This window comes from Struthio camelus, chromosome 32 (genome assembly GCF_040807025.1).
Source record: "Struthio camelus isolate bStrCam1 chromosome 32, bStrCam1.hap1, whole genome shotgun sequence".
Lineage (NCBI taxonomy): Eukaryota > Metazoa > Chordata > Aves > Struthioniformes > Struthionidae > Struthio > Struthio camelus.
The window spans coordinates 4,595,367-4,728,570 of record NC_090973.1 but is presented as its reverse complement, the minus strand read 5'-3'; the positions used below and the strand labels follow the sequence as shown (position 1 = coordinate 4,728,570).

The 133,204-nt window shown below is 56.8% G+C and overlaps 3 protein-coding genes, 2 long non-coding RNA genes, 1 other non-coding gene and 1 pseudogene across 9 annotated transcripts; 2 read left to right on the top strand and 5 right to left on the bottom strand.

The window, feature by feature from the left end:
• Positions 1-20,048: 20,048 nt before the first annotated feature.
• LOC138063540 (olfactory receptor 14C36-like) lies at positions 20,049-20,984 on the bottom strand. Its single transcript, XM_068923156.1, has one exon. The coding sequence runs from the start codon at positions 20,982-20,984 to the stop codon at positions 20,049-20,051; it is 936 nt and encodes a 311-aa protein (XP_068779257.1).
• Positions 20,985-36,366: 15,382 nt separating this feature from the next.
• LOC138063460 (antigen WC1.1-like) lies at positions 36,367-48,481 on the top strand. Of its 4 annotated transcripts, none has more exons than XM_068923081.1 (15): positions 36,367-36,489; positions 37,519-37,833; positions 39,040-39,348; positions 39,586-39,900; positions 40,735-41,052; positions 41,134-41,448; positions 41,885-42,199; positions 42,893-42,955; positions 43,038-43,352; positions 43,770-43,805; positions 44,097-44,234; positions 44,984-45,079; positions 45,522-45,605; positions 46,144-46,296; positions 46,551-48,481. In XM_068923081.1, exons 1-15 carry the CDS (start codon positions 36,423-36,425, stop codon positions 46,805-46,807), a joined length of 3,096 nt encoding a protein of 1,031 aa, XP_068779182.1. In that variant the 5' UTR covers positions 36,367-36,422; the 3' UTR covers positions 46,808-48,481. The 4 variants fall into 4 exon arrangements, with proteins under 4 accessions (XP_068779182.1, XP_068779181.1, XP_068779183.1 ...); XM_068923080.1 differs by having other exon boundaries at positions 43,767-43,805; XM_068923082.1 differs by lacking the exon at positions 45,522-45,605 and having other exon boundaries at positions 43,767-43,805.
• A 2,950-nt stretch (positions 48,482-51,431) lies between these two features.
• TRNAA-UGC (transfer RNA alanine (anticodon UGC)) lies at positions 51,432-51,503 on the bottom strand. The gene has a single exon. It is a non-coding gene; the product is annotated as a tRNA-Ala (tRNA).
• Positions 51,504-54,766: 3,263 nt separating this feature from the next.
• LOC138063539 (coiled-coil domain-containing protein 81-like) lies at positions 54,767-63,309 on the bottom strand. The gene is made up of 10 exons (XM_068923155.1): positions 63,190-63,309; positions 62,363-62,611; positions 61,336-61,461; positions 60,879-61,035; positions 59,514-59,770; positions 57,674-57,759; positions 56,729-56,853; positions 55,960-56,077; positions 55,265-55,388; positions 54,767-54,823 (listed from the first exon to the last, which is right to left on the bottom strand). The coding sequence occupies exons 1-10, from the start codon at positions 63,307-63,309 to the stop codon at positions 54,767-54,769; spliced, it is 1,419 nt and encodes a 472-aa protein (XP_068779256.1).
• Positions 63,310-67,686: 4,377 nt separating this feature from the next.
• On the top strand, positions 67,687-70,309 carry LOC138063485 (uncharacterized). The gene is made up of 4 exons (XR_011137061.1): positions 67,687-67,903; positions 69,263-69,420; positions 69,731-69,794; positions 70,070-70,309. It is a non-coding gene; the product is annotated as an uncharacterized lncRNA (long non-coding RNA).
• A 1,038-nt stretch (positions 70,310-71,347) lies between these two features.
• On the bottom strand, positions 71,348-74,355 carry LOC138063492 (uncharacterized). The gene is made up of 4 exons (XR_011137070.1): positions 74,279-74,355; positions 73,892-73,993; positions 72,743-72,820; positions 71,348-71,471 (listed from the first exon to the last, which is right to left on the bottom strand). It is a non-coding gene; the product is annotated as an uncharacterized lncRNA (long non-coding RNA).
• A 38,808-nt stretch (positions 74,356-113,163) lies between these two features.
• LOC138063538 (olfactory receptor 14C36-like) lies at positions 113,164-114,099 on the bottom strand (annotated as a pseudogene).
• Between the last annotated feature and the right edge of the window lie 19,105 nt (positions 114,100-133,204).

The window sequence follows — 133,204 nt, the reverse complement described above, 5'->3', positions numbered from 1 at the left end:
GGCTGCACAAAACCTGCTCACCAACCAAAGCAGCAGGGGCGAGAACTATCCCGAAAACACCCTGAGCTAGCTCACCCCTTTGCTCCAGGACTGCGTCCAGACCTAAGCCCCCGTCTTCCACCAACACCCACTACCATTCCTCCCACCCCACATGGCTGGGGCTCACAGGTCCATCACCCCCCACCCCCAGTGCCTCCCTCCCCTCCACTCTCCAAACCCTTCCTCCATTGCAGCAGGGAACCAGCTGTCCCAATGCCTTGTTCCCCTAGCCTGCTCCTCTTACATAGACACAAGGTCGCTTCAAGCAGCGACAGCTCAGTGCCCCACACGTGTCCCCCAGGGCCACCGTCACTGCAGAGACAAGCTCTGGACAGTCTCTGCCTGGCAGGAGAGCAGGCCCGAGCTGAGCACTCGGGAGGCTGCGAGCAGCGCTTACGTTCTTCACGTTGGCTTGGTGGACTGGGAGCCACAGCCTGCGTGGCTCCACACTCTGCAAAAGGAGAAACTGTCAGGTCAGTCGGTCACAAGTAGCCTTCTGTGGTGCTTTCACAGGAGCAAGAGAATTACGCTCTCGGCACATGGGGAAGGCTGGAAATCCACCTGCTCACTGCCCCAAAGCACTGGCCAGGCTTCACCCTCAAGCACCCTGATTGAGCCCACTCCTTTGCTCCACACACAGAACAGCCTGACTTAACCCTCCCTTTAGTTCCACAAGTGGGCACACACTCACCACTTTCTCCCATTTTCTGCAGCGCCCAGCACTGGGCCTCCCGCCCCGTGCGGCTAGGTACCCACACTCTCCCCTCAGGGCTCTCCTCGGCCCACAAACCCTCCCATTTCACTACTCCCACAGCCCTTCCTCAGCACAGTGGCACATGCTACCACTGAGCCTGGCCCCAGAGAGCCTCTTACACAGACGGGATGAGGCAGCGCTTTGGTGCTCAGCGCCACGGTACCCCCCAGGTTTCCCCATCGGCCGGTTGTCCTCCTGGGCTTCGGTGTCTCGCTGCTCGCTGTCAGGGACTGCAATGACACACGGTTCCCCACCCTGAGCAAAGGGGGATGTGGGGAGGCAGAGGGATAGGGCTCCCTCCAAGCAGGGCCCCACATGCGGGGGTTGCAGGACATGCTGCCCTAAGGGCAGCTGCCAGCCCTGGCAACGCCCACAACCCTCCCATTCCCCAGGCGGCACCACACAGCTCTCACTCCACATGCTGCCCCATGGCAGCCCTCTCATCCCACACAGCTTCTCACAAGGGGCCCCGGTGCTCTGCATGCTGCCCCACGGCAGCCCCAGGCCTTCCCACAGACACAGGCAGCTGCTCCCTCAGCCCCCTTTTCCCTTCCAGTGAAAGCACCCACCTTATTTCCACTTTCAATGCAATGGTGTTGAGCCACCCACCCAAAAGGTTCCTTTGTGAGGGACGATTCAGGACTTTTTAGAAAGAGACACATATTTCCCAAGCTCCTAGTTTTGTACTTATACCCCACATCACGCTGTGCATGCCTGGGCTCTCCTCCCGACTCCACGGATAAGCAGCCTGTCCTGCCCCGGGGGGCTGCCCTCACCCCAGCCTCCCCTGCTGCACCAGAGGGGGGAATTGTCCCTAACTGCTGCTGTCAGGCTGCCCTCAGCACCTCATCCCACTCTCCAGCCTCCTCACAATCTTCAGCCTGCTCCCCACCCCACTCCTGGTCCCTGTCCTGCTCCAACGGGCCTTTAGCAGTACAGTCCTCATCCCACACATGCCTGGGCAGAGCCTGCTCTTTCCTGCCCATGACGGCTCCAGAGAGAGCCCCTTTGCCCACGCTCTTCTCAGACTGTTATACTGCATTGTCCCCCTCCTCTCCGATACTATCACTGCCCCAAGATGAACTCCCCGGAGACACCCCAAGGAGCCCCACTCTCGCCTGGCCTTCGACCAGCACCTTTCTCTCAAACCCTGCTGCTTGCAGAGCCTACAGCTTGCCTCTCCTCTGACTTAGCCCACAGGCTGCCCAGTGGGCCAGTGCTAGATCCAGGATGGGGAAACTGAGGCACGGAGGGGAGAGTCAAGGCCCCAAGATGGAGGAACAAGGGCACGAAACAGCCTTTTCCCCTACCTCACAGGGAACACGGGTATCTGGCGGTCTTCGCCACAGGATGCCAAAAGCCTGTGTCCGTTTTCGCCTCTGAGCAGAGGCAGGAGCCCAGGTCTGTGGGAAACCAAGTGAGCTGGCATCAGTGACACGGCACTGGTGGGGCACCAGAGCCCACACGAGGCCGGCACTCACCAAGGCGGAGATGACTTGTGCCACGAAGGAGCCTGTCCCTTTCTTGTAGGAGAGAGCAGGTCTTTGACCGTTGATGAGGGGCTGCACACGGCGGTCGGATGTGGCTCCTGCAAGACACACCAGGGTGCTATGTGATGAGGCTGCCATGGCTCCCAGCTGCCACACCTAGCTTTCCCCAGAAGGGTCTGTCCTTGTGGGAGGAGCAGGGCCATGTTCAATACAATGGAACAGGCCCGTGTCCCCAAGGGCCATGCCACAGTCTGACCCCAGACCCTGTGTCAGGAACCTGGAGGGCACCTTCCCCATTGCCTCCGCTGCCAGAAGCTGAGGGTACTTCTGGCCACGAGGTTCTTACCCAGTTGAGTACACTGGAGCCGCCTTCTTCCTCGGCTGCCTTGCTGCTCGCCTCTCCCCCACGTCTTCAGCTGGATAAAACACCACAGCCACAAGTTCCACAGCATGGTCCCCACGAAGGTGAGAAACCGTCTCACGATGCCCTGCTGGGAAACGGCACAAGGCAGAACTGAGTGTCTCCACGCCTCGGCTGTGGCCTTGCTCTGTGCATGTGCGGTGGCCTTGCTCAAGGACAGGGGACGCACTGATCCAGGTGGGCAGGACAAGAACCCCTTGCACAATGGAGCTGTCAGCCCCAAGTGTGCGGCCACCAGGGAGGGAACCCTGTCCCGTGATCCCCAGCCCCCCGAAGGGGCTGGCGCTGTGCGAGGGACTGTGTGCCTGGGGCTCCAGTCCCCGTGCTGTCCCAGCCCTGGCGGCTGCAACTTGTGCCAGGGCTCTTGGCAGTGGTCTGTGGCCACCTTTCACCTTCATGTCAGCCTTATCATCACACAGAGGCTTTGTGTGCCTGAGGCCAGGCAGTTTCTGGGATTTTAGGACTGAAGGAAAAGCTCTTCCTCTTTTGATGCAGACAGCTCCTGCCCTAAGGGTACCCTTGCCACTTGCCTGGACCCAAAGGGGCTGTTTGGATTTGAAAGAGCATCAGCTTTGTGTGTGTGCACAGGGACCCTGGCCAGCAGGAGGGTAAAAACCGTTCCCCGAGAGCTCTCCCGGGATGGGGATGAGGATGGGGATGGGGACAGGGAGGGGATGTCTGTGGCTGTCAGCTCTGAAGAGCTGTGGGGACCCAGCACGGGACGGCTGTCGTGGCAAAACCATCCAAGGTACCACTTTGGTCCCTGCCTACCACCCCCTCGGGGGTCTGGGGACACTGTGAGGACCGACCCCGGCCCCCAGCCCCATGGCCCTGACCTGCCTCCCATCCCACCCAGCGCCTCCTACCTGCTGCGGCTGCGGCACCCAACTCTGCACTCTGACTCGCCTCCCCATAGCTCGCGCCGAGGGGCGGTGGGATCCTGTGCCTGCTCTGGGGAGAGCCCAGATCCTCCTGCTGCCCCGCGCAGTGCCTGCTCCGGGGAGAGCCCAGATCCTCCTGCTGCCCTGCGCAGTGCCTGCTCCGGGGAGAGCCCAGATCCTCCTGCTGCCCCACACAGTGCCTTCTCCGGGGAGAGCCCAGGTCCTCCTGCTGCTCCACGCAGTGCCTGCTCCGGGGAGAGCCCAGATCCTCCTGCTGCCCCACGCGGTGCTGGGCAACACGTCTGGAGCCCGCTGCATCCGCGTTCCCACGGCGATAACTGCCGCACCGGGATGGAATCGGGGCCGGGCTGAACCACGGGCCCAGGGGGACCCAGCGCCTCCCCTCGGGGACAGGACGGGGGCTCCCCGCACTGTCCAGCCTCCAAAATGGGCAGAGACCCCTCCCCAACGGCGCCCGACCTCAGCCCTGCTGCGACTGTCCTCACGGGACGCCTCTGTGGGGGGAGGCCGGGACCCCCTGACGGGGGGCACTGCAGCCCTTCTCGACCCCCGTCACAGCCCACCCCGTGGGAGATGCTGCCCTGGCCTGATCCCCACGCGGGATGGGGGGCTGTTACAGGCTTCTCATGGGGTTGTGCTTCCCAGGGAGCTCCTCCTTGGTTCAAAATGCACTTAGCACACTTGGAATTGGAGAAGATCTTCACCGGCTTTCTGTTTGGATGCCAGACGGTTAAGAGCTGCATTTTAAAGAAACTCTTCCAAACATTTTCTCTCTCTTGCCTTATTAGACAACACAGCATTGAAAATTTCTCCATGACTATTAATGAATAAATCTAGCACCTAAGCTGTGAGGAGATTCAAACACACAAAAAAGTCAGTCCCAGAAGAGCATATCCTACTCCAAAAATTAAGTACCCTTCCAAATGAAGCTAAATAATCATCTGAAGAACAGAGAAAAGAGGGCAAGTTAGCGTCTTGGTTTTTGAAGGTGAGAGTTTCCTAAGTCTGCAGGGCTATTTAAAATGCCTCCTTCTCAAACACCTCCAGAATTAAAGCTCACTCAAGTGATCCTAAGAGGGACAGAGAAAGGGGTGGCCTTGACCAGCTCTTACTTTGCCTGCTTTGCATTTACTCTCCCGGCTGCCCTCTACTTTCCACCTGGAAGGCAACTCCCAAGGCAACAGGCAGGCTGCAGCAGAACACACAGCGCTTTGGGGGGCAGCTTCTGTTTTCACATTTAACTAATGTCTCCGCAGTTGCATGCACAGTGCTCGCACTACCCTGCTGACAGGGAAAAGCTGCCTTCCTCCTCTGGCCATAACGGGAGAGAAAGTGCTGACCTTTCCCAGCGAGCTCGCAGTGAGCATCTGTGCCGGGCGTCCCAGTACCTGCCTTCCCAAAAAGGGCAGGCAGGAGCCTCGCGCACAGGAGCGGTGCCTGTAGCTGCCTTGTGATGTGCTCCAACAAGCAATCCCTTCTGACCCCTACAACTAGCCACAAGGGGCTCAGGCCTGCATTGCTCTTGCCTAAGCAGCTCTGCTGATGTGCACACACCAACCCCACACAGCACTTGGACAGACCCACAGCTCGGCATTTCCCCCTCTGGCCTTTGCACCTCCTTCCCCAGAGCCCTCCCCAGCCCCTTACCCATAACATACACGACTGCTGCCTGGTCCACATTTACCTCACGACCAGGCTGATTCTCCTCCAGGGACTGCCCGTGTCTCTCCTTTGGGGACTGAGTGTGAGTCTGCTGAGTGGCACTCTTCACATCTGTCAGCAAGGAGCAGCCTGCGACCTCCTTGCTGGTGGCCAGGGAGATGTTTACTTTCTTTGGGACTACGGTAGTGTGGAACAAATTCCTAGCTTTCTTCTTCATCCTATGTAGTCTCTACATTTATGACATTGCAAGACATTTCCAGTGTTTTGTAGCAGTGGTAGTTCTTTCCTATGTGCCCAAGATGGCAAGACAGTTTCCTCGGAGCCTGAGGTGCATTTGGAACACTGTCCTGAAGACACGTGTTGTGTGCCCTTGCGTCTAGTTTGGGAGTGAGGGAGGGGCAAGAGCAAGGAATCCTTTGCAAGGACTGGGAAAACTGGAGGAAGGCGATGCCATAAAATCCCAGTCACATCATTCATTAGAGCAGGACGTGGACTAATTCTGCCTTCAGGTACCTCTTGGGTTTGTGTGGGAGCACAGCCGAATGGAGGCAGTCCAGGAAGGATCCTGGGAGCAATGTAGCAAACCTTGTTTAAGATCTTCATTCATGATCTGGATGATGGGGCCAAAGGAATCCGAGGCAAGCTGGCAGATGACAGAAAATTGGGAGGAGTGGCTGATTCAGCACATGATTGTGCCGTCACTCAGAGGAACCTGAGAAATGGGCAGACAGGAACCTCATGAGGGTCACCAAACAAAAGCGCCAAGTCCTGCACATGGGAAGAAATATCCCCATGCACCACAACAGGCTGGGGACTGACCGGCTGAGGAGCAGCTTTCCAGAGAAGCACCTGCGGGTCCTGGTGGACAAGCTGGTCATCAGCCAGCAATGCACCCTCATGGCAAAGGAGGCCAACAGTATCCTGGGCTGCAGTAGCAAGAGCCTTGCCAGCAGGTCAAGAAAAGAGCTCCTTCCCTCCTGCTCAGCACTGGTGAGGCTGCACCTGGAGCCTCAAGTGGGTCCAAATGTGGGCTCTCCTGTACAAGAAAGACATGGACCTGCTGCACAGACTCCAGGAAAGGGCCATAAAGATGACTACGGCTCTGGAGCATCTCTCATACAAGGGCACACTGAGAGAGGTGGGACTGGAGGCAGGAACTGATGGCAGTGCATTGATTGCTGGGAGCCAAGGATTTGGCCAACATGGCCCTGTAGAGAGAAAGGTCCACCACTATCAGATGAGGTGTCCAAAGGAGGAAAAGGAAGTACCAAGGGCCCTTGCATCTGGCCACACAGAAACAGAAATGCCAAATGAGTAAGGAAGGTGCCAAACAGACTCATGGACCTCCATCCTAGGCACTTCCAGTCTAGGACTAGTCTTTGCATGCTCACATGAGGAAATTGTTCCCTCAAAAGAAAGAATATCACCCTCCCAGTGCATCCAGTTCTTCGAGCAGACCAAGCGAGAGCCCCCAGCACTCGGTGCTCGGCATCTCAGCTCAGAAACTCCTTTTCCCAGGCTCTCCCACTCAGCAGAGAGGGCGAGAGCCTTTCCCCAGGGAAGTCCTGGTCACCAGCACGTGGATAAATTCTGCTGCAGGAGGCAGATGAGGTGGCTGCTGCCTCCAGGCCCCTCTCCTGTAGTCCTTCCACCTCCCAGCAGCAACATCACAGCTGCCTCCATCCTGAAAGCCCAACTCATGAGTTTTTTTTTCCTTTTTCTTAATGAGCATGATATGAAGACCTTGAATCGAAAATCCTATTTCTTTTCCCTCCTCCCATCCACAAGCACTGAAAACAGTGTAGCCAGTCTAGCTGCTGCTAATAACTTTCTGGCTACTCATTTTTCCTCAAAAAGTTGCTTTTGTTCTGAGTTTGTTGTTTTCACAGAGTGACAGAATAGATGATGTTGGCAGGGACCTCTGGAGATCCCCTTCTCCCACCCCCTGCTCAACCAGGGGCACCTACAGCAGGTTGCCCAGGACCAGGCCAGGACGGTTTGCAGTATCTCACACAGTCGAGACCCCACAGACACTCGGGGAACCTGCTCCACTCTCTGACCACCCTCACAGTGAACAAGGTGGAATTTCCTGCTTGGCCACTTGGTGCCCATTCCCTCTCCTCCTCTCACTCCACACCACTGACAACCACTCCGAACCACGGTCTCCGTCCCCCTCACACCCTCCCTACATCACCTGTTTGGACACCCGGAAAACATCCCACCACCACTCTGGTTTCCAGGCGAAACACTCCCGGCTCCCTCAGCCTCTCTCCGACGGGAGACGCTCCAGCCCTTCAGCCATCCTTGTGACCCACCACACCAACCTCCTTGACACCCACCACCACCACAGCCATCCCCCAGCGGGTGCCCCGCAGACACCGCGGTGGGGCTGGACCTGCACGTCCAGGACAAACCGCTCCTCGGGGCTCGGCACCGAGAGACGATCCCTCTGGGCGAGCCCCAGCCCCGAGCACGCCGGAGCCGGCGGTGCCCCAAAGCCTCCGGCCTTGGCGCCCAGAGCTCCCGCCCGGCAGCTGCCTCGGCGGGGCACCAGCACGGCCCCGCGACGCCTCCCTCCCCGCGGCCGAGACCTTCGGGCCGGGCAGCTGCAGAGCCAGGACTTCGCCCGCGGCAGCACCAAACTCCCGGGCCGGGGCCGAGGCCCGGCGGGGGGGCGGGCAGACGGGCTGCGCCACAGCCAGGCGCGGCGGCCATTGGGCGGCCTGCGTGTCGCTCACGGCTCACCCCGCCCCTGCCGTTGGCCCGCGGCCTGCCCTCGCCAGCTGATTGGCCCGCCAGCACAGAGGGCGGGGCAGGCGGGGCGCAGGTGGAGCGCTGCTGTCAGGCCCGGCCCGGCCTGGCGCCGCCGCCCTGGAGCCCGGCCCCGGCCGCAGCCCGACCCGCCCCCAGCCCTGCCCCGGCCCGGCCCTGCCCGGCCGCGGAGCCGCCCCGCAGCTGGCCCCCTTCCCGCTCGCCCCGGCCCTCGGCCCGGCCCTCGCCCTCAGCCCGGGCCGCACCGCTCCCCAGAGACCCTGCGCAGAGCCGGACCCTCCCGGAGCCTCCCCTGACCCAGCCCAGCAGGGAGCTCCGACCCGCCGCCCCGGCCACCTCAGCCGGGCCTTGGCCTTCAGCGAGCCTTTTCCCCAGCTCCTGCTGGCCAAGTCCTGAGGCCTCTTCACTTCCTTCTGCCTCTCACAGCCAAACGATGAAACGCAGCGCTGATTAACTTCAGACTCGCTGGAACTGATGATTCGGGGAGCCCAGACTTCAGGGAGGGAGTCAGCGCTGATACCGTCTCAACACGCTGAACGCACGCTCGACTGCTTGAGGATCTCCATGATCAAGCTCCTGCGAAATGACAAAGTCCAGCCGGAAAACATGCCACACAGTAACAGCTCTGCCGTGCCCTAACGGTGAACGTTTGCGTGAGCTGCTCAATCAAAACAGAAACCGCAGCTGCGCTCTGTGAAGAAAAGGGGGTTGCAGACAGCGGTTCGCTCTGCCCAGAGCTCCACCAGGTTCAGGCAGTATCATCCCCCCAGGAATCTGTTGCCATCTCTGTGCTGGAGAGATTATTGCCCTTGGGAGTTCTGCTGGCAACCAGGGTCAAGGGAGGGCTCCCAAATGGGCTTCAAACAGACTTAGCTTAGGTCAAAGAGCTGAGGAGCAGACTGGACTGATTCAGGCGGAAGCACGTTACGCAGTGTATAAATTAAGCCCTCTACTAATATAAGTAGGAGGATGTTGGCCTATTCAGCCAGCATGGTTAGAATTGGAAAAAGATGTCTGCCCGTTGTCTAAAAAGTTGTTGTAAAACTTACAACATGTTACCTGTGTTTTACAAAAGCAAAACAGCTAACCTCATGTGAACTCACACAGAAATTTGTCTGGGATGACTGTATTAAAAATTAGATTTTTTTTTTAGGATAAAAGCAATCTTTCTTGTTCGTTACAGGGCAGCACAATAAAGCTGCCGGCCTTGCTCTCTCCTGGTCCTGGAAGTGGTCTGCTGCGGGCTAGGGAGTGTGTGTTGTGTGTGTGTGTGTATGTGTATGTTGCAGGGGGAAGTGTTTAAAAGGAGCAGCAGGCAGGTATTAAAAACTGGGGAACCCTGTTAAAAAATACATACGCTATACTTTCCTGTAATGGGAAAAAGCAGGAACTTGAGAAGAAGAACAGAAAAGAACCTTTTTTTCTGAAATGAAAGTCAATAAGTTGTCTATTAATTGCAATTAATTCATGGTATTAACTCCATTCCCCCACCCTTCCCGCTCTAGGGCTGACTTTCATTCTGAGTGTGCCAGGGGCCCGATGGGAAAGGGCAGAGTGAAGGGGCTTTGGGCTGGCTCTTGAGTGCAGCCCCAGGGCAGGGGGCTGGGGGTAGTAAAGGAGTGTGGGGAGAAACAGGTCCATGAACCTCTGCACTAGAGATCAGCCTTTTTGTCTCTTGTTATGGTGTCAGGTTAGGGGTTGGTGTCACATGGGGCTGAGGGGAGGTAAAGCCATACTGCAGCAGTGCATGGTCTGTTGCCTACAGTCCTGCTCTTAGCTTGTGACAGTCCTTGCAGTTTTGTGGTGAGAGGGATTTCTAGCTGAAAAAAGGCCCCATGAGCAGGAAGAGGATGAGAGGAGAGGGCAGCTCGTGCTTCCCCATCTGGCCTGGGGTTCCAGCAGCTGGAGGAGGTGCTGAAGTCTAATCCTGCAGCAAGGGAACTGTGGGCTGCAGGTTGTCTCACTTCATTTGGGAGGAGAGAGTGTTCCCATCTGCTGACCTGATGGCCAACCAGGCATCCAAGCTGGTGAGGGAAGCCTTAAAGTGGGAGCAACTGTGGGGAGAGGGTGACTCAAAGAAGAGTGAGGAAGTGATGGCCTGGGCTGGCAAGGAAAAGGTGCAGGGTGATGTGGACAAGAGAAACCCCAGAGAGAAAGCAGTGGGAATGCAGGGAGCTCTGCCTAGGGATGGACGATGGGCCTGTCGAGAGCTATGAGTGAGGATTAGCAGGCAGACCAAGAGGGGTGGAGCCCTGTAGTGGAGGTCTGCTATGGACTGCCTGAAGAAGGGCAGCCTCTGCAAGGCCTGAGGAGTGTAGAGTTGAGGAGAAGAAAACTCTTCCTGCTACCTAGATAGCAGCTCTCAGCTAGGCTTAAAAGCTGAGACCAGAGGCATGGAGGCAATAGCATGGTGCTGTGTGTCCCCAGGGGGACCACCAAAGCACTGTGATGGGGTCCCCACGGCGGCCACCAGGGCTTTGTGATGGAGGTGGCATCATGGCCACAAGGCCATTGTGATGGGGCGGTCCCCATGGTGACCGTATCCCTACTGGGGCCAGAGCCCCCAGGGGTCCCCACTCTGAGGAGAGCAGCTCAACCAGGAGGGAGCAGCTCCCCCTGGTGCCAGAGTAGCAAGTCCTCACGAGTGGATCCCAGACATGGACAAGGAGCAGCAGGCGAACGCCTGCTCCCAGTCCACGGACGGGCACCCAGGCACGCAGGAGTGCAGGAGGAAGGTGAGTGGTGGGGCTGGAGGGAGAGGCAGGCAGCAGGGCTGGGACCTGCGTGGAGAGCACAAGGATGGTGGGGAAGGGGAGGTGGGGTAAGACAGCCAGGCATGAGCGCGCCCAGTGAGGGGGCATTTATTCGTGGCCCTGGGGATTTTCTCTCAGGTAAAGCACACACCAGCCTGGATACTCCAAGGCCCACAGGGACCGCGTGAGCTCTGCACTGAGGGGCAGAGAGCAGCTGTGGGCCAAGCGCAGCTGGGCCATGTGCAGCCATGAGGTTCCCTTTGACATGGGGCTGGGGTTTCCTGTGCTTCAGGGGCTGCTCGTACCAACACAACCACCTCCATCATGTGCCCCCTTCTTCCCGCAGGTGGGCCAGCAGGAGCTGCACGCAGTGATGCAGCGCAGCCGGACCCTGGCTTCGTCCCACCAAAGGGACAGGCTGCCTTCGCTCCCCGGCCCACAGAGCTCGTGGGCCTCTGAACGCGGCATCGTTGCAAAGGTACAGAGCTGAGCAGCGATGGTGGCAAAGCCTCTGCCTGACTCCCCAGAGGTGCCAAGAAGCGGGTGGGAAGTGCTGGGAGAGACCAGGAGGTCTCTGCCCCCAGCAGGCTGATCACCTGCTCTGCACAGCAGTCTGCAAGGACATGCCTTGGGGTGTCTGAGGGAGCTGCCTTTGCCTGTCTCTTGCCCCACGGTGACAAACCCTCTCCCCACCCGGCCTTTGGGAGCAGGGGGGAAGCTGCCCACATGGGAGAGTGCAGCCATTGGCGAGGGCGTCAGGGGTGACAGGAAGTTTCCATGTGGGAAGGATGGAGGGTAGAGGGGAGGATGGCAGGAACTTAGCCTTTCCCATGGGCTTTGATTGCAGGTGGTGGAGGAGACTGCCAGGGACGTTCCCATTGTGGCACAAGCTCTGCATCCCTCCACTGGCCTTGTAAGGAAGGCTCCTCTGGGGCACAGGGAGACAGCGCCTGGCAGAACTCGTGCAAGAGAAGGGACACCACATCTGCCTGGCTTACCACCTCTCCCAACCAAGGCAGCTCGGCAGGCCCCTGGAGGCCTGGAGACCTCTGCAGCTAAAACTGCAGGATCTACAAGGCAAAGCAAGCTGCCTGCTCTCGAAACATCCTGCAGGTCTTCTCCCCGAGGCAGGGCCAATGCCATGGACACCAAAGGGGTGGCCAGGAGAACCCTGGAGAGAGAGACCAAGGGATTAGAGAAGCTGGCAGTGAATTCCAGCACAGCTGCTGCCAGGGAACACTTCCCACCTGATAGTGCTGCTGGGAAGGCTGTGGACTCAGGGAAGAGCCTGGCAGAGGAAGAGCTAAAGCCATCCCTTCTTTCCTTGCCTCCCCTTCCAAAACCCAAGCAGGAAGCTCATGGTCCCACCTGGGCAATCCAAGAGCTCGTCCACTGCTTGCCTGAGCCCAGGCCTGGCTCTTGTGCATCAGCCCTGGGAAAAGCAAGGCTCTTGCTAGACGACAGTACCAGGACAACTCTTCCCCTGACAAGCCAGCAACTCTCCGGAAGCTCCTCCTTTGTCCCAGGAGCACAGGCCATTCCTGAAAGGGAGATGCGAAGCACGCCAGCATACAAGGAGCGGGACGAGCTGCTTTCTGCTCCTGGAGATGCCTGTGCGCAGGAGGTCAAGGCAGACTGTTCAGGCACACTGGTGCAGAGGCAGGACTTGGTGCTAAGCAAGTCCTCAGTGTCCCAAGGTGCAGACCTGCAGCCTCGTGAACTGCAAGTGCCCCCTGCTGAGACGCGCCAGGGAGAAACAGCCTCTTCTGCCCCGGATGATGCCCTGCAGTGTGCGACAACAGCCACAGGTTTTTCAGAGGAAGCTGGACTGCCCATGCCCTGCTGTGCAGAGGTGTCACCTGGCTTTGAAGAAGACATCCCTGCCATCTCCCACAGTGACATGGCCCCACCATCGCCTTCCGTGCCTGAGCCTGCCAGCCTTGTGCAGAACATCCTTGGAGAAGCTGGCCTGGAAATGATGGCTGAGAGCCAGGGCCCTGCCCCACAGGGCCCTGCCCCGCCTGCTGGGGCTGTGCAGGGTGCAGGCCTGGGGCTGGAGTCTGCTGCCTTGAGCCGTCCTGATGACATGAGCCCTGGACCTGGCTGGCATCCAGCACAGCCTGATGCGAATGAAGCCACGAAGGAGCTCAGTGCAGCCGTGCCAAAAAGGACATCATTGGCACAAACCAGCAGTCTAGCAGTACCAGCAAGCCCAGGCCAGGACGAGCCCACAGAGCAGGACAAAAGCACAGTCCCTGCAGCTCAGCAAGGGCCTGATGCCCGTGCTGGTGGGGGCAAAAGGGAGGTCAGCGGGGCCGGTGCACCCGCTTCCCCAGGCAAGGGTGGTGCGCATGGGACCCCACGATGCCCCCAGGCAGGGCAGGGCCCAAAACAGCAGCCTTTGGGCATCATCTGCCATGTGCAAGGACAGCCTCTGCACGTGCACCCCGACAACACCTCGCAGTATCTCGCAGTGCTCTCCATCAAAACAGAGCTGCTGGAGGAGCTTGAGAGGAGCAGCCTGGCGCGCACCGGGCACACCTTGGCGCAGCTGCGAGAAGCCTGTTTCCAAAGGAAGAAGCTGAGCCTGAAGGAGAGCGAGGGCGAGGAGGCCAAGGGGAAACGTTTCTCCCTGACAGCGTCAGGATCCCTCAACGTCAAACGCAAGGAGGTGAGTGCCAAGGATGGGCTGGGCCAGGTGGTAACCCTGCCTGCGCTGGGGCCAGCCGCTGCGCCCCACTGCAGCAGCGTGACTCTCCCAGTGGGAGCAGGGCCCCGGGAGGCCTTTTGTGGTGGGAAAAGCAGTGCCCTTCACAAATGTGCCTGTCTCTCTTCTTTTAGCTGCTTGCCAGAAATTCCTTCTATAACTTGTGGAAACCTGAGATAACGCGAGTGGAGCTGCTAAAGGATGCCAGGTGCAAGTGGGAGGTGCTGGAGCGGCTGTATGCCCATGCCCCCAGGAGGGAGCGGGAGGTGGGAGCCAGGAAGAGAGTGCTGGGAGCGGCGCAGGAAGAGCAAGGGGACTGGAGCACTGAGGAGGAGGAGGAGGACGCAGATGAAGAACTTCTGCAAAGGGAGGAGCTGGAGGAAAGCACGTCCTTGCGCGAGATCTGGGTCAGACCTAGTCTCAGGAGCCTCTTAGACAAGGAAACGTGCCCCCAGAAGGTGCCTTGCTCGCCCAGCGTCAAGGCCGGAGACACTGCCAGGGAGGCAGCCGGTGACATGGAGAACATGCCTCTGGAGCCAGCAGTGCTCGGAGGAGCCGAAGCAGGGGCATGTGCTTTGGGGGATGGCTTTCAGGAGGCAGGGGACAGCGTGTCTCTGGCGCCATCAGAGAGACCAGAAACAAAGCCAGAGGCCTGGCCTGCAGCCCGAGACCCTCAGGAGACAGAGGAAAAAGTGCCTGCCTCTGCAGCAGAAGCTGTGCCAGAGGCTCGTCTCTTGGCTGGAGGCCCTTGCGAGGAGAGCAACAGCCTGCCTCTCGAAGCACCACTGCAGGAGGAAAGAAAAGCAGTGGCTTCTGCCTTTTGTGGAGGCCCTCCTCCCCAGGTGAGCAAGGAGCACATCATTGGTCTCCCCCATCAAAGGGGTCTGCTGTGTGAGCTGTGTCTGGGGTGTGCAGGGTGGGTGCAGAGAGTTGCCCCGTCCTGTGGGAGCCCCCTGCCCATGGTGCCAAGCTGTCCCCCTCAGGCATTGGCCCTCTGCGATATCTGCCATGGGGGAGCTGCCTGGTGCTCTCCGTTTCCAAGTGGCCAAGGCCCAGGGCTGAGGTCCCCTCCAACGCCTGCACTGCGGTCAGCCCTGGGGCCTGGATGCAGAGCGAGGAGGGAAGGGGCGACCCCAGCAGCAGCCCCCTCCCACACCCAGCGAGCCAGCCCCCTTCTGCCACCCACCCGGCCACCTCTCTTCCCCCCTGCCCGTCACAGCCCCCAGCCCAGCCCTGCTGCTATGTCCCCACAACAAGCCTTGTCCCGTCTCTGTGCCATCCGCAGGTCCCTTCCCTTGGGACTCACAACTCTTGGCAGCATCCCACAACCCCAAACCTTTCCCCCTGTCCATCCTGGGAAGCAGTGTCCTGAGCATCACCAGCTGATGGCACGTGGTGTGTGGGCTTGCTCTCCCCATGCAGGTTGCGTCTGAGCCCAAAGAGGAGGAGAAGTCCTCCTCTTCCTTCAGGCACACTCCAGAGGTGGACCCAGGTACGTACCCAAGTCAAGAGCCCTTCTGGGCACGGCTGGTCCGTCCCAGCACAGCGAGCGGCACCGAGGCCGGCAGCAGCAAGCGCTTGGGGACTGGCTGTGCCAAGGCCAAGACCCCTCGGGAAAGGCCTTGGTGGTGGGGACAGGCAGGTCCTGCACCCCCACAGCCCCTCGCCCACAGCTCTCCTTCCCCCCACAGGCATCACCACCCTCCCGGACACCGCAGCTCCCAGGCAACGGCCCTCGCTGCTCAGGACGGTGCTTCGGGCTCTGCGCAGAGCTTTCTGCTGCAGCTGTGCCACGGGGCAGCGAGAGCAACGGCGCCAGGAGGCCAGTGCCAGGCAGGTGCCCTGAGATGGGGGCTGGCACAGAGCAGAGAGGCAGAGTGACAGAGACTGTCCCGGGTGCTACAGAAACGCTGCTGCATCGTGTCCTGTAGCACCCATGCGCCCACACCAACCCTAGTTGGTGACAGCCATTTTCTTCTTCAAATAAAACCCTTGGAAGCTTTTTTCCCCCTTTGTTACTTGGTGTCAGGCAAATCTCCATAGCAAGACTAGTGCAGGCAATGGCAACGAAGCCAGGCAGGTCTGGAGAGAAAGCCGTTGAAGCAGTCACAGAGTCAGAGAGCGGCTGGGGTGGGAAGGGGCTTCTGGAGGTCTCGGCTCCAACGTCCTGCTGCAGGTGGAGGCAGCCAGCGGGGGTTTCCCAGGGCCTGGCAGGGTCGAGCTCTGACTGTCTCTGTTGCACCACCCTCAGGCTTCACAGGCTTTTGGCCCTCTCTGAGGGGAATTTTCCCTGCTGCCCCTTGTGTCGTGGCCCCTTGTCCTGTCCCCAGACACCTCGGGAAGGGTCTGGCTCCATCCTCTCCCCACCCTCCCCTTCGGCAGCTGCAGGCAGCAGCGAGATCCCCCTGCGCCTTCTCTTGTCCCGGCTGAACAGACCCAGCGACCTTGGCCTCTCCCCAGACATCCTGTGCTCTCCAGCTCCCGACTCATTCAGGAGCCTCCACTGGGCTTGTGCCACTGTGTCCATGTCTGTCTGGGAGTGGGGAGCCCTACCTGGACCCTGTGCCCAGACGTGGTCTCTCCCGTGCCGACCCCAGGGCAGGAATGCCTTCCCTCGCCCTGCCGGCTGCTCTCTGCTAACACAGCCAAGTGTGGGGCCGGCCTTGCTGCCCAGGCATGCTGCTGACCCCAGCTCAGCTTGTGCCCAGGACCTGCAGGACTTGATCTGCAGAGCTGCTCTCCAGTGACCAGGCCCCTGCCCAGCCTGCTGTGGGGCTTTTACTTTTCCCAGCAGCCCATTTCTGTGTGCTGTCAAGGTCCCTCGGAAGAACAGCCCTGGGTACCTACCACTGTGACCGTCCCTGAGAGTGCCCTGTCCCCTTCATGCTGTGAGCTTCCCCCAAAAGTGTCCTAGCTCCACCCACTGCTGGGAGCTTCCTCTGACGGTGCCCTGCACCCACATGGTGTTTCCACCCAGGCTGGTTCCCTGCCCAGGCACCTCCACAGCAACAGCAACATGAGTCTCAGCTCCTCTGCTGTGGCATTATGTGCAGCAACATTTCCCTGGCCTCTGCGGAGAGCTGGGCATGGACCTCCTGGCTCTGCACAGCCTCGCTTACCAGCCTGCAGGGCTTGGCATATGGCTGTGCTGCAACCCCAACTGCCCCTTTGTCCCTAGTGGCTGCCCCCATGGAGCTCCCCCACACGTGGGCTCCCCCACACCTGGGCACACCTTTGCATCCCAGGGCTCTCCTGACAGTGCTGGCTGTGACCCAGGCCACCCACAAGGACCTCTGCTGAAATATCCTGTGAGACCTGGCCCTCCCACGGTGAGCATGGGCCAGCACATCTGTGGGGACCTCCCCAGGGACTGTGAGTGCCTGGAGAGCCCAGGAGACAAGCAGAGCAGCTGCCTGGGCAAGGCACGGGGGAGCACAGAGCTGGGGAGAGGAAGGTTCTTCCTTTTCCCCACAAACCAGCTCCCAGCTGGGCTCAGAAACTGGGCCCAGAGGGCTGGAGGCAAAGACACCTAGATGGCGACCCCTTGCAGTCAAGCTCTGCCAGCCTCAGGGAGCAGCTGGTGCTGAGCACAGGGCCTGTCGACCCCTCCTTGTGTTTCCTGTCCTGCTGGGAGGGCAGCACAGGGATGGGGAACAGCCTGTGTCTGCCCCGGGGCAGTGAGGGACATTTTGGGAGGGAGGTAACTGTGACAGCCACGGCCCTGCAGCAGCACCAGCTGTGTCCCCTCCCTGCAGCTCCTGCCACAGCCCTGCCCACTCCTGCCCCTGCCTGGGCTGCTGCCCCCTCACTCCCAGCCCCCAGCCCCTCTCCTGCCACCGTGGGGACCAGCTCTGCAGGCAGGAGCTCTCCAGCCCCTGGCCCTCCCCACCTCTCCCCACACCAGCAATCCAGCCCAGGCCAGCCAGCAGGATGACCACCTGCCTCCGGGTTGGGGGTCTTTCCATTCATGGAGTCCCAGAAGAGTTTTGGTGGGGAAGGACCTCTGGAGGTCTCCACTCCAACCTCCCATGCAAAACAGGGCTGCTTGGAGCCCTATGGTCTTATCTGGTGATCGCTGGACTGTGCCTGACCCCGGTTACCATCCCCAAACCTGCTCTGCTCCTCTTGTCCACGCACTGCGGGACAGCACCCCTCATCGGTGGGGCACTGCCCTCCTGCCTTGCCAACACCCTCAGCTCCTGCTTCCCCTTCCTGTACGAAGCAGCCCCACCCTTGCTGCTCCCAACAACAGACTCTTTGGAGCAAAACCATTTGACCCGTGATACAGCAAAACCTGCCCTCCTGGCTACCCATCATCAAATCAGTTCCCACGTGGCTGCCCTCCCCGCTAAGGCTCTGCGTGCAGTGTTACCTGGCTAGGGGGTCCAAATCTGAGGCACTCCTTACACCTTTCAATTGGCTGTCAGGCAAGGGTTGCTGTTTTGCATATATGGTCACCTTGGGGACCCGCAACCTTCTTCTGCTTGCATCCCAGCTTCCCTTGCCAAGGCTTTCTTGACTGTAGTGAGGGGGCAGGTCCACGGTAGAGATGGGGAGTCAGGTCAGCAGGACAAGACAGGGTCAGGTCAGCACCCGAGCAGTGCAGGGCCAGGCACAGGCATGCCCACAGTGTAACTCAGGCAAGGCCCAAGGACAAGGGCAGAAGCTCCCTGGCAAGAGGGAGGAGGCCCCACAAAGACATCAGTCACTCTCTGTCTGCCCTGCTCTTGTGTCCAGGAGATCCCCCTCCCTGTCAGCTTGCAGCCCCTCCATGCCCACCTCTCTCCCCAGCACAGCACAAGAACTCTGGCTGGCCCTGCAGCCCCTCCAGCAGCTCCTGCTGCCTCAGGAACAGAGCAGCCTATCCTGAGCCTGCTGCACAGAGACACCTGTTTCTTGTTCTCATTTTCTAACTCTAAATGCTGCCCTGCTTTTCTCCTCAGACAGCCCTGCTCCCCAGAGCACCTTTCTCCAGGTGAGTGTGTCTGCGCTGGCCTGGCCATCTGTTCCTGCACCCCTCTCCTGTGCTCCCCACATGCCCCTGGGCTGGTGGTGCTCCTCTGCAAAGTGAGTGGGCTCTAGGACCACAGGGTGACTCCTGAATCTGCACTGGCTGTGCTGCTTGGGGCAGGAAGCAGACTCAGCCAGACAGAGATCACCACCACTGATACTACTGGCACATGTCTGTGCTCATAGATAGAGCTCAGAGTGACCCCAGGGTGTTCACAATGGCACAAGATGTATTCGGGTGTGCACTACCTCTAGCCTGTGGTATTTCACTACAGGTGCATCAACTACTCTCCAGTCCCCCTTCCCTGGGTCTCCTGGGTCCACACTGCCTCTCCAGGGATTACAGAGCTGTCCCTGGAGATCCCCTGAGCTTTCCTGCTTTCTCAGGTTCCTCTCCAGAAGGATGGGCATCTGTCATCAGTGCTGTCACCTGTGGGACAGCCCCACACAGGTAACTCAGAGACCATTCACCATCTCCACTGACATTGGTCACCAAGAAATGAGCCCTGAATCCAGCTCTTGCTCCCTAACACAGTACACTGGGACTCTGAGCTCATCCCCTGGAGCCCACAGGGCTCACAGGCAGAGCAGCAGGCCCTTTTGTGGGGCAATCCCTTGCGGATATTTTTGACCTCCGTTTCTGAAGAAAGCCCAGTCTTCAGGCATGCCACTGAGGAGATCCTCTTTTATCATAGGAATGTTATTCTGGAGGCCAGGTCGGGCATAAGAGTGCCCATTGCCTTGTCCTGCCTGTATTTACAGGACACACACACACATGGAAGCACAACCCTACCACCACCACTAGGTTACTGGGCTGCATACCCACGTTAGAGTGCAGAAGGATAGCATGGGAACAACTCTAAAAAGAGAAATTCCTGTTGTTGATGGTGGACATGTCTCCAGGAAAGGTTCAGTCCCCATGTGAAGGGTACAGTGAGGAAATGCCTGCTGTGGCAGCATGGGGATGGTACTGTCAAGTATGGAGTCTGTCCCCACAAGCTGCTGCCTGACTCCTCTCCCCTCCACTCCCCCTCCACTTGTAGCTTTGGAGCACTAGAGAGGGAAAAGACCAGCCCATGGGGACAGCTGGCAGCCACCCTCACAGGAGAGGGATGGGAGATCACACCCTGACTGTGGTCTGGAGAGCTGAGCTCTCCTAATGGACACAAGACCAATGGTCTCACCCCATCTTTACTCATCTGAGCCAGACTCTGTCCCACTGAGCTCCCTTCGTGTCAGTGCCAAAAGAGACCCTGTAGAAGGAAACTCTCCTCGTTGCACTGAGGGCATCCAAGGGAGCTCAGACTGGTGGGATCTGAGGTTCCCCCACCTATGTTGATGAAGGGGGAAGCCTGGCTTCCTGCCTCAACACAGTCTTTTGGTCAAATTCAAGAGAGGGATTCCTGAGAACAATTGCCATGAACTGGAACTTTTTTTTTTCCCATTAATGTAGGAGAGAAAAATAAGAAATAAGAAATGAACAGCACCTGGCCTGAATGCCAAATGACAGAAATGATGAGTGGATATACATGGGATGGTTACTGGTGCTGATATTGTACCCACTGAACCATTTTATCCAGTGCATCCTTGAGCTCCTTGTTCCTCATGCTGTAGTTGAGGGGGTTCACTGCTGGAGGCACCACCGCATACAGAACTGCCACCACCAGATCCAGAGCTGGGGAGGACAGGGAGGGGGGCTTCAGGTAAGCAAACAGGACAGTGCTGACAAGCAAGGAGACCACGGCCAGGTGAGGGAGGGACATGGAAAAGGCTTTGTGTCTTCCCTGCTCAGAGGGGATCCTCAGCACAACTGTGAAGATCTGCACGTAGGACAGCACAATGAAAATGAAACACCCAAACACTACAGAAAGAGTAACCACAAGAACTACAAATTCCCTGAGGGATGAATCTGAGGAGGAGAGCTTGAGGATCTTGGGAATTTCACAGAAGAACTGCTCCACGACATTGCCTTCACAGAGTGGTAGTGAAAATGTGTTTGCAGTGTGTAGGACAGCATAGAGAAAACCAGTGCCCCAGGCAGCTGCTGCCATTTTGACACAAGCTCTGCTGCCCAGGAGGGTCCCGTAGTGCAGGGGTCTGCAGATGGCAACAAAGCAGTCATAGGCCATGACTGTGAGAAGACAGTACTCTGCTGTTACCAGGAAGAGAACTGGGAAGACCTGGGCAGCACATCCTGAGTAGGAAATGGCCCTGGTGCCCCACAGGGAATTGGCCATGGATTTGGGGACAATGGTGGAGATGGAGCCCAGGTCGAGGACAGAGAGATTGAGGAGGAAGAAGTACATGGGGGTGTGGAGGTGGTGGTCACAGGCTACGGCTGTGATGATGAGGCTGTTGCCCAGGAGGGCAGCCAGGTAGATGCCCAGGAAGAGTGAGATGTGCAAGAGCTGCAGCTCCCACATGTCTGAAAATGTCAGGAGGAGAAACTCATTGAGGGAGCTGCTGTTGGACATTTGCTTCTCTCCAAGCATGGGGGACTGTCCAAGGAGGAAAAAACATTGACAAGTTAGGACAGACTTCTCTGAGCAAAACTTTCTGTTTCCCACAGAACCCTCTCCCCCTCCCCCCAGACACATGCACATTACCTCTCCTCATCTCACCAGGACTGTCACTAAGCTCCGTGGTTTGAGCTCCAGATTGTACTGTCCTGAGTTTGCGGTGAGGAGCAGAGTCCTCTGCCTGTGGGCTCTGGAGGAGTCGGTCCTGACCTACAGCTGTGGGTACATAGGAACAAAGATGGCTAAACTTTCATATTCACAGTTGTAGTCAGATTTCATCCACTCATAATGCTGAAGCGCTTTTCAGCATCTTCACTCTCAGTTCTAAACACTGTGGGTTCACTACTAGTTTTAAGGATTTCTTTGTTTTCTTTTAACTTCCCCGTCACAGCTGAGGAGGATTCTTAGAGTTAGAAATCCCCAGCACTTCTACTGCACTCAGAGGGAACAGCTGTGAATCCTGGGAGGCAAAAGGATTCACTCTGGCTTTAGTGCAGAGGGAGGAGAGCTGCTCTGTCCATCAGTCTTTTTCCCAGCTGCCCTGTGCTCACACCTCTGAAGTGGATGACACTTGCACTCATGTTACCCTAACAAGAAACAATACTGCTGAGAGCAGAGGAATCCAGTTTCAAAGAGCAGATCACCAAACTCAGCACCCTTTCTCAGAGTATCTGAAGGAGGTCTCAGCCCCTTCCCTTCTAGCCAGGAACACATCAGGCTCTTTCCAGTCACCCAGGAGTATTTCCATGGCCTTTGTATCTAGGTGGCTTCTCCATGGGGCACCAAGATAACACTCAGACACAATGGGAGAGTTGTGTCCTTCTAGAGGGCAACTTGCAGCCCAGTCGGACACCCACAGGAATAGTCAAATGTCCTAAAGACAGGGTGTCCTGAAGAGAGTTGGTTCATTCCCAGCTGCCGCACTGCATCGCCGACAGCTGCAAAGGTTGGAGGGGGACTTGGACACCTCAACGTCAAAGACTCTTCTGTATGGCAGGACCCACAGGACTGGTATCTGAATTGCATCTGAAATGACCCTGCCCAGAGAGTCCAAGGGGAAGGACAAGGGCAGCACGGATAGGTGGGGAAATATAGAGCAATATCATGACATTTCTGCCAAAGGAGGACGGGACAGGGAGAGACAGGGAACACTCAGGAGTTTTCCTCTCCTGCATGCCCATCCGACAGAGAAATGACTCATGCCCTGGACCCCACCACCTTGAGGGCAGAGGGCTGTGCTGGGTGGCAGAGGAGAGGAGGGGAGGCACTGGAGTTTGCAGTTTCTTCTTACACTTTGACTATGACTCTGCTGCCTGGAGCTGTCCCTGTGGGGAGGTGTTTCTCTGTTCCCATGTCTTTCCCCTGTCAGAGCTCACAGACCCCATCCCACCCACTGGGCGCTCCACTCTGCCCTGCAAAAACTTCCTAGGTGCAGGGCACTGCCCAGGGGCACCTCCGTGTTTGCAGGGGCTAAGGAGCTTGTGAGAGAAACCTTGATGGGGCTGGAAAGGTGATGCTGGTTCTGTCTGGAGGCTGAGGAGTGGATGAAGGGATTTGCTGAGTTCCTCCCAGAACTCCTCCTCTCTCGCTGTCATTGTTTTGGAGCCTCAGTCCCCTGTCTAAACCTGACAGATCTATTAACATTTCACCCCACCCAAAGAGAAGAAAACTGAAAGCAGACACTCATGAAAGCTCCTTCCCTTTCAGGTATCTCAGCCTTGACCTTCCCTGTGGAAAGGTCCCTCCACAAATGCCCTCAGGGTGATTAGGAGCTGTGAGCAGCCCTGACCCATGCAGCACCCTCTTGATGGGAGCATGAACCTGTCTTGATGGGGTTGATCCTCCCACCCAGAGCTTCTCCCTGCAGCACTGTGGGGGGTTCCCTGGCCAGGCTGACTACTGACCCTTGCAGGTGGCAGCAGAGTCACGGCACACAGCACCCTGGGGCGCAGGGGCATGGCTCTGAATTACAGCCCTGGGCAGACCTCTGTGCACATCCCAGCTTCACACCCTTGCAGCATCCGTAGAAGAAGGTAGCAGGACACTGTTTCCCTCTGACAGTGTGGCTAGGAATCCCTGCTCAAATGCACATCCTACTCCACACAAGAGGAACTGGGATACCCATCCTTACAGACCCTATCAGCCATGGGATGTGGTAGCTTTAGAGGGCCCCTCAGGGTACCCCACCCGCATTGTCCTGCAGCCAGAGACTTACTGTGTTAGGGGCTGTGCAGATTTCTCCTCCAGTGAGCTCTCAGCCCTCTACCCACTCTTGATTGTCTTTAACTTCTTTCTGTCTCACTCATCTTGCTCATCTTCCTTGTCTCCTCTTGGCACCTGCAGGCAGTGCCTGGAGCCCTGCTGCTCTTTGCAGAGGAGCTGCTCCTGCACAGAGCTGTCTCTCAGCAGTGCTGCCAGGTTGCCAGGAGCTCCCTCCATCCCAGAAACCTGCCCCACCTTGCAAACAGTGGCCTAGTCAAAGGTGTGATGTAATTTGTCCTTTGTACTCCCTCCTCCTGGGAAATGTTCACTGAGGTAAACTAAAATAATCCCCTATGGTCTCTCTAAACAGTGGGGAGAGGCTGATTCCAGCATTGCAGTTTATCTCATCAGAGGACATTTATCTACAAGAGATGAAAATGTGGAAGCCCCTACTCCCATCTCTTTCCTGGGCAGGACACCTAGACATGGACAAGAAGGGAGTTCATTTTTCCGTGGTTCACATATTGATTCAGATGAGTTAATCTGCGCATCTCATGCCAGCTTAGAAGCCCCTGGGATGGAGTGGGATTCAGCTGCCTCTCGTGAACTCCACAAACACACAGGAGGTGGGATTCCCCTTGCCCAAGCTGAAGTGTGCACAATACACCTGTCTGCATCTGAGCTCCTTCTCTAAGCTCCCATTAGAATCCCTGGAGATGGAGGCTGGGAGTCAGTTGCCCACACACAGACACCTGCTGATGTTTGAAGAGACAGAGGTGGTCCAAGGCATGGGCCAGTGTTTGATGGAGCAGCAGAGAGATCTGCATCCTTCTAGAGCATTCGATGAGGGGCCAGACGGGGAATTTCCTTGGCCATCTAAAATGACGCTAGATGCCTTCTATAACTGAGAGCTCCATTCACTCGGAAGTTGAGACACATGCAGATCCTCACATTGCAAACCACTGATGTAATTCAGTGCAGACACTTGGTTTAATGACATAAAAATAGATCTGCAGGGCCATGTCAGACGCCTGGGGTGTCCCATACAACTGCACGTTTCTAGTAGATGCTACATGGGACCTACATGTAACTCAGGCCCTTTTGGAGAGGTGGCTGGGCAAAAAACTCAGGCCATCTCAGGTTTCTTACTTGTCCCCAAAATACTGAATCCCACCACTGCCTTCAGGCAAAGTCCATCCCAACTGCATCCAAGAGTGCTGCAGAGATGGGAGGCACATCACACCATGGTCTCCACTATATGCCTACACTCTCAAACCCCACCTAGTCTGTCTTTACAGAGCTGTCCAGGGAAAGAGTCATTGAATCACAGCACTTAGGATGGCCCCACTTAAGGGGCCTGGAGGCAGATCTTACCAGGAAAATACAAGGTGAAAGAGGCAAGGAGTTCCTCAGCCTTTTCCCTGTCTTTGTCACCTTGTCCCCTGCCCCACTCAGCAGTGACACCACATTTTCGTTGGCTGCCTTCCTTGGGCTCATGATGTACTTTCAGAAGGCCTTCCTGTTGCCCTCTCAACCTCTTGCGAGCTCCAACTCCAGCTCCAGCTCCAGCTGAGCTTTGACTTTCCCAGCTCCTTCCCTGACCCACAAGCAGTATCTCAATCTGCCTCCTGGGCTGCCTCTTCTCCCTTCTACCTTCTGGGCACTTGCTTCTTGGTTTTCAGCCTCCTAAGTCAGGGCATCCCTTTCCATCCACAGAGGCTTCCCTCCAGGCCTTGCGAGACTCCCCGTACATCATACTGGTGTATTCCTTTGCATTGAGAATGTTTGCCCTGAAGATGGAAGAGGGATCTGTGGCCCCTCTGCCCTCCAAGACAGTCTCCTATGGCATCCTGCCCAGCCGGTCCTGAACTAGCTGAAAGCTGCTCTCCTGCAGTCCTGAGCTGTGATCCTCTTCTATGTCTTACTTCTCCACCCTCTCATGGTCATTGCAGCCACCTCAACCTTCACATCCCCATCCAGTTCTTCTTTCTTTGTCAACAACAGAGTCCAGCCCTCATTGGCTCATTGATTCCCTATATCCAAGAAATTGTCTTCAATGCCCTCCAGGAATCTCCTGGGCTCCTTGTCTCCAGACCTACTGCCCTTTCTGCACATTTCGGGGTGGTTAAACTCCCCTGTGAGAGCCAGGATCTGTGACCATGAGGCTTCCTGCAGCTGCCTAAAAAGGCTTTGGCTACTTCCTCTCCCTCTTCAGAAGCCATTAGCAAACACCCACCACAGCATCAGCCATACTAGTGGGTCCTCTTATCCTTACCACAAGCTCTCATCTGGCTCGAGACCCATTTCAAGGCAAAGCTATGTGCATTCCAGCCACCTCTTTGAAAAGAGCACACCTCCCCCTCTTGCTCTTTCAGCCTGCCTTCCTCAGGAGCCCTTTTTAATCCCACCAGGTGTGTTGTCCCACGTGTGTGTAATCCCACTGGCAACAGGGGAAAGGCAGATGCCAGTAAAGGGGATGTGGCTGGGATGTTGAATGTGGGGTCCAGCAGAGACAAGGACTCAGAAGAGTCTCAGGAGAAGTGTCTCTCTGCTGGACCTCATACAGTGAAGAACAGGCCGGAGATGTGAAAGTCAGGGGCAGCCTCGGCTGCAGCAACCATAAGAGGTAGAATTCAGGATCCTGTGAGAAGGGTGCAGGCCAAAAAAAAAAAGGAGTAGAATCCCAGACTTCAGGAAAGTAAACTTTAGCCTGTCCAGGGACCTGCTTGGACAAATCCCATGGGAGATGACCCTGGAGGGAAGAGTGGTCCAAGAAAGCTGGCTGACAGTCAAGGATCACCTCCTCCAAGTGCAAGAATGGTCTAGCCAAACAAGCAGGAAATCAAGCAAAGGTGTTAGGAGGCCTGCATGGATGAACGAGGAGCTCCTGACTGTCTCAAATATAAAAAGGAAGTGCACAAGAGGGGGAAGCAGGGACAGGTGACCCAAGAGGAATTCAGAAACGTTGTCCAAGCATGCAGCAGTGGGGTCAGGAGAGCTAAAGCCCACCTGAAGCAGAATCTGACAAGAGATATGAAGGGCAACAAGGAAGGCTTCTCTAAGAACATAAGCGGCTAAAGCAAGGCTAAGGAAAAGGTGAGCCTGCTGCTAAATGGGACACTTGCCCTGGTGACAAAGGACACAGAAAAGGAAGAGGTATCGAATGCCTTCTTCACCTCAGCCTTACTGGTGAGAGCAGCCCTCAGAAATCCCAGGCCCCTGAGACCTGAGGAGAAGCCAGCAGAAAGGAAGACTTGCCCTCAATGGAGGAAGAGCCGGTGAGGAAACACTTCAAAAAAATGGACATACACAAGTCCATGGGATCTCATGGGAGGCGCCCATGAGTACTGAGGGAGCTGGCTGATGTCATTGCAAAGCCACTCTTGACTCTTTCTGAAAGGTCACGGTGATCAGGAGAGGTTGCTGAGCACTGGAAGAAAATAAATGCCCTCCCACCCCCATCTTCACAAAAGGCAAGAAAGAGGGCTGGGCAACTACAGGCCAGTCAGCTTCACCTTGATGCCTGGGAAGAATTCTATGAAGGAACGACTGGCTGGATAGATGAGGAGTGAGCAGTGGATGTTGTCCCCCTTGACTTCAGCAAGGCTTTTGACACTGTCTCCCATCACATCCTCATAGGCAAGCTCAGGAAGGGCAGGCTAGATGAGCAGGCAGTCAGGTGGATTGAGAACTGGCTGAATGGCAGAGCTCAGAGGACTGTGATCAATGGCACAGGGTCTACTTGGAGGCCTGTAGCTAGCAGTGTGCCCCAGGGGTCAACACTCAGTCCAATCCTGTTCAACCTATTCAATAATGACCTCGATGAAGGCACAGAGTGCACCTGCAGCAAGTTTGCTGATGATATTGATGTATCTGTGTGAGAAATGCCATTTGAAAGACCTGAGGATGTAACTAGGTGTAATTATTGTACATAATGCTTGGCTGAGCACCCACTGTTCCAGGAAGAAGCTCATTACTCAGTCTTTCACAGAGAGTTAACAAAACAAGGCCTTGAAGAAAGGAGCAAGATGACACCATAAGTCGGCCAGATAAGTATCCACATGAGCTTGAAGAGAACAAGGACAGGTGATAAACTGAAGAGAACTGCCTGGACTACAGGTGAACTATCCTAATCAGCATAGTAAAGAACCCACCCACGAACAGGGAAGCTCCCCCCTAACAACCAGAGCCCCTTCCCCATGGAGCATGTGTAGTAGAAAAGAAGGATACTGTAACTTTAAAAGAAGACGAGACCTAACAGGAACCAATGGAAATGAGGATAACTTAATGTAGTTGTAAATTGTACTGATAACTGTAGCTCAAACTGTATGAAGTGTCGGCTGTGTAGTAATCAGGTGTGCCTGATTTGTGGAATTATCCACTGAGCACCCTGCACAAAATAAAGCAGCGTCTACTCCCTAAACGCGACTTTGTTTGTATGTTTAGAGAGTCTGCTTCAAAACAAGCAACAACACTAAACTGGGAGGAGTGGCTGATACCCCAGAGGGCTGTGCTGCCATTCAGAAGGACCTCAACAGGCTGAAGAAATGGGCAGAGGGGAACCTCCTGAAGTTCAACAAAGGCAAGGGCAGGGTCCTGCACCTAGGGAGGAATGCTCTGTGGAGAAGGTCTTGGGAGTCCTGGCGGACAACAAGCTAACCATGAGTCAGCAATGTGCCCTTGCGGCCAAGAAGGCCAATGGCATCCTGGGCTGCATTAGGCAGAGTGTTGCCAGCAGGTGGAGGGAGGTGATCCTGCCCCTCTCCTCAGCCCTGGGGAGGCCACACCTGGAGGACTGTGTCCAGTTCTGGGCTCCCCAGGACAAGAGAGACATGGCCCTACTGGAGAGAGTCCAGCAGAGGGCTACAAAGATGATGAGGGGACTGGAGCATCTCTCTTCTGAAGAAAGGCTGAGAGAGTTGGACCTGTTCAGCCTGGAGAAGAGAAGGCTGAGAGGTGATCTCATCAATGTGTACAAGTATCTGAAGGGAGGGTGTCAAGAGGATGGGGCCAGACTCTTCTCTGTGGTGCCCAGCAATAGGACAAGAGGCAATAGGTGCAAACTGAAACACAGGAAGTTCCATCTGAACATGAGGAAAAACTTCTTGACTGTGAGGGTGACAGAGCACGGGAACAGGTTGCCCAGAGAGGTTGTAGAGTCTCCTTCCACTCTGGGATTCTGCAAAGATTACCCCAGGGATAATTAATACTGCTTTCATGGGCATTTGGTTTTTGTAGCTTTTCATTTCCACTGTTCAAGTCTGGCACAGGCTGCAAAACTTTTGTGAGAGCCTGCTTTCATGAGGTATTGCTTAATTACATCTCCTAACCAAGGCCTGATCACCTAAACTACTGCAGCATGCTTTTCTGTCCTGAAATATAGCCTTGCCCCACTCAGCTCCATTCTGAAAGTTGCTACAAAGATCATAGTCTGAACTTACTGCCTGAAACACAAAGAGCGTTCTTCTGTCATAGCAAGACCAAAGTTGCTAAGGGCTTGCACGACTTCTCCTCCTTCCTATGTTACTTCCCACTAAGTACCCAGAGGACAGCTCTGACTTCCAAGCCAGCCCTGACAGCAGCTCCCACTCTCTGCCTGCTCAACACAAAAAAGCAGAAGCATGTTCCCTTCTCCCCTGCTGTCTTCACACTTGGCAGGAGCTTTCCAGATGCATCATATTCCTATTACCTCCTGAAAATTCTTGCTGGGATGCTCAAAACCCATGAAAAATATCAGGCTACTGCTGCAGTGAGAGCAGTGCTTATCATTCAGAATAAGACTCCCCATTGCCTTGTATTCCCACCTGCATTTGTTGCCCTTCTCTTCTGCTAGTTGTAAGCATTTGGGAAAAGGACTGATTTTTTTTTTCTGATTCTCTTTCCTGAGCTCACTAGCAGGGCCCTGGAGTCCATCCATGACTATGGCCTGTAAGTTCTAAGGCTATACACAAATGTGAATAGATGAAAAATATCCAGTAGTTCAGCTCATTTCCACTGTTGAAGGCAAAGCTTTTGGCCATAACACAGTAAAGAAAATTGAAAGCCAGAACTAACCTACACTGCCATCTTCATTGTCAGCAATTTCATCATCAAGTCTTGTTCTTTCCTCCTCGGGAGTACATATCAAGGTTTTCCTAATGAAAAGACAAGCAAGATCAGAGACAAACATGCAGAAGAGCTGATGTGTGCACACTTGATGCCTACAGGGTAACTTTGTTCAGGCTCTGCAACATAGTAACTTTATCGAGGAGCTGCAGATACACAAAAGATTAGCACACAGGTCTACCATGCAGAAAGCAAGGAAGGACCATTGGAATACAACCATCTAGGTTTACCTATTTTCACATGAGACATTCTACTGTAGGCTTATCTCTTTTAATCTAATAGAGATGAGAAAATGAATGCATATTTTAATGCAAGAAAACCTGTACTTTTCAATTGAGGTCATGGCCTACTTTGCCTCTCTGTTAACATGTTTATTCATGGCCCAGGACATGTTAACCAAAAAAAAAAAAAAAAAAAAAAGTGATTAACAAAGTAAAAAGGAGGACAACCACAGAGATTCCTGAATTATATGAATCTATCTTTCCTTTTTACCCTAGAGTTCTCAAAGGGCAGGGCAGTGGTACCCACAGGGAGCACCCAGGAGGAGAGAACAGGAACATCATTCTGGTACCCAGCATTAACCACAAGAATTTCTGCTCTAAACCAGGGTTTAGCAAATGTGGAAGTCACCGTGAATTTCTTATTCAGATACAAAATTGAGTGTGTCAGCTAGTCACAGGCTAATAATGCACCAGCAGAATCATGAAAAAAGCAGTACTTACCCAGCAGACACAAGTGTTCACAGTGGCACTTGAGGGAGATCATATGAAATATTGTGGACAATTCTGATCTCTCTTGAAGAAAAAAAAAAAGAGAACTGAAATTAAAACAAAAAGCAACAACAGCAGCTTAAGAATGTGATCCAAAAACGAAGTGCCTATCATTCAAAAGGACACTAGCAGAATTTAATGCAATGGAGCAAAGCAAAGACAGAGGAAACATGGGTAGTCTAGATAACAGAAGTAGCTCTACGGACAGGGAACCAGTTGCGCTCAGAGGCAATGCTGTCACAGGCACTAATACACATAGATTTGCCATCCCTAAATGCAGTTTGGCTTTGAGAAGGCCTCAAATACATGACAAGGAAATTCTGGAATTGGCTCGCAATGAAGGGAGACGGTCACAAGGGAGCTTAAGTCCATTTATGATAACGATTCTAGGACACATTGTCCTGTGACAGGTGACTAAACCACGGGACCCGGGAGATTCTTTGGGAGGTGATGAGATGTCAAGGAAAACAGGCTCACAGCAATCCAAAGCTCAGTCACAGGGACAAGCACAGGAAGCTTCACAGCCCCTTTCAGCCTGTAGTCTAACCTCACGCCCCAGGCAAACATCATTCTTCAGTGCACGATGGACAATAAGATTTAGTAACCGAGGAGCAAAATCACAACAGATTAACAGCTGGCTGCGCCTATGCGACAGAAGGCGTCAGGCAGTCTTTTTGCATCTTGCAACCCCAGCTGTTATTCTGGATAGGTTTTAGACTGAACGACCAAGTCCTGGAGCAGCTGCTTGTAAACAGAGCATCCATTCAACAATCACAAAAAAGCAAATCAGAGAATGCAGCACAAGGTGCATACACCAACTTCTCACTGTTATTTCACATTTTCTGAGGAAGAAGATAAGTCTTCCCTGCTCAGAGGATACCTCTAGTATGGTCATACCTATCAACTTGTGTCTTGTAAATAGAGAGGGAAAAAAACAGTTCTCTCAGACTGTGACACTCTCTGGAAGAAGGTATTTCAGCTGAATTAGAAAGGTTTGAAACAATGCCTACAAGCAGTAGGACATCTCAATAGAGAATGTGCATAACGACAAAGTCAAATTGACAACTTAGCCAGGTTCTTCAAAGCTAAAAAAAGTTGTTCAAATGTTCACCTTTGATAGAGACATTTCAGAACAAGTGTTTGAGACTTTCCAATCACACACTGCATGTAGGTTCATTTTCCCTCCCACTGAGTGCAGTGAAAAATCCACCTTTTGTATTAGAAAAAGAGAAATTCTTAAGATGGTAGTAAAATAGGAGAAAGAAATTATGGTAAATTGTACAGTACTTAAACTGCTCAGCACGATAGTAATAAATCACTTGGAGGTAACAGCACTCCTCCGACAGGGAGAGGCGTTGGTCTCTCCTGCGGTGTAAACTGCAGGTGGGTCTCCCGTGGTTGTACGTGTCAGACAGGCCACCGCTCGGCTCTCCCGCGCTGCCGGGCTCCGAGGAGACAGCGCCCGCGCGGGCTGCCTCGAGCACCGAGGCACAGACAGGAACGGAGAAACGCCAGGGCTCCTTCAGCGGGGCTGCGGTCCCGTCTTCAGTGTCCGAACTCGACCCGGGCACGAGCCGCATTTCCACTCGCGTCCGCCCGGGACGGCAGCTGATCAGCGCTGAAGGAGCATCTCACCCCGCCAGCGGCCACCAAGATGGCGCCATCGCGGAGGGGAAAGCAGCTGCTGGGTCACGAGGTCAGGACGTTGCCATGGCATCGCCCCCCAGTGCGGGCCTCCCATTGGCCAGCAAGAGGAGGAGGGCGGAGATCCCTTGGAGTGACGGCTCTATCAGCCAATCAGAGACCAGCATGGGTGCGTCCTCAGGGAGAGGAGAAAGGGGGAGAGAGGAGAGAGGAGAGAAAGAGGGAGCGAGGGGGAGGGAGGGAAAGAAAAGGTGTGAAAGAGAGACGTGAACGAGAAGAGGGAGAGAGGAAGGGGAGAGGAGAGCGGAGGCGCGAGCGAGCAGGGCAGCGCAGAGCCGGGACGGTCGCTCGGGGCAGGGCGCAAACAGCCCCTCAGGCAGCAGCGTCGGGAGCGAGGCCCCTCGGCGCCGACAGCCCGGCCGGGCGGCTTCCTCCGCAGCCAGGCCTCCGCCCGGGGCAGGGCGCTGCGCTGCTCTGCAGCCACCCCCGGGGAGAGGAGGGTCGAGCCCCGACCCGCGACGGGTCCCTGGGCGAGCGGGTGTGAGAGAGGAGCGGGAGAAAAGCGGGAGGGGAGAGAGTGGGAGAGAGCGGGTGCGAGCGGGTCTGGGGGGGCTGCGCGGGCGTTGAAACGCCGGCGGGTGCCCTGGCGCTGGGGCGGGGGCAGCGGTGCTGGCGGCCGGGCTGCTTTCCTCCAGGAGCTCCCGAAGGTCAGACCGCAGAACAGGAGAATGCTTGTTGCCCTTGATGATTTGCCGGGTTTGCTCAGCCCCGGGGAAGGGAACAGACTGCTGAGCTGCGGGAAGGCTTCTCTCTCTGCCTGGGACGTGAGGCCCCACTGTCTGCAGCTTCATGAGCGCAGCTCCCGTGCAATCCTGCCACTAGAAAATGGTGCCAAGAATTACTTGCAGGCTGTTCTCCAGTTCCTAAGTGTCACAGACTAGGGGTAGGTAATACAGAGCAGATGCTGATCTTCTTTTGGGGTAGTAACTGTACATAATGGGTGTTTTGCTGCACTGTGTGATGCCACAAGGTGAACCAGGGAGGCCGTTCAGGAGCTGGCTCAGCCTTGGGGGAGGGCAGGGGCAGCTGCAGGGGGCACTAGCTGCATGGCCGGGATGTGGGTAGTGAGGTCGTGGCTGTCTACAAGAGCTATGCCAGAAAATCACCTTTGTCCAATCAGTTCTCTGCCAGTAGCTGACAGGCCAGCAGGAGGCACATGGCTCGGCTATTGATGATGAGGTCACCTCTGCCAGGGTAGCTGATAGGCCAGCTGCAGGAACAAGGCTTGGCTGTTGGTTGTGAGGTCACTGCTGAGTGATGAACTGGTTGGATCACAGCAGACATATGGCTGGAAAGGTGAATGTGAGTCACTTCTAGCTGAGCAGTTGGTAGGGCAGCGGCAAGTGCATGGCTGGGATGTGTGCTCTGGCGATCACTTCTGCCTGAGCAGCTGATAGGTCAGCATGTCTCATGGCAAGGGAAGTTATAGTGTGGTAACTGCTGTCTCAGAGGCTCATAGGCCAGGGACAGGCACATTGTTGTGAAGGTAACTGTGAGGTCACCTCTTTCCAAGTCTCTGATGGGCCAGCAGCAAAAGCACGTGGTCACTCCTGTCCCAGCAGCCTATAGGCCTGCAACAGGCACATGTAAATGTAAATGTCACTGTGAGGTCCCTTCTGTGGGAGAAGCTGGTAGGCCAGCAGCATGTTCATGGCAGGGGATATTCTTTTGAGGAAACTTCTGTCCCTGAAGCCTAGAGGTCAGCAGAAGGTTTATGGTGGGGGTAAGCACTTGGGAGGTCAATTCTGAGACAAAAGACTTGGATGTTGGCTGTGAGGTCACTTCTGTCAGAGCAGCTCATAGGCCAGCAGCATGCACATGAATTTATTCCACTCCATCATCATTATTTAGTACTAGCACATTTAAAATGAAGATGTTATACTCTGGCAAACATGGACATTGAGTGTGACTTTATACATTCTGTTAAACAGAAGGTTGAAGCCTACCAGGGAGCCAGCAAGACTTTTGTAGGCCACTAAATGAATCCAGAGCTGGTGTGAGCAGTGGCATTAGTAATCTCTGCTTTCCAGGGTCTTTGTGCTGTAGAAATTACCCTGTCCAACAGCAGGGAGCTTGTTAGGTTTTCCTACGAGGTCTGCACTGGATCTCTGTTCTTATGTGTTCACCTGCTTTAATATCACCTTTGGGACTGTAACATGTTCGACATCTCTGCTTCTCTGTCCAATCTGCTACGTTCTGATTGGAGAATGGGTGTAAAGGCTCTTGGAGGAGACAGAGGTAATGTCACCCCCAAAGAAAGGCATGAGAAAAATGTCTAGAGAGGCCTCTTGTTGGCAGCAGAAGAGGCACAAGAGAGAGGAAAGATGTGGCCAAGTGAAGCCCCTTGGGACCACTTCATCTGATTCTCTGAGGTTGGAACTGAACATGACCAGGGCTGAAAAGGAATGTTCTGAGAAAGTCCACTTTCAAAGCCTTTGGGGGAATAAAAGCAACTTCAAGGGATGGAGAGTTGGCCTTGCTGTGTTTCCAGGCCCTTGGGGGCCCTGCCTGCTGCCATGTCAGAGCCAGAGGCCCTGCCTCTGTGTCCCTGATGCACCATACTAAGGCAGCAGAGACCTGAGACTCAAGATCCAAGCCATGTGCCTTCTACTGGCCTATCAGGTACTCAGGAAGAAGTGATCTCACAGTCAGCAGCCAAGCCCTGTGGTTGCTCCTTGCCTATGAGATACTCAGGCCTAAGTGGCCTCAATCAACCGTCAAGCCAAGTGCCTGCTGCTGGCCTATCAGGTACTCAGGCAGCAGTGACCTCCAAATCAACATGTGAGCCTTGTGCCTGCCCTGGGCCTATGAGGCACGCAGGGAGCTGTGGCCTCACAATCACCTTCCATGCCATGTGCATTCTGCTGGCCGATCAAGGGCTCTGGCAGAAGTGATCTCAGAATCAAGATCCAAGCCCTGTGTCTGTTGCTGGCCTATGAGGTATTCAGGGAGCACTGACCTGAAGGCATTCAAGCCACATCCCTGCTGCTGGCCTCTCAGTTTCTCCAGCAGGAATGACCTCAAAAGCACATGTCCCACCCATGTGCCTGCTGCTGACCTATCAGGCACTCAGGCAGCAGTGTCCTCACAGTCAGTATCCAAACCATGTGCCTGTTGGGAAGGTAAAAATATTGAATGAAAGGTGCTCCTGAGAAGATAAGGAAGCATCACATGGAAGAGGAACATAATACAGTAATGTGAAAAAAGAAAGCGACAATAATATTCAAAGAGCCTGATACAGTGCCTGAGTGTTTCTCAGTAGAAAACCACTCAGTAAGTCAAAAAGTAAAATACATAACCATGTGTGAAAGTATAATGGCATTGAAATGTATGAAGGCATGCAATAGCAGCATGGTGAGATGCAGCATCACTAATGAGAAACTGCAATGAAATGTGTGTGCTGTTTTGCATAAATGACAGCATGTGATGGACAGGAATTACAAAGAGATGGAGAGGTGCTGGGTGCCAGTGGCCCTGGGCTGGAGCAGTGCTGTGAGTTGTGAGCCCTGGGACCCTGCTGCACAGGAGACACCTGTCCTCCTGCCTGGCCCTGAGTGTAGGGGCCCAGGAGAGGTTTGGTCACCTGTGGGGAAAAATCCCCCTCCAGGACCCGAGCCCAGCACCTGTATCTGCAAAGGCAGCAGGAGCAGCCCCATCCCTGGGAGCAGGTTTGGGGCTGGAGCTGGCACAGTGGCTGCGTGCAGTGACACTGCTTGGGGCACTGAGCCCAGAGAGAAACCACCATCTTCCTGGCTTGGGCGCTGCTGCAGGGAGAGCGTGGCGCAGGCTGTCGAGGTCACGTGGGCTGTGGTTTGTGCACCTGCAGGCGAGGCTTTGATCTCCCGATCAGCCCCTGCAAGGGAATAACGGGCCCTTGGGGGAACTCCCAGAGAGTCAGGGGGGGTCTGAACGCCTGGGCTTCCCTGTCTGCTGTCAGAGGAGTGAAATGCCCCAGCTCCCTGCTCCTGGCCAAGGCACCCACCGCAGGCTGTCCGGGAAGGGATTGACGAACCTGAGCTCACGGGATGGGTCTCTAGCCATGGCAAAGAGGCCTTTCACTGCTGCTGCTCCTGGCACAGCGGGGCTGTAGCAGGGTCAGGGGCTGTTTCTGTTTCCTTCCCTTCCTGACACAGCTGTCCCAGGTGCAGTCCCAGCTCCATGGTCCCTTTGGCACAGGGACAGCCAGACACTCGCACCTTGGGCGCTAGGGCACACACAGCGTATGAGATGCTCAAAGCTCCCAGTCCCCACACTGGGGTACAAGGGGTGACAGACCCATTTCCCTGCCACAGGCTGCCCTGTCCCACTGGGGTGAGTCCTATGATGATGCCCCAGAGCAACGACCGTGACATCCGCAGCGGAGCCATCTCTCATATATGGTCATGAACGGCACTGGAGAAGTTCATTGGAGGGCTGGGCTGTGTCAGAAGGGAGATAACCCCAGATAAAGTCTAAAAAGGTGCCTGCTGCTTCGATTGGCTCCTCCTGCAGCTGGGCCAGCTCCTGTAGATATATATTTCCCTCCTGTCTTTGTTGTCCCTTGTGAGTCGCCGGCAGCTGTGGCAGGGAGTGGGGTGCAGCAGGGCAGTGCCGTCAGGGCAGGAGGCTGCGGATGGAGGCAGAGGGACTCCTCGTCCCTCAGGTGCTGTGGCTGCTCTTCTGGGTGCAGCCCTGCAGGGGTAAGTGCCTGCTTCCTTGTCCCACAGCCCTGGGACCAACGGGCACCAGTGGGGTCATCGGGATCCCTCTGGAAAAGGGGTTTCATCCCACAAAGCAGTGAGACAAGGGGCGGAAGGTGCTCAAGTCCATCCACCCTGTGTGTTTCCTTGTGCCTCTCTGGGTGGGAGAAGGGTATTTGTGCTTCCAGGGCTCGTGTGCTTACAGCAGCTGGTGCCTAAGTGTGTTTATAGCTACCTGATCTTGGGCACCCTTTTGGGATGCCTTGTTCCCCCAGCGCTGTGTCCCTGGAGCTGGCAGTGGGTCAGCTGTAGACTGCGGCACTCAGTGATTCCTAGGGCACAGCCAAGCCCCAGAGTGCCTCGGAGGGTTTCTGTGCTGTTCACTGCCCTGTGGTTGGGGTGACCCTCACCTGAGGAGGGGCAATTTTTTCCCCCCAAGAGAGAAGGGGACCAGGGTGCCTACACCCACAGCCCAGCAGAGAGGTGTCCTTCCCTGGCCAAGGTCAGGGGCTGGATTCATGCCCGGGGCAAGGGGGGATAGAGGCTGGTAGGAATAATGGGCATCATCTTGGTGCTCCCTGGGGACCTGGAAAGTCCTATGGGAGGTGGGTGAGGTTGAGTGGTGCCTAGGGCAGACAGTGGGCAGGGGGTCTGGGGGCTCTGGGAAGAGCAGCAGTGTGTGTGGAGGCTGGGGGTTCAGGGCTGTTCATGGGATAGCAGGCTGGGGAGGAGTGGGTGCTCTGTGCAGAGCCTGACACAGTGTCCAGGTGGGCATGGGCCAGGTGGAGGGGTGGGAGGAGGTGCCAAAGGCTCTGGAGTGGGAATGGCCCAGCAGGACCAGAGCTGGGCTTCCCCCAGCCCAGTGCAGCATGTGGGGAGAGGAGGGACCCCGACACTGCCCCAGGACAGCCCAGAGGGGAGAGGGATCACACCCCAGTGCCTGGGACTCGACCCTGCGCAGGGGACGTCGCACAGCCACAGTGCTGGGGCTGGGTGCTCTCCTAACAGGACCCATGTCTGTGTTTGAAGGTTCTGCGGAGGTGAGGCTGGAGGCTGGAGGCAGGCGCTGTGCTGGGAGAGTGGAGGTGAAACACGAGGGCCAGTGGGGGACAGTGTGTGGCTTTGGCTGGGACATGAAAGATGCTGCTGTAGTTTGTAAGCAGCTGGGCTGTGGATCTGCTCTCCAAGCCCCTCGGTATGGATATTTTGGGCCAGGATCTGGCCCAATTTGGCTGGATGATCTCCGCTGCAGAGGCACTGAGACTGCCCTGTCTGAGTGTAGTCATGCCGGTTGGGGTAAACATAACTGCATTCATGCTTGGGACACTGGAGTGATTTGTTCAGGTAAGGAGTCAGACATTGCCTCACTTTTGGGGTTGGGCCTGGGATCAGGGGACTAACCAGGCTGTGCCCTGAAGGAGAAACGCATGGGTACCAGAGGAGGCCCTGACATGGCTATTCTGGCTGCCAAGCTGGGACTGTTGCTGCTGATGTCCCTGGGGAAAGCCCCAGGTGATCCTACTGCAGTGCTGCACAGACCTCGTGAAGGTCCTGGGGGGCTCAGCCCACCCTCAGGTGGTGCTTCAAGATGGGAGATGAATCCCCCATCCCTGTGTGAGGGGGCCTCTCTTGGTCTCCATCGATCTCCTCCTGTTCTGCCAGGACCTGGCTGGCAGTGCTGGGGGTGCCCATGCCCCAGACACCAGGGACAACTTCCTTGGCACCCCAGGGAACGACAGGAGAAGGCCAGGGCCGCTTGGGTCATTCCCCTCACCAATGCAAGTCCCTCGGTTGAACCAAAGGGCTTTTCAGAGGGGAGAAGAGCAGGGCCTGGGGCAGAGGAGCAGGGTGGCATGCAGCACCTCGCACCCCATGCCCAGGGCTGCCCCACGAGGACTGGTCCCATGCAGGCTCGGGGCTTGGCGGCTGCAGGGCTGTCGGCTGCTCCCTCCCATGTCACCACATGCTCAGGCCAGCCTTGCAGGGTCCCCAAGGTTGTCACAGCCCCACACCCCTCCCCGGGCATGCGTCAGAGGGGGCAGCTGGCCCAGACACTGACCCGGTTACAGCTGCACCATTTCTGTGCCTGGGACATGTCTCCCTGCACAGACACCCCAACACCCCAGGACACCCCCGGGAACAGGTTGCATTTTGGGCTGCTCCAAGGTGATTCCTCAGCCTGGCCCTGAGCTCCCCAGAGGCTGAGCAGGCTGCAGCAGCCGTGAGTGCCTGGGCCCATTTTCCTGGACCAGGCGCTGCAGTGCCCAGGGCCTGTGCTGGGCAGGGCTGGGCGTCTGGGGCAGCAGCATTTCCCTGAGCAGCACCTGTGGCTGTGAGGTCTGGGGTAGTCACCAGTCCTGGGTGCTGTGTTGGGGGTGAGAGGAGGTGCAGGGGGCCCTGAGGGGTTTGTGTCATCAACACCCACTGACAGCTGCTGCTGGGATGTTTGTGGAGCATTTTGGATGTGGCTGCCTTGGAAATCATGTGGGATGCAGGTATATAACTGCCAGAAGCCTCTGTGAACTCCCTGTCATCGGTGGGTTTTTCCAGGATTTGTCCAGCTGGTTGGAGGAGACAGCCCCTGCTCAGGACGTGTGGAGATCAGAGATGGAGACCAGTGGAGAACAGTCTGTGACTCACACTTTGATCTCAAAGCTGCCAACGTTATCTGCAGGGAGCTGCAGTGCGGCACAGCCCTGTCCGTCCCTGGAGCAGCTCCCTTTGGAGAGGGGGTCGGTCCCATCTGGGACAAAGAGCTGCAGTGTGTGGGGAATGAATCCCTCCTCCCCTCCTGCCCCAGGATGTCCCTCAGCAACCAGACCTGCAGCCATGCGAATGATGCTGGTGTCACCTGCACACGTGAGCATTCAGGGAGGAGGTGTGAAATGCCTCCCGTGAGCCGTGCGCTGTAGGGTAGGGGAGCAGGGAAGCCACTGTGCTCAGCGTGGTGTGAGTCCAGGAGGGGTGGAGTCATTGTCTGCAATCTTGAAATGATGTGGAAGGAGGAGAAAGGGCTGCTATCCCTTTGGCGTCTCCTTGAACACCTGAGGGTGCAAGAGCACAAAGCCCTCCTCACTTTTTCTCCTCTTTCCCCAGAATACACAGGATTCAGGCTGGTGAATGGCAGCACGGCGTGTTCGGGGCGGGTGGAGATCCAGGTGCTGGGGACCTGGGGAACCCTCTGTGACTCTCGCTGGGACATCCCCGATGCGCACGTTCTCTGTCATCAGCTCAGTTGTGGGTTTGCTGAGTCCGTTCCTGGAGGAGGGCATTTTGGGAGAGGAACCGGCCCTGTCTGGAGAGACACCTTCCACTGTGACGGGACCGAATCCCATTTGGGACAGTGCCCTGTGACTGCCCTGGGGGCCTTCCCATGCTCACATGACAATGATGCTGGTGTTGTTTGCTCAGGTGAGTTCAGGGAAAATGCAGGATTAACTAAACCTGCCCCTTGTGTGTGACACAGCAACTCAAAGCAATGACAAACTGAATTTCTTCCTGGAGAAGCCCTGGCTTCCAGTGGAGGGGTTCAAAGGGCTTTGCCAGCAGGCAGACCATTTTACCTGGTGAGAAAGGAGGAGTGAGCACAAAAGAGGCATCTCTGCCTCCCCAGGGCAGACAGTTCAAGTACCGGGGGCGAGCATGAGGCCTGGGCTCCTCTACTCTCCTCCTGCAGCACAGGCACAGGATGAGGCTGCAGGACACAGTTCCCTCCTTCTAGCAAACAGCCCCTTCCTAGACCTGCAGAGAGTGCTGCAGACCTCAATCCCACTGCCCGCAGGGGCTGCCCTGGGTGCATCCAGCAGGAGCAGTGCCTGAGGCTGAGCTGCACAGCAGGGCTGGGATGTGCCCTCGCTTCTTGTCAGTATGCGTTCCAAACTCATGCTGTTTTGTCAGAAAGACCCCCTCCTCCTGCTTCCGGCTGAGGACACCAGCTCCCAGTCCCCGATCCATGAGGATGCAGAGGGGCAGAGACGTGTGGGCTCTCCCCTGGGTGTCACAGCAGGGGCTAGTCCCAGTGTGGAGACAGAGCAAGGCTCGTGTTCATCCTGTGCATGATTAGAGTGAAAAAAGACAACAAATCCCTTGGAAAACTGCCATCCTTGAGCTCCTCACTGTGAGCTGGATACGGATGGGTGAGCTCCAGGGTGTCCAAAGGCATCAGGAATGGGAGACACATGGCAGGGTGCAGGGCTCCTCGGTGTCACAGAGAGTCCAGGGCATTCCCCCTCTCTCTCTGGGCAGGGCCCTCTGGCTCCCTGCGGCTGATGGATGGAGGGAGCCGGTGTGATGGGCGAGTGGAGATGCCCCTGCATGGGACGTGGAGCAGAGTCCTGGATGACCAGTGGGACATGAACGATGCCAGCGTGGTGTGCCGGCAGCTCCAGTGCGGAGAGGCAGAGCAGGCCTACAACCCACCAAAGCCGGAGCGAGGGAGGGGCCCTGTGGGGCTGAGAAGGGTCCAGTGTGCAGGGAAGGAGACTCGCCTGACCCTCTGCAACACCTCGCTGCCTGAGGCAGCGCTAGCAGGAATTGCTGAGGATGTGGGGGTGGTTTGCTCGGGTGAGTCGCTCTGACAGTTCCCGAAGCACTGCACTGCCCCGTGCCGCAAGGCCTGATGAATGGGGTTTCTCCTGGCTGCAGGGAGCCGGCGGGTCCGGCTGGTGAATGGGACAGGGTGCTGTGCTGGAAGAGTGGAGATCTACTACCAGGGCACCTGGGGGACCGTCTGCGATGACTCCTGGGACCTGTCCGACGCCACCGTCGTTTGCCGTCAGCTGGGCTGTGGGGTGGCTGTGCAGGCGACCGGCTCTGCTCGTTTCGGGGGAGGCTCTGGGCAGATCTGGCTGGACGACGTGAACTGCTCCGGGGGTGAAGCTGCTCTCTGGGTCTGCCCTCACGGGGGCTGGGGGCAGCACAACTGCAGGCACAAAGAGCACGCAGGAGTCGTCTGCTCAGGTCTGTGCTGGGAGTGGTGATGGGAGCCTGGTGCCCGGGGAGGTAGGGATGAGGGGAGAGCAGGGCATGGCCGAGACTGCCCCTGGCTGCCCCGAGCCCCCTTCCTGCCCCCGTCCTGGGGACACCTGTGCACTGTCCCCATTGGACCTCGTGAGGGTTATAGGGAGAGCCCAGCCGTCCGCAAGGGTTAGAGGGGAGGGCACTGCTGCACCTCAGGGACTTCTCTCTGCTCCCTGGGTGAAAGGGTGACTTGCCAGCAGTGCCCTCTGCCTCTCTGAGCCCTGAGGTAGCCAGAAGGGTCCCTGCTTCTTGGAGTAACCCTTCCTGCCCATGGATGCTGCAGAATAACCTGGGGCATTGTCAGGGGTGCTTTAGGTTTCTCTCTCCTCACCCCCGGACCAGCTTGTTCCCTCCAACTTTGTGCCTTTCCTTCCAGAGTTCATGGCCCTGAGGCTGGAGAACAGCGATGGCTGCTCTGGGCGCCTGCAGGTTTTCTACAACGGGACATGGGGCAGTGTTTGTTCCAACTCGATGACTCCTGACACCGTGTCCCTGGTGTGCAAAGAGCTGGGCTGTGGAGATGGAGGGTCCATTGAAATAAATGTTCCAAGTGGCAGGGTGTCTAGCCCCACATGGCTGGATCGTGTTGAGTGTGGGAAGACAAACAGCTCCTTTTGGCAGTGCCCCTCTGCTCCCTGGAACCCACAGTCATGTGATGACCAACGAGAAGTGACCCACATCACCTGCAATGGTAAGGCTGGAGCTACCTGGGCACAAAGGCTCACACCAGGTCTTGCTCCCTGTTCAGCAAGGTGCAACGCAGAGAAAGAGCTTGGAGTGGCTTTTACTTTGCGTTTCAGGCCGTTCTGCTGTCAGTGACACAAACACAACATCAGCTCTCAGAGTGACACACATCCATCAGCAATAGCTGTCCTGAGCTCCCTGCATAGCCCAAGGAGAGGCAGAGGCACCTCCAGGCAGTGCCTCTTCCACCTTACCTTGGACACTTCCGGAGGTGCCTGTTGCTCTCTGTTGCCCGTAGAGAGGGCCCAGACAACCACCTATTAGCTTGGGAAGTCCATGCAGAGCATCCCACTCATGGCTGTGGTTTGCTGAGGGAATGGGAAGGGAGAGAGTGCAACCAGTCCTGGAGGCTGAGGGTTCTGTAGGAAACAGGCCCTGGCCAGGGCACTGCTGGCACCGGAGCTCAGACAAGCCTCCCCTCTGGCAACATCCGTCTGTTCCATTGCTAGTCATTAGTCCTTGAAGGGTGAACAGTCAAGGGCAGCCCTGGAATGCAGCGCTGTTATACACTGCATTACTGGGAGTTTCAGCTGTGTCCATGACCAAGGAGGCACTGGGAGGTTCACGCACAGGTCAGTCCTGCTCCCATCTGCATGACCCCCATGAAGCAGCCCCTTCAGCACAGTATTTCCTTCTGCAGGGAGACGACCAGAAACCTCCTCAGCCCCAGTGGCCAAATGCCCCAACTCTACGAGCTGCACAGGTACTGCTCCTCCGTGTGTCCTTCTTCCCTGGCCAGGCTCTCCCAGCTGCCCCAGTGATGTGGGGGTTTCTACCTTTTCCAGAGATGGAGAAGATTCGTGCCGTGGGAGGAGAGGACCGGTGCTCGGGCAGAGTGGAGGTTTGGCACCATGGCTCCTGGGGGACAGTATGCGATGACTCGTGGGACATGAAGGACGCCGAGGTTGCATGCAGGCAATTGGGCTGTGGCCCTGCCATGTCTGTCGTGGGGGAGGCTGTGTTTGGGGAGGGGACGGGTTCCATCTGGCTGAAGCAGGTGGAGTGCAGAGGGACAGAGCTATCTCTCTGGGACTGCTGGGCCCGGCCTGGGGACAGTGATACCTGCCAGCACAAGGAAGATGCTTCTGTGAATTGCTCTGGTGAGTGGCAGCACTTCATCCCCTCATTTTGGGACATGTTTCCCCAATTGGGTCCTCACAAGGCCCCAGAGCTCGTCAGAGGAAGAATGTCCCTGGGGAGGTCAGGTGTCTGGTGGCAGGTGGGGAGCAGCTGTTGTGGGAGCAGCTGTTGTGGGGCCAGGTGTCGTCAGGCCTCTGGCCATGGGACTCCTGCATCCCGTCCCCCAGGCGCATCCCCTGGGCTGCTGGTGCTGTTGTCCCCATGGCCCAGAGTAGAGGGCCCTGGGCCTCTCCCGGGGACCCAGAGAAGGACAGTTCAGATGGGACTTGTAGGGAACATCTGCAGACACACACACACACACGCACACACACACGCACACACACACACACATGCAAATGCATCTTTCTCTCTCTCTCTCTCTCTCTGCTCTGCAGCAGCACCCAGGATGATGACAACATCACCCCTCCGAGCAGGTAACCTCCCCTGTTCCCTGGGGGTTGATCTCCCGAGGGCCAGGCTGTGACCTGCAGCCCGAGGGAAGGGGCTCTGTGCTGGGGTGCGAAGCCACAGAGAAGAGGCTCTGGGGTGGGAGTGGGTGGCTTTGGGGAGGGCTGTGATTCACCCGGCAGTGTGGAGCTGCCCCTGACCCACCCCTGTGCCCCTTCCCCATGCTGCCATGTGTGGGAGGGTCAGGAGTGGGGTGTCCCTGGGCCCCTACCTCCCCCAGGCCAGAGGCTGCCTCGTCCATGTCCTTGCCCATGCAGATGCTACCCAGGTCCGTGCGAGGGAGAGCGGGAGAGTCTCGGTGCCTGTTGTCATCTGCATCATCCTGGGGGCCCTGCTCTGCCTGCTCCTGGCCCTCCTGGTGGGGCAAGTGCAAAGTGCCAGGGCTCAGCGCAGAGGTGGGTCCTTCCTCATTGGTCCCAGGGTGGACGATGCCTCTTGGCAGCCCCACGGGTGCTGTAGGTTGTCCATGAGGGGCACAAATGGAGCTGGGGTAGGGGTGCTGCCTCCTGTCCTATTCCCTGTCCCTTCACTGTCTGGCTGTGGGACACCAGCAACCAGGAGAGGAGAGAGCCCAAACCTGGGAGGAGATGGTGATGAGTGAGGAGATAAATTGCAGCAAGGGGCTGGGGGAGATGGGAGCAGCAAAAGACATCTGAGGATGCTGCTGTCCATGCTCTGGGCAGTGCTGGAGGGGAGGCTGTGGGGCAGGAGTGGTGCCGGGAGGAGCGCAGGGCAGGGGGGATCTCTCGGTGTGGGTGTCCAGTCCTTGGGCTGCTCCCTCCATCCAGCCTTGCCCACCCGTGGTGGGGCAGGGGCCATGCTATGGGCCCGTCTGGCAGAGAGAGGGGAGCTCCCTGGGGAGAGGAGACTTAGGAGTTGCTCCAGGGTCAGACCAGGGACCAGACCCTGGGCCAAAAGGGGCATGGGGCTGTCTCTGAAGAGATAGCATGAGGGTGACATTGCCCCAGGCCATCTCCCCAGGGATGCTGTTGTCATTGGGGACGTGGCTGTGGTGCCTAGACAGAGCAGTGGGGTTGGGCTGTGAGGTCAGTCCTGGGCTAGCCCAGGGGGAAGGGCTGGGTGACCGCGTCGGGGTCTGATCTCCTGTCCCCATGTCTCTGTGCCAACCCTGCCTCTGTCTCAGGCTCCAGGAGGTCCCTGGAGCCCTTCTCTGAGGCCGTGTACCAGGAGATCGACTACAGCTGGGCGTGGGAGAAGGAGGCGCAGTTCAGTCACTCAGGTCGGTGTGGGTCCCTCGTGGGAGGGAGCACGTCTGCAGGGCCCTTTCCCCTGGCCTTGACCCAGGGCAGGACCTTGGCAGCCCCCAGGCCAGTGGTCCCCGCAGCGCTGGGCCATGGGGGTCTGAGGGGAGAGCAGCGCAGTGCTGGGCTCAGGAGAGGAGCTGCCTCCCCACCAGCTCTGCCTGTCCCAGCCCAGGGCACAGCGCCTCCCTGCCTGCCCCACTGCACCCCGAGGTTGTGCCTGGTGGGTGAGGGAGGGGGCTGTCCCCAGGCAGCTTGGAAAGGCCCTTTGAGATGAGGTTGTCCCATGGGAGCAGGAGGAGTCCCTGAGCCCTCCTCCCCGTGCAGTCCCTGCTGTGTGGGTGCCCATCCCCAGCAGCACTGGCCATGAGCAGGGTCATCAGGGCTCACTCTGATAACACCTGCTGCTCCTCTTGCCAGGCTCCTCTTCAGAGAGGTCCCTGACCAAGCTGCAACCCGAGCCTAGGGACAGTGAGGAGGAGGATGGTCCTGGGTCAGCACCAGGTAATGGAGGGGGAGACAGAGGAAAGGTCGGTCTCTCCTCCCTGTAGCTGTGTGACCAGCAGCAGCGTCACTGAATGTCACCATCGGGGTGGGGAGGAATCGCCCTCGGGAGCGTCTCCAGAGCCGTACAGAGCGGGCGAGGGTCAGACGTGCCCATCTGAGCTGGGTGCCCGCAGCCCTGTGCCCTACGGGGTCACAGGGGGACTTCCTGGGCTTGACCTGTCCCTGCCTCCAGCAGGCCCCAAGCTCGCCCCAAGGAGCCGAGCCGCAAGGCACCGGCATCTCCCCAAGCACACAGGGAGTCTCCACAGCCAGCTCTGGTGCAGAGCCTGGCACTGCCGACCCTGCGGCTGGGTGAGAGGGGTCCCTGCTGTCACACACACGCTCCTGCGACCCCAGGGGAGGTGGGCAGGATGCTGGATCTCCTGTGACCCCACCAACACCAGCAGCTCAGCCCCTCCTCGTTCCTGCACGCCCTTGCTTCCTCTGCTCTGCGGGAGGGCTCTTCTCATTGCCACCTGCTCCCCTCTTCTTTCAGATGTCCCTGTTCTGCCCAGAGGTGACCCAGCAGACGGCTATGATGATGCCAGGGAAGTCTCTGACCCTGGGGAGGATCTTGTTCCTGGGCAGGGAGATTGGGAAGCACCCAGGGAAGCGGAGGAGGGAGTCGGACCTGGGGAGGCCCAGAGAGGTGAGGGGGAAACACAGTGGGGCTGGGGCCTGGGGTGCCGTTCGTGGAGCCCGAAGAGTCGCTGCACTCTGAGAGCTCGACCTGCCGGGATGGGGAGGGAACCTGCCCCAGGAGTTTTCCTAGTGGGGAAACTGGGGGGAGATAACAGGCTGAAAATCTCAGGGAAATGAGAGGAGGGGGAGGAAGGGGATTTACAGCCCAGGAGGGGCACACGCATGGGGCCAACTGCAACACACCGACCTTGCTGCTTCCAGGGGAGAGCCTGCACTCTCGCAAAAGTGACAGAGCCCCTGGAGCCAAGAGAGCTGCCCTATCCCTGCCCCCCGTGGACACGGGGTACGATGATGCTGAAGAGGCATCTCTGGCACATCCCCATGAGGACACCAAGGCTGTGAGACTGGACCCTGGTGCCAAAAGGTCCCCGAGCCTGGGGCCAGGGGAGCCCACCTCTGCCATGTGGTTGGGAGCTCCTGGGATGGAAGAGAGGTCTGTGCAGCTGGGAGAGCCCTGAGTGCCAGACACCAGTCTCCCTTCTCCCACTGGTGTCAAAATTTTTTCTGTTAGAGCATTTTTTTCTATTTTCATGTCTCTACTTTTACGCCATGCATTGGTATTTGTTCTTATTAAAACCATTTGGGAGTTTGCTCCAGAGCTGGTGCTTCCCTCCCCACGTGTTGGGGTGTCTCCTCGAGACTGATCAGGGAGAGCAAAGCACCAAGAAACTGCAGCAGGGAAGGGGCACGTCTTGAGAGCAGCAGGCTCTGAGACAGGATGTGCGCCTGCAAGCGCCCATGGTCCCTGGAGGGTGGGAATAGTGAGCAGTCCAGCTGGAGGATATTCCTGCTGGCAGAGACATTTCCATCCTGCAACCACACGCAAGAGTTTCCAGCCAAAGTGGGTCTCTCCGCAGGGTCCTGTAATGCAGGGTCCCGTAATGCCCCTCTGGGCAGGGAGGTCCAGACTCCTCACCCTGGGAGTGCCCCTGCTTGCTCTTTTCCCAGGGGCTGTGCCTGGGCCTCCCTGACCCAAGGCATGGTGGCCACCACAGAGCTGCAGTGACAGGGTTAGCCCTGCTTTGCCGCCCCACAGGAGTGAGCCTGGAGGTGACAGCAGGGCCCTGAACACCCCAGCCAGCCCCAGAGGGCTCATTGCCCAGGGATCCCCTCCCCACAGCAGTTGGGAGGCAGCTCTGCTTCCCGCTGCCCCAGCACATGGCACAGAGCAGGTTGTTTGGGTGCCCGGGGCTGGGATTTCCCCTCCTCTGGCTCTGCAGGGACTCCTGTTTCCAGGGGCTGCTCCTGGTTCCCGCAGCCCTCATGGACCCCCGAGCACTCCTGGCACAGCCCAGAGATGGCTCCTTCCCAGCAGGCAGCACCAGGGCCCTGGGCAGCTCCGGGACCCCCCAGTCCACCCCCACCCCTCTGCCCTCCTGCTGCTGGGCTGCGGGGGCAGGAGAAGGAGCTGCCTCGCCTGGGGTGCCAGGTTGGGTCTGTGCAGGGGAATATCTGTGTGCAGGGTGCAGGGGACAGGAGCAGGCAGCGGTGGGAAGGGACGTTTCCTTCAGCAGGGCAGGAGGCAGAAGAGGAAGAGGGCAGGGGACTGGAGAAGGGATCACCCCAACACACGGGCTCCAGCCCAAAGTCATGGATCAGCCCCCAGCCTCGGGATGGGCCCATCCCCGAGGCTGCTCATAAGGGCGTATTTCGATGGCAGAAAACATTTCATGTCCATCCCTAAAGCTGGTGCCGATGGGCGCTGAGACAGGATCCCTGTTCCTAGGCCGGGATTTTAATGGGCTGAGCCCCACTGCCCACAGGCGAGACCCTCTCACACAGGAGCCAAGTGGGGAGGAGGGTTCGGTGGTTGTGCAGCATCTGGCACCCAAACTGCCCTCCCTCCTCCAGATGGGGGCAGGTCTCTGATCTCCGCATCCCGCTGGCCCTTCCTGAGGGGTTCCCCATACCACACACTGATGGGCAGTGGGGCCAAGGCCGAGCATACAAAAACACACTCCACCTTTGTCCTGGCTCATTTCCTTTCCTGCACTGAGCTGACACCTGATCTACTCAGAGAGATCTCCTGCAATGGGGAAGAGTCACCAAATGCCTCTGTGTCTGGATCTGTGTCTGTATCTATAGGATCTATGTTAATATCTAAAAAATTTTTAACATTAAAAAATGTTGAGATTCTGTGACTAAACTGGCAGTTTTTGAGAGTAGCATTTTTTCCTGCTTTAATTTTCTTTTCCTACACTGAAATTATTTATGTACCCTATTTTTTCCTTTGCATTTTTTTCTTTCCTTCATCATCCCCTCCTCCCACTACTTATGCATCCATCCTCCACTCAAGTTACTGGTTTCAGCCTTCCCAGCCCCAGGCAAGCATGGGGCCGTGCAGCTGCCGCCAGCTCTCCCTGCCCAGCTGCCTGAGCACAGCTCGCCTCTCCCCTGCAGCCGGCACTGTCAGGCCACCAGACAAAATCAGACCTGTGTGCCCAGGGTCTGGTGCCTCTCTCGAGAAGGCAAAGGGTAACTCCACCAGCCCCAGTTCTGCCCAGCGCTGACTGCTTCGCAGGAGGGTTTCAGCTCTGGGTCCCAGGAGAGGGGCAGCTCTCCTCTCCCCCAGCAGCCAAGCCACAGCCCAGCAGTGAGGGCTGTGTGAGGCCCCTTCTTCCTCCAGCTGGGACAGGGCAAAGCCAGGCTCCCCGCTAGGAACAGCCAGGGCTCGGCAGCACTGCAAACAGCAGGATCCTGCCCTCGAGGAGAGGAGGGAGCCCATGGCTGTTACCAGCACCCTCTCCCGCAGCAGCGTTTTCCCATGCCCCACTGGGAGCTCCTCCAGTGCCAGGCCCTGTGCTGACCCTCCACGGGCAGCAGCACGTCCCAGAGCTGTGGACATCCCGGCTCCTATCCAGGATGGAGCACTGGTGCTGGGGACCTTGCAGGAGGGCTGGGCCATGTGTGCAGAAGTGGGAAGTGATTATGGGAGGGGACTGGATTCCCAGTGTAGGCATGAGGGAAAAGCACCAGTGCTGCTGATGGTGACAACGATGGTGTCACCAACAAATCCCTGAAGCAGTGGGGCAGGGCTAGGGTGACCTTGAAGGCTCTGGGGGCAGCCAGGCCTCAGACACCACCTTCAGCTCTGCGACCTGGAGCCTCCCTGCTGGCAGCCCCCTGCCCTGAGGCAGCCCCCTCCCTCCCTAGCCCTGGCCCATCTCCCTGTGGGAGATGCGGGGCTGGAGCCTGAGCCCCAGCAGGAACAAGGGTTGTGTTTGCAGTGTCCATGTGCGTTACCCACCTCCGTGGGGTCTCGCTCTGTGAATGCTTTTCTCACACGGGCTTCCAACAGCCAGGGTTCAGAAGAGCAGTGCCTGCTCTGATCAATCCCATGGCCCCTCGGCCATGGGGTGACCACCTGCTCAGCAAGCCCCAGGGCTGGCACTGCCCCTCTCCTACCCTATGGGGAGATGTGGAGCCAGGCTCAGCCCTCACCCAAAGGACACGCTCTCCCTGAGGGCTGGCACAGGGACCCCTCTGCTCAGCTGCAAAAACATCACCACACAGACACACATGGACATGGGCCAGAGATGGGCCAAGAGTGACAGAATGAAGACATACCCCTGCTCCCTCTCCAGGATGATGTCTTTGGCATCCTCAGGAGACATTTGCCAGCACCAAGATCAGACCTGCAGCCAGATCTCTCACCTTGGCTGTAGGAAACAGCGTGCTGGCTCTAAAGCTCCACACAGAGCCCATAGCAGGAGCTGAGGGGCACAGCATGAGCACCTAGGTCCATAACCAGAACATGATGCATCCAAATGATCTGTTTGCTTCACAGACATTCATGGACAGAGTGTTTATAAACATATACATATATATATATATATATATATATAATATATATATATATATAAAAACATATATAGATATATAAAAGAAACCTAATCCATTGGGAACTTTTGCTTAGGGAATGCTCATGTGGGGAATCCAAATCTTATAAACAGGAGAGTTGGCTGCTCTCTGGCTTTTGAGGGTAGTCTCTGCCACAGGTGTCCTTGCAACAGCATCTTCAGGTGGAGCAGGTGAGAGTCCCTGAATGGGGTTGTTCCAGTAAATCCTTATTATCCAGCTGGCCTGTGGTCCTACATGCCCACTCCAGAGCATGCATGATCCATTTCTATTGATAAAGGACTGTATTAAACAAATGGGAATGTCATCTTTGTATCACAGTTACAACTTCAGTTCCAAAGATCTTGCCACAGTGCAAAAGATGTTTGCATCATCATCCCATTGTTTCCCCCCTTTACCTGCCTCCCCCTTAGCTCTCCTTTCTGCTGGTGGCAGTTTTCTGATGCTCTTGATGACCTCACAATGCCTTCCTGCTGACCTACATGCTAATGGCCAGTCCGGCTGATGTAAGGAATTGACCTCACAATCAGCACCCTAGACACATCCTCTCACTCACCTCTCCCTCTCCCCTTCCCCTGAGCTCTCTTCTCCATGGGGAAGGTTTTCTCATCTGCCTCATGACCTCACAGCACCTGCCTGCCTGCCACCCAATCAGATTGCTGCAATAAAAGTGACCTCACAAACAAGCTCCCAGCCAGGCCAGTTTGCCTGCCTCTGCCTCTGCCCTCTCTCCTGGGGGCTTTCTCCTGCCCCTGAGGACCTCACAGTGCCCAATCAGCTGCAGTCATAGAGGTGATCTCACAATCACTAGGCCAGTACTGTCATGTTACCTGCTTCTCCCTCCTTCCTCCCTCCAGCCTCTTATGTCTTCCTCATGGGCTTTGCTGTACCCTTGATGACCTCACATGGCTGCCCACCTGCTGCTGGCCAATCAGCTGCTGTGAAAGAAAAGGGGATGTAGCCCTCTCCTCAGAGGGCATTTTGATGCACTGGATGACCTCTCAGCTCCTGCCTGTTTGCCTACTGCTGGCCGCTCAGCTTGTTGCAATAGTTAGTGACACAAAAATCCATGTCCCAACAGCATCAGTTTTATCTCCCTCTCCCCTTGCCCAGAGATGTCATTTCAGCTGAGCAGGTTTTCCAAGGTGCTGGCTTGCTACTACTGTAAGCCTACACTTTCTGGAGAGGACCAAGGGGATGGAGAGTCAGGACATAAAACACCCCTGGAGATGCTGGGGATCGAACCCAGGACCTCCTGCATGCAAAGCAGGCGCTCTTCCACTGAGCTACATCCCCTTACAACCTGCTGAGGGGTGGGACATACACTCGTCCCAAAATGTGCCCTTGACAAGCACAGCCCTGTTCCCCCCTGCTGCTCTGAGATCCTCAGCAGAAAACAGCATTCAAACCCTCTTACTGGGCCACAGGCTGGGATGGGGGAAGTGGAGATTGCCTCTCAGCGGGGACTAGTCCTGGACCAGGGCTGCACCATGGGACACTGCCCCTCCAACATCTCTGCAGTCGATGGGGGCAGGAGAAGACTCGCTGCAGGCATTGCTCCCACGCTCTGGCCCTCCCAGGGAAGGTCAATGGAGAGGAACAAATCCCTTCCCCGAGTCTCCTCTGCCACCCTGTGCAGCACTCCTGTGTGCAGCACATCTGTCCCTGACACCAACAGCAGGAGTGAACACGCTGAGGGAAATGTCCTCCCCAGGTGAGGTGCCCACAGCTCCAATCCCTCCCTCCCCAGGGTGTGCAGTGGAGGGGCCACGGGAGCAGGTAGAGGTGATCCTGGGCAGGGAGCTGCCCACAGCCCCTCACCTGGTCACCAGGCCTCCCCCTGCTCTGCTCTGGCCACCAGCACCTGGTGGTGGGTGAAGGGCAGCATCCTCTTCCCCTTCCCTGGGGCTGGGGACGTGCCTGGCCTCAGGGACATTCCCACTCCAGCAGCACTGGGGACTGTCCTGATGCCAGTGGTGGGGTCTCTGTGGCGCAGCAGGGCAGCGCGTTCAGCTGTTAACCGAAAGGTTGGTGGTTCGAGCCCACCCAGGGACGGTGCCCCTTGGTGGGGTGCCTGGAGGACTGTGCTGCCCGGCATCCTGGCTTTTGCTCATGGTCCCCATGCACTAGCACCCATGGTAACCTGTGGTAACCCCGTGGCTCTGGCTCAGGCTGGTGAATTGCTCAGGGAAGGACCTGTCTCCTGAACCAGGGCTGCTGTGAACAGAGGGGTCCTTGCTGGTGGGGCTGGTGCCACTGACCTTCCCATTCACACCTCTGTGTGTGCAGAGGTTGGTCTTACTGAGGGGTTTTATGCTGGGACGGAATAGGAAGGGGGATTGACAGTGTAAGGATCAGCACCAAGCCCGAGACACATACACTTTACTATGGCTAAAATACAATAAATCAGGGCTTAGTGAATGCTGTCCATTCTGTCCTGTGTCATCCTCCAAAGAAGAGAAGAGAGGGAAACATGAACAGCCACAGATGAACAACAACAGCATGGCGAAGAGGTGGCCAAGAGGTTACAGCGATGCACTGCTAATCTATTCTGCACTGTGCACAGGGGCTCAAACCCCATCCTTATCAAAGATGATCCTGTTTCTGGCTCAAGACCCACCTGGAAGGAGTCTTTTGGGGTAGTGACTGTCCTGCAGTCACTGTCCCTACAGACTAGCATTTTCAAGCTCATTCTCAAAGCTGGCAAGACAATCACCTTGTTTGCATGGACAGCCCCTTCCTCTCACCCCTCCTCCCATTTGTGTTCAGTCACAACAAAAGCCAGGCTTCTCTGGAGGTACATCCCTGGGGAGCCAGCTCTGGGACAGCAGATCTGCTGGTGGCTGGCACATGCGTGTTGCTGTGGGGCGTCCTTTCTGGACCATGTGGGATGGCCAGAGAAGCTGGAGAGCAGCACGGAGGATGCACATAAGTCCTCTTGACCCTGAGCTGAGCTGAGCTGTGCCCTCCCCATCCTTGATGGAAAGGACTGAAGAGGGAACAGCAGGTGTCCACACTGGGTGGTCCTGTCTGCACATCTCGTTCCTGAATGGGGAGAAGGGAGGGTGCAGTCCCACGGGGCAGTGAAAGAGGCCATCTCAGTCCTCGCCCCAGCAAGTGCGTGGGGACATGGGAGAGATTCTGCCATCTGCCTGATGCACAGACAGCTCTGCCAGAGACCTCTGTGGCAGGGTCAGGCCTTCCTCCACCCCAAGCACAACCTCGGGGGAGAGGACAGCCCTCTCAGTCCAGTCGGTGCTCGATCCTTGGCCTGACTTGTTGCCTGGAGAGAGGCTGAGACTGGAGACAGAGCAGCATGCCCTGGGTCACAGCTGCAGCTGAGACCTGACGGGAGAGTAGGGTTCAGCAGCAGCAACAGCTGGCAAGAGGACCAAAGCAGCTTGTGGGGTTGCAGGAGCAGGTCCTCTTGCTCTGTGCAGGGACGGGGAGCTGCAAGGTGCTGCAGCTGGACTGGACAGGGCAGCCTGATGCGTGAGTGTGTTTGGGTAAGGAAACACACACTGGGGAGGTTTGAGATGTTTGTGCTGTGAGCTGCTGCTGAGGGGACAGAGAACATAAAAGCAAAGTCTGTGTGCAAGGTGCAGGAGAGATGACCTTCGGTCTCTGATCTGGGCCTGTTGTGAAGTCACAGTTTTACAGTCAGCTTTTAGCCTCCTGCTAGACTCCTGCAAGGGAGTCACTGCATTTCTGTCCTGTCTTGTGCCCTTTCAGCAGGAAGGAGCCGATTCAGAGGGATGTTCATGAGGGGTCCCAGATGGAGCCCTCTCTGCTGTTTCTCTTCCACATCAGATCCTGCTTTTCCCTTCCCTTTTACACCTCTGATTCCAAACACCAGCACCAAGAAATCTTTGGGGAATTGATCACAACCAGAGATTCAGCATTTTGTAGGAAACATAGCTCTCACTGAAGTCCCTGCTGCATGGCAGCTGGTTAAACAGCCTCCTCCCTGCAACTCACATTCAGCACTTGTCCCTCTACATCTGTGGCTGGGATGCCGAGGACAGCCCCCACTCTGTGCTGTGCTTTGTCTCTTGGGCTACAAATCCCCTCTGTTTCCATAAACCCAATTTTCTCCTTCTCAGGCCCACTGCCCTTGGGAGGGGAGTGGCCAGGCTGACTACCTGCCCCTCTATCTCCATCGGACATCTCCCATAGCATTGCAAATGAGGGGAAGAAATTACCATTGGCAGAGCAGGATACCTTTAATGCAATCCTACTATGAGGTTTGGCAGGTCAGAACAAATGAGCCTGAACATCCCTTATGACCTCAGCTGTTACTCTCAGCATCAGCATTCACTTGAGCTTCCCCAACAGCCGAAAGCCCAACTACGGGCCTTTAGTAACAGTGGGACTTCACTTGGACCACAAGCCCCATTTTCCTCAGGGTTCCTTGCCTCTTACGGATACTTCTGGAAAATGGCTCCAGAGGAAATACTGTGGTTTCTTCACATGACTTCTCCAAAGGTGCTCTTCTGGCTTCAGTTGCCTTGCTTGTCTTGTCAGCAAAATACATAGGAAAGGAAGATCTTCCCAGGGGCTCAGATTGGAGGAAAGACAAGAATCCCTTCCCCCATTACTCTGAAGTGATATTCCACCTGGAGGGCCACAGAAAAGAAACAGCAAAGGTTATTACTGGCATCTGTTGTTTTCCAGGGCACGAAGGTCATTTCTCACTATCTCTTTTGCCCCTTGCCTTAAGCCTGCCTGTCAGCACTCTTATGCCCTTCAGCTAATACTGGCAGGTCTGACAATCACGTTTTTGATGTGATAAAAGGAGCTAAATGATCACTGAGCTAAACAGAAAGTGCCCATGCCCTGTCCCTGAAAGGCCCAGCAGGTACATTCCCGCTAGAAACAGGGCCAAAGAGGGCCTTCTGATGTGTTTCCTGAGAACGCACTAGTGACAAATGCATTGCAAAACTAGAGCAGGACAAGGCTGGTCAAGGGCCAAATGAACACACAGGAAGGGGTCTTTCATACCCCCTGCCCCTAGAAGTCCTTAGTGCACAAGGAGGACCTCAGCCAGTAGCACGTACCTGTTTTGGCATCTTCTGGATTTTTTTAACCAGTTTCTCAGGTGGGGGCATGGCGTCAGCACTGTCCTTCCTCCTGCCCTTCTCCACCTTCTGTGAGGAGCTCCCTCCGATGGCTGGGAGCACACTGAAAATACACATTGTGGGGAGGTGGTGTGAGCACAGCGCGAGTTTGGTCTCCACTCTGTGCTCCCAAGCTGGGCGCCTACTTCTGCAGCAGAAGGCAGTCCCGCAGCAGAATGATGTGGGGTCGACTGCCTGTGTTCACATCCACAGACACAGAGATCACCCCCAGCTGAAGCACCCAGGGCTCCATGATGTGCTTGGAGGAACGCTCAGGATGCCCAGGCACAGGCTCTCTCTCGAGGCAGCAAGGAGAGGAGCAGGGGCCTTTACAAAGACAGGCTCTGTGAGACACACTTACCCCATCCTGGCAAATGTATTAAACACTCCTTGATGGTCCCAGCTACCTTGCGCTTAGGTATGGAAAACTGATTCTTCCTGGAGACCCAGGGTCAAAGAAGGAGAAAGTGATCAGGGGTGTAAAGGCAGTCCTGCCATCGTGGGATCAGGAGTCACTGTGCCATGTGAGAAAAGGCATTCAGAGATGCCCTAAACCTCGTGTCCACAGGAAACATCTCACTCAGAAAAGCACAAGGCTGCAGGATCACCCTCCTCCATGCCTCCAAGTGTCTCACCTGCCACGAGACGCTTTGACCTCAGCTTTCTTCCCCTTTCCTTTCTGCATATTGGTAGCTGTTATTCTGGGTGGAGGATGCCTCTCCCTGAAGAGGAGACGCTTGGCAGGAAGAGTTCCTGCAAGCAGGAGACAAGAAAACACTTCAGGACAGCATTGTGGAGACCTTTGGAACAGGAAGGATAGGCAGATGCGCTCAAGCTTGTGATAAAACTGTGAGGCAGGCCTCAAGCTGATTCCTTTCAAAGCTTGCTTCCTGGGTGGTCTTTGGTCTTTCCAGACACTGGCTTAGACTATCTGTCTTTTCGTTTTTACTGGGCAATATCTTTTCTTGTGGAATTGGTTTTCTCATGTTCTATCCCATTCACTCGATGGAAAAGGGGGCTTGCTGGGATGTCCTGGTGACCGAACAGAGCCTCTCTGGGGGCCATCATTTCACACAAGGCAAGCCGATCCTTGGATCAGTCTACTGATCTCACATGCCTACAACTCCTCTGTTGACACAGTCAACACAAAGGCACTGTTTTGGGAATGTGTAGGAGAGAGTAGGAAAGAAAGGTTAGAACACCTTGCTTTGAAAATGAAAGGAAGTCTTGGCACAGGCTACCAGACTTTTTAACCATCTGACTTTTCCCATCCTGAGTCCCTTGAGAGTTCCCATATGGGTAAGCAGCATCACCTCCAGTGCCTCATGCTACCCCTGGGAGCCATTGCACTGGAGCCTTGGCTCCAATGCCCTACCCAGCAGCACAGGAGGAGAAGGCACAAACCCCTGCCAGGAACCAGCTGTTCCATTCCCTTTTTGCCACTCGCGTTGTCTTTTCCCATCTCCTCTTCCTGGCTGGGCTTCGCAGGTGCCACAGGTGGTTTTCTAGCTCTGCTCTCAAGCTTGTACCTGGAAACAGGAAAAAAGACACCAGTTCAAATGAAGGACACCACACTTCCTTTGCACCTTGTGTGAATAAGGGGGACACAGGGGCATTTGGGAGCTACTGTGAAGTCCTCCTTTTTGCAAAGCAGAATATACAGAACATACCAGATTCTGGAGGAGCATCCTAGCAAGCTGAGTGACATCATGAAGACCTCCAGAGCCTGGAGGGGTGTGAGTTTCCTCCTCAGGCTCTTCAAGAGCTTCCCTATCCTTCCTTGTAGGAAAGCTCATTCTAACCCAGATCCTCTGGGCTGCCACTGTGACCATCTATCATCTCCTGTTCATGTTCATGTCCAGGCAGAACAGGCTACTCTCCTTCCCTACAGCTTCCCAGCACTATTTCTAACTCCTCTCTCACCCTCCAAAACACTCGCAGGCCCTCCCAAGCTGATGTTTGTGTATCTGTAAAAAGGAACCTCCATCTCCCAGGCAGGTAATGGAACAAAACACTGAGCACAATGGGAGCCAGCACAAAGCTCTCCAAAAAACCCCACTGGGCACAGGCTCCACTTGGGCCTAGACAGGCCTCCCATCAAAAAAACCTTTGACCCAAGAAAATACATGCAGGACACATTTCATTCACACAGGTCTCTCAGAAGACATGGAAATGTCCCAAGCCAGTGACTAGTATGGACCTGTACTTGAACTCACATTGGAAAGAGTTATTCTCAAATGACTTTCTGAACAGCCTTCACAAGCGCTGGCAACACAACGCTACCAAACATGCCTTGAGAAGCTGCTTGCTTGGCCAGCCAGGGGCTAAGAAGCAACAAACCATACTCACTCAGGAAAGACAATGACATGACCAGACCAGGTCTGAGAAGCTGCAGTTTCAGTGCCCAAGAGGACTGAATCCCTCATCTCTGGCATCTGCAAAGGTGAGAGACACATGTGAGATGAGGCCAAGGAAAGTATCTCATCGCTCACAGGGGCAGCAAACTTTTCCACTGCTCAGAGAAGGTGCTGCCTCTCTGAAATGTTGAATCTCTCTCTTCCTCGCAGCAGCCCCTCAGTTATACAGCAGAACAGCTGGAGGGAAATACATGAGAAAGGCTAGGAACACTGCTTTTTGCAAGGCTGAGAATGCAGAGACTCAACCCAGACACCAGGTCTTTCCTAATGCAGGAGTCAATGGAGGCAAGCACAGGGGAAGGCATTTCACTAGCCGGGGGTCCTGGCTGCTCCGTTTTCTTTCCCTGCTGGCTTGAGTTGATGCCTCCTGAGCTGAGAACAAAGGGCTCAGACGTGGGGTTAACCCCCACAGTCTCTCCTAACATTCAGACGGCTGCCTGTGCACCATGGAGGAATAGAGAGACGCAGCCCTTCCTTTCCCTTTGCACAGAGGGTTCCAACTATGAAGGCCAAGTCTCTGGTGTCTTTTTAAGGGGCAGGTGAGGGTCCTGCTCTGGGACCCACTGGGAACAAAGGCTGGAGAAAAGGCCCTGGCCCAGAGAATTGACTGAGAAGGCACCATGGACTAAGTGAGAAGGAAGAGACAGAGCTGGGAAGCAGGCTTGGGCTACAGCCTGCTTGCATCTCTGGCTTAACCCTCAAGGGGCTCAGCTCAGCCTGCTTCCACACCTCCCCTTTCCAGCTGCACCTGAAAGCCCAGGCTGAAGCACAGGGCTGCACTAGAGACCTGGGCAAGGACATTGGGCTCCAGTGAGTCTCTCTGTGACATGCTGCAGCCACCACTAGCAGCGGGCAGGTGCACACTTCAGGACAGAAAGACTCCCTGTGTGCTGGTGAGAGTGTAGGGCCCTGGGAAGAGCTGGTCAGCACAACTAGACCAACACAGCAACAGCAGCAACAGGGCTCTGGCCCCACCTGGGCCTTGCTCTGCCTGTGCCTCTGCTTCCTGCCCAGACAGTGGGGTGAGCAGCGATCTCCGCACAAATAAACCTACACAGACACAGACCTAAAAACACCACTGAGCAAGAGGATGAGAGTGAGGAGATATTCTGGCCAGCTGCTATATGGGAGAGAAGACACATGTGCAGGCCCTCCAACTTCAAAGAGAGAGGACTGAAGTCACCAGAGACTGGCCAGAGATGTCTGACACCCCAGATGGCCCAGGCAGGAGGAGGAGGGAAGGAACTCACTGTTCCTTCACCACACCACAGTGCAAGGGCATCCCATGAAGGGCTCAGGCCAAGCTTCCAAAGGGACGCACATGTCCCTTGATGCCTAGAAATATTGTTACCTCGCTTAAGGGGAAGCTGTTGAACTCACTACCTTACCATCTCAGACATGGCCAAAGGACACATGGGTTCAAATGTGAGCCTGAAACAAGGGGGCACTAAACCATGGCTGTCTGGAAGATGGGAAGTCTACTGGGAAAAAAAACACACAAGACCTGCCCTTTCCTTGGACTTTTTCCCGAAGCACATGCAAGCAGTGCATGTGGCTGCATGAATCTTTGGGTGGACCCAGTACAGCCTATTCCCAGGGTCTTCTCTGCTGCCAAATCCTCTGAATGCTCAAGACAAACTGTCCAGGGAGCTGGCATTACTCCAGGCCAGGACTGTCCATGCCCCTAAACAGGTCATGGCAGGCTAACAGAATTGCATTCACTCATGATTTCAAAAGGACCACAGGTAGCACTGCAGAAATGGAAAGCTTACCCCAAGAAGAGCTTCTAGCAGCTGCTCGGTCCCATTCAGCCTTCTCAGAAAGTCTCTGTAAAATCTCATTTTCACATCTACCCCTTGAATAACAAGCATGCCAATGTCCTTCAACACAAGGGCAGCATTCTTCCCACTCTCGAGGCAACAGGAGAAAAGATGCATGGTCTCTTCTATGCAAGCCTCCACTGCTTTCCAAGGAACAGAGATGTTCGAGGCTACACGAGCATACTTCAGGGGCTCAGAGAGCTTATGACCTAGGAAGCAGCAAAAGAGCAACAAAGTCACGAGCGCAGCAGGCTAACACAGAGCATGGGCAGCTTTGAGGTCTTCAAGCAAGACCCTGCCACAGAGCTGTCGTCTTTAAACATCTGGGAAAGCTCCTGAAGGAAGCTGATATCACTGCTCCCTAGGAGAAGTTCAAAGCACTCTACAACCGGATGTACAAAGTGCAATGGGCCAAGCGCAATGCTTTCTTCCCTACAGACATAGAAAGAAAGGGCCCTAGCCATCTCGTAGGACCATGAGGCATGATGGCAGGACAGGGAGAGGAGAAAGGGGGCCAGTTCCCATGCTGAGGGAGTAGGTGCCAGGTCATGATACTTGTGCCCACACTCAATGCCTTCCAGGGCGGGAGAGATTTAGCTGTGCCACGTCACATGAACGCAAGGAAGGAAAGAGGGGAAGGAAAACACAAGCACTGCATGACACCCCTTCAGATCCTTCTGGCCACCCCCAGCACCCTCAGAAGTGCACAGCAAACATCCCTGCTTCTGGTGCCAGAGGTCCATCTCCAAGGAGTGCCAGACTGATGTTGCCATCACAGAGAAGATGGAGTCCTTTCAAAAGAAAGACCCACTCCAAACACAGCTCGGAGCTCCTGCTGCCCCACAGGCATCACCAATGTCCACTACCACTGCAGTGCTGGCAGCACTGACCAACCATCTCCACAAAGCTGGCCTCTGACGGCTTTTCAAACACACTAGTTTCCCCATCTCCATTTCAAGGCTCTCTACAGCTGCCTTGGACCCACTTCTAAGTAGAAGGAGAGTGCAAGAGCCACCATGAATGCTGGTATTTGCCTTTACACGGTCTGGTGTGGCAGTAAACACAGACCAATGGTTTTAATGAAATCTGATGAGAAGAAGCATCCCCAATACCTCTGGTGTGTAGCCAGCTGTTAAAGCAAGGCCGAGAGAAAGGGAGTCTACTTGTATTGTACATGAGGATGACAGGATAATTAAAGCAAATGAAGGTGTTCTCAGGACCTGGTGAAGGAACTCTGGCTGTCTAACACTGAACAGCAGTTATGCACAGCCCACAGATGTCCCACGCGGAAGCCAAAGTTTCAGCCTGTCTCCTTACCAGGAACATAGGCCTTATCATAGGTGAGGCCGTGAACCTCTGCAATATTCTTCGAAAGACGGAACACGGGTCTGCGAACTGTCAGAAGACCACGCTTCCCACCACCAGCTTGCTCAGTCACAATATCAAAGGTCCCAAGCCGAATAACTCTGACTCCCTGAAAAGAGGAAGGAAGAGAAGAATTACGAGACTGTTAGGTGGACAGGCTGGAGACTTGTCAGAGCATGGGGCTTGGTGCCCTGCCTGCTCCTGCCATACAAAGGGGACAGATGGAGCTCTCTGGGAAAGAAAGCTTTGGAGAAGCCTTGGAGCAATTCTTTGTAAGAACTTTCCAGATGCTTTCCTCCCCCTCCTCTTCACCCTCTCAAAAAGACAAGTCAAAGCCAAGACGTCATCCCTCACACACATAAGAGGCAGAAGAAGGGTTTGGTGGGGAGGCCCAGGATGGCAGACCCACCTGGTTCAGCATCAGCTGATGAACAATGTAGTTAGCCACACCTTCCCAGACAGCAAGGGTCTCTGGAAAAGAAGTGAAAGACATGTCATGCTCTGGGTGGGCCAGCTCAAACCATTCAGCACATGCCTAACCAAGGAGATGACAAGTGCAAGCATATTCAAACCGCATCCCCCTCCTCAAACACACCCCATTCCCTGGCAGGGGCGGCAGGGCTGGGGTGGGCACTGCCTTGAAGCTATAACCTTTTGTCTGCCCCCAGGAGGGCTCTGGAGCTGAAACAGAGGCATTAGGACATGCACATCCTGCCACGGGACATCCACAATGTGTCCCTGAGCTCAAAGCCTGCTCTGCCAGTCTGGAGGCACAAGGAGATCCAGTGGGAAGGAGCTAGAGGCAGAGGCCCGTCTCCCAGACAGAAAGCCCCACTGAGCTGAGTCAAAGGCCAAGGATTCATTTCCAGCACAGGTGTTTCCGACGGCCTCTCCAGAGCCCAGCAGGAGCTGCAGGACCCCTCAGCCTCCTTCACACAGGTCTCCTTTCCTTCCAGATGCAGATCTCCCCCTCATCCCTCCCTGGGGATATTGGCAAGGGATTTCCACCCCTCAGAGCACAGTGCTGTGCCCACAGTAGTCCGGGGGCTCAGGGCATCCCCAGGCTCTCCCCTATGGGGCCAGTTTCCCTGTATGGGATCCCCGCACACACAGGCTCTGCATGGCCACCAGAGCATCTCCAGCTGCTTCCCCCACCTGGAGCTCGGGTGGGCCATCCCCACTGCAAGGCCAGCAGTGACCCTTGGGGCAGGGACTTCTGCCCAGGGGGCCCCAGGATGGCAGGGGCAGCATCAGGGCCAGGACCCAGCAGTCCTGGTGGCTGCACTGGCACCTGAGCCAGAGGGGACCGTCAGTCAGGGCTCTTGGGGCACCCACCAACTCATCCAGCCTCCCCCCAGCACCAGGGTTTCCACAGCCATGTCCAGAGTTAATGATCTCTGCCACGGCTCCCAGGAAGGACATCCTGAAGGCCTTACCCTGGCGGGGGAGCGCTGGCACCCTCTGCCCACGCCGCCTCCCCTGGCCAGCGTCCCAGAGCTCCATCCTTGTCCTCCTCGCCCTGGGTCACCCCCGCAGCGGGAGGTGATGAGGAAACAGCTCCTCTCCTCCTCCTCCTCCTCCTCCTCCTTCTCCTCCTCCTCCTCCTCCTCCTCCTCCTCCACACGTCCCGCAGCCCCGCACTGCCCCGGCCTCCCCTCGCCGGCTCCCGCTGGGCTCGGTGGCTCCTGGCAGCAGAGCGGTGCTGAGAGCAGCCCCAGCGCCTGGGCTCCCCCGGCCTCGCCGGGACGTGTGGGGAGAGGCCGTGGCCGGGCGGGAGAGGGGAGCTGTGGCTGTGACCCGGGATGTCCTCTGTGACCACAGCCCATGTCACAGAGGGGCACGTCCCCCCCTCGCCCCAGGGCCCCGGGGGGCCAGGGCTGGCCCTGCAGCAGTCAGGGGCTGCGTGGGCAGTTGGGAGGCTGCCGCTGCCCCCACGCAGGCCCTGGGGCAGGGATAACCCCACCGGGGTCCCGGCTGGGCTGGGCACTGTGGCTGCGCTCACCCCAGCCGTGGTTCCCATGCGGGAACCCGGCTGCAAGGGAGGGCAGTGGGCACCCACCCGGGGGGGCCCTGCAGCGGGCAGGGGTGGGGTGGGGTGGGGTGTTTGGTTTGCACTCTTTTTTGGTTTAAAAAGGTTTCTGTAGCAGCCCCTCACTGTGCAGCAGCAGGACGTGACCCCCAGGAGCACCCACAGCCCTCCCAGCCATTGCTGCACGCGGCCCCGGGCCGAGCTGGGGGCAACTCCTCCCCAGCCCCTCTGCACCGGGATGAGCAGCAGGACGGTGCCCATCAGTTGGGACAAGCGGCAGGATGGTGCCCATCTGCTGGGATGAGCAGCAGGACGGTGCCCATTTGCTGGGATGAGCAGCAGGATGGTGCCCATCAGTTGGGACAAGCAGCAGGATGGTGCCCATCAGCCCCACTTGCACCCCACTGCCTGGGCGCTCCCGGCCCTCCCGGCCCCCCAGTCCCTGGACACCTGCCCTGGCTCTCACCCCACTGAAGGAAGCAAACAGCAGGGTGGGAGGAAAGTCCTCATGGAGAAGTCAGTGGTCATACAGTGCCTGTCTGGAGAGGTCAGACCACAGTCAAGAAACACTAAACAGCGTTCACCATGCAGGGAAGCTATGAGCAAAGTCCCACAGCGACCAGCGCTGGCATCTGCCCTCCAGGGCTCCTTCACACACCCCACACCCCTCCTGTGAGGGTTTTGTGGTGGGCAACATGTGAAAGGCTGCACAGAAGGTTAAACAAATGGATAGCAAAGAGCTTCACCAGCCCCTCAGCACAACGGTACGGACACACTTCCAGGCCCACGTCCCATAGCCTCGAGCTGCTGGAAACAGGGAAAGTCTGCTGGAGGGGGAAGAACAAAAATCATTCTCTTGTTCTCCTTGTTTCTTGGACACTTTCCCTCAGCACCTGCTAGCAGCAACAGGTGGGACCGCTGTTAGTGGGCCAAGAATCATCATGAACAGGGCATATGCTGGATCCAAAAGCTCAGGCAGCACTGTTTTGCCTTTTTGCCTCCTCCTACATAAACACCATTATAAAGTAGATAAAAAAAGAAAAATATTTATTTCTGAATAACTAAACATACCAGTATTGTACTTTTAATGGCCGTGCAAGGTAACACCCAGGAGGAGATGGGGCCAGGAGGGGCTGGACTGAGAGGGGAAGGCACCACACAGACCCAGCCCCGACCTCCCCAGGCACCGCATTCGCTGGGGGCCCAGCCAGAGACCCTTGCGATTGGGGCTGGCTTCACTCCATCATTACACCTGCCCTCCCCACCCCTCGTAGGGCTGAAGCTGAAGGTTGTCCGTGACCAGCCTCTGGGGCTGGGGGTTTTAACACAACCTATAGTGCACAGGCAACCCAGTGTGCGCACACACACAGTGCACACACGTTTTGCAAACACACCCCACAGCATGCACATATATTCCAAAGTGTGTGTACACACACACACACACACACACACACACACACACACACACACGTAGTGCAAACACTCTGTAGTGTGTGCATACCCCAAAATGTGCACACATACTCTGGAGTTTGCATATTGCATAAACACCACAGTGCTCACACACCCCACAGTGTGCACACATACTCCAAAATGTGCACGCACACACACACACACACAACACAGTACGCACACACCCCACCATGTGCACACATACTCCAAAGTGTGCGCATACATCCCACAGTGGGGGCGTTCACCCCAGTGTGCGCCCACACCTCAGGGCAGGGTCTCGGGGAGGACCTGCCTGGCCCCAAGGTGGGGCTCCAAATGCACCCATGAATCCATGAGTCCTGAGTCTCTGGGGCAAGAAACCACTGTCCCTCCCAAACCACTTTACCCTCTGTGCCCCTTGTCTCTCCCTGTCCTTGCCGCCCTTGGCACAAATATCATAGTGTTGCTCTGTCTTTCCCACCTCTCTGTGCTGCCCTTGTCCTTCCCCTTGGACTCTCTGGGTAGGGGGAGGTTCAGATGCAATTCAGACACCAGCCCTGTGGGTCCTAGCATGCAGACATGTCCTTGACATGGAGGTGCCCAAGTCCCCCTCTAGACTGTGGGGCTCTGGGCAATGCATTTTGGAGGCTGGGAGTGAGCCAACTCTCTCTTCAGGACTCCCCATCTTTAGGACATTGGACTATTTCCCTGGGGTGTTGGGCTGGGCTGCAAGCTGCCCTCCAGAAGGGCACAACTCTCCCCTTGCATCTGGGTGTCATCTCACTGCCCCATGGAGAAGCCATCTAGGTGCTAAGGCCGTGACAATGCTGCTGGGCAGCTGGATGTGGGCAGCTGGAATGAGCCTGATGTGTTCCTGGCTAGAAGGGGAGGGCTGAGACCCCCCCTCAGGTGCTCTGAGAAGGGCTACTGAGCTTGGAGATCTACACTTTAGGACTAGATTCCTCTGCTCTCAGCAGTGTTGTTTCCTTTTAGGGTAGCATGAGTGCAAGTGTCCTCCACTTTGGGGGCACAGGGCAGCTGGGAAGAAGAGGGATGGACAGGCCAGCTCTCCTCCCTCTGCACCAAAGACACAGTGAATCCTTTTGCCCCTCAGGAATCACAGCTCTTCACTGCTTATCACTGCCAAGTGCAGTTGCAGTGCTGAGGATCTCTGTCACCAAGAATCCTCCCCAGGGATGACAGGGGAATCTAAAAGAAAACAAACAAAATCCTTAAAACTATGAATGATCCCCCACTGTGTTCGGGGCAGAGTTAGGCTCGGGTGGGTACAGACGGGTGAGACCATGGGTCCCATGTCCATTAGCAGAGCTCAGCTCCCCTGGCCACAGTCAGGGTGTGATCTCACACCCCTTTCCTGCGAGGGTGGCAGCCAGCGGTCACCACGGGCTGGTCCCTTCCCTCTGCGGTGCTCCAACACTCAAAGCAGAGCAGGAGCGGAGGGGAGGAGAGTCCGGACGCAGCTTGTGGGGACAGACGCGGTGCTCCCCCGAACCACCCCCGCTGCCACAGCAGGCGTGTCCTCACTGCAGCCTTCGCGTAGGGGCTGCAGCTTTCCTGCGGACACATCCGGCATCACCAGGAGGACTTTGTCTTTTCAGGGCTATTCTCCTTATTCCCACACCGTCCTGCGGTGCAGCAGGACACCGCCCGCCCCGCCCCGCCCCCACCCCTCCGCCCCGCCTCCACACCAGCGCGCATGCTCCGACCCGGCCCCGCCCCTCAGGCCCCGCCCCACCCCCCCCGCATGCGCACTGCCACCCCCGCCTCACCGGCCAGTCCCACCCCGGGAGGCCCCGCCCCACCTCCCAGGAGCCAATGGGGGAGCACGGGGTGGGCGGGACTTTGGGGCTGGAGGCGTCACTTCCGGAGTGGGGGGCGGGGCTGGGGGTGCTGCAGCTGCCGGTGCTGGAGGCTGAGGAGCTGCCGTGTGCGGGGCCGGGGACAGAGGGCTGGGGACAGAGCAGGGCCTCGGCGGAGGGAAGTGTGTGTGGAGCGAGACACCTCGTGTGGGAGCTGCCGTTCTTGCGGCGGGTGTGAGGGGGAAAGGGAAGGGGCGGCCCCGAGCGGGCGCTGTCCTCGCCGGGCCGAGGAGCAGGCCGGGAGCGCGGCCTGGCGGGGGGAGCGTTGTCAGGGCACTCACGGGTCAGGGCCCGGGTTTCCCGGGTGTTTTTCTTCTCTATCCATCCGTTTGTTCAAATGTCATGTGTATAAACTTACTGTTGTCCCAATGAGGTTTTTTTCCATTTTTTTCTTTAAATAAGAGGTCACAAGTCCTTTTTTTAATATTCCTGTCACATTCTTATGCAAACATAGGAGTTTTGTAATTATTTTAGAGGAGGTCCAGGAATTTGGGGAAAGCTTGTTTTGTGTTGCAAAACGACAAGCTCTGCTTGTGACCTGCGACCAGCACATGTCATAAGAAAACGACTAATGAGGGCAAGTGTGGAATCTTGGACTTGAAACTCTAGCCAGTTGCTTGCTTCGTTTCTGAGAAACTTTCACATGCTGTTTGAAGGGCCTGTTTGCCCGAGTTCAGACTTCGTACCCAGCCAGTCAGTATTAGGAATATGGTCAGCCTGCCAGACCCATGCATTTAATTGTCCCTGAAAGTCGACTGGTGGTTTTTCTCTTATCACTTTCCCATCTGTCAGGGCAGGTATCAAGGGAGGTGAAACTTGGGGCCCAGAGTGGTCTCAGAGAAAGGATCTGATCGGGTACAGAGTCTCTATTACCATCCTGGATTGAATGGCTTTAAAGCACAATGAGCGTGGGATACCGTGGGTGTCGGTTGTAGGTCTGCCCCTTGAAAAGGTGGATCTTTGGTGACAATGAAGATATGAGTTTTTGGAGGAAAAGGGATGTATATGAGGAGACCTTCAATGTCTGTGTGTTTTCTTGATCATCAGAGCCTGTGTTGCTTTAATGGGGACTCCTTCCCAAATGGGGACAGTCTCCTGACTAGCCTCTAAACTGCAAGTGAACATCTTTAAGGTGCCAGCTCAGTGTGCTGGTGTTTAGTTTGAGTGGGCTAGCTCTGCATGGATGCAGATATGGTTGCAAATGTTCATGTTTTCCCTTGCAGGTTAGCACCTAACTCTCAGTATTCCTCCCCAATGGATGCCCAAGGAGGAGGAGCTGGTGGCTTCCCCATCTTCCAGCTAGTGAAACTGATGTAGAGAAAGGAAAGGGCTTCTGCCAGGTTTAGGTGGAAGAAAGTGGGAAAGGACGCCAGCTCTCCCTCCTCTCCCAGTCTTGCTGCTCCAGAAGAGTGGTGCTGCAAGCTGACGGGATGTTTTCCCTTGTTCATGTGTGCAGCAGAGGTGGTAGCCAGATTCAGCTCTTCGAAAAGCCTTTCTTAACTGGCAGGTGGCTTCTTCACAATTGAATGTGACAACATGGAAACCGCCCATTTCTGTCTTTCTCTACTTCTCTCAGGCATTACAGAGCAGCAGAAAATGCTCGTGACCAGATCCAGCCAGTGAAGCAAGCCAGTGCAGGGGTAAGCTTGTGTTGTTTCTTATTTCCTTTTTAGGGAAAGCTGATTGACTGTTTTCAACCAGAAATACCTGCACTCTTCCTTGTATGCTGTTGAGTGAAGAATGTTCTCATGCCAGGTGTTATTCCCAGGGGAAGGGGGAGCATTCTTCAACAAATGGCACTTTCCCAGAGGTCTCGTGCTGTCATTTATTTTGTTTCTACGCCATTGTGAATATATGAAGAAAAAGCAGTATTTAGGAGGCATGACTTATCCCACTTCATCTGGGCAGCAGAAAACAGTCTAAAGAAGAATCTGGTCCCTTTGTGGACCATCATCTTTCGTCCAGATGAAGACATGGTCCCCTTGGCCCCTGGGGAAAATGAGGAAGAGGGTGATTTATCCGAGGTGCTCTGCACAAGTGAATCAGAAAGCAATAGATTTCCTCAAGGAAGGCTTCCCACAGGGGAAGTGCAGAAGAACAGCTTAGACTCTGCACCTTTCTGCAAGGTGTATACAATTGTCGGAGACTGATAGCACCCCCTCCGTTCTTTAGCTCTTTGCAGTTATCACTTCTGTTTCTCATTCCCCAGCAGAGCTGCCATTCCAGCTCTAGAAGTGGGGCTCAACATGCTTTCACTCAGGACAAGTTCTGTCCAGTTTCCCTTCACGCAGTGCTTGGATAGAGCAAAGAAATAGATAAGAACTCAGTTTTGCAAAGCCAAAAGCTTGGGCCAAATTGTTCCGTTCTTGCTCAGAAATGCAGCAGCTGCGGTCTCATCCTGGGCATCATCTTGTTCTGGTTCCAAGTGTGGTTAACATACTGCGCGTTGCCCACACAGGAGAGACAGTTTAGTACTCCTCCTCAGTGCATCATAGGGAGTGTGATCTCCTTGTAGTTCCATGCGCTTATTGGAGATTCACACTGCTCTCTGCTCATACGGGACACTTGAGGAACAATACTGCAACTCCAAAAGTGTCTGGCAGGTCCTGCCTCTGCCTCCTGCCTGCTGCACAGTGTAAGCCTTGGCAGGTAACTCAGTGTTCTCTCACGCGTCAGTTGTGGTGGCATTCGGGGAAAAAGCCAGAAGTGGCTGCCTTCGAAAAGACTGGAAGTATCAAGTAGGTGGGTGTGGGATATGAAGGTCCTGATGCCCCCAGAAAGAAGGAAATAGGAATTGAGAGCTAACAAAGGTGAATATGTTCCACCTAATTTCAGTTGTCAAGAGCGTCTAAAGCTTAGGTGTGAGCTTAATCTAAGCTGAGGTCTGAGCTGAGACCTAATCTCTGAATCAGGCAGCTAATTCCCCTGCACTAGGCCCCTGGCTGTACACAAGCTTTGAAGATTGTTGTCTGTTTTAAGCTTTGTTTTCTTAATCGTAGCATTGTAGACCAGGACTATGGCTGGGAAGTCAATGGTTGGAGCTTTGCTGTGGGAGCTAAGAAGATTGTTCCTACTTTCCATCAAGCTGGAGAGGAGTGGTGAACAGCCTCTCTGCGAAGGATAGTGCCATGTCATACCCAGCAGCACAGTTTCAAAGGTAGCTTCCCTTTGATGTTTTTCCCATCTGTGCAGGTATTGTACTTCTGCCAGCCCCAGGTCTCACTCGCCTGAGTGCTCCGGGGGCCTCACCTGCTCTACGACAAAGTCTGAGTTGTGTTTGGGGGCAAATCCTGGGGCTGTCATTGCTGGGCAGTATGATCTTAAAAACACTGTCCTCTCTCCTTTTATTTCCCCCAGCTCCAAGCCCAAAAACTAGACGTGCAGACTTGGGAGGCTTCTGGGCAACTGATAAATTGCTGGACCAGCCGTGCCACTTTACCAGCAGCTGTTTCTTTCTTCCTTTACAGGAATGATCTTCTCAATTTTGTAGATTCTGCTGTCTTCAGGGCTCATGTTTTGAAGTTCTTCAGGGTAAAATGTCTCCTTGATGGTTTTGTGACTGAGTCTATTAAACAGGACACGGGTATCTGACCCCTTCTCTCAGCTCCTACCATACAGCTCACAAGCTACATTTCCTTACTCCACCGTGTCCCTGCCCTTGCCTGCTAGCTGGGGAGGTGGCTCTGTGGGAGGAAGTTCATGTGTCTGTGGCAGAATCTGAAGCCCTCACAGCAAAGCATTTTCTCCAGCTCTCAAATCTTGTTTCTTTTTTTCTTTTTTTCTTCTTTTTTTTTTTTTTTTGGCAGGGAGGTGGAGGGTTTGGGCAGAAAAGGTGTTCTGTGTCCTTGGAAAAATGAAGACCCCAGGAAGAGGCTCTGCCTTGGCTAAACTGAGGTGTTTGAAGTGCAGAGAGCCACAGGTTGGAGTGCCCTTGCCATCCCTGAAGAGAATAAGTTGGTTTTGCAGTGGGATGCAATTCATCCTGAGGAAGATGCCTAGGAGGAGATTCAGTGCAGAGAGCTGGACACCTAACTGTGGGTGCTGGTGCGGAGGTACCTCCCCGTGAGCTGGGTAGTAATCTCTCCTGGAAATGTACTCAGTGCAGAGGAGTGGGGAGTAATTCCAGAGACCAGCCTTCCATTGCTTCAGCAGCTATCGAGTGCCATTTTACATTTCCTAGGATGTCCAACCTGTTATCTAGCTGTTGCAGCAGTGGTGAGTGGAAGTTCAGGGATAAGAGGAGCAGGAGTTGTGTAGTGTGGCTTGTGATTTATGCTGAAGAGGCAACAGTGGGACTTGGGGGCTGGGGATCAGTTTTTTGCTCTCGCATGGGGTTTCTGGTGAAGACGTTGGGCCCCAACAAATGGGGTCAGGTTTCAGGGGTGCTGCAGGCTAGGCCTGAGGAATATCAGGAAAGTTGAGGTTGCAGAGATTGTATGTCAGCACTGCGAGGCAGTGCTTGAGGATGGAGGATAATGTGGGGAGAGTTACACAGGGCTGGGGCAGCAGGGATGTGTCGACTGCACTGAAGCAGACCATTGAAACTCTGTGTGTCTGTGTGTGTCATTAATGGAAGAGTGGCCGCACATCAAAAGTGCTACTTGAGGGCAGAGCCGTTTGTCCCTTTCCTTTGTCTTCCTGCAAGCGATGCCTGTGATGCTTTGGTCTAATCAGTGCCTGGGGAGGGACATGGATTTCCGGCACCAGCTCCATCTCTAACAGCCCTCAGCAAGCCCCGTTAAACCTCCAAGACACTTTATTCCTGTGATTTCACTTCACACTGTGTGACTTTCCCCTGGGAGCTTGTAAGATTGTGGGAACCACAGTGAGCTTGTCATTGCCTCTAATCTGCAGGGTGGCTAGTAGGAGAACTTAAGAGTGTTGTTAAGTACAAAGTTTTTAATGAGCACGTGATGTAATCTGGTTTCATTTGTTTCTCATGTTTAAGCCTAACAAAGTTACACTAACGTATTTCAAATGAACTTCATGAATGTCCTTTTCCAGTGGCGATCTAGTGCTATCCCATGTAATATGCGTGGGACAGTGGGACGTCTGTTATGAAATGTAGCCTTCTAGGGTGCACTGATGTCCCAGAATTTCAGGCCTTCCTCTTCCTGCTGGTTCTAGTTGTCTGCATGATGATTCTCCTTGGGAATATCCACGTTTTTGTGCTGGTGACTGCGGAGCAGCATTCCTGTCCTTTCAATCCTGCCAGGGATAGGATGTGTTAGTATCCTATTCATGAGATTGGGAACCCCTTCTGCCACAGAAAGACTTTCTCAGCCATCTCCTTCCACCTCACTGTAGTAAAAATTTTCTGCAGCAGCCTGGTGACTGTGTATCTCTTACCAAAACCCAGCACCCTGACAAACCCTAGCAAAGGGTTTTCTGTCTTTTACACAGCCCTGCCTCTTCTAATCAAGATGCTCAGGTTGCCATTGGTAATCCCATCCCCAAATACTGTGTTTAGGCTAGCTGGGAAGCAGGTACATGAATTATATTCACAATTACAGCAGAAACAAATCAGTGCCAGGTGTGTCACAAGTGCTGGGCTCAGCACTGGGGAAGGAGCCTAGCGCAATCCCCCCATGTCCCTCTGAGGCCCACTGCCACCACGCAGGCAGCAGCACAGCCTTGGTGCCAGGGGCTGGGGGAGCACAGCCAGGCTTCTATGTGACACGGCCCTTGGGAGAAGGAGCAACCTGGAGTGTGCCAGTGCTGGGCCTGTCTCACTGCAGGCTGCATAGGGGCTAGTCCCTGCCCTCACAGTGCTTGCTTACCAGGGGACCTGTGTCGCCGGTAACTGCCAACCCTGGTCCATCCCTGTCCTGTGAGCAGTGTAGGGGATTAACAGGGCTTGGGAAAGGGACAGGAGTGTCTGGGAAGCTCTCACAGCCCTGTGTACACTTGATGGCTGCAATATGCAGGCTCTCACCTTCTTGGCTTCCTTGGTCAGGTAGTGACCTCTCAGTTTTCTCCTTTTTTCTTCTGGGCAGTAGCCCATTGCCCCAAAGGGAGCCCAAAGGAGGGAGGCTGCAAAAGCCTACAAGGACAACAGATGCCTTGGTTGTGGGGTTCCCCACCTCAGATGTGAGCTGGCTGGCACACGGGGCTGAAGACCACGCTGGCGCACAGCCTTTGTGGCCCAGCCTTTTCCCAGAGTGTCATGGGCCCCAGCTGAAAAGGCAGGCGCTCCTTTCGGGAAGGGCTGCATGCACCACACACCTGCCCCAAGCCTGAGGTGAAGGGGGCGTCTCAGTGAGGCGGTGGGGAAGTGGAGGAAGGATGGGTCTGCTTGGTGGGGCCGGGAGAGAAGCAAAGATGGTCTCCTCCTCTGCCCACGCCATGGCTGCTCCGATGAGCGTTTTCGGGGGCAGGAGCTCAACCTCACACTGTGCTCCCCCTGGAGCCCACCACCTATGCCCACGAGCACAGCCCCCGCCAACATCTGTGGTCTCAGCTGTGTGCTTAGCTGGTACCTGAGCACCGATGCCACTGCTTGCTGTGTCCTGCTCTGTGTGGGCGTCCGACAGGGCTCTCCTGGCCCTCTTCTGAGCCTGAAAAAGAAAAGGAATTATTTGCAGGGCAAGGGATGAAGCCAGCCCTAGTCCTGGAGAAGGGGTGAGGATCCCCCCTGCCCGGCCTACTCCTCCATGCAAGACTCTGGGGATCAATCGCATCAACAATCGCAATCGTGTTGGGTTGAAGGGAACCTCTTTCTCAGCTCCCAGTCTGTTGCTTCCAGAACTGCAGGCATCCAGCGGAACATGCCGCATACTGAGCCATGCTCAGCCTTGTCCTGTTTCTTGGTTAGCAAGGTCTAAAAAGGCCTAAGCCCAGATTTGGCCTATGGATGCTCAGAGGCTCCTTCTGGAAAGACCTCCCTGACCCTGACCAGGAGCAGTGCACAGCATCTTTCCTGGGAAATGCGAACAGATGCACATGCGAACAGATGCAATGCGAACAGATTTTGAGAGGGGATCTCATCAACGTGTACAAGTATCTGAAGGGGGAGTGTCAAGAGGATGAGGCCAGCCTCTTCTCCGTGGTGCCCAGCAACAGGACAAGAGGCAATGGGCAGAAACTGAACCACAGGAAGTTCCATCTGAACCTGAGAAAAAACTTCTTGACTGTGAGGGTGACAGAGCATTGGAACAGGTTGCCCAGAGAGGTGGTGGAGTCTCCTTCCCTGGAGATATTCAAAAGCCGTCTGGATGTGATCCTGGGCAATATGCTCTAGGTGACCCTGCTTGAGCAGGGAGGTTGGACTAGATGATCTCCAGAGGTCCCTTCCAACCTAAACGATTCTGTGATTCTGTGATTCTGTGATTCTGTGAACAGGCACTTTGCCATCCCTGCCCATCACATCTCACTGACTGGGCTACTGTTAAGGTGCTGTGAGTCCCGCAGAGCCTTCTGTGCCTCCAACACCCTGACACAGGCTCCTAGATGTCGGTGCAAGCACTAGCTCTGAGTCCCATCAGGCTGGAAGCATTGTGGGACCCGCTGTGCCTTGGTTGGGCGCCCCTTGTTCAGCTCCACCAGGAAAGAGGCCCTGGTGCCATTTCCTGGACCAGGAGTGGGGCAGAGCTGCCAGCATGCTGTGCTGCCCTGCCTGAAGGCCTCACCGGCTCTGTATCCTCCTCTGCAAACGGCCATCTACGCTGCTTCTGCCTAGGAAGCCTCCATGGCGTCCTCATGGCTGTACTGGCAGGTTGTCTGTGCACTGCCTGCAAAGAGAGGAAGGCCAAATTATCAGGGAGAATCACCAGCTGTCAAGGTGCTGTGGCCACCGCACAGCCTTATGGGCCTCCAGCACCCCCACACAGACTTCTACATGTCCCTGCACACACTGGCTCCGAGCCCCAGCACGCTGTCAATGTGCTGGCACCCTCTGCACCCAGCTTGGCCACCTCTCCTTCCGATCCACAGCAAAGGGGCCCTGCTCCCACTTCCTGCCACAGCAGTGGCATGCAGCTGCTACCACACTCTGCCACCCTGGCCCAAGCCCTCACCAGCTCTGCTCTCTCCTGGGCAGAAGGCCTTCCCGGGCGCTGCTTTTTCAGGACCCTCCGTGCTTTCTCCCTGGCCATGCTCGCAGCTTGCTTCTGCGCCACCTGCAAAGCCACCAAGGGCACATTGTCACCGAGCATCACCAGCAGAGCGAGGGCAAGGGGCTGCTGCATCCTCAGCACCACTGTGGGCACACGACCAGCCCCACACAGGAAGTGCCACACCTTCGGGACGGGCGCTTGCTGCTCAGGCTGCATGCCTTTTCCAGAGGCCTGCCCGTTTTCCCTGTGTGCCTGGAAAACATGCACGGAGGAACCCATGGCCACAACCTGGACAAGCTACGCGTGCACACAGAGCAGCACACACCTGAGCATGTGGGGGTTAGGAGCGGCACTTACGTCCTTGCTGCTGGGTACGGAGACCGGGACTGGAAGTGGGAGGCTTTCCAGGCTCTACAACAGAAGAAATTGGTGGCACAGGCACTCAGAAGGAGCCTTCTTTGGCCCTTTGGCAGGCAGCTCCCACGCACAACATGCCTAGCCCACCTCAAGGCACCCAAATCCTTAAGGCAAGAGTCACAAGCCAAGAGCCCAAGAGCCCCGACCCCTTTGCCCTGACTCCCACCACAAAGGGTTCCCACCCACGGCCCTGCTAGGCCCTCGCCTCGGGCCTCTGCCGCCTGCCTGCTCCCAAGTAGCCCCCCTGCAAAGCCTTACGAGCACAACAGATGCCTTGGCTGGCAGGGCTCCCTGCATCACAGGGCAGCTGGCGGGCAGCACACGGGGCTGAAGACCATGCTGGCGCACTGCCTTTGCGCCACCTTTCCCCAGAGTGCCTAATGCGGGCCCCAGCTGCACGTCCAGGCCCCAGCGGCAAAGGCAGCTGCTCCTTTCAGGAAGGCCTGCATGCACCACGTGCCTGCCCCAAGCCTGCGGCCAAGCTGCCGTCTCAGGGAGCCAGTGGGCAAGCGAGGGAATCATGGGTCTGCTTGGTGGAGCCGGGAGAGAAGCAAACATGGGCTCCTTCTCTGCCCACGCCAGGGCTGCTCTGCTCAGGAGCATTTTTGGGGGCAGCAGCTCAACCTCACATCACCCTCCCCCAGCAGACCACCACCTCTGCCCACCAACAGAGCCCCAACAAAGCCCTTCCTCACAACCTCTCGCGCCTCAGCTCGCTCCTTAGCTCATACCTGAGCACCGATGCCGCCGCTGCTGCTCGCCGCCTCCTGCTCTCTCCCGGGCTCCGAGGCGACCCTGCTGGCCCTCTCCACAGCCTGACAAAGCAAAGGAGGCCTTTGCAGCGCAACACAGCACGCCAGCCCTACTCCTGGCCAACGTGGTGCCAAGCAGCAACAGCGCCCCTCTGCTCAGCAGCCTCCCACCTCACCTCGCTCCCTTTCCAAGGGCCCACAAGTGAGCCCGCACCACAGCCAGCCCACCTCTCTGCTCCCACGCCAACTACAGCCTCTCTCTCTTCCCTTCCCTCCACACCAACTACGCAGCTTTTGCCCTGCACCTTCCCACCACAAGCAGGGTCTTCCCCACGGTGCCGAGCTCCCTGGCAGGTGCCAGGCACCTGGCGCTGCCACCGCCAGTGCCACCCCTGGCCCACCCATCGGGCCCACCTCCCCGCAACCCACTCGCCCTCCTCTCCCCACACACCCACACACCAGCCTCTCTCCCTCCTGCCTCCTCCCACCATGGCACCCATGCCCCCACCGACACTGCCGCTCCCTCCTCCTGCTGCCTGCCACCCACCACCACTTCCAGCACCGCCTGCTTGCCCACCGCACAACAACCCGCCCCAGTGCCCTTAGCAGCCCCCCGCCCCTACTCCTCCAGGCAACACCCCTCCTGGCCATCAAGCACTTCCAGGCACAAAGGGGCCATCGGCGGTGCTGCGCTCAAGGCAGCCCCGCTCTCACCTCCCAGCCTCTTCCCTCCACAACTCCACTAGCAACGACTTCACCAGCCTCAGACCACATTTGCCCTGCACATCCTCAGAAGCTCCTTCCTCAAAGACCTCCCGCACCCCCACCGCCAGCACTGCACACCAGCCTTGCTGGCAAACTCCAAGAGCCACTGCCCCATCCTTGCCTGGCCCGGCCCGGCCCACTGCTGGCGCACAGCCGCCAAGGTGCTGTGGCCACTGCAGAATCTTTTGTGCCTCCAACACCCACCCTCACACGGCCTTCTCCGTGGCCGCTCAGATGCTAGCTCCGAGCCCCATCACGCTGCCGGTGCTGTGGGGCACCCACTGGGCCTGCCTTGGGTGCCCCTCCTTCAGAGCCACCACCAAAGGGGCCCCCGGGCCATTTCCTGACACAGCACTGGCACACAGCTGCCACCACACTGCCCTGCCCTGGCCCCAGCCCTCACCAGCTCTGGTGGCTCCGCGCCAGGAGGCTTTCCCCGCCGCTGCGCCCTCAGGAACCGCCGCGGTTTCTCTCTGGCCGTGCTCACAGCTGCTCTGGCGGCCACCTGCAAAGACACCAAGGCCACATTGTCACCGAGCATCACCCACGCAGGGACAGCAAGCTGCTGCTACATCCCCAGCACCACTGTGGCCTCGGCACAAGCCCCGCACAGCGGACGCACCTTCGCCACGCGCACTTGCTGATCAGGCTGCATGCGGGGCCCCTCCCTACCTGCCTACACCTCATGCTGCTCGGGCCAACGGGCTCCCACCACGGCCACCCAACACAGCCGCCCTCCTACGCTCACCACCATGCCCACCTCTCCCCACACACACACCCTTTCCCAACAATTCTCAGCAAACCTCCTCTTCCCCTACCCGCTCCAACACTCCCACCTGCCCACCACCAACTCCTCCTCGCCCACTTGCCGCCACCCACCACAACACGGCCCTGCTCCCACCTCCACCCGCCCAGCCTCACCCTCCAAACGCCTCACACCCCGCAGCACCAACAGCCTCGCCACATCACCCCCAAACACAGCCCTTCCCCACGCCCATGCAGCACTCGCCCACCGCCGCCTCTACTCTTGCCTCCTACCCTCCCTCTAACACGCACACCAGCCGCACAGCCTGCACTTTTCACCCTCTTTTCAACAGGCCTCTTTTTTCTGTGGGCCTAGAAAACCTGCACCGAGCAAGCCGTGGGCACACCCTGGACAAGCTCCGAGTGCACAGACAGCAGCACCCGGCTGAGCATATGGGGCTTAGGAGTGGCACTTACGTCCTTGCTGCTGGGTGCGGAGACTGGGAGCAGTGGTGGGACAGTTTCCAGGCTCTACAAGAGAAGAAATTGGTGGCACAGGCACTCAGAAGGAGCCTCCTTTGCCCCTTTGGCAGGCAGCTCCCACGCACAACATGCCTAGCCCACCTCAAGGCACCCAAATCCTTCAGGCAAGAGTCACAAGCCAAGAGCCCAAGAGCCCCGACTCCTTTGCCCTGAGTGCCACCACAAAGGGTTCCCACCCACGGCCCTGCTTGGCCCTCGCGTCAAGACCTCTGCTGCCTGCCTGCCCCCAAGTAGCCCCCCTGCAAAGCCTTACGAGCACAACAGATGCCTTGCCTGGAAGGGCTCCCTGCATCACAGGGCAGCTGCCTGGCAGCACGCGGGGCTGAAGACCATGCTGGCGCACAGCCTTTGTGCCCCCTTTCCCCAGAGTGGCATGGGGGAGATGCAGGTCCAGGGCCCAGCTGCAAAGGCAGCTGCTCCTTTCGGGAAGGCCTGCGTGCACCACACGCCTGCCAGGCATCTCGCTGAGGCACTGAGGCAGCGGGCAAGGGGAGGAAGGATGGGGCTGCTTGGTGGAGCCGAGAGAGAAGTAAACATGGGCTCCTTCTCTGCCCACACCATGGCTGCTCTGATGAGCATTTCCTGGGGCAGGAGCTCAACCTCACACTGCGCTCCCCCAGCAGACCACCGCCTCTGCCCAGTAGCCCGAGCCCCAACAAAGCCCCAACAAAGCCCCTCCTCACAACCTCTCGCGCCTCAGCTCTCTCCTTAGCTCATACCTGAGCACCGATGCTGCTGCTCGCCGCCTCCTGCTCTCTCCGTGTCTCCGAGGCGGCCCTGCTGGCCCTCTCCACAGCCTGACAAAGCAAAGGAGGCCTTTGCAGCGCAACGCAGCACGCCAGCCCTACTCCTGGCCAACGTGGTGCCAAGCAGCAACAGCGCCCCTCTGCTCAGCAGCCTCCCACCTCGCCTCACTCCCTTTGCAAGGGCCCACAAGTGAGCACGCACCACAGCCAGCCCACCTCTCCGCTCCCACGCCAACTACAGCCTCTCTCTCTTCCCTTCCCTCCACACCAACTTGGCAGCTTTTGCCCTGCACCCCCACCGCAAGCAGTGTCTTCCCCACGGTGCCTCCCAAACCCCCACAGGTGCTTCAAAATACCACTACAGACACTAGCTCCGAGCCCCATCAGCCTGGTGCTGTGGGGGCACCCAATGGGCCTGCCTTGGCCACCCCTCCTTCAGAGCCACCACCAAAGGGGCCCCGGGGCCATTTCCTGACACAGCACTGGCACACAGCTGCCACCACACTGCCCTGCCCTGGCCCAAGCCCTCACCAGCTCTGGTGGCTCCACGCCAGGAGACCTTGCCTGCCGCTGCGCCCTCAGGAACCGCCGCGGTTTCTCCCTGGCCGTGCTCGCAGCTGCTCTGGCGACCACCTGCAAAGCCACCAAGGCCACATTGTCACCAAGCATCACCCACGGAGGGAGCGGAAGGTGCTGCTGCATCCCCAGCACCACTGCTGCCACACGACAAGCCCCGCACAGCGCACCGACGTTCGCCACGCGCACTTGCTGATCAGGCTGCATGCGGGGCCCCTCCCTACCTGCCTACGCCTCATGCGGCTCGGGCCAACGGGGTTCCACCACGGCCACCCAACACAGCCGCCCTCCTACACTCACCACCATGACCACCTCTCCCCACACACACACCCTTTCCCAACAACTCTCAGCAAACCTCCTCTTCCCCTACCCGCTCCAACACTCCCACCCGCCCACCACCAACTCCTCCTCGCCCACTTGCCGCCACCCACCACAACACGGCCCTGCTCCCACCTCCACCCGCCCAGCCTCACCCTCCAAACGCCTCACACCCCACAGCACCAGGCGCCTGGCCACCTCACCCCCAAACACAGCCCTTCCCCACGCCCATGCAGCACTCGCCCACCGCCACCTCTACCATTGCCTCTTGCCCGCCCTCTCACAGCCACACCAGCTGCACAGCCTGCACTTTTCACCCTCTTTTCATCAGGCCTCTTTTTTCTGTGCGGCTACAAACCCTGCTCCAAGGAACCCATGGCCACAACCTGGACAAGCTACACATGCACACAGAGCAGCACATGCCTGAGCATGTGGGGGGCTAGGAGCGGCACTTACATCCTTTCTGCTGGGTGCGGAGACCGGGACCGCCATTGGGATGCTCTCCAGGCTCTACAAGAGAAGAAATTGGTGGCACAGGCACTCAGAAGGAGCCTCCTTTGGCCCTTTGGGGGCACATTGCCAGGCAGCTCCCGCGCACAACATGCCTAGCCCACCTCCAGGCACCCAAATCCTTAAGGCAAGAGTCACAAGCCAAGAGCCCAAGAGCCCCGACCCCTTTGCCCTGACTCCCACCACAAAGGGCTCCCACCCACCGCCCTGCTAGGCCCTCGCCTCGGGCCTCTGCCGCCTGCCTGCCCCCAAGTAGCCCCCCTGCAAAGCCTTGTGAGCACAACAGACGCCTTGCCTGAGGGGCTCCCTGCATCACAGGGCAGCTGGCGGGCAGCACGCGGGGCTGAAGACCATGCTGGCGCACTGCCTTTGCGCCACCTTTCCCCAGAGTGTAATGGGGGCCCCAGCTGCATTGCCAGCTGCAAAGACAACTGCTCCTTTCAGGAAGGCCTGCATGCACCACACGCCTGCCCCAAGCCTGCAGCCAAGCTGCCGTCCCGGGGAGCCAGTGGCCAAGCGGGGGAATCATGGGTCTGTTTGGTGGAGCCGGGAGAGAAGCAAACATGGGCTCCTTCTCTGCCCATGCCAGGGCTGCTCTGCTCAGGAGCATTTTCGGGGAAAGTAGCTCAACTTCACACCACCCTCCCGCAGCAGACCACCACCTCTGCCCACCACCAGAGCCCCGACAAAGCCCTTCCTCACAACCTCTCGCTTCTCAGCTTGCTCCTTAGCTGATACCTGAGCACCGATGCCGCCGCTGCTGCTCGCCGCCTCCTGCTCTTTTGCGGGGTCCGAGGCAGCTGTGCTGGCCCTCTCCACAGCCTGACAAAGCAAAGGAGGCCTTTGCAGCGCAACACAGCACGCCAGCCCTACTCCTGGCCCACGTGGTGCCAAGCAGCAACAGCGCCCCTCTGCTCAGCAGCCTCCCACCTCGCCTCACTCCCTTTCCAAGGGCCCACAAGTGAGCCCGCACCACAGCCAGCCCACCTCTCTGCTCACACGCCAACTACAGCCTCTCTATCTTCCCTTCCCTCCACACCAACTTGGCAGCTTTTGCCCTGCACCTTCCCACCACAAGCAGTGTCTTCCCCGCGGTGCCGAGCTCCCTGGCAGGAGCCAGGCACCTGGCGCTGCCACCGCCAGTGCCACCCCTGGCCCACCCATCGGGCCCACCTCCCCGCAACCCACTCGCCCTCCTCTCCCCACACACCCACACACCAGCCTCTCTCCCTCCTGCCTCCTCCCACCATGGCACCCATGCCCCCACCGACACTGCCGCTCCCTCCTCCTGCTGCCTGCCACCCACCACCACTTCCAGCACCGCCTGCTTGCCCACCGCACAACAACCCGCCCCAGTGCCCTTAGCAGCCCCCCGCCCCTACTCCTCCAGGCAACACCCCTCCTGGCCATCAAGCACTTCCAGGCACAAAGGGGCCATCGGCGGTGCTGCGCTCAAGGCAGCCCCGCTCTCACCTCCCAGCCTCTTCCCTCCACAACTCCACTAGCAACGTCTTCACCAGCCTCAGACCACATTTGCCCTGCACATCCTCAGAAGCTCCTTCCTCAAAGACCTCCCGCACCCCCACCGCCAGCACTGCACACCAGCCTTGCTGGCAAACTCCAAGAGCCACTGCCCCATCCTCGCCTGGCCCGGCCCGGCCCACTGCTGGCACACAGCTGCCAAGGTGCTGTGGCCACTGCAGAGCCTTTTCTGCCTCCAACACCCACCTTCACACGGGCTTCTCCATGGCCGCTCAGACGCTAGCTCCGAGCCCCAGCACGCTGCCGGTGCGGGGGCACCCACTGGGCCTGCCTTGGGTGCCCCGCCTTCAGAGCCACCACCAAAGGGGCCCCCAGGCCATTTCCTGACACAGCACTGGCACACAGCTGCCACCACACTGCCCTGCCCTGGCCCCAGCCCTCACCAGCTCTGGTGGCTCCGCGCCAGGAGGCTTTCCCCGCCGCTGTGCCCTCAGGAACCGCCGCGGTTTCTCTCTGGCCGTGCTCACAGCTGCTCTGGCGGCCACCTGCAAAGCCACCAAGGCCACATTGTCACCGAGCATCACCCACGCAGGGACGGCAAGCTGCTGCTACATCCTCAGCACCACTGTGGCCTCGGCACAAGCCCCGCACAGCGGACGCACCTTCGCCACGCGCACTTGCTGATCAGGCTGCATGCGGGGCCCCTCCCTACCTGCCTACACCTCATGCTGCTCGGGCCAACGGGCTCCCACCACGGCCACCCAACACAGCCGCCCTCCTACGCTCACCACCATGACCACCTCTCCCCACACACACACCCTTTCCCAACAATTCTCAGCAAACCTCCTCTTCCCCTACCCGCTCCAACACTCCCACCCGCCCAACACCAACTCCTCCTCGCCCACTTGCCACCAACCACCACAACACGGCCCTGCTCCCACCTCCACCCGCCCAGCTTCACCCTCCAAACGCCTCACACCCCGCAGCACCAACACAGCCCTTCCCCACGGCCATGCAGCACTCGCCCACCGCCGCCTCTAGCATTGCCTCCTGCCCGCCCTCTCACAGCCACACCAGCTGCACAGCCTGCACTTTTCACCCTCTTTTCAACAGGCCTTTTTTCTAACGTGGCCTAGAAAGCCTGCACCAAGAAACCCAGCTGCGCAACCTGGCCGAGCTGGCAGCACCTGGGTGAGCATGTGGGGGGCTCGGAGTGGTGCTTACGTTGTTGCTGCTGGGTGCAGAGGCTGCCATCCCGGCTGGCGTGCTCTCCAGGTTCTACAACAGAAGACATTGGTGGTCCAGGCACTCAGAAGGAGCCTTCCTCAGCCCTTTGGGAGACTGGCAGGCAGCTCCCACGCACAACATGCCTAGCCCATGCAAAGGCACCGTAATCCTTCAGGCAGCAATCCCAAGCAAAGAGCCCAAGAGCCCCGGCTCCTTCCAGCTGAGTCCTACCACAAAGGGCTCCCACCCACCTCCCTGCTTGGCCCTCGCCTCAGGCCTCTGCCGCCAGCCTGCTCCCAAGTAGCCTGCCTCTAAAGCCTTACGAGCACAACAGGCGCCTTGGCGGTGGGGCTCCCCGCCTTCTGAGCTCAGCTGCCTGGCACGCGGGGCTGAAGACCACGCTGGCGCACGGCCTTTGCGCCACCTTTTCCCGGAGTGTAATGGGGGCCCCAGCTGCACGGCCAGGCCCCCGCTGCAAAGGCAGCTGCTCCTTTCGGGAAGGCCTGCATGCACCATGCGCCTGCCCCAAGCCTGGGGCCAAGCTGCCGTCTCGGGGAACCAGTGCCCAAGCAGGGGAATCATGGGTCTGCTTGGTGGAGCCGGGAGAGAAGTAAACATGGGCTCCTTCTCTGCCCACGCCAGGACTGCTCTGCTCAGGAGCGTTTTTGGGGGCAGCAGCTCAACCTCACATCACCCTCCCCCAGCAGACCACCACCTCTGCCCATCACCAGAGCCCCGACAAAGCCCTTCCTCACAACCTCTCACGCCTCAGCTCCCTCCTTAGCTCATACCTGAGCACCAATGCCGCTGCTGCTGCTCGCCGCCTCCTGCTCTCTCCCGGGCTCCGAGGCAGCCCTGCTGGCCCTCTCCACAGCCTGACAAAGCAAAGGAGGCCTTTGCAGCGCAACACAGCACGCCAGCCCTACTCCTGGCCCACGTGGTGCCAAGCAGCAACAGCGCCCCTCTGCTTAGCAGCCTCCCACCTCGCCTCACTCCCTTTGCAAGGGCCCACAAGGGAGCCCGCACCACAGCCAGCCCACCCCTCTGCTCCCACGCCAACTACAGCCTCTCTCTCTTCCCTTCCCTCCACACCAACTACGCAGCTTTTGCCCTGCACCTTCCCACCACAAGCAGTGTCTTCCCCGCGGTGCCGAGCGCCCTCGCAGGTGCCAGGCACCTGGTGCTGCCACGGCCACTGCCACCCCTGGCCCACCCATCGGGCCCACCTCCCCGCAACCCCCTCACCCTCCTCTCCCCACACACCCACACACCAGCCTCACTCCCGCCTCCCTCCTCCCACCATGGCTCCCATGCCCCCACCGACACTGCCGCTCCCTCCTCCTGCTGCCTGCCACCCACCAACACTTCCAGCACCGCCTGCTTGCCCACCGCACAACAACCCGCCCCAGTGCCCTTAGCAGCCCCCCGCCACGACTCCTCCAGGTGACACCCCTCCTGGCCATCAAGCACATCAAGGGGCAAACGGGTGGTCGGCAGTGTTGCGCTCAAGGCAGCCCCGCTCTCACCTTCCCTGCCTCTTCCCTCCACAAATGCACTATGAGGTCTTGAGGCCGTCTCAGCCCACATTTGCCCTATGCCTACTCACAGGCTCCTTCCTCAAAGACCTCCTGCACCCCCACCACCAGCACTGCACACCAGCCTTCCTGGCAAACTCCTACAGCCGCTGCCCCATCCTTGCCTCTCCCAGCCCCTCCCACTGCCGCGGCACAGCCCTCAAGGTGCTGTGGCCACCGCACAGCCTTCTGGGCCTCCAGCACCCCCACATGGCCTTCTACATCTCCCTGCACACACTAGCTCCGAGCCCCAGCACGCTGCCAATGTGCTGGCACCCTCTGCACCCAGCTTGGCCACCTCTCTTTCAGATCCACAGCAAAGGGGCCCTGCTCCCACCTCCTGCCACAGCAGGGGCACACAGCTGCCACCACACTCTGCCGCCCTGGCCCCAGCCCTCACCAGCTCTGGAGGCTCCACAGCAGAAGGCCTTCCCAGGCGCTGCTTTCTCAGCAGCCTCCGCGCTTTCTCCCTCACCAGGCTCCCAGCTTGCTTCTGCACCACCTGCCAAGGCACCAAGGGCACATTGTCACCGAGCATCACCAGCAGAGCGAGGGCAAGGGGCTGCTGCATCCCCAGCACCGCTGCCGCCACACGACCAGCCCCACACAGGACATGGACCTTCGGGACAGGCGCTTGCTGCTCAGGTTGCATGCCTTTTCCAGAGGCCTGCCTGTTTTTCCTGTGTACCTAGAAAACCTGCACCGAGGAACCCACGGGCACAACCTGGCCAAGCTACGCGTGCACACAGAGCAGCACCAGGGTGAGCATGTGGGGGTTAGGAGTGGCGCTTACGTCGTTGTTGCTGGGTGCGGAGACCGGCATTGGAGGTGGGACAGTTTCCATGCTCTACAAGAGAAGAAATTGGTGGGACAGCCACTCAGAAGGAGCCTCCTTTGGCCCTTTGGGGGCACATTGGCACGCAGCTCCCATGCACAACAGGCCTCAAGGCACCCAATTCCTTCAGGCAAGAGTCACAAGCCAAGAGCTCAAGAGCCCCGACTCCTTTGCCCTGACTCCCACCACAAAGGGTTCCCACCCACCACCCTGCTTGGCCCTCGCCTCGGGCCTCTGCCGCCTGCCTGCCCCCAAGTAGCCCCCCTGCAAAGCCTTGCGAGCACAACAGACGCCTTGCCTGAGGGGCTCCCTGCATCACAGGGCAGCTGGCTGGCAGCACGCGGGGCTGAAGACCATGCTGGCGCACTGCCTTTGTGCCACCTTTCCCCAGAGGGCCTAATGGGGGCCCCAGCTGCACGGCCAGGCCCCAGCGGCAAAGGCAGCTGCTCCTTTCGGGAAGGCCTGCATGCACCACACGCCTGCCCCAAGCCTGCAGCCAAGCTGCCGTCTCGGGGAGCCAGTGGCCAAGCGGGGGAATCATGGGTCTGCTTGGTGGAGCCGGGAGAGAAGCAAACATGGGCTCCTTCTCTGCCCACGCCAGGGCTCCTCAGCTCAGGAGCATTTTTGGGGGCAGCAGCTCAACTTCACACCGCCCTCCCCCAGCAGACCACCACCTCTGCCCACCAACAGAGCCCCAACAAAGCCCTTCCTCACAACCTCTCGCGCCTCAGCTCCCTCCTTAGCTCATACCTGAGCACCGATGCCGCCGCTGCTGCTCGCCGCCTCCTGCTCTCTCCCGGGCTCCGAGGCGGCCCTGCTGGCCCTCTCCACAGCCTGACAAAGCAAAGGAGGCCTTTGCAGCGCAACGCAGCACGCCAGCCCTACTCCTGGCCCACGTGGTGCCAAGCAGCAACAGCGCCCCTCTGCTCAGCAGCCTCCCACCTCGCCTCACTCCCTTTCCAAGGGCCCACAAGGGAGCACGCACCACAGCCAGCCCACCTCTCTGCTCCCATGCCAACTACAGCCTCTCTCTCTTCCCTTCACTCCACACCAACTTGGCAGCTTTTGCCCTGCACCTTCCCACCACAAGCAGTGTCTTCCCCGTGGTGCCAAGCACCCTCGCAGGTGCCAGGCACCTGGCGCTGCCACGGCCACTGCCACCCCTGGCCCACCCATCGGGCACACCTCCCCGCAACCCACTCGCCCTCCTCTCCCCACACACCCATACACCAGCCTCGCTCCCGCCTGCCTCCTCCCACCATGGCACCCATGCCCCCGCCAACACTGCCGCTCCCTCCTCCTGCTGCCTGCCACCCACCACCACTTCTAGCACCGCCTGCTTGCCCACCGCACAACGACCCGCCCCAGTGCCCTTAGCAGCCCCCCCGCCCCTACTCCTCCAGGCAACACCCCTCCTGGCCATCAAGCGCTTCCAGGGACAAAGGGGCCATCGGAGGTGCCGCGCTCAAGGCAGCCCCGCTCTCACCTCCCAGCCTCTTCCCTCCACAACTCCACTAGCAACGACTTCACCAGCCTCAGACCACATTTGCCCTACGCATGCTCAGAAGCTCCTTCCTCAAAGACCTCCCGCACCCCCACCGCCAGCACTGCACACCAGCCTTGCTGGCAAACTCCAAGAGCCACTACCCCATCCTTGCCTGGCCCGGCCCAGCCCACTGCTGGCGCACAGCCGCCAACATGCTGTGGCCACCGCAGAGCCTTTTGTGCCTCCAACACCCACCCTCACACGGCCTTCTCCATGGCCGCTCAGACGCTAGCTCCGAGCCCCAGCACGCTGCCAGTGCGGGGGCACCCACTGGGCCTGCCTTGGGCGCCCCGCCTTCAGAGCCACCACCAAAGGGGCCCCCAGGCCATTTCCTGACACAGCACTGGCACACAGCTGCCACCACACTGCCCTGCCCTGGCCCAAGCCCTCACCAGCTCTGGTGGCTCCACGCCAGGAGGCTTTCCCCGCCGCTGCGCCCTCAGGAACCGCCGCGGTTTCTCCCTGGCCGTGCTCGCAGCTGCTCTGACGGCCACCTGCAAAGCCACCAAGGGCACATTGTCACCGAGCATCACCCACGCAGGGACGGCAAGCTGCTGCTACATCCCCAGCACCACTGTGGCCTCGGCACAAGCCCCGCACAGCGGACGCACCTTCGCCACAGGCAGATGCTGATCAGGCTGCATGCGTGGCCCCTCCCTACCTGCCTACACCTCATGCTGCTCGGGCCAACGGGCTCCCACCACGGCCACCCAACACAGCCGCCCTCCTACGCTCACCACCATGACCACCTCTCCCCACACACACACCCTTTCCCAACAACTCTCAGCAAACCTCCTCTTCCCCAACCCGCTCCAACACTCCCACCTGCCCAACACCAACTCCTCCTCGCCCACTTGCCGCCACCCACCACAACACAGCCCTGCTCCCACCTCCACCCGCCCAGCCTCACCCTCCAAACGCCTCACACCCCACAGCACCAACGGCCTCGCCACATCACCCCCAAACACAACCCTTCCCCACGCCCATGCAGCACTCGCCCACCGCCGCCTCTACTCTTGCCTCCTACCCTCCCTCTAACACGCGCACCAGCTGCACAGCCTGCACTTTTCGCCCTCTTTTCAACAGGCCTCTTTTTTCTGTGGGCCTAGAAAACCTGCACCGAGGAACCCACGGGCACAACCTGCACAAGCTACGCGTGCACACAGAGCAGCACACGGCTGAGCATGTGGGGGTTAGGAGTCGCGCTTACGTCGTTGTTGCTGGGTGCGGAGACCGGGATTGGAGGTGGGACAGTTTCCAGGCTCTACAAGAGAAGAAATTGGTGGCACAGGCACTCAGGAGGAGCCTCCTTTGGCCCTTTGGGGGCACATTGGCACGCAGCTCCCATGCACAACAGGCCTCAAGGCACCCAAATCCTTCAGGCAAGAGTCACAAGCCAAGAGCCCAAGAGCCCCGACTCCTTTGCCCTGACTCCCACCACAAAGGGTTCCCACCCACCACCCTGCTTGGCCCTCGCCTTGGGCCTCTGCCGCCTGCCTGCCCCCAAGTAGCCCCCCTGCAAAGCCTTGTGAGCACAACAGACGCCTTGCCTGAGGGGCTCCCTGCATCACAGGGCAGCTGGCGGGCAGCACGCGGGGCTGAAGACCATGCTGGCGCACTGCCTTTGCGCCACCTTTCCCCAGAGTGTAATGGGGGCCCCAGCTGCACGGCCAGGCCCCAGCGGCAAAGGCAGCTGCTCCTTTCAGGAAGGCCTGCATGCACCACATGCCTGCCCCAAGCCTGCAGCCAAGCTGCCGTCTCGGGGAGCCAGTGGCCAAGCGGGGGAATCATGGGCCTGCTTGGTGGAGCCGGGAGAGAAGCAAAGATGGTTTCCTTCTCTGCCCACGCCAGGGCTGCTGGGCTCAGGAGCATTTTCGGGGGCAGCAGCTCAACTTCACACCGCCCTCCCCCAGCAGACCACCACCTCTGCCCACCAACAGAGCCCCAACAAAGCCCTTCCTCACAACCTCTCGCGCCTCAGCTCGCTCCTTAGCTCATACCTGAGCACCGATGCCGCCGCTGCTGCTCGCCGCCTCCTGCTGTCTCCCGGGCTCCGAGGCAGCCCTGCTGGCCCTCTCCACAGCCTGACAAAGCAAAGGAGGCCTTTGCAGCGCAACACAGCACGCCAGCCCTACTCCTGGCCCACGTGGTGCCAAGCAGCAACAGCGCCCCTCTGCTCAGCAGCCTCCCACCTCGCCTCACTCCCTTTCCAAGGGCCCACAAGGGAGCACGCACCACAGCCAGCCCACCTCTCTGCTCCCATGCCAACTACAGCCTCTCTCTCTTCCCTTCACTCCACACCAACTTGGAAGCTTTTGCCCTGCACCTTCCCACCACAAGCAGTGTCTTCACCGCGGTGCCAAGCACCCTCGCAGGTGCCAGGCACCTGGCGCTGCCACGGCCACTGCCACCCCTGGCCCACCCATCGGGCACACCTCCCCGCAACCCACTCGCCCTCCTCTCCCCACACACCCACACACCAGCCTCGCTCCCGCCTGCCTCCTCCCACCACGGCACCCATGCCCCCACCGACACTGCCGCTCCCTCCTCCTGCTGCCTGCCACCCACCACCACTTCCAGCACCGCCTGCTTGCCCACCGCACAACGACCCGCCCCAGTGCCCTTAGCAGCCCCCCGCCCCTACTCCTCCAGGCAACACCCCTCCTGGCCATCAACCGCTTCCAGGGACAAAGGGGCCATCGGAGGTGCCGCGCTCAAGGCAGCCCCGCTCTCACCTCCCAGCCTCTTCCCTCCACAACTCCACTAGCAACGACTTCACCAGCCTCAGACCACATTTGCCCTACGCATGCTCAGAAGCTCCTTCCTCAAAGACCTCCCGCACCCCCACCGCCAGCACTGCACGCCAGCCTTGCTGGCAAACTCCAAGAGCCACTACCCCATCCTCGCCTGGCCCGGCCCAGCCCACTGCTGGCGCACAGCCGCCAACGTGCTGTGGCCACCGCAGAGCCTTTTGTGCCTCCAACACCCACCCTCACACGGCCTTCTCCGTGGCCGCTCAGACGCTAGCTCCGAGCCCCAGCACGCTGCCAGTGCGGGGGCACCCACTGGGCCTGCCTTGGGCGCCCCTCCTTCAGAGCCACCACCAAAGGGGCCCCCAGGCCATTTCCTGACACAGCACTGGCACACAGCTGCCACCACACTGCCCTGCCCTGGCCCCAGCCCTCACCAGCTCTGGTGGCTCCACGCCAGGAGGCTTTCCCCGCCGCTGTGCCCTCAGGAACCGCCGCGGTTTCTCCCTGGCCGTGCTCGCAGCTGCTCTGGCGGCCACCTGCAAAGCCACCAAGGCCACATTGTCACCGAGCATCACCCATGGAGGGACGGCAAGCTGCTGCTACATCCCCAGCACCACTGTGGCCTCGGCACAAGCCCCGCACAGCGGACGCACCTTCGCCACAGGCAGATGCTGATCAGGCTGCATGCGTGGCCCCTCCCTACCTGCCTACACCTCATGCTGCTCGGGCCAACGGGCTCCCACCACGGCCACCCAACACAGCCGCCCTCCTACGCTCACCACCATGCCCACCTCTCCCCACACACACACCCTTTCCCAACAACTCTCAGCAAACCTCCTCTTCCCCTACCCGCTCCAACACTCCCACCTGCCCAACACCAACTCCTCCTCGCCCACTTGCCGCCACCCACCACAACACGGCCCTGCTCCCACCTCCACCCGCCCAGCCTCACCCTCCAAACGCCTCACACCCCACAGCACCAACGGCCTCGCCACTTCACCCCCAAACACAGCCCTTCCCCACGCCCATGCAGCACTCGCCCACCGCCACCTCTACTCTTGCCTCCTACCCTCCCTCTAACACGCGCACCAGCTGCACAGCCTGCACTTTTCGCCCTCTTTTCAACAGGCCTCTTTTTTCTGTGGGCCTAGAAAACCTGCACCGAGCAAGCCGTGGGCACACCCTGGACAAGCTCCGAGTGCACAGACAGCAGCACCCGGCTGAGCATATGGGGCTTAGGAGTGGCACTTACGTCCTTGCTGCTGGGTGCGGAGACTGGGACCGGTGGTGGCACAGTTTCCAGGCTCTACAAGAGAAGAAATTGGTGGCACAGGCACTCAGGAGGAGCCTCCTTTGGCCCTTTGGGGGCACATTGGCACGCAGCTCCCATGCACAACAGGCCTCAAGGCACCCAAATCCTTCAGGCAAGAGTCACAAGCCAAGAGCCCAAGAGCCCCGACTCCTTTGCCCTGACTCCCACCACAAAGGGTTCCCACCCACCACCCTGCTTGGCCCTCGCCTCGGGCCTCTGCCGCCTGCCTGCCCCCAAGTAGCCCCCCTGCAAAGCCTTGTGAGCACAACAGACGCCTTGCCTGAGGGGCTCCCTGCATCACAGGGCAGCTGGCGGGCAGCACGCGGGGCTGAAGACCATGCTGGCGCACTGCCTTTGTGCCACCTTTCCCCAGAGTGTAATGGGGGCCCCAGCTGCACGGCCAGGCCCCAGCGGCAAAGGCAGCTGCTCCTTTCGGGAAGGCCTGCATGCACCACACGCCTGCCCCAAGCCTGCAGCCAAGCTGCCGTCTCGGGGAGCCAGTGGCCAAGCGGGGGAATCATGGGTCTGCTTGGTGGAGCCGGGAGAGAAGCAAACATGGGCTCCTTCTCTGCCCACGCCAGGGCTCCTCAGCTCAGGAGCGTTTTTGGGGGCAGCAGCTCAACTTCACACCGTCCTCCCCCAGCAGACCACCACCTCTGCCCACCAACAGAGCCCCAACAAAGCCCTTCCTCACAACCTCTCGCGCCTCAGCTCCCCCCTTAGCTCATACCTGAGCACCGATGCTGCCGCTGCTGCTCGCCGCCTCCTGCTCTCTCCCGGGCTCCGAGGCGGCCCTGCTGGCCCTCTCCACAGCCTGACAAAGCAAAGGAGGCCTTTGCAGCGCAACGCAGCACGCCAGCCCTACTCCTGGCCAACGTGGTGCCAAGCAGCAACAGCGCCCCTCTGCTCAGCAGCCTCCCACCTCGCCTCACTCCCTTTGCAAGGGCCCACAAGGGAGCCCGCACCACAGCCAGCCCACCTCTCTGCTCCCACACCAACTACAGCCTCTCTCTCTTCCCTTCCCTCCACACCAACTTGGCAGCTTTTGCCCTGCACCTTCCCACCACAAGCAGGGTCTTCCCCGCGGTGCCGAGCACCCTCGCAGGTGCCAGGCACCTGGCGCTGCCACGGCCACTGCCACCCCTGGCCCACCCATCGGGCACACCTCCCCGCAACCCACTCGCCCTCCTCTCCCCACACACCCACACACCAGCCTCGCTCCCGCCTGCCTCCTCCCACCACGGCACCCATGCCCCCACCGACACTGCCGCTCCCTCCTCCTGCTGCCTGCCACCCACCACCACTTCCAGCACTGCCTGCTTGCCCACCGCACAACGACCCGCCCCAGTGCCCTTAGCAGCCCCCCGCCCCTACTCCTCCAGGCAACACCCCTCCTGGCCATCAAGCGCTTCCAGGGACAAAGGGGCCATCGGAGGTGCCGCGCTCAAGGCAGCCCCGCTCTCACCTCCCAGCCTCTTCCCTCCACAACTCCACTAGCAACGACTTCACCAGCCTCAGACCACATTTGCCCTACGCATGCTCAGAAGCTCCTTCCTCAAAGACCTCCCGCACCCCCACCGCCAGCACTGCACGCCAGCCTTGCTGGCAAACTCCAAGAGCCACTACCCCATCCTCGCCTGGCCCGGCCCAGCCCACTGCTGGCGCACAGCCGCCAACGTGCTGTGGCCACCGCAGAGCCTTTTGTGCCTCCAACACCCACCCTCACACGGCCTTCTCCGTGGCCGCTCAGACGCTAGCTCCGAGCCCCAGCACGCTGCCAGTGCGGGGGCACCCACTGGGCCTGCCTTGGGCGCCCCTCCTTCAGAGCCACCACCAAAGGGGCCCCCAGGCCATTTCCTGACACAGCACTGGCACACAGCTGCCACCACACTGCCCTGCCCTGGCCCCAGCCCTCACCAGCTCTGGTGGCTCCACGCCAGGAGGCTTTCCCCGCCGCTGTGCCCTCAGGAACCGCTGCGGTTTCTCCCTGGCCGTGCTCGCAGCTGCTCTGGCGGCCACCTGCAAAGCCACCAAGGCCACATTGTCACCGAGCATCACCCATGGAGGGACGGCAAGCTGCTGCTACATCCCCAGCACCACTGTGGCCTCGGCACAAGCCCCGCACAGCGGACGCACCTTCGCCACAGGCAGATGCTGATCAGGCTGCATGCGTGGCCCCTCCCTACCTGCCTACACCTCATGCTGCTCGGGCCAACGGGCTCCCACCACGGCCACCCAACACAGCCGCCCTCCTACGCTCACCACCATGCCCACCTCTCCCCACACACACACCCTTTCCCAACAACTCTCAGCAAACCTCCTCTTCCCCTACCCGCTCCAACACTCCCACCTGCCCAACACCAACTCCTCCTCGCCCACTTGCCGCCACCCACCACAACACGGCCCTGCTCCCACCTCCACCCGCCCAGCCTCACCCTCCAAACGCCTCACACCCCACAGCACCAACGGCCTCGCCACTTCACCCCCAAACACAGCCCTTCCCCACGCCCATGCAGCACTCGCCCACCGCCACCTCTACTCTTGCCTCCTACCCTCCCTCTAACACGCGCACCAGCTGCACAGCCTGCACTTTTCGCCCTCTTTTCAACAGGCCTCTTTTTTCTGTGGGCCTAGAAAACCTGCACCGAGCAAGCCGTGGGCACACCCTGGACAAGCTCCGAGTGCACAGACAGCAGCACCCGGCTGAGCATATGGGGCTTAGGAGTGGCACTTACGTCCTTGCTGCTGGGTGCGGAGACTGGGACCGGTGGTGGGACAGTTTCCAGGCTCTACAAGAGAAGAAATTGGTGGCACAGGCACTCAGGAGGAGCCTCCTTTGGCCCTTTGGGGGCACATTGGCACGCAGCTCCCATGCACAACAGGCCTCAAGGCACCCAAATCCTTCAGGCAAGAGTCACAAGCCAAGAGCCCAAGAGCCCCGACTCCTTTGCCCTGACTCCCACCACAAAGGGTTCCCACCCACCACCCTGCTTGGCCCTCGCCTTGGGCCTCTGCCGCCTGCCTGCCCCCAAGTAGCCCCCCTGCAAAGCCTTGTGAGCACAACAGACGCCTTGCCTGAGGGGCTCCCTGCATCACAGGGCAGCTGGCGGGCAGCACGCGGGGCTGAAGACCATGCTGGCGCACTGCCTTTGCGCCACCTTTCCCCAGAGTGTAATGGGGGCCCCAGCTGCACGGCCAGGCCCCAGCGGCAAAGGCAGCTGCTCCTTTCAGGAAGGTCTGCATGCACCACATGCCTGCCCCAAGCCTGCAGCCAAGCTGCCGTCTCGGGGAGCCAGTGGCCAAGCGGGGGAATCATGGGTCTGCTTGGTGGAGCCGGGAGAGAAGCAAACATGGGCTCCTTCTCTGCCCACGCCAGGGCTCCTCAGCTCAGGAGCGTTTTCGGGGGCAGCAGCTCAACTTCACACCGCCCTCCCCCAGCAGACCACCACCTCTGCCCACCACCAGAGCCCCGACAAAGCCCTTCCTCACAACCTCTCGCGCCTCAGCTCCCCCCTTAGCTCATACCTGAGCACCGATGCTGCCGCTGCTGCTCGCCGCCTCCTGCTCTCTCCCGGGCTCCGAGGCGGCCCTGCTGGCCCTCTCCACAGCCTGACAAAGCAAAGGAGGCCTTTGCAGCGCAACGCAGCACGCCAGCCCTACTCCTGGCCAACGTGGTGCCAAGCAGCAACAGCGCCCCTCTGCTCAGCAGCCTCCCACCTCACCTCACTCCCTTTGCAAGGGCCCACAAGGGAGCACACACCACAGCCAGCCCACCTCTCTGCTCCCACGCCAACTACAGCCTCTCTCTCTTCCCTTCGCTCCACACCAACTTGGCAGCTTTTGCCCTGCACCTTCCCACCACAAGCAGTGTCTTCACCGCGGTGCCGAGCACCCTCGCAGGTGCCAGGCACCTGGCGCTGCCACGGCCACTGCCACCCCTGGCCCACCCATCGGGCACACCTCCCCGCAACCCACTCGCCCTCCTCTCCCCACACACCCACACACCAGCCTCACTCCCTCCTCCCTCCTCCCACCACGGCACCCATGCCCCCACCGACACTGCCGCTCCCTCCTCCTGCTGCCTGCCACCCACCACCACTTCCAGCACCGCCTGCTTGCCCACCGCACAACGACCCGCCCCAGTGCCCTTAGCAGCCCCCCGCCCCTACTCCTCCAGGCAACACCCCTCCTGGCCATCAAGCGCTTCCAGGGACAAAGGGGCCATCGGCGGTGCTGCGCTCAAGGCAGCCCCGCTCTCACCTCCCAGCCTCTTCCCTCCACAACTCCACTAGCAACGACTTCACCAGCCTCAGACCACATTTGCCCTACGCATGCTCAGAAGCTCCTTCCTCAAAGACCTCCCGCACCCCCACCGCCAGCACTGCACGCCAGCCTTGCTGGCAAACTCCAAGAGCCACTACCCCATCCTCGCCTGGCCCGGCCAAGCCCACTGCTGGCGCACAGCCGCCAACGTGCTGTGGCCACCGCAGAGCCTTTTGTGCCTCCAACACCCACCCTCACACGGCCTTCTCCGTGGCCGCTCAGACGCTAGCTCCGAGCCCCAGCACGCTGCCAGTGCGGGGGCACCCACTGGGCCTGCCTTGGGCGCCCCTCCTTCAGAGCCACCACCAAAGGGGCCCCCAGGCCATTTCCTGACACAGCACTGGCACACAGCTGCCACCACACTGCCCTGCCCTGGCCCAAGCCCTCACCAGCTCTGGTGGCTCCACGCCAGGAGGCTTTCCCCGCCGCTGCGCCCTCAGGAACCGCCGCGGTTTCTCCCTGGCCGTGCTCGCAGCTGCTCTGGCGGCCACCTGCAAAGCCACCAAGGGCACATTGTCACCGAGCATCACCCATGGAGGGATGGCAAGCTGCTGCTACATCCCCAGCACCACTGTGGCCTCGGCACAAGCCCCGCACAGCGGACGCACCTTCGCCACAGGCAGATGCTGATCAGGCTGCATGCGTGGCCCCTCCCTACCTGCCTACACCTCATGCTGCTCGGGCCAACGGGCTCCCACCACGGCCACCCAACACAGCCGCCCTCCTACGCTCACCACCATGCCCACCTCTCCCCACACACACACCCTTTCCCAACAACTCTCAGCAAACCTCCTCTTCCCCTACCCGCTCCAACACTCCCACCTGCCCAACACCAACTCCTCCTCGCCCACTTGCCGCCACCCACCACAACACGGCCCTGCTCCCACCTCCACCCGCCCAGCCTCACCCTCCAAACGCCTCACACCCCACAGCACCAACGGCCTCGCCACTTCACCCCCAAACACAGCCCTTCCCCACGCCCATGCAGCACTCGCCCACCGCCACCTCTACTCTTGCCTCCTACCCTCCCTCTAACACGCGCACCAGCTGCACAGCCTGCACTTTTCGCCCTCTTTTCAACAGGCCTCTTTTTTCTGTGGGCCTAGAAAACCTGCACCGAGCAAGCCGTGGGCACACCCTGGACAAGCTCCGAGTGCACAGACAGCAGCACCCGGCTGAGCATATGGGGCTTAGGAGTGGCACTTACGTCCTTGCTGCTGGGTGCGGAGACTGGGACCGGTGGTGGCACAGTTTCCAGGCTCTACAAGAGAAGAAATTGGTGGCACAGGCACTCAGGAGGAGCCTCCTTTGGCCCTTTGGGAGCACATTGGCACGCAGCTCCCATGCACAACAGGCCTCAAGGCACCCAAATCCTTCAGGCAAGAGTCACAAGCCAAGAGCCCAAGAGCCCCGACTCCTTTGCCCTGACTCCCACCACAAAGGGTTCCCACCCACCACCCTGCTTGGCCCTCGCCTTGGGCCTCTGCCGCCTGCCTGCCCCCAAGTAGCCCCCCTGCAAAGCCTTGTGAGCACAACAGACGCCTTGCCTGAGGGGCTCCCTGCATCACAGGGCAGCTGGCGGGCAGCACGCGGGGCTGAAGACCATGCTGGCGCACTGCCTTTGCGCCACCTTTCCCCAGAGTGTAATGGGGGCCCCAGCTGCACGGCCAGGCCCCAGCGGCAAAGGCAGCTGCTCCTTTCAGGAAGGTCTGCATGCACCACATGCCTGCCCCAAGCCTGCAGCCAAGCTGCCGTCTCGGGGAGCCAGTGGCCAAGCGGGGGAATCATGGGTCTGCTTGGTGGAGCCGGGAGAGAAGCAAACATGGGCTCCTTCTCTGCCCACGCCAGGGCTCCTCAGCTCAGGAGCGTTTTCGGGGGCAGCAGCTCAACTTCACACCGCCCTCCCCCAGCAGACCACCACCTCTGCCCACCACCAGAGCCCCGACAAAGCCCTTCCTCACAACCTCTCGCGCCTCAGCTCCCCCCTTAGCTCATACCTGAGCACCGATGCTGCCGCTGCTGCTCGCCGCCTCCTGCTCTCTCCCAGGCTCCGAGGCGGCTGTGCTGGCCCTCTCCACAGCCTGACAAAGCAAAGGAGGCCTTTGCAGCGCAACGCAGCACGCCAGCCCTACTCCTGGCCAACATGGTGCCAAGCAGCAACAGCGCCCCTCTGCTCAGCAGCCTCCCACCTCGCCTCACTCCCTTTCCAAGGGCCCACAAGGGAGCCCGCACCACAGCCAGCCCACCTCTCCGCTCCCACGCCAACTACAGCCTCTCTCTCTTCCCTTCGCTCCACACCAACTTGGCAGCTTTTGCCCTGCACCTTCCCACCACAAGCAGTGTCTTCACCGCGGTGCCGAGCACCCTCGCAGGTGCCAGGCACCTGGCGCTGCCACGGCCACTGCCACCCCTGGCCCACCCATCGGGCACACCTCCCCGCAACCCACTCGCCCTCCTCTCCCCACACACCCACACACCAGCCTCACTCCCTCCTCCCTCCTCCCACCACGGCACCCATGCCCCCACCGACACTGCCGCTCCCTCCTCCTGCTGCCTGCCACCCACCACCACTTCCAGCACCGCCTGCTTGCCCACCGCACAACGACCCGCCCCAGTGCCCTTAGCAGCCCCCCGCCCCTACTCCTCCAGGCAACACCCCTCCTGGCCATCAAGCGCTTCCAGGGACAAAGGGGCCATCGGCGGTGCTGCGCTCAAGGCAGCCCCGCTCTCACCTCCCAGCCTCTTCCCTCCACAACTCCACTAGCAACGACTTCACCAGCCTCAGACCACATTTGCCCTACGCATGCTCAGAAGCTCCTTCCTCAAAGACCTCCCGCACCCCCACCGCCAGCACTGCACGCCAGCCTTGCTGGCAAACTCCAAGAGCCACTACCCCATCCTCGCCTGGCCCGGCCAAGCCCACTGCTGGCGCACAGCCGCCAACGTGCTGTGGCCACCGCAGAGCCTTTTGTGCCTCCAACACCCACCCTCACACGGCCTTCTCCATGGCCGCTCAGACGCTAGCTCCGAGCCCCAGCACGCTGCCAGTGCGGGGGCACCCACTGGGCCTGCCTTGGGCGCCCCTCCTTCAGAGCCACCACCAAAGGGGCCCCCAGGCCATTTCCTGACACAGCACTGGCACACAGCTGCCACCACACTGCCCTGCCCTGGCCCAAGCCCTCACCAGCTCTGGTGGCTCCACGCCAGGAGGCTTTCCCCGCCGCTGCGCCCTCAGGAACCGCCGCGGTTTCTCCCTGGCCGTGCTCGCAGCTGCTCTGGCGGCCACCTGCAAAGCCACCAAGGGCACATTGTCACCGAGCATCACCCATGGAGGGATGGCAAGCTGCTGCTACATCCCCAGCACCACTGTGGCCTCGGCACAAGCCCCGCACAGCGGACGCACCTTCGCCACAGGCAGATGCTGATCAGGCTGCATGCGTGGCCCCTCCCTACCTGCCTACACCTCATGCTGCTCGGGCCAACGGGCTCCCACCACGGCCACCCAACACAGCCGCCCTCCTACGCTCACCACCATGACCACCTCTCCCCACACACATACCCTTTGCCACCACCTGACAGCAAACCTCCTCTTCCCCTACCCGCTCCAACACTCCCACCCGCCTACCACCAACTCCTCCTCGCCCACTTGCCGCCACCCACCACAACACGGCCCTGCTCCCACCTCCACCCGCCCAGCCTCACCCTCCAAACGCCTCACACCCCACAGCACCAACGGCCTCGCCACTTCACCCCCAAACACAGCCCTTCCCCACGCCCATGCAGCACTCGCCCACCGCCACCTCTACTCTTGCCTCCTACCCTCCCTCTAACACGCGCACCAGCTGCACAGCCTGCACTTTTCGCCCTCTTTTCAACAGGCCTCTTTTTTCTGTGGGCCTAGAAAACCTGCACCGAGCAAGCCGTGGGCACACCCTGGACAAGCTCCGAGTGCACAGACAGCAGCACCCGGCTGAGCATATGGGGCTTAGGAGTGGCACTTACGTCCTTGCTGCTGGGTGCGGAGACTGGGACCGGTGGTGGCACAGTTTCCAGGCTCTACAAGAGAAGAAATTGGTGGCACAGGCACTCAGGAGGAGCCTCCTTTGGCCCTTTGGGGGCACATTGGCACGCAGCTCCCATGCACAACAGGCCTCAAGGCACCCAAATCCTTCAGGCAAGAGTCACAAGCCAAGAGCCCAAGAGCCCCGACTCCTTTGCCCTGACTCCCACCACAAAGCGCTCCCACCCACCACCCTGCTTGGCCCTCGCCTTGGGCCTCTGCCGCCTGCCTGCCCCCAAGTAGCCCCCCTGCAAAGCCTTGCGAGCACAACAGACGCCTTGCCTGAGGGGCTCCCTGCATCACAGGGCAGCTGGCTGGCAGCACGCGGGGCTGAAGACCATGCTGGCGCACTGCCTTTGTGCCACCTTTCCCCAGAGTGTAATGGGGGCCCCAGCTGCACGGCCAGGCCCCAGCGGCAAAGGCAGCTGCTCCTTTCGGGAAGGCCTGCATGCACCACACGCCTGCCCCAAGCCTGCAGCCAAGCTGCCGTCTCGGGGAGCCAGTGGCCAAGCGGGGTAATCATGGGCCTGCTTGGTGGAGCCGGGAGAGAAGCAAAGATGGTTTCCTTCTCTGCCCACGCCAGGGCTCCTCAGCTCAGGAGCATTTTTGGGGGCAGCAGCTCAACTTCACACCGCCCTCCCCCAGCAGACCACCACCTCTGCCCACCAACAGAGCCCCAACAAAGCCCTTCCTCACAACCTCTCGCGCCTCAGCTCCCTCCTTAGCTCATACCTGAGCACCCATGCCGCCGCTGCTGCTCGCCGCCTCCTGCTCTCTCCCAGGCTCCGAGGCGGCTGTGCTGGCCCTCTCCACAGCCTGACAAAGCAAAGGAGGCCTTTGCAGCGCAACGCAGCACGCCAGCCCTACTCCTGGCCAACATGGTGCCAAGCAGCAACAGCGCCCCTCTGCTCAGCAGCCTCCCACCTCGCCTCACTCCCTTTCCAAGGGCCCACAAGGGAGCACGCACCACAGCCAGCCCACCTCTCTGCTCCCACGCCAACTACAGCCTCTCTCTCTTCCCTTCCCTCCACACCAACTTGGCAGCTTTTGCCCTGCACCTTCCCACCACAAGCAGGGTCTTCCCCGCGGTGCCAAGCACCCTCGCAGGTGCCAGTAAACTGTTCCTGGCACCATCACCGCCCCCCCGCCCACCCATCTGGCCCACCTCCCCACAACCCACTCGCCCTCCTCTCCCCACATACCCACACAACCAGGCTGGCTCCCGCCTACCTCCTCCCACCATGGCACCCATGCCCCCGCCGACACTGCCGCTCCCTCCTCCTGCTGCCTGCCACCCACCACCACTTCCAGCACCGCCTGCTTGCCCACCGCAAACCAACATGCCCCAGTGCCCTTAGCAGCCCCCCGCCCCTACTCCTCCAGGCAACACCCCTCCTGGCCATCAAGTGCTTCCAGGGACAAAGGGGCCATCGGCGGTGCTGCGCTCAAGGCAGCCTCCCTCTCACCTCCCAGCCCTCCTGCTTCGGGCTGCTGGAGCCTGGCTTTTCCTCTATGTCCCAATCCCTTCCACACACTGCTGCCCATCACTTGTCCCATCAAGACAGGGAAACTCCTTCACCTGAGGCGAGGCTGAAGGCTTCTCCAGGCTCTGGCTCATGTCCTGGGTCCAGCACCGAATGGTGTCCCAAGCATCGCCTGTCCCTGGGGCGTCGTCAACGACGATCGGCTCGGGCGAGCAGGCCTGTGGCTCAGGGCTCCTTCTCCGCTCTGCAGTCAGCTCTGGGATCCTGGCTCGACTCGGCAAACCTGCTGTTCTGGGGCGCGTGGTCATGTCCCTCGTCTTCCTTGCGTCTCTCTGGCAGGCCCCATCAAAATAAAGGCTTTTACCTACCCCTGCACTGCACACGAACGAGGCACGGGACCAACACCCTGCACATAACATCCCCCTTCCCACCCACCTCTGGGGAAACCTCCCCTGACCCTGGATTTCTGAAGGACTTGCCTGGGCACATTCATCCCTGGCGTGCCGGTGTGCTGCTTGCCAGCAGGCGAGAAGGGAGTGAAACCCTGCCTTTCTATAACCTATTGACCTCTGCCCATGGGGAAGGCTGCACAAAACCTGCTCACCAACCAAAGCAGCAGGGGCGAGAACTATCCCGAAAACACCCTGAGCTAGCTCACCCCTTTGCTCCAGGACTGCGTCCAGACCTAAGCCCCCGTCTTCCACCAACACCCACTACCATTCCTCCCACCCCACATGGCTGGGGCTCACAGGTCCATCACCCCCCACCCCCAGTGCCTCCCTCCCCTCCACTCTCCAAACCCTTCCTCCATTGCAGCAGGGAACCAGCTGTCCCAATGCCTTGTTCCCCTAGCCTGCTCCTCTTACATAGACACAAGGTCGCTTCAAGCAGCGACAGCTCAGTGCCCCACACGTGTCCCCCAGGGCCACCGTCACTGCAGAGACAAGCTCTGGACAGTCTCTGCCTGGCAGGAGAGCAGGCCCGAGCTGAGCACTCGGGAGGCTGCGAGCAGCGCTTACGTTCCTCACGTTGGCTTGGTGGACTGGGAGCCACAGCCTGCGTGGCTCCACACTCTGCAAAAGGAGAAACTGTCAGGTCAGTCGGTCACAAGTAGCCTTCTGTGGTGCTTTCACAGGAGCAAGAGAATTACGCTCTCGGCACATGGGGAAGGCTGGAAATCCACCTGCTCACTGCCCCAAAGCACTGGCCAGGCTTCACCCTCAAGCACCCTGATTGAGCCCACTCCTTTGCTCCACACACAGAACAGCCTGACTTAACCCTCCCTTTAGTTCCACAAGTGGGCACACACTCACCACTTTCTCCCATTTTCTGCAGCGCCCAGCACTGGGCCTCCCGCCCCGTGCGGCTAGGTACCCACACTCTCCCCTCAGGGCTCTCCTCGGCCCACAAACCCTCCCATTTCACTACTCCCACAGCCCTTCCTCAGCACAGTGGCACATGCTACCACTGAGCCTGGCCCCAGAGAGCCTCTTACACAGACGGGATGAGGCAGCGCTTTGGTGCTCAGCGCCACGGTACCCCCCAGGTTTCCCCATCGGCCGGTTGTCCTCCTGGGCTTCGGTGTCTCGCTGCTCGCTGTCAGGGACTGCAATGACACACGGTTCCCCACCCTGAGCAAAGGGGGATGTGGGGAGGCAGAGGGATAGGGCTCCCTCCAAGCAGGGCCCCACATGCGGGGGTTGCAGGACATGCTGCCCTAAGGGCAGCTGCCAGCCCTGGCAACGCCCACAACCCTCCCATTCCCCAGGCGGCACCACACAGCTCTCACTCCACATGCTGCCCCATGGCAGCCCTCTCATCCCACACAGCTTCTCACAAGGGGCCCCGGTGCTCTGCATGCTGCCCCACGGCAGCCCCAGGCCTTCCCACAGACACAGGCAGCTGCTCCCTCAGCCCCCTTTTCCCTTCCAGTGAAAGCACCCACCTTATTTCCACTTTCAATGCAATGGTGTTGAGCCACCCACCCAAAAGGTTCCTTTGTGAGGGACGATTCAGGACTTTTTAGAAAGAGACACATATTTCCCAAGCTCCTAGTTTTGTACTTATACCCCACATCACGCTGTGCATGCCTGGGCTCTCCTCCCGACTCCACGGATAAGCAGCCTGTCCTGCCCCGGGGGGCTGCCCTCACCCCAGCCTCCCCTGCTGCACCAGAGGGGGGAATTGTCCCTAACTGCTGCTGTCAGGCTGCCCTCAGCACCTCATCCCACTCTCCAGCCTCCTCACAATCTTCAGCCTGCTCCCCACCCCACTCCTGGTCCCTGTCCTGCTCCAACGGGCCTTTAGCAGTACAGTCCTCATCCCACACATGCCTGGGCAGAGCCTGCTCTTTCCTGCCCATGACGGCTCCAGAGAGAGCCCCTTTGCCCACGCTCTTCTCAGACTGTTATACTGCATTGTCCCCCTCCTCTCCGATACTATCACTGCCCCAAGATGAACTCCCCGGAGACACCCCAAGGAGCCCCACTCTCGCCTGGCCTTCGACCAGCACCTTTCTCTCAAACCCTGCTGCTTGCAGAGCCTACAGCTTGCCTCTCCTCTGACTTAGCCCACAGGCTGCCCAGTGGGCCAGTGCTAGATCCAGGATGGGGAAACTGAGGCACGGAGGGGAGAGTCAAGGCCCCAAGATGGAGGAACAAGGGCACGAAACAGCCTTTTCCCCTACCTCACAGGGAACACGGGTATCTGGCGGTCTTCGCCACAGGATGCCAAAAGCCTGTGTCCGTTTTCGCCTCTGAGCAGAGGCAGGAGCCCAGGTCTGTGGGAAACCAAGTGAGCTGGCATCAGTGACACGGCACTGGTGGGGCACCAGAGCCCACACGAGGCCGGCACTCACCAAGGCGGAGATGACTTGTGCCACGAAGGAGCCTGTCCCTTTCTTGTAGGAGAGAGCAGGTCTTTGACCGTTGATGAGGGGCTGCACACGGCGGTCGGATGTGGCTCCTGCAAGACACACCAGGGTGCTATGTGATGAGGCTGCCATGGCTCCCAGCTGCCACACCTAGCTTTCCCCAGAAGGGTCTGTCCTTGTGGGAGGAGCAGGGCCATGTTCAATACAATGGAACAGGCCCGTGTCCCCAAGGGCCATGCCACAGTCTGACCCCAGACCCTGTGTCAGGAACCTGGAGGGCACCTTCCCCATTGCCTCCGCTGCCAGAAGCTGAGGGTACTTCTGGCCACGAGGTTCTTACCCAGTTGAGTACACTGGAGCCGCCTTCTTCCTCGGCTGCCTTGCTGCTCGCCTCTCCCCCACGTCTTCAGCTGGATAAAACACCACAGCCACAAGTTCCACAGCATGGTCCCCACGAAGGTGAGAAACCGTCTCACGATGCCCTGCTGGGAAACGGCACAAGGCAGAACTGAGTGTCTCCATGCCTCGGCTGTGGCCTTGCTCTGTGCATGTGCGGTGGCCTTGCTCAAGGACAGGGGACGCACTGATCCAGGTGGGCAGGACAAGAACCCCTTGCACAATGGAGCTGTCAGCCCCAAGTGTGCGGCCACCAGGGAGGGAACCCTGTCCCGTGATCCCCAGCCCCCCGAAGGGGCTGGCGCTGTGCGAGGGACTGTGTGCCTGGGGCTCCAGTCCCCGTGCTGTCCCAGCCCTGGCGGCTGCAACTTGTGCCAGGGCTCTTGGCAGTGGTCTGTGGCCACCTTTCACCTTCATGTCAGCCTTATCATCACACAGAGGCTTTGTGTGCCTGAGGCCAGGCAGTTTCTGGGATTTTAGGACTGAAGGAAAAGCTCTTCCTCTTTTGATGCAGACAGCTCCTGCCCTAAGGGTACCCTTGCCACTTGCCTGGACCCAAAGGGGCTGTTTGGATTTGAAAGAGCATCAGCTTTGTGTGTGTGCACAGGGACCCTGGCCAGCAGGAGGGTAAAAACCGTTCCCCGAGAGCTCTCCCGGGATGGGGATGAGGATGGGGATGGGGACAGGGAGGGGATGTCTGTGGCTGTCAGCTCTGAAGAGCTGTGGGGACCCAGCACGGGACGGCTGTCGTGGCAAAACCATCCAAGGTACCACTTTGGTCCCTGCCTACCACCCCCTCGGGGGTCTGGGGACACTGTGAGGACCGACCCCGGCCCCCAGCCCCATGGCCCTGACCTGCCTCCCATCCCACCCAGCGCCTCCTACCTGCTGCGGCTGCGGCACCCAACTCTGCACTCTGACTCGCCTCCCCATAGCTCGCGCCGAGGGGCGGTGGGATCCTGTGCCTGCTCTGGGGAGAGCCCAGATCCTCCTGCTGCCCCGCGCAGTGCCTGCTCCGGGGAGAGCCCAGATCCTCCTGCTGCCCCGCGCAGTGCCTGCTCCGGGGAGAGCCCAGATCCTCCTGCTGCCCCACACAGTGCCTTCTCCGGGGAGAGCCCAGGTCCTCCTGCTGCTCCACGCAGTGCCTGCTCCGGGGAGAGCCCAGATCCTCCTGCTGCCCCACGCGGTGCTGGGCAACACGTCTGGAGCCCGCTGCATCCGCGTTCCCACGGCGATAACTGCCGCACCGGGATGGAATCGGGGCCGGGCTGAACCACGGGCCCAGGGGGACCCAGCGCCTCCCCTCGGGGACAGGACGGGGGCTCCCCGCACTGTCCAGCCTCCAAAATGGGCAGAGACCCCTCCCCAACGGCGCCCGACCTCAGCCCTGCTGCGACTGTCCTCCCGGGACGCCTCTGTGGGGGGAGGCCGGGACCCCCTGACGGGGGGCACTGCAGCCCTTCTCGACCCCCGTCACAGCCCACCCCGTGGGAGATGCTGCCCTGGCCTGATCCCCACGCGGGATGGGGGGCTGTTACAGGCTTCTCATGGGGTTGTGCTTCCCAGGGAGCTCCTCCTTGGTTCAAAATGCACTTAGCACACTTGGAATTGGAGAAGATCTTCACCGGCTTTCTGTTTGGATGCCAGACGGTTAAGAGCTGCATTTTAAAGAAACTCTTCCAAACATTTTCTCTCTCTTGCCTTATTAGACAACACAGCATTGAAAATTTCTCCATGACTATTAATGAATAAATCTAGCACCTAAGCTGTGAGGAGATTCAAACACACAAAAAAGTCAGTCCCAGAAGAGCATATCCTACTCCAAAAATTAAGTACCCTTCCAAATGAAGCTAAATAATCATCTGAAGAACAGAGAAAAGAGGGCAAGTTAGCGTCTTGGTTTTTGAAGGTGAGAGTTTCCTAAGTCTGCAGGGCTATTTAAAATGCCTCCTTCTCAAACACCTCCAGAATTAAAGCTCACTCAAGTGATCCTAAGAGGGACAGAGAAAGGGGTGGCCTTGACCAGCTCTTACTTTGCCTGCTTTGCATTTACTCTCCCGGCTGCCCTCTACTTTCCACCTGGAAGGCAACTCCCAAGGCAACAGGCAGGCTGCAGCAGAACACACAGCGCTTTGGGGGGCAGCTTCTGTTTTCACATTTAACTAATGTCTCCGCAGTTGCATGCACAGTGCTCGCACTACCCTGCTGACAGGGAAAAGCTGCCTTCCTCCTCTGGCCATAACGGGAGAGAAAGTGCTGACCTTTCCCAGCGAGCTCGCAGTGAGCATCTGTGCCGGGCGTCCCAGTACCTGCCTTCCCAAAAAGGGCAGGCAGGAGCCTCGCGCACAGGAGCGGTGCCTGTAGCTGCCTTGTGATGTGCTCCAACAAGCAATCCCTTCTGACCCCTACAACTAGCCACAAGGGGCTCAGGCCTGCATTGCTCTTGCCTAAGCAGCTCTGCTGATGTGCACACACCAACCCCACACAGCACTTGGACAGACCCACAGCTCGGCATTTCCCCCTCTGGCCTTTGCACCTCCTTCCCCAGAGCCCTCCCCAGCCCCTTACCCATAACATACACGACTGCTGCCTGGTCCACATTTACCTCACGACCAGGCTGATTCTCCTCCAGGGACTGCCCGTGTCTCTCCTTTGGGGACTGAGTGTGAGTCTGCTGAGTGGCACTCTTCACATCTGTCAGCAAGGAGCAGCCTGCGACCTCCTTGCTGGTGGCCAGGGAGATGTTTACTTTCTTTGGGACTACGGTAGTGTGGAACAAATTCCTAGCTTTCTTCTTCATCCTATGTAGTCTCTACATTTATGACATTGCAAGACATTTCCAGTGTTTTGTAGCAGTGGTAGTTCTTTCCTATGTGCCCAAGATGGCAAGACAGTTTCCTCGGAGCCTGAGGTGCATTTGGAACACTCTCCTGAAGACACGTGTTGTGCGCCCTTGCATCTAGTTTGGGAGTGAGGGAGGGGCAAGAGCAAGGAATCCTTTGCAAGGACTGGGAAAACTGGAGGAAGGCGATGCCATAAAATCCCAGTCACATCATTCATTAGAGCAGGACGTGGACTAATTCTGCCTTCAGGTACCTCTTGGGTTTGTGTGGGAGCACAGCCGAATGGAGGCAGTCCAGGAAGGATCCTGGGAGCAATGTAGCAAACCTTGTTTAAGATCTTCATTCATGATCTGGATGATGGGGCCAAAGGAATCCGAGGCAAGCTGGCAGATGACAGAAAATTGGGAGGAGTGGCTGATTCAGCACATGATTGTGCCGTCACTCAGAGGAACCTGAGAAATGGGCAGACAGGAACCTCATGAGGGTCACCAAACAAAAGCGCCAAGTCCTGCACATGGGAAGAAATATCCCCATGCACCACAACAGGCTGGGGACTGACCGGCTGAGGAGCAGCTTTCCAGAGAAGCACCTGCGGGTCCTGGTGGACAAGTTGGTCATCAGCCAGCAATGCACCCTCATGGCAAAGGAGGCCAACAGTATCCTGGGCTGCAGTAGCAAGAGCCTTGCCAGCAGGTCAAGAAAAGAGCTCCTTCCCTCCTGCTCAGCACTGGTGAGGCTGCACCTGGAGCCTCAAGTGGGTCCAAATGTGGGCTCTCCTGTACAAGAAAGACATGGACCTGCTGCACAGACTCCAGGAAAGGGCCATAAAGATGACTACGGCTCTGGAGCATCTCTCATACAAGGGCACACTGAGAGAGGTGGGACTGGAGGCAGGAACTGATGGCAGTGCATTGATTGCTGGGAGCCAAGGATTTGGCCAACATGGCCCTGTAGAGAGAAAGGTCCACCACTATCAGATGAGGTGTCCAAAGGAGGAAAAGGAAGTACCAAGGGCCCTTGCATCTGGCCACACAGAAACAGAAATGCCAAATGAGTAAGGAAGGTGCCAAACAGACTCATGGACCTCCATCCTAGGCACTTCCAGTCTAGGACTAGTCTTTGCATGCTCACATGAGGAAATTGTTCCCTCAAAAGAAAGAATATCACCCTCCCAGTGCATCCAGTTCTTCGAGCAGACCAAGCGAGAGCCCCCAGCACTCGGTGCTCGGCATCTCAGCTCAGAAACTCCTTTTCCCAGGCTCTCCCACTCAGCAGAGAGGGCGAGAGCCTTTCCCCAGGGAAGTCCTGGTCACCAGCACGTGGATAAATTCTGCTGCAGGAGGCAGATGAGGTGGCTGCTGCCTCCAGGCCCCTCTCCTGTAGTCCTTCCACCTCCCAGCAGCAACATCACAGCTGCCTCCATCCTGAAAGCCCAACTCATGAGTTTTTTTTTCCTTTTTCTTAATGAGCATGATATGAAGACCTTGAATCGAAAATCCTATTTCTTTTCCCTCCTCCCATCCACAAGCACTGAAAACAGTGTAGCCAGTCTAGCTGCTGCTAATAACTTTCTGGCTACTCATTTTTCCTCAAAAAGTTGCTTTTGTTCTGAGTTTGTTGTTTTCACAGAGTGACAGAATAGATGATGTTGGCAGGGACCTCTGGAGATCCCCTTCTCCCACCCCCTGCTCAACCAGGGGCACCTACAGCAGGTTGCCCAGGACCAGGCCAGGACGGTTTGCAGTATCTCACACAGTCGAGACCCCACAGACACTCGGGGAACCTGCTCCACTCTCTGACCACCCTCACAGTGAACAAGGTGGAATTTCCTGCTTGGCCACTTGGTGCCCATTCCCTCTCCTCCTCTCACTCCACACCACTGACAACCACTCCGAACCACGGTCTCCGTCCCCCTCACACCCTCCCTACATCACCTGTTTGGACACCCGGAAAACATCCCACCACCACTCTGGTTTCCAGGCGAAACACTCCCGGCTCCCTCAGCCTCTCTCCGACGGGAGACGCTCCAGCCCTTCAGCCATCCTTGTGACCCACCACACCAACCTCCTTGACACCCACCACCACCACAGCCATCCCCCAGCGGGTGCCCCGCGGACACCGCGGTGGGGCTGGACCTGCACGTCCAGGACAAACCGCTCCTCGGGGCTCGGCACCGAGAGACGATCCCTCTGGGCGAGCCCCAGCCCCGAGCACGCCGGAGCCGGCGGTGCCCCAAAGCCTCCGGCCTTGGCGCCCAGAGCTCCCGCCCGGCAGCTGCCTCGGCGGGGCACCAGCACGGCCCCGCGACGCCTCCCTCCCCGCGGCCGAGACCTTCGGGCCGGGCAGCTGCAGAGCCAGGACTTCGCCCGCGGCAGCACCAAACTCCCGGGCCGGGGCCGAGGCCCGGCGGGGGGGCGGGCAGACGGGCTGCGCCACGGCCAGGCGCGGCGGCCATTGGGCGGCCTGCGTGTCGCTCACGGCTCACCCCGCCCCTGCCGTTGGCCCGCGGCCTGCCCTCGCCAGCTGATTGGCCCGCCAGCGCAGAGGGCGGGGCAGGCGGGGCGCAGGTGGAGCGCTGCTGTCAGGCCCGGCCCGGCCTGGCGCCGCCGCCCTGGAGCCCGGCCCCGGCCGCAGCCCGACCCGCCCCCAGCCCTGCCCCGGCCCGGCCCTGCCCGGCCGCGGAGCCGCCCCGCAGCTGGCCCCCTTCCCGCTCGCCCCGGCCCTCGGCCCGGCCCTCGCCCTCAGCCCGGGCCGCACCGCTCCCCAGAGACCCTGCGCAGAGCCGGACCCTCCCGGAGCCTCCCCTGACCCAGCCCAGCAGGGAGCTCCGACCCGCCGCCCCGGCCACCTCAGCCGGGCCTTGGCCTTCAGCGAGCCTTTTCCCCAGCTCCTGCTGGCCAAGTCCTGAGGCCTCTTCACTTCCTTCTGCCTCTCACAGCCAAACGATGAAACGCAGCGCTGATTAACTTCAGACTCGCTGGAACTGATGATTCGGGGAGCCCAGACTTCAGGGAGGGAGTCAGCGCTGATACCGTCTCAACACGCTGAACGCATGCTCGACTGCTTGAGGATCTCCATGATCAAGCTCCTGCGAAATGACAAAGTCCAGCCGGAAAACATGCCACACAGTAACAGCTCTGCCGTGCCCTAACGGTGAACGTTTGCGTGAGCTGCTCAATCAAAACAGAAACCGCAGCTGCGCTCTGTGAAGAAAAGGGGGTTGCAGACAGCGGTTCGCTCTGCCCAGAGCTCCACCAGGTTCAGGCAGTATCATCCCCCCAGGAATCTGTTGCCATCTCTGTGCTGGAGAGATTATTGCCCTTGGGAGTTCTGCTGGCAACCAGGGTCAAGGGAGGGCTCCCAAATGGGCTTCAAACAGACTTAGCTTAGGTCAAAGAGCTGAGGAGCAGACTGGACTGATTCAGGCGGAAGCACGTTACGCAGTGTATAAATTAAGCCCTCTACTAATATAAGTAGGAGGATGTTGGCCTATTCAGCCAGCATGGTTAGAATTGGAAAAAGATGTCTGTCCGTTGTCTAAAAAATTGTTGTAAAACTTACAACATGTTCCCTGTGTTTTACAAAAGCAAAACAGCTAACCTCATGTGAACTCACATAGAAATTTGTCTGGGATGACTGCATTAAAAATGAGATTTATTTTTTTTAGGATAAAAGCAATCTTTCTTTTTCAAACCCTTGAGTTCATGTTCTTTGAAGTTCATCCTCGACTGTATTTAAGCCTAGAAGCCTCTTTTCATACCTTTAGCTGTTTATTTTGACAAAGGCACCTATGTGCATTCTAATCTGATATCCCAGAACATATTCCAAATAATTTAACTCTACTTGCTTATTGCATTGTGACCGACCAATAAATCCCCACAATGGAAGAAGATTCAGGGAAGAACGTAGGGTGTGGCTCGCCATAGCTATTGCAAAGAAAGCTGAATTAATCTCAGCACAAAGGGAATCAGAGGGTAGCCTTTGTTTTAGGCCCCCCTTCAGGCTCATCCAAATACCTGAAGGCTGGAAATACATCCTTACAGGAGTAGAAATAACCTTAAGTGAGGCTTGGATGATGTCCAAGACCTGGGTGTCTTCTTTTGCAGAGAAATCTGGCATTACCTTCTCACTGGGGGAATGCCAATAACTGGAAGGACACCCGAAACCGATTTCTACCAGGTTCTGCCTTTCTACACTGCCCATGGGATAAGTCGGGTGTTGAAGCTAATTTGCAAGCCATCCTTAAAATTAGTTACAGGAGGAATACCAGCTGTAATAGCACACGGTCAATGACTTACAGTAAGCAATAAAGTTACACGAACCCTAAGTTCTAACCTTAGTCCAAATGTAGCTATATGTAGTAACACTGGATGGATAGCTGCACTTGGTTTTACAGTAGAGTGAAATGGGAACTACAGACATGAAAGGCAGCATTTGCCATTGAAATGTGACATATGTTTTTTGACCAAATCACCAAGCAGACTTACTGGTTAACTTCTCATATGACTGAACAAACGAAGTCTTATTTTGTACCATTTAATACATCAGTAACACTTGGAATTCCATCAACACTTCCATCAACTCGACAACTTTTTCAAAAAAACCACCAAGGTTAGTCAACACCTGTCTGAAACTGGAAAGTGCTTAGAAGAAAGAGAAGGAATGATGATAAATGATAATAAAAAATGGATTTGGTTAGTAAAAGAGGAAATGAGCCTTACCGAACATCATGGGTGTGATATTCTTAAAGGTTGGTCACCAAAATCTACCAATGTTTGTGACAGATGTTACATCCTATGCTCTCATTGTTAATGAAAACCCTATATTGCACCTCTTCCCACACCACAGATCCCTTTCCAGCCAGGCAGAGGGATGCCAGCCTCCCCTCAGCCCATTCCTCCTGTGCCCTTTGCCCCTTGCAGGTGGCTGGAGCTGCCCTGCTGGCCCAGGGCAGCCAGCCAGCATCAGGGCTGGGACAGGGCATGGGGGTATGTGAAATACAAGGGGCAGTGGGGCAGGGTGAGCAGCACTGCTCAGGGCCCTGCGGCTGGGCCAGGGAGGGCTGAGGCTGCTGGGGCTGGCTGGGCTCTGGATGCTGCTTCGACATCAGCTCTGTGCTAGGAACATCGGGGTTTCCTCCTTTTGCAGGGAACAGCCTGCAGTGGAGGCCCCTCCATCTGACACTGTGAGCCACATGTGGAGTGCTCTGTCTAGTTGTGGCTCCCTCATGCAAGAAAGGCAGTGACAGATGGGGAACAGCAGACACCAAACAATGGTTGGGGCCTGGAGCCCATGAGGCATACGAAGATGTTGAGAGACCTGGGAGTGTTGAGCCTGGAGAAGGGGAGGCTCAGGGGAGACCTTATTGCTCTTTTACAGCAACCAAATGGGAGGGTGCAGAGAAATCAGAGCCACGCTCTGGTGAAAAATGGACAGTGGAAGGACAAGAGGCAATGGGCACAAGTGGAAACATGAGACCTCCCACTTAAAAAAAAGGAAAATATCTTCTCCTTAAGGGATCAAACAGTGGACCAGCTTGGAGTGGACCAAATGGAGCTATTTTGAGAAGGAGCTAGGACAAGTGACTGACAGATTAGGAACTCAGACTAGAGAATTATTAGAGACTAGAGCTCCCTCACAGCCAAAATTATTCTGCAGCACAATGGTCTAAATGGAATTGAGGAGAATCACGGTGTAAAGACATCACACTGAGCTCATGTGTGTCCCCAGTAAAGCGTGAGACACCCTTCTTCAAGGGTTCATTCCTGGCCCATGCGCAACATCTGCTTTGGCCGGAGGAGAACAATTTCAATTTTCCCTCCAAGTATGGTCTTGCAGGGATCCTTGGGACCATGCAGGCAGCCCATGGCAGCCATTTCCAATGAGAGATATGCACTGTGGGTTCCTACGTGGGCTCAGAGGGCCCTTCACATCTTGATTCCTTTCCCCAGAGCCCCAGGGTCTGTGGCTGCAGAAGATGCTCAGAGCAATCACAAAAAGCATTTCCAGTGGCTCAGTATGGGTTCACATGTGTCATTAGATCCAGCCCACGGTTTTTCATGGTAGATGATATGAACCACTCTTGAGGCTCCCTTCCCTCTGCCTGCTGAGTCCCCACTGCCTCTCCTGAGATAGCCAAGTCCTCATTAGGTGTGTTCTTTGGTTTAGCCTTTTACTTTGAGTGACTCCACCTGGTTTTGTGAGACTCCACTCACTGCCCATCCCAGGCACAAACTGTCCTGGGAGATCCCCTGTGCTCTCCAGGTGGCTCCATATTCCCATCCAGAAGAGCCAGAAGCTATCACCAGCCCTCGAATATGTGAGACAGTCCCCAGTAGATACTTCTTGACCATTCACTCTCTCTGGGGGCACTGGGCACCCACAAGTGAGGGCTGAATCCAGCCCTCATTCCCTCACACATCACCCAATGAGCACACCCTGCAAACCCAAGCACAGCAACAGGGCCTTTTCGGGTGCAGTTGCAGGAGTGCATTCTTCGCTCCAGCTCCTGAAGAAGAGCCCAACCTTCAGGCACATTACTGAGAAAATCATCATTTATTACAGAGATGTTATGTGGGAGGCCAGCTCTGACACAGTGAGAGGCAGATTTACAGAAAGCCTCTTGGCCAGACAGATGGGATTTGTGCCTCTGGAGAAGGGAGGAATTCAAACATTTGTGTACAAACATGACTATCGCAGATAGAACACCAAAAGCACAAGAGTTGCCTGAGATAAATTGGAAATCACTTGTAAAGAGAGATGGACAGCTCATTGCTGCTGAAACAGTACCAACTGAACCAGTTTCTTCAATGCATCCTTGAACTCTTTGTTCCTCATGCTGTAGATGAGGGAGTTCACTACTGGAGGCACCACTGCATACAGAACAGCACCACCAGATCCAGGGCTGGGGAGGAGAAGGAGGGGGGCTTCAGGTAGGCAAATGTGCCCGTACTGACAAACAGGGAGAAAATAGCTAGATGAGGGAGGCACATGGAGAAGGCTTTGTGTCGTCCCTGCTCAGAGGGGATCCTCAGCACAGCTGTGAAGATCTGCACATAGGACAACACAATGAAAATGAAACACCCAAACACTACAGAAAGAGTAACCACAAAAAAACCCCACTTCCTTGAGGTAGGCATCTGAGCAGGAGAGCCTGAGGATCTGAGGAACTTCACAGAAGAACTGCTCCACGACATTGCCTTGGCAGAGTGGTAGTGAAAGTGTGTTTGCAGTGTGCAGCAGAGCATAGAGAAAACCAGTGCCCCAGGCAGCTGCTGCCATCTTGACGCAAGCTCTGTTGCCCAGGAGGGTCCCATAGTGCAGGGGTCTGCAGATGGCAACAAAACGGTCATAAGCCATGACAGTGAGGAGAGAACACTCTGCTGAACAAAAGAAAAAGAGGAAGAAGACCTGGGCAGCACATCCTGAGTAGGAAATGGTCCTGGTGTCCCTCAGGGAGTTGGCCATGGATTTGGGGACAGTGGTGGAGATGGAGCCCAGGTCGAGGACAGAGAGGTTGAGGAGGAAGAAGTACATGGGGGTGTGGAGGTGGTGGTCACAGGCTATGGCTGTGATGATGAGGCCGTTGCCTAGGAGGGCAGCCAGGTAGGTGCCCAGAAACAGCACAAAGTGCAAAAGCTGCAGCTCCTGTGTGTTCGCGAATGCCAGGAGAAGGAACTCATTGAAGGAGCTGCTGTTGGACATTTGCTTCCTTGGGACATGGGGGACTATCCAAGGAGAAAAAGAGAGGGACAAGTTAGGACAGACATTTAAAGAATAAATAAATAAATAAATAAAATGTTCCATTTCTCATTAAGAACACTGCATTGCCTCTTTGTTTATTGGGAGGTCCTTTGTGCAGTTTCTTTGCTTGAGCTCTAGTTTGTGCTGGCAGTGTGTGTTGTGAGGAACACCTCTACACATGGGCTTCGGAGGAGTCCATCCTGCTGTATATCAGGGGGTACACGGGCATGGGGATGAATAGCTCTGACACTCACAGTTTCTGTCAAATGAAATCTACTCATCATGTGGAAGGACTTTTCAGCATCTTCACACCCAGTTCTAAAGGATGTGGTTTGTGGAAGAGTGTTTTAAATATTGTTTATTTTCTTTGAGAAAGATGCCCCTGACACATTTGTCCCAGTGTCTTTTCCCTGCTGGTGCTCACAGACCCCATCCCACTCTCACTTTGCTCAGTTCTGCCCTACAGAAACCTCCCATAGCCAGGGCACTGGCCAGGGGTATATTTGCGCTTGCAGCTCCTAAGGAGCAGGTCACATAAATCCTGATGAGGCCATAAAGGTGATGCTGGTGCTGTTTGTAGGTTGAGGGGGGGTTTTTTTGAGGTTTCTCACAGACCTACTGATCTCTGAGAGTGAAGGTTCAGGAATCCCAGGCCCTTGCCAAACCAGAAAACTCTTTCCTTTCTTCTCTCTGCCAAAATTAGGAACCTGAAAACACAGACACCGAGGGGAAAGCTCCTTCCCTTTCAAGTAGCCTTTTTTTCACTTTCCTCTGAAAAGACCCCTCGGACATGCCCAGTGCATGAGCTAGAGCTGTGGGCAGCCCTGACCCATGCAGCAGCCTCTTAATGGGAGAATGAACCTGCCCTGATAGGTTCATCCTCCCACTCAGAGCTTCTCCCTGCAGTGCCATGGGGTGTTCCCTGGGCAGGCTGAGTGCTGACCATCATGGGTGACAGAGTCACTGCCCCAGCCCCCACACACAGCTCCCTGGGGTGCAAGGACACTGCTCTGAATTACAGCCCTGGGCAGACCTCTGTGCACACCCTGGCTTAACACCACTGCAGCTGTCCCTGGAACAAGGTAGCAGGAAGTCTTGTCCCTCTGACAGTGTGGCAGGCAATCCCTGCTCTGAAGCTCCTCCTTCTACTCTGCATTTGAGAAGCCAAGAAAGACATCCTAAAAATCACTGGTGGGATGGGATGGGTTTAGAAGGAACCTCAGTTGTATTACTCTACAGCCAGAGACTTACCATGCCAAGGGCTGTGAAGATTTCTCCTTCAGTGAGCTCTGCTCTGTCCTCCCACTCCACACTGCCTTTCACTTCTCTCTGTCTTGCCTCATCTTATGTCAGCAAGAGCAGGCAGTAGCTGGAGCCCTGCTGCTCTTTGAAGAGGAGCTGCTCCTGCACAGAGCTGTTTCTCAGCAATGCTGCTAGGTTGTCATGAATTCTCTCAATCCCAGGAGCCTGGTCCCACTCCAAAACAGTTGCCCAGCTGAACGTGTGACTTTATTTATCCTTTGTACTCCCTCCTCCTGGGAAATGTTCATTGAAGTACACTAAAATAATCATCTCTGCTCTCTCTCTGAATAGTGGAGGTATACCAATTCCAGCATTGTAATTGGTCTCATCAGAGGAGGGTTATCTATGAGACGTAGAAACGTCCCACTCTGGAAGTCCCTCTTCCCATCTCTTAACTAGGCAGGACACCTAGATAGGGACAAGAAGGGAGTTCATTTTTCACGGTTCAAAAGGTAATTCAGATTAGCCAATCTGGACGTCTTATGCCAGGTTAGAAGCCCCAGGGGTGGAGTGGGATTCAGATCCCTCCCGTGAACTCCACAAACACACAGGAGGTGGGATTCCCCTTGCCCAAGCTGAAGTGTGCACAACAGAGATGTCTGCATGCAAGCTCCTTGCCTAAACTCCCATTGTAATCAATGGAGATGGAGGCTGGGAGTCAGTTCCCCACACACAAACACCTGGTGATATTTGAAGAGACAGAAGGGGGCCCAGGCATGTGCCATGTGCCTGGGCAAGTATCCCAGGGCATCTTGGGTTCCCTACCTATGCTCAAACAACTGAATTCTACTACTGTCTTTAGGCAAAGTCCATCCTGTCTACACCCCAAGTGTGGTGCAAAAATGGGAAGCACATCACACCAAGGTCCCCACTCTAATCTCTGCAGTCCCAAATCCTTCTAGCTCTCCTCCTCCTGAACTTCTTTCCACCTCCAGATGATATGAACATGGACTGTGCTAATGGTGTCCACAGAATGGCTGTATCTCAGGCTGTCCAGGCCCAGGGACTTCTTCAGGGGTGCCTTGTCCTTCCTGGAGATCAGTTCACTTCTGTCACAGGCCTCATGGTGCTACAAAGTCAGCTTGTGCAGGAAACTCGTCTCCTGCCATTTCTGCATGGCCCAGCTCTGTTTCTCCCTGGCAGAATTTGCTCTCTTAGTGGAAACCTCATTTCACCATTATGTTGCCATCGCTACCTATGCCAGCCTGTCTCTGCTCTGAAGTGGAGCCACTGCACAAACGGTGTCCTTGGCTCTTGTTAACATGTTTCACCATGACAAATCTGTGCCACAGCTGGGGCTCTGCAGCCCAAATATACACAAGTGCATGCAGCCTGGGGCACAGAGGGGAGCAGATAGAGATGCACAGGAGTGCACAGGAGTGAAACATCTCTGGAATAACTGAGATATGGTGGGATCACTCACATGACTGGAGGGCTGTGCTGGTAGGGTACAAGGTCTTCAGGAGCAACTGTGAGGGAAGATGAGGAGGGAGGATGCCCTCTGTGTGAAGGGGCAGCTCAGATGAATGGAGCTCTTCCCTGGGACGGTCAAGGGGCTGGGTGAGAGCTTGTAGGGGAGCATCAGAATAGGTTTCACATTCTGATGGGAGTTACAGACCACCTGACCAAGGTGAGGAGGTGGACACAGTCTCCCTTAAGCAACCTGAGGAAGTCTGTGCATCACAGGCTCTGGTTCTTATGGGAAGACCTTAATCTCCCTGACATTGACTGGAAGGGCAAACAGCAGAGTGCTTAAGGAGTCCAGGAGGTTTCTGGAGGGTGCCAGGGACAACTTCGTAGCACAGCTGCCAAATGGACCAAGAAGGGTGATGCTTTCCTGGATCTGGAAATTGCAAATAGGGAAGAACTGATCAGGGATGGGATAGTCAGCCTTGTGTACAGTGGCCATTAAAAAGTGGAGTCTCAGATCCTGAAGGGAGTGAGATAGGACAGTAGCAGAGCATAGACTCTGGACTTAAGAGAAGTCTTTGGCCTCTTCAAGGGAGTAGTGGGGAGCTCTGAAGGGCCCAGGAGCTCTGGAAAGGCAGTAGGTCTTTAAGAATAGCTCCTGCCAAGCACAACAATGGTCCATACCAATACTCAGTAAAGCTAGCAGATGTCTCAAGGGACCAGCTTCGCTAAAAAGGTGACTCATGCCTGAGTGGCAGGGCAATAAGGCAGCATATGGGAAGGGGAAGGAGAAAGAGGCTGTAAAGGAGGAATTTAGAAATATTGTCCAGCAACATAGGCAAGGTGTTAGGGAAGACAAAGCTCCCCTAGGACTGACACTTGCAGGGAATGACAAGGGCATGAAGATGAGCTGCTACTGCTTCAGTAAGAATCAAAGAATCAAAAGGAAAGGGTGGGCTCACTGCTGAATGGGACAGGGAATCTAGTAACAGCAGAGGCAGATAGGTCTGAGGAACTCAACACCTTGTTAGCTTCACTTTTCCCAAACAAGGTCTCCCAGGCTGCTGTGCCTTGAGTCAGGACTCCTGAGGAGAAGAGCAACCAACAGTGGATGAGGGCTAGTGAGAGATTACTGGTGAGGACTCAACTCATACAAGTCATCAGGACTGGATGGGCTGCATAGGAGGATGCTGCGAGAGCTGACTACTGTCATAGCAAGGCCACTCGCTACCATCTTTGAAAGAGTGTGGAGACTGGGCAAGGTCCCAATGACAGGAGAAAGGCAAATGTTAGATCCGTTTTTGAGAAAAGGCCAACAGGACAACCTAGGGACCCTCAGGCTGTTCAGCCTCACTTTGGTGAGGAGTGTGTCATGGAGCGAATCCTCTCGGATCAAATTTCTGGGTATATGACGGAGAAGAAGGTGATAGGGAACAGTCAGCATGGATTTACCCAGTGTAAATTGTGCCCCACCAACCTGATTGCCTTCTGTGATTAAACAGCTGTATTTGTGGCTGGAGAAGAGTTAATGTCTTTTACCTAGATTTGAGCAAGATAGTTTATGCTCTCTCCCACAATATTCTTGTATGCAAGGTAGAACATATGTGTAGAGGAATACACAACCAGATAGATAACAAGCTGCTTGGATGATGAGGCTCAGAGGGCAGTGGTGAATGGGTAGTACTCTTCCTGGAGGCCAGGGAGAAGTGGAACACCGCTGATCTCTCCAGGAACCTGTCCCATTTATCCTCTTGTTTAGTGACAGAGAGGAGGCAACACTCATCATGCTTGTAAATGACCCCACACTGGAGACGGAGGAGACCAGTCATATGTTTGAGGGCTGCCATTCAGAGGGACCTAGGCAGGCTGCAGGAATAGGCTGTCAGGAACCTTGTGAAATTCAACAAGGACAAATGCCTGGGATTTATCCTGTGCCTGGGATAGACCAACACCCCACAGTGTTACAGGTTGGCGCCTGAGAGCCTGGGGAGCAGCTCTGCAGAAAAGGACTTGAGGATCCTGGTGGACAAGAGAAAAAATATGAGCCAGTAGGGTACCTTGGCAGCAAAGAAGGCCAAAACCATCCTGGGCTGTATGACCAGGAGCCCAGCCAGGAGGTCAAGGGAAATGATAATCCCCCTCTAGTTGGCATTCATTAAACCACACAGAGAATACTGCATCCAGTTTTGGGTCCCCAGAAGAAGAAAGGAATTGATAACTGGGAGTGAGTTTGGCAGAGGGTCCTCAAGATAGTTGGGGAGATGGAGCACCTGCTCTGTGAGGAAATGGGGCTTGTTCAGCCTGGAAAAGAGATGGCTTTGGAGGGATCTCAGATCAGCCTTCCAATGGCTATGAGGAGGTCATCAGGAAGATGGAGGCAGGCTCTTCACCATAGTGCATGGTAGGAGGCCAAGAGACAACGAGCATAAGTTGAAAGAAGAGTCATTCATGCAGGAGATGAAGAAAAGCTTTTCCACTAAGAGGAAGATCAAGCATTGGAAGTGGCTGCCCAGAGAGGCTGTGCAGTCTCCTGCCTTGGAGGTTTCCAAGACCAGACTGGATCAAGGTCAGAATAACCTGGTCTAACCCCAGGGCTGACCCTGCTGTGAGCAAGGAGATTGGGCTAGAGACCTCCTGAGGTCCCTTCCACCTTGAAGGAGTCTATGATTTTTCCTCCTCTGGGTCACAGAATCACAGAATCACAGAATCGTTTAGGTTGGAAGGGACCTCTGGAGATCATCTAGTCCAACCTCCCTGTTCAAGCAGGGTCACCTAGAGCATATTGCCCAGGATCACATCCAGACGGGTTTTGAATATCTCCAGGGAAGGAGACTCCACCACCTCTCTGGGCAACCTGTTCCAATGCTCTGTCACCCCCACAGTGAAGAAGTTTTTTCTCAGGTTCAGATGGAACTTCCTGTGGTTCAGTTTCTGCCCATTGCCTCTTGTCCTGTTGCTGGGCACCACGGAGAAGAGGCTGGCCTCATCCTCTTGACACTCCCCCTTCAGATACTTGTACACGTTGATGAGATCCCCTCTCAATCTTCTCTTCTCCAGGCTGAACAGGCCCAGCTCTTGCAGTCTTTCTTCATAGGAGAGATGCTCCAGCCCTCTAATCATCTTGGTAGCCCTCCGCTGGACTCTCTCCAGTAGGGCCATGTCTCTCTTGTACTGGGGAGCCCAGAACTGGACACAGGACTCCAGGTGAGGCCTCCCCAGGGCTGAGGAGAGGGGCAGGATCACCTCCCTCGACCTGCTGGCAACACTCTGCCTCATGCACCCCAGGATCTCCTTGGCCTTCTTGGCCACAAGGGCACACTGCTGCCTCATGTTTAACTTGCTGTCCACCAGCACTCCCGGGTCCTTCTCTGCAGAGCTACTTTCCAGCAGGTCAACCCCCAGCCTGTACTGGTGCAGGGGATTATTCCTGCCTAGGTGCAGGACGTTGCACTTGCCTTTGTTGAACTTCAGGAGGTTCCTCTCCGCCCACCTCTCCAGCCTGTCCAGGTCACTCTGAATGGCAGCACAGTCTTCTGGTGTGTTAGCCTCTCCTCACAGTTTAGTATCATCAGCAAACTTGCTGAGGGTGCACTCTGTCCCTTCCTGCAGGTCATTGATGAATATATTGAACAAGACTGGACCCAGGACTGACCCCTGGGGGACACCACTAGCCACAGGCCTCCAACTTGACTCTGAGCCATTCGCCACAACCCTCTGAGCTTGGCCATCCAGCCAGTTCTCAAGCCACCTCACTGTCCACTCATCTAGCCCACACTTCCTGAGCTTACCTAGGAGGATGTGATGGGAGAGTGTCAAAAGCCTTGCGTGTCTTCACTCTTTGATGTCGGGGAAAGTATGCAGGTTCCCCATGACAGTGGAAGCAGGTCAGCTTTCTTGTCCTTCTCCAGTCAGAATTGTTCAGATGCAGGGCTTCTTGGCAGGAACCCCCAAAGCAGCCCTGATCAATCCTTTGCTTCATTTTAATTTCCTTTTTTTTTCTTTTCTCCTTCTAAGTCTGTCTCTTTCACCATCCTGATCCCCTCCTATACAATTAGCCCACCGATGATTATTTCCCCATATAATTTCCCCATTGGCACTGTTTTTTTCTTTTTTTTTTTTTTCTTTTTTTTTTTTGCCACAGAGGCCCTTCAGTCCAAAAGGACCTTGAGAAATTTGGGAGATTTGGAGAACAGATATCTCATGAAGATTTACCAGAAGTGTCAAGTCCTGCACCTAGTGGAGAATAACCCCATCCATGAGGAGAGGCAGAGGAATTTGGGCCTCTTTAGCCTGCTGAAGTGGAGGCTAAGGGAAGCAGAGTAGGACCCTGTGACTGCTTGAAGGGTGGTTTCAGAGACTGTGGAGCTTTTCTGGTTAGCAGGAAACAGCATGAGAAGGGGAAAGAGCCACACCCACCAGCTTGAGAGGTTCAGACATGACATTAGGAAATGGAAATGTCACTCAAAGAGTAGTGCTGTGCTGTGGTGCTACAGGTCACCCAGAAGGGAGCCTGTGATCAGCCCCTGACTTTGTATTTCAAGGAAAAGCCTGTGAGGACAGGGAGACATCAGGAGAGGTAAGTTGATCCCAAGTGAAAGCAAGGTGGGGAAGCAGATTGGGTGTCTACAGTCTGCAGGGAAACAGGCACAGGCATGGGACAGCGTAGGACAGCCTGTGATGGAGACAGCCGAGGGCACTGACAAGGCTAAAAGCCTCCAACAGAACTGAGATCTTTGTCCTCTTGGCTATGGCTGTTGTCTCTGGCACCAAGGCCTGTGACAAGACATTGTTTCTGTAAAGCATGGTGGCCTCGCTGCCTCCACGTCCCCAGGGAGCCCGGGAAGTGCTGTGTCGTTGTCCTGCACTCTACGTTGCACTCGTCCACCTTCACCCTGCCCCAGCAAGAGCCCTGAGCAAAGCATGAGGGAGAAGATGACCCTACCCAGGGGCTGGCTGTCAGCGCCTGGCCATTCTGCTTGATAAAACACACCAAGGGTTACTTGGCACATTTCCTGCACATTTCCTGCAATCAGTATCTCCAACTTGCTGCTCTAATCAGCCCCTGGGCAAGGTTTGCAAGTAATGGCCCTCAGTGGGACCTATTAACACGCCAAGAAAATTTACAGTCTACTTCTGACTTCAACTTCTTGAGAGGTTTCTTCGGTCTCCTCTCAATAGCTGAGGTTCATGGACTCAGCACCAAATATACCCGAGAGGGTCATTAACATGCAAAAGCCCTAAGGAGCCATGTCTCTTGCCATCATTTTCTTCAGCTCTCCAGTTCTTCTGTGGCTAACTGGAGAGGTTTCAGGAGTGCATTTAGAAGAGGAAGATTTCAACGAGCACCTGAAAAAGAAAGATGTCGACTTCTTAAGCTTTCTTTATTCTTCAGAAGACGTGATATGCACATTCTCCCATTCAGACTGACCCAGAGCGTCTCCTAACCGAGTCAGGACATGTGGGAAAAGCAGTATCCTTGATGTGAGACATGTATGGACAACCTTCCTCCTCCCCTCCCCAACCCGGCTATTTCTCTCTTCAGCCACTGGGCACTTAACATCACTCCTGTTAAAATCTAACCCTTTTGCCACTCCAGTCTGTACCTGAATGTTACAGCTTCTATGCAGCAATTCCCACCTGCTTTCCTTACAGAACCAGTTACAGGCACTGGGGAATTTTTCTGAATTGCAAACAAACAAAATAAAAGATGTTACAATTTAATACAAAGTAAATACATTCCACAACTGTATGTGAAGTCCAAGCTGCCTCCACTGAGGTCCACCTTCCACAAGGAATAACCTTCCTTGAACTGTTTTTGACAGGTACATAGGAAAGGAGAGATAGAAACACAGCTAAGGAGCTGGCTGGAGAGACAATCAGACTCCTGAAAGATGAGGCAAGCTTCAGAATCCCTGGAGCTCAGAGCACCTACTAGAGAGTTGCGAGATATCTGAATGGATGAAGAGCAAGGGCAGGAGGAAGACTGGAAAACAAGGGAAAGTGCATATGCCCAGATAGTCTGATGCAAAGGAAACTTTGGACATGACCAACTTAATCAGGACATGTGAAAACATGTGAGAGATGACTGAGATTACCTCCACAGCATAACAGGCAGAGCAGTGGTAACCCAAGCTGAGGGGTCTCTCAGTGTTTCTTCGCCTGAGATTCATCCCCTTCCTCCAAATTCCCATGATACTTTCCTGATGGGAAAACACTGACATATGTATTAAAATCAGTCAATCATTTTAGCTGGTGAAAGTGTGTTTGTATTCTTTTAACTGTTGAAAACAGTTCTTCACCTTTCCAGGCAGAGCTCCTGGAAGGCAGAGCTCCACAAGCATCCAGAGGCACTTGGAGACGTCCAAGTGTCTCTGAGGTACCTGCCTGGGCCTGGCAGCTGTCCCTGGGGACCTGCAGGAGACCAGAGCCCCTCGGAGCTGCAGAGGGGACCAGGACAACTACAGCAGCACTAGACATCCATGACCCTGTGACTGCATCACACCCCAGCTCTGAAAAACACTTTCCTTTTAAAAAAAGTATATTAAAAAAGACAAAAAAGCAAAGAAGGATGATAAGAACACAAAGCAGTTCAAGAGCTGAAGAGTGTAACAAAACATTTCTTCACTTTAAAGCATTCCTCCAAAAAACCCTTTCTGAAAGATGACCTCTTTAATACAAACACTCTAAGCTGCATGGTTATATGTATTTCACAAGAGAGCTGGGATATCTTACATCTTTGGTTAAACATCAACTCATGAGACAGGCAAACCCAAATCAAATAAGGGATGGAACTCAAGGAGAATAACAAAAATCAAACCAAAAAAATAAAGGACAGAGCATTGTTTAGACAATCACATTTATTTCACTACTTGTGGCATTTCCCAGCACCTCTCAATTATACTCTGTATTAGCAAATACACCTTTCATTTGTTTTCCTTCTTGGAGAGCCCATATTTCAAAATGGACAAGATGGCACTTCTGAGTGCTTGGTTTTTTGCTCTCCAACTCTTCATTGCATAAAGGAGTTACCATCAATCAGAAATGCATTTTTTGGCTTCATACACTCTCGTTCTAAAAGTAGTACAGACCTAAATGAACTGCGGTTCAGTACACCATAGCAGTCACAGTCTAAACTTTGCCCTCTTTCATCTCTTCTCATCAAAAAGGGTGCACTCAAGCATATAAAGTGCATTTAAGAATACCTTGGAAAAGACCTTGTTCTTCCTCTCTCTTTCTGTTCTAGTTGAAAAATCAGAAATGGTGAATGAATAGTGGGCTGCTTTGCAGCTTGCGGACTAGATGTGAAGCACACAGTCACTGAGGTAGATTAATACATACAACACGAGGAGCTGAAAGTCACTAAACAAAACACTGCTTGTTCAGCCAACTACAACTCACATCTCATTGCCTAGTAAGAGCCAGCGCTTCTTGGCCAGGATAAGTCTATTACTGACCAGGTAAGTCAATGGACAGACATGTAAAGATGTAACGACACCTTTTAAGCTGGAGTTGAGAAAATAAGTGCAGGCAGTCACAGTGTCCCACTGGCATAAGTAAAATGACCTCGTCATAGTCTTTGTGTCCTTCAGGTGCTTCTGGGTCTTCCTCTATGAGGAAAATACAGAAAATACAGCAAGCAAGAGACTAACTACCTCCAGGGAGAAACACTGGCTGCTATTTGGGGAGGGCAGTGTTTCATTCTTGGTGTCAGAAGAAGCCAAAAAAGCCAGACCGAAACTCAACACATTTCTGATCTCTGATCAAAATAATTTCAGTTTCTAGGCAAGCTAATACTTGTTCTCTGTTTTCTTCATTAGTTCTAGCCAATGATTTTCTATGCATGTTTTCCAACTCCTAAACAGGAATGAATGCACAAGGGAAAAGCAAACTGCATTTTTATCAGTAGGCACAATAACTTCCATAGGTTGGTAGAGGAATTTTATGGCAAGCCTGAGTCCCACGCCCTCCTGTGCGGCACCTATCACCACCAGAAACAAGATTTTCATTTGTGCGCAGGCTGGCCCATGGGTGCTGCAAGGCATGAGCCTTCCACCTCCATGGCAGGCATTCAGGTAGAAGCTGCTCTCAGTGCAAGGTCTTGCTCTCTCCCTGCACAAGGGCAAAGCCATCTCATTGACTTGCACTTAGGCTACATCCGCTAATTTCTCAGAGAGTTACTGTCCCCACCACTGGGAAAAGAAGAAAACAGCTGAACCACTGCTTTGCACACTACAGACAAAAATCTGTGTGCCAGCTGCTTTGTGAAAGAAGGCATCAGAGACATAATTCAAATGAGAGTTCCTCACCTGAAGGCATCACAGTGTTACTCTCACAAGGCACATTTAACCACAGCTGCTGCTGAGGGATTGTTCCCACCATCATCTTTCCTGCAGAAGGCAGGCAGGTGATTCTGAACACAGAAACATGCCACTCCATAGGAAGTCCTAGGAGAAAGAGGCAGAAACATGCTTCAGCAGCCAGCTGCCAGTTCTTCCAGGTGACAAAGCTCACCTGAAGAACACTCAACACCTGCCCCTTGCGGGGCAGCATGGCTTTGCCCACCCCACTCCTAAATGCATGCAAGACAGGACAACCCAGCAAAACCACATTTCCTTCACTCACAACAATTCGCAAGCCCCTTAGTACAAGCTGCCTCTGGAAACAACCAGTGTTTTCACAGCTCCAAGGGTTAAACACATTCCCCCCCAGAAGACACAAAGACCAGATACATGGCAAAGCCACTGGCTCCAGTCCCTTGCTCCAGAGGAACTGCACAGCTCCTGCTGGGAAGTAAAGGGCATCTAAGGGGGCACAAGGAAGTTGTTATCTCCCATTACTGCAAACGTCCAGACACTACAAAGGTCACTCCTTTGTAGGGGAGAACACAGTTCTGCCTACAGCTAAGAAAGTCAGTGGCAAACTAAAGGCTCTCTCATACACTTCTAACACATATTTTCCCTTGGACAAACACCTTACAAAGCCTCTTCAGCCAAGAACTAGCCATCAGGGTGTTCTCTTTCCTCATTTTTTTTTTCTTTCTTTCTTTCTTTCCAGAGGGAAAGCTGGTCTCATTCTATACCTTCCAACAGAAGCTATATTCACATAACTGCTCTGGCTGATTTAGACTTCCTCAAGCAAATGATTTTAGACTTCAGCTGAAATGCTCTCGCTGCTGCCCACGGGCAGAGGCACACAACCAGAGACCACCACCTGGAGTCCAGGTCACTCTGCTGACATGGGAACCTCAACCGCTAGCAGGAGAAATAGCGTATCCTGTCACAGTCACTCAGCACAGATAATATCACGCCTAGGGCTCGCCCCCGCGACACCTCCTCAGGCCCCTGGCTGCACAAACGGTCACAAAGAGAAAAGCACAGAAGGAAAACCACACAACTTCAGTAACAATGACTTAGGAGAAGAACCAGAGTTCTCCAAGGTACGTGACACCCAAGAACAATAAGGCATATTCATTCTCTGAATAACAGGTAACAGCTGATTTCTCCTCCTTGCTTGTGTCTAGCCAGGCTCTACCACACAGGGCTCAATGCTGAGGGAAAAACAGGTAGAACAGAATTTGGCAGCCTCGAGGTTAAGCCTTCCCTCCTCAAAGCAAGGAAAATAATAAAGATTATAATCCTATATACATATGTATGTATGTATGTATAGATACACATATATACCCAGCCACACATATTTTTATTTAATATTTATATCTGTGTACACATATATATTATTTATAAACATAATAAAGCCATCTAAGGCCTGAACCAAACACACAAATCACTACCTTCTTTAAGCACCAGAAAAAGACAAGCCCACATAGGACACGAAATAAAAGACAGAAAAGAAACTCACAGGCACCCACTTAAATAACATCCGGCTACAGTAATGCTCAGGAACTAGGTCTCACAACCAATTCTCAGCTGCACACTTCCTCACCAGGCAGGAGGCAGCAGTCAGGGGACAGAGTTTGTCAGCTGATACAAAGAGGGAGTCTGGCAAATACTTCTGCTTCAGGAACAGAAACTGCAGGTGGTTTCTAAGGTTTCTTCCTAGTCTTTTTGAAAGCAAACAGAAAACACTGGAAGAATTCTTCAGTCTTTCTTCAACCAAATCCCTTCTTCTCAACTCTTATCCTCCCACACCAAGCTGGTACCATCGCTATTGGACCATCTCCCCTTTTGTGTTAGGTACACCCAAACTTCCTACAACAGAAATGATGTCCTTCACAGAACACAGCATGTTTGCTCTCAATATACTACCAAAATCAAGCACAAAATATTGGGGAGGGGGGAAGATGGCAAATGCAAATCTATTCCTGTAAAAAAGCATTCTCATTCAGTACTTGCTCACATTTCAGAAGGTAAAATTCAAGAAGGCAAAACATCTCTGTGTCCTCCAGGTCAACTTTTAGCACAACGTTAGTTTCAGTGGAGCTGTCTTCAGGCACAACTTGCCAGCAGCAGTCTTCCAGCAGACACAAAGTACAACTCAACCTTCCCAGTGTGACCTTCAGGGATAACTACCGCTTAAATACCTGGCTACAGTAACAACACCTGCTCTTGAACAGAAGCACATCCTGCTCCAGGTTTAGGAGAGCACTCACCATCTGCGAGAATGCTGTCTTGTCCTTTCTCAAACCCAAACACAGCTATGCTTAGATGCCTCCATCTCCAACAGCAACACCCACCTCGATGAGAGGGTGACGCTCTGCCTTTACAACTGGGGTTTCGCCAAAGGCCTGGGAGAAAGCAATAAGGACAGCGGTGTCGAGGAATGCTGGAAACACCCGGGAAACCCGGGCCCTGACCCGTGAGTCCCCTGACAACGCTCCCCCCGCCAGGCCGCGCTCCCGGCCTGCTCCTCGGCCCGGCGAGGACAGCGCCCGCTCGGGGCCGCCCCTTCCCTTTCCCCCTCACACCCGCCGCAAGAACGGCAGCTCCCACACGAGGTGTCTCGCTCCACACACACTTCCCTCCGCCGAGGCCCTGCTCTGTCCCCAGCCCTCTGTCCCCGGCCCCGCACACGGCAGCTCCTCAGCCTCCAGCACCGGCAGCTGCAGCACCCCCAGCCCCACCCCCCACTCCGGAAGTGACGCCTCCAGCCCCAAAGTCCCGCCCACCCCACGCTCCCCCATTGGCTCCTGGCTGGTGGGGCGGGGCCTCCTGGGGTGGGGCCGGCCGGTGGGGCGGGGGTGGCAGTGCGCATGCGGGGGAGGTGGGGCGGGGCCTGAGGGGCGGGGCTGGGTCGGAGCATGCGCGCTGGCGTGGAGGCGGGGCGGAGGGGTGGGGGCGGGGCGGGGCGGGCGGTGTCCTGCTGCACCGCAGGACGGTGTGGGAATAAGGAGAATAGCCCTGAAAAGACAAAGTCCTCCTGGTGATGCCGGATGTGTCCGCAGGAAAGCTGCAGCCCCTACGCGAAGGCTGCAGTGAGGACATGCCTGCTGTGGCAGCGGGGGTGGTTCGGGGGAGCACCGCGTCTGTCCCCACAAGCTGCGTCCGGACTCTCCTCCCCTCCGCTCCTGCTCTGCTTTGAGTGTTGGAGCACCGCAGAGGGAAGGGACCAGCCCGTGGTGACCGCTGGCTGCCACCCTCGCAGGAAAGGGGTGTGAGATCACACCCTGACTGTGGCCAGGGGAGCTGAGCTCTGCTAATGGACATGGGACCCATGGTCTCACCCGTCTGTACCCACCCGAGCCTAACTCTGCCCCGAACACAGTGGGGGATCATTCATAGTTTTAAGGATTTTATTTGTTTTCTTTTAGATTCCCCTGTCATCCCTGGGGAGGACTCTTGGTGACAGAGATCCTCAGCACTGCAACTGCACTTGGCAGTGATAAGCAGTGAAGAGCTGTGATTCCTGAGGGGCAAAAGGATTCACTGTGTCTTTGGTGCAGAGGGAGGAGAGCTGGCCTGTCCATCCCTCTTCTTCCCAGCTGCCCTGTGCCCCCAAAGTGGAGGACACTTGCACTCATGTTACCCTAAAAAGAAACAACACTGCTGAGAGCAGAGGAATCTAGTCCTAAAGTGTAGATCTCCAAACTCAGCAGCCCTTTTCAGAGCACCTGAGGGGGGTCTCAGCCCTCCCCTTCTAGCCAGGAACACATCAGGCTCATTCCAGCTGCCCACATCCAGCTGCCCAGAGCCCTGCTGATCTTTATAGAGGAGCTACACTTGCACAGAGCTGTCTCTCAGCAGTGCTGCCAGGTTGCCAGGAGCCCCGTCCATCCCAGAAGTCCCACCTGGGAACAGTGGCCCAGCTGAAGCTGTGATTTTATTTGTCCTTTGCACTCCCTCCTCCTGGGAAATGTTCACTGAGGTAGACTAAAATAATCCCCTATGGTCTCTCCCTAAACAGTGGAGAGAGGCTGGTTCCAGCATTGTAATTTGTCTCATCGGAGGAGGGTTATCTACAAGAGGTGGAAACATCTCACTCTGGAAGCCCCTATTCCCATCTCTTTACTGGGCAGGACACCTAGACTCGGACAAGAGGGGAGTTCATTTTCCCATGGTTCACATATTGATTCAGAGGAGCCAATCTGGGCATCTGATGTTAGGTTAGAAGCCCCTGGGGTGGAGTGGGATTCCACAACACACACACACAGGAGGTGGGATTCCCCTTGCCCAAGCTGAAGTGTGCACAACAGAGATGCCTGCATGAGAGCTCCTTCTCTAAGCTCCCAGTATAATCCCTGGTGATGGAGGCTGGGAGTCAGTTGCTCACACACAAACACCTGGTGACATTTGAAGAGACAGAGGTGATCCAAGGCATGGGCCAATGTCTGTTTGCTCTGATGGAGCAACTGGGAGACCTGCATCCTTCTAGAGCATGAGGTGAGGGGCCAGATGGGGAATTTCCTTGGCCATCTGAAATGACCCTAAATGCCTGCTACAACTACAGCTCCACTCACTAGGAAGGGCAGACACAGGCACATCTCCACATTGCAGACCACTGATGTAATTCAGTGCAGACACTTGATTTCATGACATAAAAATAGACTTGCAGAGCCATGCCAGGTGCCTGGGGGGTCCCATACAACTGCATGCTTCTAGTAGATGCTGCATGGGAAACCCTTCAGGAAAACCATGCCCTTTTGAAGTGGTTGCTGGGCATGTGCCCCAGGGCATCTTGGAGTTCCTACCTGTGCCCACACAAAGGAATCCCACCACTTCCTTTAGGCATAGTCCAGCCCATCTACCTCCAAGCGTGCTGCATAGATGGGAGGCACAGCACACCATGGTCTCAGCTACATGCCTACACTCTCAAACCCTTCTAATTCTCCTCTCCCTAGCTGACTGTGCTATTCGTGCCCATAGGGTAGCTGGATGGCAGGCTGCCCAGGCCCAGGGACCTTCTCAGTGGCACCTGGTCCTTTCTGGAGATCAGTTCACCTCTGTCCCTGGCCCCAAGGTGCTGCAGAATCAGCTTGGGCAGCAAACCCCTCTCCTACCATTTCTGCATAGCCTAGCTCTGTTTCTCCCTGCCCTTGGGTACTGCAGGGTTTACTCTCTTAGTGGCAAACTCATTTCACCATTACATCTGCTATCTATGCCAGCATGTCTCTGCTCTCAATCAAAGCCTTTGCATACATTGGGTCCTTGGTAGCAGGTTTCCCCAGGACAAACCTTGGGGCCTCGAGAAACTTGGGGATTTGGCCAACAGAAGCCTCATAAAGTTGTACAAGGAGAAGTGGCAAGTCCTGCATCGGGGAGGCAGAACAACACATGCATCTGGATGGGCTGGGTCCTGACCGGCAGAGGAGAAGGACCTGGATGTTATGAAGGAGGCCATGTGAGCCAGTGGTGCATGCTCACCACAAATGGGGCCAGCTGCATACGGGGCCACATTAGGAAGAGAGCAGCCACCCAGACAAAGGCAGTTATTATCCCCCTTGACTCAGCACTGGTGTGACCACATCTGGAACAGTGTGTCCCAGTGTGGGATGCCCAGTGCTGGAGGAAAGGGGAGGAACTGGAGAGGCTCCAGAGGAGGTCTGCCAAGAGGGCATTGGGGCCTAAGTGCATGGCCTGTATGGAGAGGCTGAGGGAGCTGCACTGCTTTAGCCTGGTGAAGGAGAGGCTAACGGCAGTAGAGGAAGAGCCTGTGACTGCTCAAAGGGTGGTTTCAGAGATGGTGGCACTCTTCTTGGGAGTGGGAAACAGCAGGAGAAGGGGAAAGAGCCACATACTGCAGCTAGAGAGGTTCCGACATGACCTTAGGAGGAGGAAATGTCACTCCAAGAGTAGTGCGGTGGTGCTACAAGCCACCCGGAGGGAGCCTGTGATCAGCCCCTGGCTTTGTGTTTCAAGGAAAAGCAAGTGAGGACAGAGAGACGTCAGCAGAGGTGGGGAGATTCCAGGGTGACAGCAAGGTGGGGAAGCAGGCTCAGTGTCTACAGTCTGCAGGGAAACAGGCACAGGTGTGGGACACTGTAGGACAGCTTGTGGTGGAGGCAGCCAAGGGCACTGCCAAGGCTCAAAGCCTCCAACACAACTGAGGTCTTTGTCCTCTTCCCTATGGCTGCTGTCTCTGCCACCAAGGCCTCAGAAAAGACACCGTGTCCTTAAAACACAGTGCTGCCTTGCTGCCTCGTCGTCCCCAGGGAGCCCAGGAGGTGCCGTTTCATTGCCCTGCACTCGGCGTTGCACATCTTCTCACTGCCCCTGCAAAGAGCCCTGAGCAAAGCATTACGGAAAGCATCACCCTACCCAGGGGCTGGCGGTCAGTGCCTGGCTGATTTGCTTGATAAAACACATCAAGGTTTACCTGGCATCAGAGCCACCTAAACGTTTCCTTTGCCTTCCTGCAATCAGGGCCTCCAACTCGCTGCTCTCATCAGCCCCCAGGGAGGCTTTGTGCATAATGGCCCTCAGTAGGGCTTCAAAAGAAACTTTGGGATTTACTTCTGACTTTGACTTCTTGAGAGGTTTGTTCCATCTCCTCTCAGTAGCTCAGACTCATAAGACTCAGCACCAAATACACCGGAGGGGCCATCACAATGTCAAAACCTCTAACAAACCATGCCACTCCCCATAACTTTCCTAGTTCTTCAATCCTTGGGGGGCTCACTGGAGACATTTCAGGAGTGTATTTACAAGAGCACGATTTCAATGAGCACCTAAACAAAAAAAGGATTTTTCTTTTTTTAAATTTCCTTAATTTTTCAACTTACAGAATAAGTCAGATCCACATTCTTCAACTGACGTTGACCCAGAAGGTCTCCTAATGAAGTCCTGATGTGTAAGAAGAGTAGAATTTTTGGTAGCAGACGTGGGTGGACAACCTTCCTCCTCACCTCCCCAACTCTGCCCTTTCTCTCTTCAGCCACTGGGGACTTAACGTCACTCTTGTTAAAAAATAAAAAACTTTTTTCCACTCAAGTCAGTAGCTGAATGGTACAGCTCCTATGCACCAATTCCCACCTCCTTTCCTTAGAGAACTAGCTGCAGACACAGCAGGATTTGTCTTAATTACAAATAAACACAAATAAAACGTGATACAGTTTATTAAAAAAAATACACTTCTCAACTGCCTGTGAAGTCCAAGCTGCCTCCACTGAGGTCCACTTTCCACAAGGAATAACCTTCCTTGACGTGTTTGACACTGAGAGAGAGAAACACACCTAAGGAGCTGGCGAAAGACAAAATTAGACTCCTGAAAGACGAGGCAAGCTTCAGGCTCCCTGAAGCTCAGAGCAGCAACTGGAAACTTTCACCACATCTGAATGGGTAAAGAGCAAGGGGTGGAGGGAAACTATGGGAAGTGCATACGCCCAGGTAGTCTGGTGCAAAGAGAACTTCAGAAAGGATCAATTTAATGAGGACATGCAAAAAGAAGAGAAAGATGACTGAGATAACACCCAGAGCATAACAGACAGAGCAGCGGTAACACAAATTGAGGGGCAGATCAATATTTCTTCACCTGAGATTCATACTCTTTCTCCAAATTTCCAGGTTCATCATGCAAATAGATTGATGTTAAAATTAGTCCAGCATTTTGAGCTGATGAGAGTGTGTTCGTATTTTTTAAATGTTGAAAATAGTTCTTCACCTTTCCAGGCCGAGCTCACGTGTCTACCCACAAGCATCCAGTGGCACTTGGAGAGGCCCCAGTGTCTCTGAGGTCCCTGCCTGGGCCTGGCAGCTCTCCCAGGGCACCTGTGGGAGACTGGAGGCCCTTGGAGCTGCAGATGGAGGCTGGGCAGAGGGGACCGGGGCACCTACAGCGGCACCAGACATCCATGACCCTGAGACTGCATCCCACCCCACTTCTAAAAATTACTTCTCTTTTCAAACAAAAACATAACACAAAATCTCCTCCCCCACAAAGACGACTGTACGAAAAGGAAACACAG

Coding starts and splice junctions, on each gene's coding strand:
- LOC138063539 (XM_068923155.1), bottom strand. CDS start 63,309: ATGGGCACCATCCTGCTGCTCATCCCAGCAAATGGGCACCGTCCTGCT. Junction 61,462..62,362: donor GCCAGCGCTCCCCCGCCAGG/GTAAGGCCTTCA, acceptor CTCCTTGGTTAG/GCATGTGCTGAATGGTTTGA. Junction 59,771..60,878: donor TGATAAGGCCTATGTTCCTG/GTAAGGAGACAG, acceptor GCTGCTTCCTAG/GTCATAAGCTCTCTGAGCCC.
- LOC138063540 (XM_068923156.1), bottom strand. CDS start 20,984: ATGTCCAACAGCAGCTCCCTCAATGAGTTTCTCCTCCTGACATTTTCA.
- LOC138063460 (XM_068923080.1), top strand. CDS start 36,423: ATGGAGGCAGAGGGACTCCTCGTCCCTCAGGTGCTGTGGCTGCTCTTC. Junction 44,235..44,983: donor TGCCAGGGCTCAGCGCAGAG/GTGGGTCCTTCC, acceptor CCTCTGTCTCAG/GCTCCAGGAGGTCCCTGGAG. Junction 46,297..46,550: donor ACCTGGGGAGGCCCAGAGAG/GTGAGGGGGAAA, acceptor TGCTGCTTCCAG/GGGAGAGCCTGCACTCTCGC.